This window comes from Lynx rufus, unplaced genomic scaffold, assembly GCF_022079265.1.
Source record: "Lynx rufus isolate CCGP_SWC_20201006 ecotype Redwood Valley unplaced genomic scaffold, mLynRuf1.p SCAF_16, whole genome shotgun sequence".
NCBI classification, from domain to species: domain Eukaryota; kingdom Metazoa; phylum Chordata; class Mammalia; order Carnivora; family Felidae; genus Lynx; species Lynx rufus.
Window position 1 is genome coordinate 17,055,740 of NW_025814830.1, and position 144,179 is coordinate 17,199,918.

At 44.3% G+C, this 144,179-nt stretch overlaps 1 non-coding gene across 1 annotated transcript; it reads left to right on the top strand.

Moving 5' to 3' along the window:
• The first annotated feature begins 83,800 nt into the window (after positions 1–83,800).
• On the top strand, positions 83,801–83,909 carry LOC124511988 (U6 spliceosomal RNA). Its single transcript, XR_006962026.1, has one exon. It is a non-coding gene; the product is annotated as a U6 spliceosomal RNA (small nuclear RNA).
• Positions 83,910–144,179: the final 60,270 nt, after the last annotated feature.

The following is a 144,179-nucleotide window of genomic DNA, read 5'->3' on the forward strand; positions in this document are numbered from 1 at the left end:
TTTGGCTTGTTTGCCTGTTTTCTTCCGGAGAAACTTTGAAAGTCAAGCGAGTACTTTGATCCTGACCTTTCTGCAACACTGGCCCATATTCACCGCTTGTCAGCAGCACACGTGGGCCAGAAGTCATCCGTCACTGCCAGCCGTCACTCTGTCGCCTTCCCCATCAGGCCCATTACCCGGGATCAGGAGAGAGTGGAGCCTTGCGTCGGAAGGATCATTAAACTTGAGGCTCCCAGGTAGCACAGGTAGGCCAGGTGGGCTCTTGTTATTTATAATAAAGGAAAGCACAGCAGAAGTGCCCGACGGTGGCCCAGGAGGCTGGCAGAGGACGCCTGAACAGTGTCAACTCTGAAGGACAGCTAAAAGTGGACTCTCCCCCCCTCACTGTAAGCAAAGAGGATTTATTGAACATCTGTTCTGTACATGGCTGGGAAGATTGATTAATTTAATTGCTCACACTTTGCTTAAGTAACATTTGAATACTTAATGTCAAGTTTGAAGGATATTCCAACGTTTGCCTGCGCACCTTCTCCTTAAGGTTGCAGAGGGAGCTTGGGAAGGGGGTGGGACGGTGTGGCCGGCCGGAGCTCCTTCTAAATCCTTCTTGCGCGAGAGCCTGAAGGAGTTGCCGGTGGGAAAAGCTGCCTCTTTTCATAAAAGCAACTAGTTACTTTTCACATTTTCCCATTGTGATAAATCATTAATGTAATGAGGTTGGATCTTCTTCACTGAGTGGTGGTAATTTTCCCTCTGGTATCAACTGTGGAGACAGTTGAGCATATTATATATTTCTGTACCCTTTAACATAATACCGTAATCGTATGAAAGTACCGGATGAGTTAAAGCTGTAATAATTTATTGCAGGTTACAGTCAGGCAGCGTATTTAGAAGGAACTCCTGAAGGTTCTACAGAAAACCAGGCTTTAAAACGGTTCTCAGCGCATCAACACTTGCCTTTCCCTTCCTGGCTGGGTTTCCCCCCCTCTCAGGGGTCAGTCTGATCCAGTTTAGAGGAAGAGGCGCCATGAAAATGCAAGGTGTTCCTTCAATAAAACTTTCTTTGGGGAGGGCCAGGAAAACCCGTGCGTCGCACGCGTCAAAACAGTCGCATCTAAACCTCAGGTGGAGAATCGGTCTGAACCGCACGCACCCAGCCCAGAGGAGGGAAGTCGACGTTGTAACTATATTCCACAAACACTTTCCTTCCTCCCTGTAAGGTCCATCAACACCGAAAATGGGGTTCCATTCACATAAAAGAAAGCATTATGCCCAAGTTTTCATGAACACATCTGCAGTGAGAATGAGGCTTGCTGGCCTGGAACAATGGCTAGCCCCCTGAACTTGGCTTGCAGAATGACTAGGAAGGATTTTTATTTATTTAGACAAACAAAACACGCCTCTCTCTGTTTCATTCTGTTTAGAATGACCACTTATTTATCTCTGCACGAGTTCATCCCTTCATTTCCCCATTCAACAAGCACGTCTGGGACTCTCAGGTCCTTCGAAAGCAGAGAACGTGGCTTTGCTGGAGACTTCTTTCAGGATTTTATATTAAGAGGATCTTTTCAATTGGAATGCTTAAGAAAAATACAGAAATGATTTATTTTTGAGACGAGGGGAGCTGAGGCAGGGTGGGTAATGAGAAAGGAGGTGAATACTTAACTGGAAAATGGTACCCACATTGCCTTCCCCTTGTCGGAGTTGCTGTATGTAACATGCTCACAAAAACGCTTACATCTGGGAAGGCTGGCACCTGGGCGGCTGCGCTCCTAATTTACTGCCCAGAACCAGAGAAAGGAAGAAAGTCGGAGAACTGAAGGTCTGGGAAGGACTCCACCAACCAACTGAGCCCTGGGCTCCAGGGCGAGTCCTTAATGGGAGTATGGGCATGATTTTAGGGACTCTACGAGCAAAGATCATTCTTAGCAGAGGATGGCCTTCGGTCACGTCGGATTGAAGGTAGGTGTGGTGTGGGCCGATTCTTTGAGAGATGCCCGTCTGTCCCCTGCTCTGACCGCATACAATACATCCCACACCGGGCCTTAGACTGTCAAGGCCAGAGCCAGGTGCCTGGGCTACGCGTATCCTTCTCCATCAGTCATACTGCAGGGAGCAGACAATTAATTCTGGAGCAAAATTGAAAGTCAGAGGCAGAGTCTGAAAGAACAGAATGACAATAATAAAGTGCCCCAGCCTCGCATTAATCTCCCTCACTTCAGGCCTGTCACAGCCGGCCTGGCTGTGACTAATGCCAAGCTTTGCATACAGTGGTCACAGACACGAGCAGCGTGCTCCCTTTACAGCGCCCGCGATGCGCTTTGTTGGGTTTTTGACTCCTGTGGAATCATTGAAAAAACATCGCCGCTGGTCATAGGTAAGGGGACAGAGTTTCTCCATCAGGCACCTGGTGATGGATGCCCAGATCTGGGTCCCACTGCGGGGGCAATGGAAAGCTTCTCTCTCTCCCTCACTAAATATGCATTTCCCTCTTCTCTTTCTACTTTTCCATCTCATCTCTCATTCTTAACGTCCTGGGCTCAGTTTTCACCATCTTACTCGAGGTTCCCGCTTCTTCTTGTTGGTCCTGGTGGGCTCTCTCTGTGCTTTCCCCAAAGAGTCTCCTTCATCCAATGCCCCTTGAGGCGGGCAGGTGGGAGGGATTAGCTCGAGGGGGGCTGAGCACGAAGGTTGTGGGGGGGGCCCGTGTCCACGGACGAGTCTGCAACAGGTATTTGGGCCGGATTCGTTCTTACCAGGGAGCTTTGGAGAAATTCAAAGGGGAAACGGTGGTGCGTTGGTCCAAAGGTGCAGCGGGCCCCCACGTGGCCGTGGGACTAGAGGACCCTAATGACTTTCCGGAGCCCCGTGAGTTTCCCGGCCCCACTGGTACACTGGGAAAAGGCAGCAGGGGGTGATTAGTCAAGTACAGGATCAGTGAACACCTAAACAAATCTCACCCACCAGAGGAAAGGAGAAATGATTTCTCTAACGGGGAATCATGCCTCCCTGATTCAATTGAGTTTTTCTGAGAAAAGAGAAAGGAATCTAGGGAGCAGGCATCACCAGAGACTTCAGCAGGCTTTGTGAAGTCTCCCCTTCAAAAATTGTTAAACCCCCCGGCACCGGGGGACCTTCGCATCCCTATACATTCGTTCGAGGTGCAGAAAACAAAAGGTGGGGTCCAACAGTTATTTCTGAGATGTGGAATCGCATTTCCCCGGGGAGCATGCTGCCACGCTTATGGGAAGGGCTTCGGCAAGGCGCCACGGCCAAGGTGAGTGAGCAGAAAGGTGGCAGGTGGACTTCTGCTGGGGGAAAGGTCTGGGGGGTGTGGGTTAGGGGAGTGTCAGCGCATGGCCTGGTGAAGAGGCTCTTTCTGAAAGTCCCCAGCTCGTTCTCTCCAGGCAGCCACAAGAGACAACAAATTGCTGGCATGGAAAACAAATGGAAAACACAAGGTCGCCTCGGCAAGACCCCAGGTGTGTCCACCTTCCCAAGGGATTGGCTTCCGTGTATGGAGTTAGTACCTAGAGAGAATGCCTTCATTTGCACAGAGCCTGCCACACAACGGCCACCCCACAAAGTCCCAGTGAGCGCCGCGGTCACGCCAGGGGCAGCCGGGGCCCCTGCATTTACAGAGACGCCTCAGAACTGGCCGTGAGGGGATGGCTCATACTGGCTGGGGCACCAGTCCGAGGGTGGGGCTGGTCCTTTCAAATGGTCTTTTGTACCCCCATCCTCTGCCTTCCACTGTCCCCTGATGCCTCACGAGCCAGATGTGACCCTACACTGGAGAGACCGGGGGACTGCTCTGCCATCGCCTGTGTTGTGTCTCTCTCCACTCTGTGTCCCTTCTCCTGGCTTCCATGCAGCCCACGCTGTCCCACCCGCAACCCTCGGCTGCCCTGGGCCCACGTGCTGGCCTCTGATGACACAGTGAGGTCTGTTTATACCACTCTTCTGTTCCTTGCCCTCGCTGGCTTTGTTCCACAGAGCTTTCCCACAATGGGTTCCATCATCCCATGGCCATCACCATCCCAGTGATTGCACCGGTAAGTAGTGGATATGCTATAGTGACTTCTCCAACCAATACTCCACACCCGTCCCCTCTCCAGAATGCCTTGCTCATGGACACTCTAGACATGTTACTTCTTAAAAGGCTTCTTAGAACCTTTAATCTGCCAGCACACGCTGCGCAGGATGGACGTTTTTATAGAGCCTCCCTGAAACTTCTCTGAGTGTTGAAGCCTTGCTTGGACCCTATTAACCCGTATGGCCAGGAGACACGGGAGAGCCTGCCCTCCTGGCCGAAGAGGTGGCTTTGCTCTAGACATGTCTATGTTCTAAGAGGGAATGCCACAAGAGAAAAAAAAAAAAATCATTCCTCTCCAAGAGCGGAGTGGTGGATATAATTTCAGACCAAGAATCCGAGGATTTGGTTCTGGGTCTGGGTTCACCACTCATTGGCTGTAGGGCCTTGTAAGTGCCTGTAAGTGCCCACCAGCTCGCAGGCTTCTGATATCACGGACTTGTCAATCTGCTCTCAGCACTTCGGTCCCCATCCCACCCCTGCTCTCGCCCCAGGGTTTGAGCCAGCTTTTTAGAATGAATGAATTTGGCAGATGGGGGTGAGCAGGCCAATAAAACAAAGAACGTTCCCTTGCTGGAGCCGGGCATCCACTCAGGCCGGCATGAGCTCACACCTCTCAGCCCCACCGATCCATTAACATTGCAAAAGACTTTGATGGGCTTTGGGGAATTGCGCAACATTGATTTTATTGTCATCTTTTTGCACAAGCAGTAAATAGGCCAACATTTTAGGTGCAGGGGAATTATTCCCGAAAAGCAAGACATCAAAATAAAGTTTAAGAGTTTGCAGCCCGACATTTTGACAGGAGTTATGTAGAAGTTCCAGAGATGTCTCTGAGCCACCGAAAAGGTTAAAGACCAGCGTGCTGCACAGGCCGGAGGGAGATGCGAGAGTGGCCCGCCATGGGGTGCACGGATCCTGGGCTGGTTCCAACAGATTAAGGCGCAGGAGGATCTGTGGGGGATCACTCACGTCCACGGTTGAGCTTGTCCCTTCCATTAATGCCACAACGTCTCCTAAGGACAATAGGGACAGGAAAACACCCATTGCCGCTACATCCTTGAGGTTTTGCTCACCTGGAAGCAGAATGCACAGATACCGGAAGTGTATACACTCCACCCCGGAAGTGGGGTCCGTTGGGGGGGTGGGGGCTCGGGGGGAGATTCTACAGATGGTGCGGGACTCCGAAGATTTGCACCACCGGCTTCTCAGGGGGCTCTTTTTGTTTGGGTATCTGACTTAGACCGAATCCTAAGAGATTATTTAGGCTTTCATTAAAGGACACAATGGCTTTGCCTTCCCTGGTGCCACATCTTGGGCTTGATGGATGGCAGGCTGCCATTCTTCTGCTGTGTCAACACGCAAGGGCTTTATGTGGCCGGCTGAGTGAGGGTGGCTCCTGCATCCTGGGGAAACTACTGTCTCTGGCCTCTGGACAGACTTGTCCTCTTGGTCTGACTGCCCTCCCTGGCTCCTCAGTGACCCTAAGTTCCCTGCCTTTTCTTCCAGATCCTGAGTATGTGTGTTTGTACGTAGTGATGGGTGCTTGAAGGCTTATCTGAGTAGGTTTGAACACAATCCCTGAGCACAGTTCTCTAGCATGCGCGTCCTTCTCCCTCCCAGAGACGATTGTGTAGGGACTGTTTTTCCTGGGAACCTTTTGGTTTCTTCCCCAGGGTACTTCTGTGTCGGCCTCCTTCCAGTCCCAATATAGAAAAACATGCATCTATACACTAGCTGGTAGCATTATTTCTATTTGAATCCTGGCATGGGACAGTCATTTAATTAGGTGAAAGAGTCATTCCAAGAGCACATGCGAAGAAAGAAAGCTTCTTAACTTGCTTCTGTGTCTGAATGAATCAGCTCAGAATTTTGCTTCCCTTTGCCAGCTCCTTCAATGAGCCCAGTGGAGAAATGGTGGCAAATCGATTCTCAAGGAAGGGTAGAAAAGGACTTCCTCTGGAGGCATCCTAAGACTGTGCTTGCTGGAAGAGGCTCTCAAATGGCAGAAGGGAGCCCGGGAACTCCGGGGTAGCTCTTGACCTTGTCAGGGTCCAGGAGCTGACCTTTGTCACTTGCAATGATCCGGTTCCTCAGAAGAGTAGAAGTACCTGCTCGTCTCTGGGTCTTTGCACCTGCTCCTCCCTCTGACCGAAAGGATCCTCTCGTCCTGGCCCCCACTCTTCCTGTTCCACTCAGGCCTCTTTTTGTACAGGAAGCCTTCTCTGCTTGCCTGATGCAGACTGATGTATGTTCTCCAGTTTGTCTTGCCAGGAACTTATCTCATTGCTGTGAGCAACCACTTTCCTGCACCTCTGCGTCTCTTGCTCTGCCGTGGCTGGGGTCACCTTGCTCTACTCCCATCCCGGCACTTTTGATAGGTCATGGCATCTGGAAGGGGCTTTGTGAGCATTTTGTTGAAGGAGCGTCAGTCTTGCACATCAAACGAATTACTCTTGACCGTAGTCTTGGGTGTAAAGAGAGAACTATCTTGTCAAGAAATTCTAAGGAGAAGCCACGAAAGTAGAGGTATTGACTAAGATAATAACAACAACAATAATTCGTAGTATTATTTCAACTAGCAGCCAAGAGGCTTGATCGAAATGGAAACAGCAGATAACGTTGTGTAAGTTTGGGGTGAGCATGTCGATCTGACACGCTTACGTATTGCAACATGATGACTGCCACAGCCACCAGCTGACACGTCCGCCACATCACGTAACTACCGGTCCTTTTTCTGCGGTGAGGACATTTAAGAGCTACTCTCTCAGCAACTATCACCTATACAATACAGCATTGTTCGTTATAATCACCATGCTGTCCACGATTAGCTCCCCGGGATTGTTAACCTTAGATCTGGAAGTTTGGACCCTTTGACCAACATCTCCCCGATCCCCACACCCTCCCCTCGGCCCCTCGCAACCGACACTCTGGTTTATGTTTCTCTGCGTTCTGCTTGGTTAGATTCTACCTGTGAGCGAGATTGTATAGTATTTGTCTTTCCCTGTCTGACTTATCTCACTGAGCAAAATGGCCTCAAGATCCATCCGTGTTTTTTTTTTTTTTATTTTTTATGGTGGAATAATATTCCATTGGATGTATGTATATGCATATGCCATATCTTCTTTCTCCATCCATCAGTTGCCAGACACTTAAGCTGTCTCTGCACCTTGGCTACTGTGAACGCCGCTGTAGCGAATGTGTCCCCTGGTTTCATTTCCTTTGGCTATATACCCGGGAGTAGAACTTCTGGATCGTACGGTGGTCCTATTTTTAATGTTTCGACGGACGCCCATGCTGTTTAGCGTGGTGCTTTTCCCCCCAAGCAAGCGTTGTTCGGGGATGCTAAGGAGAACTGGAGGGACACATCGGGAGAGCCTCTTGCCCCTGAGTCACTTGTGAGGTTAAGGCTTTTTAACCGAGGGAGCATGTTTAGTGAATTGCATCCTGGGCTGAGGAGGTCCCAACTACCTCGCTTGTGCCCCGAGGTGGAAAGGCAGCTTCCCCGTGCTGGGAGTTTCTACCTCCCTGCATCTGGCAACGAGGGAAATAGGATATCCCAGCCCCAATGTCACTTTTGACTCTACTTGGACTCCCCAGAAATCCTCCCTCCTGCCCGTATGGACATTGGTGTTCTTCATTCCAAATGGCCCAGCGGGGGTCTTTTAAGACCACGAGGAGAATCTGAAGGCCTGACTCCTCAGTCTGTCATGGGGTATGTTTCCCAACCAAATGTCCAAGTAGATGTTTTGCCTCCACAAGGCTAAACTAATGAGATACAGTTCTTAGACATGATTTCCTTTCCTGTCCTTATTTTTTCATTCATATTTCATTCGTCATCATCACCCTTTCTCCCACTACCTGTGTTTGGTATTTAGGGGGTCAGTAGGCCATGCCATGTCGCTGCGCCTGCTCCACGGGTAATGTTTATCTTCTCAGCCTCTACTTCCCTGTTTGTAAATGAAGAAACTATTAACCCGTACTTCCTCAGGTGGCTGTTAGCATTGGATGGGCCGGTGCATGTGATGGGGGATGCTGCAACCCTCAGCAGGACTGACGGGGGGAGGGGGGGCACGGGTTTGAGAGAACTCAGAATTTTCTTCACACAACTTGACCAGGGGGTCCTATTTCTGGGATTGAGGACCGGGCTTCGGGTCTTTTTATATGTCTTGCTTTTCCTGAAAAGTCTCAAAGGGAGGTCTGGACCAGCACTCTCTCTGGGTGTGAGCACCACCCAGCTGTCTTCCCAGGCCAAGGAAAACCAGCCAGGACGTTCCCATTGAAACACCCCACGGTTATCCTTCTCCCTTTGAAAAAAAAAAAAAAAAAAAAGGAAAAGAAAAAAACCCACATCGCTCTCCTTTTGTGCCACTACAAACATTGCGACGTTTTTGGCGGGAAGGGGAAGTTATTTTGTGTATGTGTGAACTAGAATTTTGATAGACAGGGTAAGTTGCAATCCAATTCTAAACTATAGATTTTCAAGCAGATTGATGCAACAAATTGTTAGCAAATAGCAGTTTGCAATTTGATGCTAATTAGACATAAGGCAAATATGTGCCATGACAAATTAGCAGCGAACCATACTGCAGAGGATTAGCGAGAGCTGGCACAGCCTGAGCCCGGCTCCACACACCTCCCTGTCGCCGTCATAGGCGTCACCGTCGGGGCCCGAGCCAGCCTCGCCTCTCTGTGAGCAGAAGCTGGAGAGGAGACCAGGAACATCCCAGGCCAACGCTCACAGTGATGCGGTGCGTCTTTGTCTTCTCGTGCCTGCCCGCTGGTCAGCATGGCCTTTCCCGAGAGCTGCAGAAGGTTCTGGGAAGCTCGTATGATACATATACATTTATGGTATAAATTGAAAAATAATCCTGGAAACATTAAAGAATACAGACAGCCAAAAAAAAAAAAAAAAAAAAGAAAAGCAGAAGGAAAGAAAGAAGAAAAGAAAGAAAAAAAGCAAAGCAAAAAGACCCAAAGACAATCACTACAACTGCTAATAGTAATGTAGTATTCATCACTGAAATCTTTGCTTCCATGAATGATGTGTATATAGGTATGTGTGTGTGTGCGCACACACACACATATAATAAAATATATAATGTATAAAATATATATATTATATATTATATGCTATAATATATATACTAGATATACTATATATATACTATACTATATATATACTATACTATAATATATATACTATATAGTATATACTATACTCTATACTATACTATATACTATATATACTATATACTATATAATATAATATATATTATACATATAATATGTATATACATATAATATTATATGTATATTATATATGTATATACACATGTATTATATGTATATTATATATGTATATAATATATGTATATGCATATTATATGTATAATATATATATTATACATATAATATGTGTAATTATTATTTAAAACGAAAAGGACCCATGCAAATGTTGTTTGCCACCTTTTTTCACTTCTTTTTACGATGTGTGTATATTTTTCGAGTTCCTGGATACAGACGCACATCTTCTTAAATAGTTACAGAGCATGTTCTACGAACTCAGTGGTTCACTTGTAGCCAGATCACTTGTAGCTTTCTGCTGCTGCCACCACTGTAGCATTAGACGGACTTGGAAATTCACTTCTGCACACCTTAGGATTATTCCTAAGGACACCCGCCTAGAGGAGAAATGACTGACTCGCAGAAAAAAGTTTTAGGAATTTTTCTCTCCCTTCAAAGTAGCCATTTCCTAAGCCCTCACCAACGCCAGTTATTGTTTCAAATTGTTGTTAATTAGTATGCCCCCATCCCCCAAGTCACAGTGTTGACATTTGCTTGTCTCTGTTTACTAATGAGTTTGATCATTTTTCCGGAATCTTATGTCGGTTACTACTGGCCTCCTCAGGGTGTATCTCAGGTCCTCACTCCCCACAAATAATCCCTGAAAATTGAGTCCGTGTTCCCAATCACGTTGCTAATTTCTCTGTTACACAGATTTCTGTAAGCTTTTGAACTCATGGATTCCATGGAGATAACGCGAATAGTGCGACTGTCGGAAACAAATGAAGCAATGAAGAGTTTCTCAAACTTGCCTCGTCAGAAGTGCCTGGGCAGGGCATTTCAAATGGAATTTCTCCTTTTTGCTTTGAGTATCTATTCCAGTGGGACTTGGAGGAGGGGGGTGGATCTCCAGGTAATTCTCATCCTTGAGGCATCTTTGGTAAACTGCTAGCAGGTGAAGAATGTGTACAATATGGTCGTTCCCTCCACCGTGGTGACTACTGCTCCTGGGAGGTGAGGGGGCCACATCCTGGAGCCCCCAGGGTGTGAGGGAGACTTGCCAGGCTGGCTTTACCGTGGGAAGAAAACCAGGAGCTCCCACTTTGGGCCCCGGGGCTGCCCCTCCTGGCATGCCGTCTAGAGACCTGGGTTGAGGCCCCCGGGTCTGGACACTGCCATTCTTACGAACTTAGAAATATCCCTTAACCTTCTCAGAGCCCATGTTTCCTGGTCTGCAAATGGGACAAGCCATAAATAATGCACTCCCAGGACAAAAATTAGTGCTGCTAATGTGCACCTTGCCCCTCAGGGAGCGTGGCAGGGAAACATGGCTATGAAGCTGCGCGAGAAGCTGTCAAGTGGGCACCGTGGAGAGTTGTAAGGAAGTTGAAGATCTCATGATTTCCAGGAATGAGTTTGGAAGCTGTGTTGCTTTGGTTCATATGTGTGTAACCTGTCTGGGTCTGTATGTCTACACAGATACATCCAAACGCCATATAAAGGTAAGCATAGTCCTGTGTCAGGATGGGCAATCATTTCTCTGAAGGCGTTACTGTTTTTAATTTTTATATTTTTGTTAATATACAATTAATATATCATAAGTTCACCCTTGCAAAGTTCATAATTCATTAGTTTAAAATTTTTCGTCTAACTTAAGGCAGCTGGAATTTTCCTCATCAGAATAAACTCTCTTATTGCAAACTTACTTGTGAAACTTCTTGAATATTTACTGCATTTTTAATTAAAAATCGTAATAATGATTTAAATAAATAAATACAGAAGCAATCATAGTATGAATATTTTTATATCTGAGTAAATGGGAATTATATGTTTATATGTTAGTGTCTGAAATTTTCTTTTTACTGTAACTGATCCTGGTCATTTTGTGTATATAATTGGTTATATTTTCTTTTTTTTTTAATTTTTAAAAATGTTTTTATTTATTCTTGAGAGAAAGAGACAGAGACTGAGCGTGAGTGGGAGAGTGGCAGAGAGAGAGGGAGACACAGAATCTGAAGCAGGTTACAGGCTCTGAGCTGTCAGCATAGAGCCCCATGCAGGGCTTGAACTCTTGGACCATGAGATCATGACCTGAGCCGAAGTCAGAGCGGGCGCCCCTACTGGTTATATTTTCTAACTGATCATTGCTTTACTTTAGAAAAGTGATTTATTCTTGGGGTGCCTGGGTGGCTCAGTCCATTAAGTGTCCGACTTTGGCTCGGGTCATGATCTCATGGTTTGGGGGGTTCAAGCCCCGCTTCGGGCTCTGTGCTGACAGCTCAGAGCCTGGAGCCATCCTCGGATTCTGTGTCTCCCTCTCTCTCTGCCCCTCCCCTGCTCACACTCTGTCTTTCTCTATCTCTCAAGAATAAGTAAACATTAAAAAAAGAAGAAAAGTGATTCATTCTTAATTTTTATTATTTGGCCATCTAACTAAAGTCTATTATTGGCTATAACAGATTTTCAGATTTTTTTTTCTAGGCAGACAATCATAAACTATGTACATAATAATCCTTTTTCCTTCTCCTTTACTAAATTTGTATTTTGTCTATCTTTTTCTTATCTTATTGCTTTGGATAGGAAAAATGTTATATAATGGTGGTGATAGTGGGTGTTTTTGTAAAGATCTTACATTTAAAGGGATGATTCAAATGTCTTGCTATTACGAGTAATAGATGATGATTGGTTTGAGATACAGTTTTTGTTTTTAATCATTTAAAGGAGTTAGCATTTTATTTTTAGCATTCTATGCATTAAAAATCAGGAATGACTGTTAAATGTTATCAAATGTCTTTTCCTCAAATATGTTTCCTTTGTCATATTTGATATCTAAAATTTTATTAACATTGTATTTCCTAATGTTGAGCCATCCTGAGTTTCCCTGAATAATGGATTATTTTCCATTTTAAATACATTGCTGGATATGATCTGTTGAAGCATTTTGGGCAGAAGGACTAGTAAGTGAAAACTATGGATATAAGAAAGCATCTGGAATATTGGTTGAGCCATGAGTACAGTGGCTGGTTTAGAACATAGAGTATGTGAGAGTGTAAAGGGAGATAACACTAGAAAAATAAACTGGGGACATGGGAACATAAGACCTAGAATCTTGCATCAAAGATCTAAATTCTAGATATATACGCTGATGATATTTTAAACCATGAAAGGAGGCAAGAGGCTCAGGACTGTATTAGGAATGAGATAAGAAAACTCTGATTAGAACTTTTAGAAATGTCTGACTTTTAGAACTCATGAAAATGGTGACAAAGACCTGTGAGATGAGAGAAGCAGTAAGAAAAGCAGAAGGGGAAGGGTCTTCAAAGAAGAGGCAGTGGTCAATAGTGGTCAAACAAAACAAATGGGAAACAGATTTGAATTTAGTTATTTGAAGATTTTGATGGATCATTAGGTCAGATTAAAAGGAGTTAAATAATTGAGAGATACTGGTAAAGAAGACACTAAGGATATATTCTTATCATGATGATTATAATATATGTTTAGGCATTCATACCCAAATTGTTGACATATGATCCCAAAGTTGTACGAAATAATCCAGTCGTATTACAACATTATGTGGCTATATGAACACACACAATTATGGAAGCAAAACCAATGAAGTGGAAAAACAGCAGGAAACAACTCAGGAAAACAATGTTTAATTTCTTTCTTAAGCCCTCTGGGGGAATTCTCCAGACAGTTTTGAGAATGATCAATAATGAATGTTGCCGTGCATTTATTTTCCTTGCAAATCTTTATTTAAACAGCATGTAACAGGCTGTAGCTTGGCAGCACTTGGCCTTCCTGGGCCGATAAGAAGTCCTGGCATTTGGGCAGTGGGTTATGGACAACAGAAAGTCCAGTTTCTGGCTGTTGTGACCTTACACTGATGGTATCATGATCAGCTGGTGTAGCATTGTTCCCTGAGTTTTGAAAATCATTAGTCACTAATGAGAGTCAAATAGGTTTGTGAGAGATTTATATCAAAGATATTAAGCAGACTTCATTTTCATCCCTATCACAATATTGTTCTTACTTCCTTGCTCTCAATTGTCTTCTAAGTAGGAGGGAAAAGGGTTGTTAAAGCCAGAGATCTGGAAATCAGGCAGAACTCAGAAAAGTTCCTGTGGACCGTTATTACTGGAATGTGTAGTTGTGGTTTTACAGATGATTCTAGACTTTTCTTTGGGATGTGCACATGGGAAGATGCCACCTATTTAAACTTCACCCTTAGCATATGTGCCACAAAAAGAAAAAAAAACCAGAATCTTGAATTTGTGGGTATGTCTTTGCTCCTCACATCAGCTGCCCCTTTACAAAATGCCTGGCAAATTGTTTCCACAGAGTAAAGATCTAGGCTCCTCACATAAATTAGTAGAACAAAACTTCCTTCTCTGCCTTCTCAAGTCATAGAGGTTGGAGACTAGCTGACCCTACTTTTAGGCAATACACCTTGAGCTTTATTTTGCATCACTTGTCTGAAATGTTTGCAAAAAGACAAAACCCTAGGGACACTTGAGCGGCTCAACAGATTAAGCCCCAGGCTCTTGATTTTGGCTCAGGCCATGATCTCAGGGTCCTGAGATTGAGCTCTGCATTGGGGGCTCTGTGCTGGGTATGGAGCCTGCTTCAGATTCTCTCTCTCCCTGTCCCTTGCCCCTCCCCTACTCACAGGGGTACACATATTCTCTCTCTCTCTCTTTCAAAAAAAAGTCATTAAAATGACAAAACCCTAGCATTCTCTCCCCACGTATTAACTCTGAGATTCCAACTCACAATGATAGGGGTGGGGCCTAAGAATCTAAATTACCAACAAACTCCCTGTGGTTCAGACATAGACGATTCTCAGATTACTTTTTATTATCCTCCAAATTTCTCTAGTCTGTAGTGATGTCCCCTCTCATTCTTGACAGAGGTGACTTTTTTCACTTTCTCTGTCACTTTTTCATAGTACATTTGGTGAGAGGTTTATTGATTTTATTGGTATTTACAAGGACCAGGTTTGGTACCATCAATTTTCTCTATTATTGTTCTGTTTTCAACTTCGTTGATTTCTGCACTTATTATTTCTTTTCTTTTGTTTCCTTTGGGCCTATTTTGTTCTTTTTTTCTAGTTTCTTAGAGTGGAAGCTCAGGTTATTAGTTTCAGATATTGCTTCACTTCTGTGTAAACATTTACTGCTATAAATTTCCCTCTAAGCACTGCTATAGTTGTACCCCACAAATTTCAATGTGCTGTGTTTTCATTCCTATTCAGTTCAAAACATTTTCTAATTTCCCTTGACCATTATTTGATTTTAACTCATTTGTGGCATTAAATTTAAAGTAGAGTTCTTTGAGACAGACTATACTTGGGTATTTTTTCATTTTTTAGAGTTACTCTGACAATCTATGTCTTCTAATTGGGGTGTTTAGGCCATTTATGATTAATGTAATTATTAATACAGTCATGTTTAAATTTACCATCTTGATAATTGTTTTCTATTAGTCTCATCTGTTCTTAACTTTCCTCTCTTTTTCTGCCTTCATTTAGAGTAATTGAGTATGTATAATGATTCTGTTTTATTTCCTTCATTCGCATACTAACTGTAACTCTTTGTTATTTTGGTGACTGCTTTAGGGTTTATAGTATGTATCTGTCACTTATAACAGTCTGTCTTTAATAAGATTATACCACTTCTTATGTGACAAAGAACCTTACAACTGCTTACTTCCATTTCTTCTCTCGGCCTTTTTGCTATCATCACAATACATTTTACTCCTATGTATGTGATAACACCATAATATATTGTTATTTTTTGCCTTAACTAGTCAATTATCTTCTAAAGAGATTATAAAATAAGAAAAAAAACTTTTATTTTTATCCATATATTTACTATTCCCCTCCTCATTCCTTTGTAGATTCAGATTTCTATTTGGTGTCATTTTACTTCTTTCTGAAGGATTGCGTTTATCATTTCTTACAGAGCTGGTCTGCTAGTGATGAATTCTTTCAGTTTTTGTATGTCTGAAAGGCCTTTATTTTACCTACATTTTTCCAAAATAGCCTTGTTTGGTATAGAACTGTAGGTTAGATTTTTCCCCCCAGTACTTTAAAGATGTTCCACCATCTTCTGGCTTATATTTTTGTTTCTTTTTAAAACATGGCTATGTTCTATATTTTATTTTTTGCATGATTTTTTAGTATAACTCTTCTGTCATTCTATTTATTTTTTGTGTATAGTGTATCTTCTGTTCTATGGGTTATTTCAAGATTATCTCTTTATCAATGGATTTAAGCAATTTGATTACATCATATCTTGTTTTCCTCATGCTTCCTGTGCTTGGAGCTTGTTGAATTATTTGATCTGTGAGTTCATAGTTTTTATAAAATTTGGATAAGTTTCAGTTACTTTGTATTATGTGTGTGTGTATATATATATATATATATATAGTTTTCTCTCTCTCTCTCTCTCTCTCTCTCTCTATATATATATATATATGCCCTTCTTCTGGGACTCCAGTATTAATTCACTTAAAGTTTTCACACATCTCAGCGTTCATTTTTACAGTATTTTTATTTTTATGTGTTTCATTTTGGATAGTGCAATTATTTTTCCTCTTCATTCTAATATGTTAATCACATCCTGTGTATTTTTTGTCTCACACATTGTATTTTTTATCTCTAGATGTTTAATTTGGGTCTTTAATCTCTCCCATGTCTTTCCTTTCCATACTTGTTCATTATTTTATCTTACTTAACACACAGAATATAATTAGAATAGCTGTTTTAATATCCTTTCTTTAAAAAATTTTTAAAAAATTTTTTATTTATTTTTGAGAGAGAGAGAGAGAGAGAGAAACAGAGTGCAAGCAGAGGAGGAACAGAGAGAAAGAGGGAGACATGGAATCCGAAGCAGGCTCCAGGCTCCAAGCTGTCAGCACAGAGCCCAATGTGGGGCTTGAACCCACGAACCACAAGTTCATGACCTGAGCTGAAGTTGGACACCCAACTGACTGAGCCACCCAGGGGCCCGTTTTAACATCCTTTCACTTAAACTTTGTTAGACAGGACAGATCAGCCTTTATTCTGGGGCTACTATTGCCCCAATATTGAGGCAATACTTTTCTGAGTACTCAACCCAATGATTATTATGAAGCTTCTGTATTTGGGCTTATGAATGTGAACTATTTCTAGCCATTTATGACCTTTAACAATTTTACATCTATTTCTTTCTGGTGACGTTCCTCTAGCTTTTGGTAATTTCCTCACACAAATGTGCTGATCAGCAGTGAGTTGAAGAAATGAGGGAAACCCTCTTCAGTTCTCAAGAACTCTCTTTGTACAAAAATCTTTTCTCGTATATGATGCCCTGTGAATTCTGGCTTCCTTGGCTTTCGTAAATTCAAAATGTTGTTTTCTTAACTCTGAGACCTCCCCAAGCTCTGCTTGGATTCTCCTTCCTTGCACTAGAAACTCTGGAAACTCTGCAGGAAATAACTTCAGCTATTGTAGAGGTCACCTCATTTGTCTTTATCTCTTCAGGATTGCTATCTTGAGCTGCTGATGGTCCAGTGTCTAAAATCCATAATTTCATACAATTTTTCCAGTTAAAAATTTATTTAAAGTAGGAGAGCAAATTTGGTTCCTTGTTACTACAACATGTTATTCCATCATCATAAGTGGAAGTTATCTTTATTTTTTAAAGAGATCTTCAGTAATTATATAATTCAAGGTTGATAATTGTTTTCTTTCTTGACATTTAAAAATAGTTTTCCTATTTTCTTCTGGACTCCATCATTGTATAGAGTTAGATGTCAGTCCTACTATTGCATTTTTAAAGGTAATATGTCTTTTTTTCTTTAGATGCTTTTAAGGTTTGTCTTTTTCTTTTTTTTTTTTTTAATTTTTTTTTTCAACGTTTATTTATTTTTGGGACAGAGAGAGACAGAGCATGAACGGGGGAGAGGGAGACACAGAATCAGAAACAGGCTCCGGGCTCTGAGCCATCAGCCCAGAGCCCGACGCGGGGCTCGAACTCACGGACCGCAAGATCGTGACCTGGCTGAAGTCGGACGCTTAACCGACTGCGCCACCCAGGCGCCCCTGTCTTTTTCTTTTTTACTATCAATTGGTTTATGATGCTCTGAGGTATAATTTTCTTTGTATTTATTATGTCTAAGGTTTGCAAAGCTCCTTGAATCTTGATTGGATATCTTTTTATCAGTATTTGCTCGTAGTAAGTTATTTCTTCAAATTATTCTTGGCCATTATCTCTTCAAATGTTACTCTTGTACCTTTCCATCTCTTCTCCTTGCATTGTCTTCAATTCCATGTATATTCAAACTTTTCACTATACTTTATGTATCCTTTACATTTCCTTGTGGATTTTTCATACATTTTAATCTGTGTGCTTCTTTTTGTGTATGTCTACTGTTCTATATTCCAGTTCACTTATCCTCTCTTCAGATGTGTCTAATTTGTTTCTACATACTTCTACTGAGTTCTTAATATCAGTAACTAAGTTTGTTCAGATATAGAATTTACATTTTATTCTTTAAAATATATTCAGCTCTCTGAGGAGAACCTCATTTAGTCTATTTTCTTGAACATGCTAATCATAGTTATTTTAGAAACAATATCTAATAACCCTAAACATATTGAGATGTTTCTATGTGAATACATTCACCCCTCTTTTTCTTGTTTCTTTGTGCTTGATAATTTTTTATTTTATGACAGACATACTTTCCAAAATATTATAGAATCTTTGAGTGATTATCTTCTTCTGGAGGCAGAGTGTAGCATATCACCTTGATCCAATCTAGAATTGAACTAAATATTTTATGGGTTTCAGACTTTGTAAGGCTAATTTTATTTCTGGTTTGTCATCCAGATATCCCAACTTAAAGCCTGAATATTTACCAGGGTCCTACCTCATTGTTCAGTTTTGAACTTCAATTTTTGTATCATCAGGATGGTAAGATCATGACAAGATGCCCTCAGCTATATTCCTACATTTTTCTTGGTTTCAGGGAACATAATCCCACAAAGTTTTGGAATCAACGACTACCTCAAGGACAAAACTGGTGCAGAGTGCTAGGCACATGTCTCTATAACTTCCTATTTTCTGGGAACTTGGCCAATTTGGTGTAGCTACAGTGATGGTTCTGAACTCAAATTTTTGTCTCCTTAGCCCTGTGACATAAGAAGAAATCAAGATATTGCCTCGTAGACATCTTTCTCTTTGTAGCCTAGAATTGGTAAATATTCCAAGGGAAAAATCAGTAAGTGGAATACTGGACTCACTTTTATGGGCCTCCCTTCTTTCCAAGATTATGACTCCTCAATCCTGACTACTTCAGTAGCTCTTTGATTCTTTCTTTCTTCTTTTTTATTTGAGAGAGAGAGAGAGAGAGAGAGTGAGCAGAAGAAAGGGGCAGAGGGAGAGAGACAGAGAATCTTAAGCAGGTTCTTTTAGTGTGGATCCTGATGTAGGACTCAATCTCACCACTCTGGGATCATGACCTGAACCTAAATCGAGAGTTTGTTGCTCAACCGACTGAGCCACCCAGGTGCCCCACTATTTGATTCTTTAACTGATATTTCTTTCTGTAATTATCTAGATTTTCTAGTTCAGTGGGACGATCAATGTGATAAAAGCTGCTATATCATAGTCAAAAGGGGACATCTCCTTGAAACTCCATAGTACACCTTGGACTCTAATTTCTTTTCAGTTGAAATAATGAATGTGATATCATGTTATAAACTTAGACGCTGGACCTACGTGAAGAAAGGTCACTCAATCAATCCCATTCATTTCTGTAAGCAGGATTTGTGTCCACTATCCATCTGAGATTGAATTTCAGGTTGTTTAAAACTACAAGAAAGAAGAGGTGCCAGTCATTTGGACAGCTACTTCTCTCTCTCATTATTGTATCTAGATTAACTCTTAGCAAAATTTGCTCAAATATACTGATTTGTTATTATTAAAGAGCCTGTTTGCGATTGCCTAAAAGGCAATTTTTGTTTCATTTTTTTCTTTCAGAATTTAATATATATTGCTGCATTGTATCTGAGACCGAATGATACTTTAGTAATATGTGGGGACAACTTCATCCATCCCTTTGCCACTACCTATCATAAATGTCCTTTTTCTTGATGACTAATAACTGTACACTGTTCTACCCCAGAACCAATCATTCCGTATCAATATCCCCTGGAACATTTGAGACTGTCTGAAATGCAGCTTCAGTTCTTACTTCTTTCCCTCAAATAAGTCTTCTGGGCCAATACTCTTTAATCTGGGATACTTGGATCCATAGAGGTCTTTAGCAATAGGAACAAGGATTCTTACAGCTATTTTGAGGATTTCAAGATCTTTGATGGAAAATAATGAATTTTCCTAAGAAGTATCTGAAGGATAAAGAAACCATGAAGCGTCAAGTTCTTGTCTTGACGTATATTAATTCAGCCAATGGTGATCATTGCAGGAGGAGCTGCAGCTTTGATAGGCAACTACACCCCTTTGAAAGAGTGAGAAAATGAATTACTTGTTTTGTGTGGTGTCATAGACCCAGTGTTTGAAGGCATGGGATTCATTTAAAAAATAAAAATAAGTAAATCGTTACTGGTGATCGGCAATCACAGCTCCTTCCAAGGGGAACTGCCATTTGTCTCTTTTTGAAAGACATCTTCGGCAGGAATTCTGAATCCGCAGTGATGCTGAGGAAGTCCCCCATTGTTCCCATGATGTGGCTATTCTAATTGGAGTACGTCACTTGGCCACATGGTTCTCCTTTGGGATTAACAGGTCAACTTTGTAATGCTCTTTGATGGTAGAAAGAGCATCTGAGGGTAAAAGATGATAATGAAACACAGATTTTGTTTATTAATAACTCTTCATACCTGCACTGGCATCAGGAGATTTTCTGAATGAAGTAGTCTTTCCTCGTGAATGCTTTGGCAGAGTAATGCACACAGGGCACAGGCATTTAAACAAAGATGGTTTAGGCCTTGGTTTCAAATGCATTTTGCATTTCTTTAAACCAGAAAATCCTGCTGAATATCCACGGTGATTCCCCATGTACAAGAGCCTGTGATCAACATGTAAGATAATTATGTACATAAAAAATATTTCATATTACCCTGTATTTTTTTCTTTTCTTTTCTTTTCTTTTCTTTTCTTTTTTTTTTTTTTTTTTGCTCCTTTGCCTCTTCCAGAGTTAGAATTATTTCAGGCTGATGCTGATCTAACGTGAGATGTTTAGGCCTGCAAGAGCGTAGTTTGATAAGGGAATAAGGAAGCCCTCAAGATTCCAGACTAGACCATTGTCATACAAAGTTTTCTTTTGGGTTTGATTGCCTGTATGGCAAGGAACCAACCAACTGAGTTTTTTTTTTTTTAATTAAAAAAAATTTTTTTGTCTTAATCCTTTTTAATTCCATAATTTAAAAGTAACAATGCACAGGAGGGAGGCAAACCATAAGAGACTCTTAAAAACTGAGAATAAACTGAGGGTTGATGGGGGGTGGGAGGGAGGGAAAAGTGGCTGATGGGCATTGAGGAGGGCACCCGTTGGGATGAGCACTGGGTGTTGTATGGAAACCAATTTGACAATAAATTTCATATTAAAAAATAAAATTTGTTTTCAATTTTGAAAAAAAAGTTTAAATTTTTGTTAAGAAATTATTATGTGCTCACAGTAAAAGATTCAAACAGAAGCACAAAGTGAAAACAACATTTTAATGTTCATTTTATTTTTGAGAGAGAGGGACACAGCATGAGCGGGGGAGAGGCCGAGAGAGAGGGAGACACAGAATCCTAAGCGGGCTCCAGGCTCTGAGCTGTCAGCACAGAGCTCAACGTGGGGCTCAAACTCACGAACCACAAGATCATGACCTGAGCCAAAGTCAGATGCTTAACTGACTGAGCCATTCAGGTGCCCCAAGAAACTGAGTTTTCATTTAATGTGTGCCTAGTACTGGTATCTCATGATTTCACTATTTTTTTCCCCTTTTGTTTATATCTCCTGAGATTATTCAAAACAACATGCTCCTTACTAGTTAGACCTCCAAAATGAAGGGATTGAGGCAGGACTTGCTTAATTATGTCCTTCAGGTGCCCCTTTGTATAAGCTGTAACTACACACATATACAGAACTTTAGCCAATCATTCTGAACACTGACGTTTGTTGTCAATGAGATTATCAAATTATAGGGAATGTTAAATTACGGCAGGTAGTGAATTTGGGATTAATATTGGCTTGTATATATAAGGCATGCTTAATCGTATTTGTTCTCTGTACAGTGGTTTTGTTAAATCATCCAGATGTTCTCCCCTGGTCATGTCTCTGATCCTGACTGCAAGCTACCTTGTGAGGTCGAGCTATACCTTGTGAATTATTGTAAACTTTATTTTCTACATAGTTGAGTAGCTCTGAAGCCTCTTTCTTTTAATGTTGGGTGATATTGTCTAGAAAGTAAGTAAGCTTCCACTGCTACTGGAAATTCTATTAAGATGTCTAATGGACATCATTCAGATGATATAACTGGTTATTTATCTAAATTATTTAGTTTCGGACTGCAGCGATCATACTAAGTTAAGAAGTCTTTGGAAGTCAGGATAAGGTCTGGGAATAAGAAGTACGTAAACAGAGCTACATGGCACTTGCAGATTGTGTGGATATTTTTGCTTGTAAAACAATTTCTAGAAACCACACTAATATCTCATTAATAAAAATTAAATCCTGGCTGTTCCATTTGAGTCTTCTGTGAGTCTTCAGAATACTTCATAGACTGACAATGATGTTAGCCTTTGTCAGTTCATAAAAATCAGTTATCATGGGTGTGATATTGAGATTGTCATGTTCATTTATCCATCCATTCACCGATCAATCCAACCATTGAGAAGGGACTAGGTGCTCTCAGAGGGCCAAAGAATTACCCTAATGAGCAAAAGAAACAGAAGGCTGTGGGAGAATCTGGGAGAATGAAGGACTCATCTGTACAAAGTCCCTGAATGGAGTGGGAGTGGAGTGTTAGTGGAAAAGAAAGTAACACTAGTGTGGCTGGAAAGTAGTGAATGAAGGTTTACAAGGGCAATAAGATGAGGTCTCCAAAGTAGTGGAGATTTGATTCTACATCCAAAAGAAAGCTGTTGGAAGGTTTGAAACGTTGGAGAGACATGAAATAACCACACTTTAAAAAATAGAATTTATTTTGTAGAACAACTTTAGACCTGCAGGAGAATTGAGAAGATAGTTCCCAAATACAGAGTTCCCATACACCTCACCCCCGGGCTCCCCTATTATTAACATCTTACATTAGTAAGGTAAATTTTTACATTAAATGAATTGCTATTGATAAAATATTACTAACTAGAGTCCATATTTTATTCAGATTTCCTTAGTTTTTGCCTAATGTTTATTTTCTGTTCCAGTACTCCATCTAAGATACCATGTTTCATCGAGTTGTCATGTCTCCTGAGGCTCCTCTAGGATGTCATAATTTCTCAGACTTTTTTTGTTTTTGATGACCTTGACAGCCAGCAGGAGTACTTGTAAAGCATTTTGTAGAATGGCACTCTTTGGGAATTTGTCTTATGTTTTTATCATTAGAACTGGGTAGATTTTATCAGGACTAGATTGGGTTTTGGGAGAGAGGACCACAGAGGTAGTGTCATTTCACCACATCATGTCAAGGGTACATTCTATCAACATGAGTTATCACTGTTGATGTTGACCTTCGTCACCTGGTTGAGGTAGTGTGTCAGGTTTCTCCATTATAAAGAACTCATTTCCCCCCCTTTCCATACCACACTTGTCGAAAGAAATAACTAAGCACTCTCTACGTTTAGGGAATGGGGAGTTTTGCTGCCTTTCTTAGAGGGCAATGTCTACATAAATTATTTGGACTTTTTATGTATAAAAGATTTGTCTTTTCATTTCTTTATTTGTTCAATCATTACTTACATTCATAACTGTACCATAGTTTATCTATTCATCTATTGAAAGACATCTTGGTTGCTTCAAGTTTGGGGTAATTAAGAATAAACTCACTATAAACGTTCATGTGTGGGTTTTGCAGGGATATAAGTTTTCAAATAAGTTAGGTAGATAACCAGAAGGGCAATTGCTGGATTGTATGGTAACACTATTTTTTTTTTTTTTTTTTTTTGCTTTATAAGAAACTGGCAAACTGTCTTCCAAACTGCATTCCCTCTAGCAATGAATGAGAATTCCATTGCTTGAATTCTTGTCAACAATTAGTATTGTCAGGTTTTTTTTTCTTTTTTAAGCTATTCTAATAGATGTGTAATAGTATCTCATTGTTGTTTTAATCTGAAATTCCTTAATGAATATATGATGTTAGGCAGCTTTTCAAATAATTATTTGCCATCCGTATAGCTTCTTTTGTGAGCTGTCTGTTCAGATCTTTTGCTCATTTTTGAATTGTTTATTCTCTTACTGTTGAAGTCTAAGAGGGTTTTGCATATTTGGGACACAATTCCTTTACCAGATGTGTGTTTTTTAAGTATTTTCTCTCAGTTTATGGCTTACTTTTTCATTCTGTTAACAGTGTCTTTCACAGGGCAGACATTTTTAATTTGAATACAGTTCAACTTACTGAGTTTTTCATTTTTGGATCATGGTTTCAGTGTTGTAGCTACACATTCACTACTAAACCCAAGGTCACCTAGATTTTCTCCTCTGCTTTCTTCTAGAAGTTTACAGATTTCATTTCAGTTTATGATCCATTTTGAGTTAATTTTGGAGAAAAGCATAAGATGTGTGTGTGTGTGTGTGTGTGTGTGTGTGTGTGTATTTTTTAATGAGCATCCAGCTTATTCAGGACCATTTGTTGAAAAGACTATTTTTTTTTTTTTTTGGTCCACTGAATGGCTTTCACTTTCTTGTCAAGAACTGATAATATTTGTATGGGTCTATTTCTGGGCCCTCTAGTCTATTCTATTAATCTGTATATTTATTCTTACATCAATATCCTGGTATCTTGGTTTCTGTAGCTTCATAATAGGTCCTGAAATCAGGTAGTGTGAGTCTTCCAACTTTGTTATTGTTCAGTATTGTATTAGCTCTTGTAGGTATTCTAACGTTTCCATACAAATATTAGGATCAGTCTGTCAAAATCTACAAACTAGCTTCTTGCAATTTTGTTTGGGATTGCACTGAATCAAGTTAAGAAGAACTGACGTTTTAACAATATTGAGTCTTCCAGTCCATGAACATGGAATGTCTTTCCATTTATTTAGATCTTTGATTTCTTTCATTAAAGTTTTATAGTTTTTCTGCATATAGATCCTATACATATTTTATTACATTTATACCTGTGTATTTCATCTTTTGTGTGCTATGGCACATGACATATTTTAAATTCAAATTTCAACTGTTTATTGTCAGTATATAAAAAAACAATTGAACTTTGTGTATTTTTTTTAAAGTTTATTTATTTATTTTGAGAGAGAGGCAGAGGGAGAGAGAGAGAGAATCCCAAGCAGGCTTGGGGTTGCCAGTGCAAAGCCCAGCACAGGGCTCAGTCTCACAAACTGTGAGATCATGACCTACCCAAGATCAAGAGTTGGATGCTTAACTGACTGAGCCACGCAGGTGCCCCTTGAATTTTATGTATTGACAATGTATCCTGTGCCCTTCTACACTCACTTAGTTCCAAGAGGTTTTTTGTTGTTGTTTGTTGGTTTTTGTTTTGTTTTGTTTTGGTCAATTCTTTGGGATTTTCTGCAGAGATAACCATGTCATCTGTGAGCAAGGACAGTTTTTCTTCTTCTTTTCAAATCTTATACATCTAATTTCCTTTTCATTCCTTATTTCACTAGATAGGACTTCCAGTATAATGCTGAATCAGAGTGTTAAGAAGGCATATCCTTGTTTTTTCCAATCATAAGGAGAAAACATTTGGCTTCTCACCTTTAAGTATGATGTTAGCTGTTGTCTTTTGTAGATGTTATTTACTATATTGAGGAATTTCCTAGTTTGGTGAGCATTTTATTTGTGGCTAGGTGTTAGATTTGGTCACATTTGCTGTGATGAGCTGATAGAGTGAGTTAGGAAGTATTCCATCTGCTTCTGTCCTTTGGAAGAGATTATAGAAAATAAGGATAGTTTATATCTACATGTTTGGTAGAATTCACCAGTGAATACATCTGGGCCTTATGCTTTCATTTTGGGGGTAAGTTGTTAATTATTGATTCATTTTCCTTATTATATATAAGCTTATTCATAGAATCTTTTTCTCCATGTGTGAGTTTTCATAATTTATGCCTTTAAGGATTTGGTTCATCTCATCTAAGTTATCAAATTTATGGGCATAGAATGGGGCATAATATTTCTTAATTGTCCTTTTAATTTCTTTGGGATCTGTGGTGACGAGCCCTGTTTCACTTTTGATATTAGTAATGTGTGGGTTTTTAAAATATTCTTGGTTAACCTCGCTATAGGTTTATTAATTTTATTGATTTTTTTCTAAAAAATCAACTTTTTGTTTCATTAATTTCCTTCACTTTCTTGCTCCCATTTTATTGATTTCTGCTTTTAATTTCATTCTTTCCTCCCTTCTTCTTGCTTAACATTTATTTTGCTCTTTTGTTTGTATATTTCTTGAGGCAGGAACTTAGGTTATTGATCTGAGATCTTTTCTTCTAATTTAAGCATTTACTAGTATAAATTTCCTCTCAACACTATTTTAGTTTTATCTCACAAATGTTGGTATTGAATGCTTTAAAAAAAGTGTGTATTTATTTATTTATTTTGAGAGAGTGAGGAGGGGAAAGGAAGAGGGAGAGAAAGAGCGAGAGAGAGAGAGAGGAAGAGAGAGAGAGAATTCCAAGCAGGCTGCATGCTGAACATGCAGCCCAACATGGGACTGTCTCACAAACGGTGAGGTTATGACCTGAGCTGCAGTCAAGGGGACACTTAACCAACAGAGCCACCCAGTTGCCCTTGGTATTGTCTGCCTTTGTTCTCATTACATTCTCTCTGTTTTTCAAATGAGATGTCTTCTTAGACTCATAGATTATTTGGAAGTGTGTTACTTAATTTCTAAGTATTTGATGTTTTCCTGTTGTCTTTTTATTTCTAGTTTGATCCATTATAGTCACAGGACATTCTGAGGGATTTCAATTCTTCTAAATTCATTGAGGTTTGTTTTATGCCTCAGGATATGGCCTACTGTAGTGAATTTTCCAAGGATGCTTGAAAAATACATGCATTCTGTTGCTACTGTTGGAATGTTCTGCAAATGTCAATTTGATCCTGATGGTTGACCAATTCTACATCCTTGCTGATGTGCTGTCTAGTATTTTTAGCAATTGTCAATAGTGGGGTGTTGAAGTTCTAACTATAATTGTCAATTTATCTATTTCTTCCTTCAGCTCTACTAGTTTTTACTTCATGTATTTTGATGCTCTGTTGCCTGGTGTATGCATATTTAGGACTGATAGACCTTCTTACGGGTTGATTCATTTATCATTATATAATGTCCCTCTTTGTTCTGAATAATTTTCTTTGCTCTGAAGTCTGCTTACATTAATGTTTCCATGAAGCATTCATTTTTTTTCTATCCTTTTACATTTAACCTACTTAGTTGTTATGTTTGAAGGGAGTTTCTTGTAGATAGCATATAGTTGGGTGGCTTTTTAAAAGTTTACCCTGCTAATATCTGTCTTTTAGCTGTTGTATTTAGACCACTTACATTTAAAGTAATTATTAGGACTTAAGTCTGCCATTTTATTGCTTACTTTCTATTTTTCCTTCCGTTTCTTTTTGCTCTGTTTTCTTACTTTCCTAGGGGTTAATTGAACATTTTTAGAGTTCTATTTTGATATATTTACAATGTTATTGAATAGAACACTTTTTGTAATTTTCGTCGTGGTTACTCTACATCTTAGCATATACATAATATTTTAACACTTCAAGTGAAGGGTAATGACCTCACTTCCCCTCGGGTACTTTTATTCTCCCCAGTTTTAAAATACCATTGTTTAAAGTAATTCCTCTACACACATCAGGTGCTGATCAGATGATTTTACAACTTTTGCTTCAACCACAAAGAAACTCATGAAGTGAAAGATAATAATCATTCTTTTTAAATTTTTTTTTTATTTTTGAGAGGCAGAGAGAAAGCGCGAGTGGGGGAGGGTCAGAGAGAGTGGGGACACAGAATCCAAAGCAGGCTCCAGGCTCTGAGCTGTCAGCACAGAGCCCGACTCCAGGCTTGAACTCACGGATCGCGAGATGATGACCTGAGTCAAAGTCTGATGCTTAACCGACTGTGCCACCCAGAAGCCTCCATATTAATCTATTCTTACTTCTACTTGTACCTGTTCTGGTTTATTCTATCTATCTGTCTATCTATCATCTATCTATCTATCTATCTATATCTATCGTCTGCCTTTTCTGAAGATTCTAGGCTTCTTCTGGTATCTGTTTTTCTTTCTGTTTGGGGAGTTTCTTTCAGCCATCTTCAAAGGGTAGTTATGTTAACATCAAATTCTCTTAGCTTTTATTTATCCAAAAATGTCTTTACTTCCCCTTCATTTATGAAAGGTAGTTTTGTCAGATACAGGATTCAAGGTTAACAGTCTTTTCTGGCACTTGAAAAATATTTTGCCACTTCCTTCTGGCCTCCATAGTTTTGTGAAAAATCCATTGTCTTTCAAATTAGTGCTTCTTTATATTAATGTATAATTTCCTTCTGCAATCTTTAAAGGTCATTTTTGTTATCTTTAGTTTTCAGTATTTGAATTACAGGTTTCCCCTATTATCTGAAAGTAGAATGTTCCTATGAAACATTTTTTTTTTGTTAACCAAAATGGCATAAACCAAATAAGCAATTAGCATTAATTTATATGGAACTTTTGACCATTCCTCGACCCCCCAAATAACCTCTCTTATGCTTTTCTGATACCTTAAGACAACATATATTGCTAACGAATGCATAAAGTAAATTAAGATAAAACACAGATGCTCACAGATAGTTCAGAGCTACGGTGGCTTGAGGCTGAGATTCGGAGATTCCCAGGGAAGGAGCTTGGGGGTGCCCCTCTTGCTTCCTGGGTGTGTGATACAGTTCACTGCAAAACAAACACTGAATACTATTTCCACTTTTTGCCTTTTTTTTTGGTAAAAGCTAAAATCTTCTTCAGATTTCTTTTCGTTAGAGAAAACAGGTACTAATATAGGTCTTTTATGAAAGTGAAGGGGCTTTGAAATTTTGAAAAGCAAGCTTTACAGATACGATCTGTCTCAGTGTGCATGTCTTTGCATTTATTCCTAGTTGGATTATTCGGCTTTGTATTTTTCACCAAACTTGGGAAGTTTTCAGCTCGTGTTTCTTTGGATACTTCTTCCCTTCCACTATCTCTTTCTTTTCCTTCTGGAACTCTGACTATATGAATGCTAGATCTTTGGTTACTGTTCCGCAGATCCCTGAGGCTTTAACATTTTTTTTTTCTCTCTGTTGTTCCAGTTGAATAAATTCTATTGATTTGTCTTCAAATTCTTTGCTTCTATTTTCTGTCACCTCCAACATACTATTGAGCCTCTAAGTGGAGTTGTGTTTTGATCATGTATTTTTCAGTTTTATAATTTCTATATGGTTGTTTTTTGGTAACTTCTATTTCTTTGCTCTTATTTTCTACTTTCTTCTTTGTTTCATGAGAATTTATAGTTGGTTGTTGAAGCATTTCTGTACCAGCGGCTCTAAAATTCTTGCCAGATAAACCAACATCTGATTCATACTGGTACTGGCACTGGTCAGTCACCTTCCCTCATTCAGATTATGGGCTTCCTGGTCCTTGGTATGAGGAGTGAATTTAGATCGTGTCCTGTACATTTTGATCATTAGGTTGGCGGGTACTTGGTCCTATTTCAATCTGTTTTAGCAGGCGGTCACTCTGTTTGGGTTAGTGTGCAGTTTCTGGCCCAATTTTGTAGACTTAAGTACCAATGACAGTTTCCTTTTCTGAGCCCTTGCAATGTTGTGCTGGCCTGCATCATTCTTCTGGTGCCTTCTGGGGCTCTCAATCAATCTTTGCTGGTTTCATCTCTGGGGACCAAACTTGTTTCCCAGGGCTGCCTGCTGCTGCTGGGTGACCTTCTGAGAATGAGAAGCAGAAGCTAGCAGCCCTACGTCTCATTCCCCCAGTTAGAAGCTGCAGGGGGATGGGGGGACGGGGAAGAGGACTTTGCTGCTGCAGCTGTTGTTGCTGTTTGAGGACTGGGCTGCCCATGGATGCCTGGTTATGGAGTGGGGTCTGGAATATCCTGGAGCTTTCTACTGGTTTGGGGCAGATCAGACCATCCTTCGGGATCCTGGTTATAAAACAAGGGTTGGGACATCTGGCTTTGCAGCTGCCACTGCCACCTTCAGACCCTTCCTTGGGGCCTGAGTTGTAGAGGGGTTTGGGATTTCCCATTGGGTCTTTGTTGGGTTTTCTCCTTCCCAATCCTCTAGCTTCGTGTGTGTGTGTGTGTGTGTGTGTGTTACCCGTGCATGACTGTTGGCCTGTTGACAGTCCCAGGTTGTAGGCTTCCCTGAAACCCAGTCTGGAAATATATGGAAGATACAAGCATACATGAGGGCGCTCACCATGTGGTCATTCAAGCTCTGAGGTTCCTGGACAGACCACCCTCTCCTTTCCAGCTTCTGGAATCCTTTTATCATTGTCTGGTAGAATTGTTTCCATGGCGTTTAGTTGCATTTAGAGGGCAAGGGCAGGGAAAATCTTGCTCCTGAACTGGAAGTCTGGTCTACAGTTTTAACATCAAAATTAAATAAATGAATGACCATCTTTTGTCTTTTAATCCAGTGGCTATGACTCTCCATTGGCTAAGGAGCCTTAGGGATCCAAATGGAAGAATTGTTCCCCACTTATATCAGGCCCTCTTTTTCTACTTGTTGTCTCTACTGGAATCTCCTGACCCTTCTGCCTGCATTTAATGTAAATACTTTGTAACTTCGCCTTCTGGCTTAATGCCTGCCTTAACTGAGCTCATCGGCTTTATTACTGTCTGTCCCTAATGGACCCTCACCTTTGTGATGGGGACCTTTTGTCTGCTTAACTCACTCTGTCCCAGGCCTAAATCGGAGCTCTATGCAGATGGAGTGCCTCGTAAATGGTTTTGATGGTGGGGGCGTGGGGGGGGGCTAGAAATGACAGCAGCAAGAAGACAGTTGCTAAATCCTGCAGCACTTCTGTTTGGCCGCAGTCCCTGTCTTGATAGTTTTTGACAGTAAAATCCACGCTTGTCTGGCTGCGGGCCAACTCCGGCCGGTGTCCAAGTTAACCCCTGGAAGGAACCACGGCGGCCAGCCCATCCGAAGGAAGAATATTTAGGGGATGTTCCTTCTTCCTGAGAGCTTTCCTTCAAGAGGGCTGCCCTCCACTGGAAGCCACTTCAGGGAGCTCTTCGAGGAGCGCATTGACGGCCCCACTTTCAGGGCTCAGGGACTTCGCCTGTTATGTCCTCACATCCCTAGACGTGTTGAGTTGTCAAGATAAGCAAGGATTAGCAGGCCAGGCTATGTGTATGGTTGGTAGCAACACACGGGCCCCCGACATGGGGAGAGAGTTCTTGGCTGGTCTCCTTGGTGTCTTGGGCCCAGAGTTACAGGGAACATTCAAACCATCCTCCAGGCCCAGTCTCTTGTGGTGGCATCCAGGCCCCACCTGGGGCCGGGTCACATTTATAATGGGCTGGCCCAGCTTCATGTAGGATGGCCCTACTCTTAGGAAGCCCAGAGGTTTGAGGAGGGAACGAATTCCAGTCCCAAGCATAAGCAGCTAGGAGAAGGCAGGGTGTGGGAGCTGCACTGGGGGAGGCTCAGGAGTCACAGCCTTGTCGATAGAAGGTATCGTGGGAAGCGGAAACTTGGGGGTGGAGACTTGTGCAGGAACCCCAGGTGAGGCAGAAGGAAATCCCTCTTTCCACTGAATGGTCCACAGGGTGGGATCCTGCCCACGTAGAGGAGCTAATTCTTTAGCTCCTGCCTCCCTGGTCTCTTCTTCTCCTGTCTTTTTATTTCCCTCACACTCAACAGGCTGCTCTAGCCCCAGGGCCTTTGCACATGCCTTCCCTTCTGCTTGAAACACCGTTTCTCTAGATATGTGCATGCTGGCTCCTTCTAGTTCCCCGGGTTCAACTCAAATGTCACCTCTTCCCTAGAATGAGAGACCCTGGGGGTGGAAACTTGGTCCACCGCCTTTATTTCACGTCCCCCCAGGACAGAGACTAACGTCTGGCATTCTCAGTTGAACGAATGAATATGCCCACTGTACATGAGGTTATTTTTTTTTTCTCAAGACATTGTTTGACACAGTAGGAACACTGCAGATAAAAATCTCAACCCTGTCAGAAAGCAGAAGGATTTGTTTGGGAAAATGAAACAAAATATATTTTTAAGCTCCATAAACATATGATGAATGCTAACAAGGTATTTTCAAAATAAGAAGCACATAGAAACAGCTTATGTTTCTGGTCAAATGAAGTTGTAATCAAATCGTTATCAGAGTGGAAAAAAAAAAAGGAAATCAAAATGAGTCAGAAGAGTTTTTCGAGAAGATTCGGTAATGTGACTGACGCAAAGAGCTTTTCCTTTTAAAGTCTTGCGGCCGCTCCTGGGCAGGGGGAGGGGGGCAGCGGGCAGGATTCTGGGCGGAAGCAAGGTGAGGTCCCAGCGCGCTGGCACTCTGGAGGGACAAAGAGCCATCACCCATGACTCGCGACGCTCTCCGGCCAAACAAACTTCACACAAAGGTTTGTCTGCAAGGCTGTGTTTTCCTGTCCAAGCCAGCAGAAACAGCTTACCAGCAGAAATGCTTAATGACCGAGCCCAGACTGGTGGAGTCACGCGGCTACAGCTTTGTTCTTAAGAAGCCAGCCAATTAGCAGTCCTGGTTATTATTTACATTTCGTGCAATATATCACTAAAAGTGTGTTGATGATTTATCATTTATATTATGGTATTGTCAGCATAATTTATTCAGATCATGCTGAGATACCTGGAAAATTAAGTAAAAGAAAAAGAAAAGGCATTGAATCCATTGGTTCTCAAAGGCATTTCTCAGCTCCTTTCTCTCTCTCTCTCTCTCTTAATGAGCGAGGGTATATGTTAAGAAAAATCATGGGTCACTTAGCTATTAAATTGTTCCAGGATCATCTGCATTAAAAGTTTGCCTGGTTTTCTTTTCTTTTCTTTTCTTTTCTTTTTTTTTGGAGGAGGAGGGCTTGGGCTTTCGTTTGATTTTCTTCTGTATCATTTGCTTTCAGTCCACTGTTTCAAAGCAAAATAAATAAATAAACAAATAATAATAATAATAATAATAATAATTGTCTTTGGAGTAAAGCTGGGTGGATTAATATGAGACTGGAGGTTTCTCTTCCAATTTATAAAATATCCTTATCTTCTGCTCTATATTCTATTTGCCCCGCCCTCTGGGAAATAATTGTTGTTTATCAGAATTAGAGATAAAATATTCTTGTTGTCAAAGCCATTAATCATCTAGACAGTGTAGGAGAGCAGGCGTGGGGGTAGAGGCAAGGTTTGGGGCCTCAGAGTCCCGGGCTCTAGTCCTGCTTCAGCCCAGTCTGTGTGTGACTTTGGAAGTCCCGGAAGTTTTTAAAATGTATTTATTGAGAGGGAGAATGAGAGAGAGGGAGAGAGAGAGAGAGAGGGAGAGAGACAGAACATGAGTGGGGGAGGGGCAGAGAGAGAGAGAGAGAGAGAGAGAGAGATTGAGAGAGACTCCCAGACAGGCTCTGCGCTGACAGTGCTGGGCTCGATCCCACGGAGCTGTGACATCGCAACCTGAGCCAAAATCAAGAGTCCGAGGCTTCACCAGCTGAGTCACCCAGGGGCCCCCGGTTTCTAAATGGTGAGCACAGTGTTTCTCAAAGGGTGATCCTTGGCCCTCTAGCATCGTGCTTACTGGTTCTGCCCCAGGCCGGGGCATCACAAGGTCTGGAAAGGCACGTGGGGGTCTTTGTGACAAGCATCATAGTTGATACTTGAAGTTGAAAATCAATGGGCAGGGATATTCCTATCCGTTCCCATGGCCATTTTCAGCTCCAGTCTTCCTAGAGTCCTAAGAAACCTCTGATTATGTCGTGTGCCTTGCATAGCCCTGAGACTTGGTATGAGAAACAACCCTTCGCTAGTTGGTTCTTACTGTAAAAACCGAATGAGATCTTGGTATTGGAGAGGGACTCTGCAATGAATTCTTGATGGTGCGACTCACCTTGGGTAATAGGAGGCCCTCCCCCATTGCCACCGATAAATCAATCGTGGGTTTTCTTCAAGTGAGGTCCGTGTGTGTGCCCAGCACACCTGGTGGGTGCGTGCCAAGAGCAGGGTGCTTTTCACATTCTCGACGTTGGGCTGCTGACGCGCCCCCGGGAAAAATCTGTGGCTTGCGGAGGTGGAGGTCTGCAACCTCCGGAGTCCAAGGCTCCGTCTTCGGACAGGAATGTTTGCTTCTCGCAACCTCCCCGAACTCCAAGTCCAGTTTGAGCCATTTCTCTGGGAAGTTACATAAGGAGTTAGCCAAGGTCATAGGGGAAATAGTATTCCGTACACTTGCCAGAATATTGGCAGAGGGAAACCCTTTCGTGAGCTTTTTTCGGTGACATGTGGCATTGGCTTTTGGGGGTGGACCTGCCCGGGCGGAGAGAACACCCCTTGTTTTCTCTGCTTAACCCACTCTGTCCCCCTCTTGAGGATCCGTCCCTTCTCTTGCCTCCATTCTGTGCCCTGGTGGTCAGCTTACGGTCCTAGCGACCACAGGGCTGAGAGGGTCAGTGATAGGCGTGGACAACTGGAGTTTTTTCTGGATTTGGGATCCAGGGAGACAAGTTCCTCTCCAGCAGTGGACACATGGGTGTGTTTGGCAGCTATGGTGCCCACCTTGGCGGAGAGAGGGAGGGGGAAAGCAGTGAGCAGAAGAACAGCAACCGGGGGGGGGGGTGGTGGTCCTCAGTGCTCCGCCTCCCCTGCAACCCCGACCATCCCGGGACTTTATTTTAGGAGACACCTAAAGGGTGTTCTTGATAAAGCCACCTTGAACTTCAACTATCTTGACACTGGCTTCTGACACTTGCAACAAAGACTCAGAAGTGCAATGAAATTTGGCAAGATGTCTCGTGCACTCTCTCTCTCTTTCTAGCTCTTTCTCTCTTTTCTCCAAATATCCAAATTTTAGTGGAACTATCTGAATAGATTTAAGCACCTAGGAGAGGTGTGACCTTTATGCCTTATGTTAAAACGACAGGACCACATAAAGCGGTAGGCACTTAAAATTTTCTTTAATGCTTATTTCATTTATTTTTGAGAGCCAGCATGAGCGAGGGAGGAACAGAGAGAGAGGGAGACACAGAATCCTAAGCAGGCTTCAGGCTCTGAGCTGTCAGCACAGAACCCGACACGGGGTTCGAACCATAAATTGTGAGATTATGACCGGAGCCAAAGTCGGATGCTTAACCGACTGAGCCACCCAGGTGCTCCTAAAACCTAACGCGCTTTATCATGTTACGGTTCCAGATTCTTTTCTTAGTTGAGTGATGCTTGCCACAATCACATCTAAACCAGTCCTGTGTATATTTTCTCTTTTGTCTCCTAGGCTGGACGCACTTATTTTGCTTAGAAATATTTTGGAATCAGGGGCGCCTGGGTGGCTCAGTTGGTTAAGCGTCCGACTTCAGCCAGGTCACGATCTCGCGGTCCGTGAGTTCGAGCCCCGCGTCGGGCTCTGGGCTGATGGCTCAGAGCCTGGAGCCCGTTTCCGATTCTGTGTCTCCCTCTCTCTCTGCCCCTCCCCCGTTCATGCTCTGTCTCTCTGTCTCAAAAATGAAAAAACATTAAAAAAAATTTAAAAAAATATTTTGGAATCATCACTGACCATTAGTATTTCAAAAGTTATCTGATAAAAGAGGAAACTTTCTGGAGGTTGGGGACGCGCGTGGATAGCAGGAGTGTTATATGGTATCATATCGGCCCGCTCAGCTCGAGGGCCTGGGACTGCAGCTACAAAGGACCTTCGGCACTCTGTCACCACTGAGCTCGTGGAAGGGACCGCTTCTGCACTGGCCACGCCAGGGCCACGTGTCCCCTGCTCCAGAACACCTGAGGCTCCTTTCCCCACATTCTTGAGAAAGGTATGCTCCTGGAATGCTGGAGGACTAGTCTCTGGGCAAGTAAACTCTCTAGTTCTTTGAAGGATAACCTTTCAAACCTTTCTATGTCTGAGTTTAAATTTAGAAAATGTTGTTTCATACCTTTCATGCACGGCAGGATCCACGTGCTGATTGCGTGTCTGTGGACCAAGTTCTTGCTCCCAGTTGGGAAGGTAGATCTTATTTTTTATTTTTATTTTTTTTTTTAATTTTTTTTTCAACATTTGTTTATTTTTGGGACAGAGAGAGACAGAGCATGAACGGGGGAGGGGCAGAGAGAGAGGGAGACACAGAATCGGAAACAGGCTCCAGGCTCTGAGCCATCAGCCCAGAGCCCGACGCGGGGCTCGATCTCACGGACCGCGCGATCGTGACCTGGCTGAAGTCGGACGCCTAACCGACTGCGCCACCCAGGCGCCCCAGGTAGATCTTATTGTCTAAGACAAACGGATATAGTCCCAGAAGTAGGCATTGAGGGGGTGGTGGGGAGGACAAGGGTACTGGATGAAATCACTATATTGGCCTTTAGTACCTAACCCAGAAATCGACTTTTTGTATAAATTCCTAACACCAGGTTTTTTTTTTTTTTGTTTTTAAGGTAGGAAAGGTAACCTTTTTTTGTCATGTTCAGGAAGTCTTATTAATTTTTTTAAGTTTATTTATTTATTTTGAGAGTGAGTGAGAGAGAGAATGTGGGAGGGGCTGAGGGAGAAGGAGAGATAGAGCATCCCAAGCAGGCTCCTCAGTGTCAGCTCAGAGCCGACGTGGGGCTCAAACTCCCGAACTGTGAGATCATAACCTCAGCCGAAAGGAAGAGTCGGAAGCTTGACCGACTGAGCCACCGAGGCGCCCCGGCAAGTCTTGTTAATTTTGAGCTCTTTTTAGTGATGTCTGCTTCCGGGAGATTTTGGAAAGGTACGTGGTAAAATGAGCGTGTGATAGTGTTTGCCTGATTGACCAATGCTCTCTTTGCGTTCAATGGCTTATGAAGATCGGTCGAGGTTCATGCACAGGTTCCACGCTGGGCGAAGATGAGGACTGGATGGGCATTTTGCTAGTGGCTCACTTATAGGCAGGCCTGGTGCCCGTGCACGGTGGGGGGCTGGCCTCATTTGCGGAGGGTGGCCTTGTGGGTTTGGGGCGGGGCATCACTTCTGTTCCCTTACTCAAGATGCTGACTCAATCTGATAACTGGGAGGTGTTGTCCTTAAAGAGTGACCAAGACTTTTTGTCTTCTGTTTTTCCAAATTCTGAATGCACTGCCGATCCCCTGACGAGCAAAGCAAGCCATTTGGCGGACGACTTGGTCAGGGACTACCTGGCCCAAGCAGTGACGGGTATGAAGTGGTCTTTGGGGAAGAAGAGGAGCAGGAAAAAAATGGGAACCATATGGGACGATGAAGGAAGGGGCTGGAGTGGGCCTGGGGCTCAGGAAACAGGTAGGTGGGGGAGGTTAGAAAGGAGAACACATCCAGAGCAAGGAATGGGCATCCTGATCTAACGAGCCACCAGTGAGGGGCGCCTGTGTGGTGTAGTCAGTTGAACGTCCAACTCTCGATTTCAGCTCAGGTCATGATCTCACGGTTCGTGAGTTCGAGCCCTGCGTCAGGCTCTTCACTGACCGTGCAGAGCCTCTTGGGATTCTCTCTCCCCCACTCTCTCCCCTCTCCTGCTCACGCTTGCATGTTTTCTCTCTCTCTCTCAAAACTTAAAAAAAAAAAAGAGGAGTCACCAGTGAACCCCAGCTAACTCAGGGCAGCCCTGGTCCATCTTGTGCCTCAGTTTACCTCAAGTGTACATGCAAAATACGTCAGTGGGAAGATACTAAGATGGCTTCCCCAAAGACTCTGTGCTCACAGGAATTACAGTTCACAAGCACAAAACTCTTTTTTGCAAGTAGACAGCCAACTTTGGAGTCTGCAGCCCAGTTCTTGGGAGGTTCGAGTCTCAGCCAGGCTCTGAGTCCGTTCTCAAGATAACTAGCCACAGAAAATGCCTCATGGGACACACTATCTCTTAACATCTTGGTCTTTCCCAGTCATGGAAAAAAAAAATGGAAAAAGTCTTTTATAAATTAGCATTGTGTTTTGCAAAGCCAAATTTTCTGTTGCATAGGAATAACCCCGTCATTTTTAGAAATAAGGAGTGAGGTTAATTGGCTAATGCACGCACCTACATCTCCCCTCTATACACATGCGGATGCACACACACACACACACACACACACACATGTATGTGTGCGTGCGTGCGTGCACACACACACAGATGTGGTTAGTGGTTACAACTTGGTCTGGTTGGGACAAAAGCAACAGACGTCTCCCTGTCACCAAGCAGACACCCAGGGCTTGTGTCTGCCCATCAGCCCCGCTAGCAGCAATTACACAGCCCGTGGGTGTGATGGGCTGCAAACTAAACATTTGTAAAAAGGCTGTAATTAATGCAATTAGCTATTTACACGATAGCCCATAATGAATCCAAAGGCATCGTTATTGACTATTGAGTAAATAATCTGACATTAAAAAGTCAATGATCTGCAAATGAAAAATTCTCTCTCTCTTTTTTTTTAAAGGAGGGAAGATGAACGAAAGAAAATTAAGGAAAAGAGGAAAACAAGCAAAAAAAAAAAAAAAAAAAACCTCTGCAGAAATGTCATTGCATAATAGTCCATTATGCCTCCAATTGAGCCGTCATGAACTATCAAAGAAATAATTGCACAATACACCATAATGGCTTAATAGTGTCAACATCTTCGCATTTACATATTTTTTTAATCAATGGAAATTAAGTACAAAAATGGGTCTTTGGGTTTCCGTCCTGATGTTACCATTGTGACTAGGGGTGGACTGCAGGTCGCGTTCCCTCTGCCACCTTCAAGGGAGGGAGCCGTGCCTGAAAGTCTACAGATGAGGCTGTTGCAGCTTGGTTTGTGGGTGCCGGAAGGGTGCCGAGGGACCCAGAGGACCGTGGTGCTGGGGAGGAAGACGCTCCACAGTGCCTTGCTGGCCACTGCAGCGGGAGCCAGCTATGACGACCTTTGGTGTTGCCCCAGGGCCTGCAGGGACCGGCGGCTCGCCTTCTGCAGGGAGAAAGGCTTGCTCTGTCTCCCCCATGCATGCCTTTCTAGTCCCTGCCACTTGTCATGCTTGCACAAAGTCCCATTGGCAAGGTGCTTCTCTCCAAAGAGAGATCAACCACTTGAGCAACTCGAGTCCTGAGACATTCACAATCACCATGGCCCTACCCTGATTTTGCTGTGGCTCTCCTACTCAGGGCTTGACTGGTGCAGCTTGATGGCTTGTTGGGGCTGAAACTGGCAATACCCACTGACCCTCCTCTTCTCCTTTTCCTCTTCTTTGTGGCCTCTTGAGGGCAAGACTGGTTCAGCTTAGTTTTGTAGAACATTCAACACCTTAGGGCTTTCCTTAAAGAGCCTTTACGTGAGTGCTTTACTTAAGCAGTCATGGATCTCTATCTATCTATCTATCTATCATCTATCATCTATCATCATCTATTTATCTAACATCTGTTTATCCATATACATTCACAAACACACATATATACATACACATATATTCATACATATACATATCTATCATCTATCTATCTATCTATCATCTATCTGTTATCTATCGCCTATCTATTTATCATCTATCTGTCCATCCATCATGTATCTACCTATGTACACTCACACACACACATACACACACACACACACACACACACACACAAACATATATATATATATGCATTTATGCTTAAAGCCATGTGAGCAGAGAACCCTAAGGCATCTCGGGACTTGGAGGGAGAGAAGGGTTGCGTCCCCTCTGCTGTTCAGGTCGTGGATCCTAAGACAGCTGTGCACAGTTAGGAGAACTGGCAACAGCCGTCTCGCAACACTGCAAGAGGCTGAGGGCAACCAACTGACTTTCTCTTAGAGTTTGACCCGTAGAAGAAATAATATTAGCTAATGTCTGCAGAGAGCTTTATACTTGAAAATGCACGAATGGTCCTTTAATTCCAGTGGCTTCTCATGACAAAACTCATTAGCAATGGTAAGAGTAATAACAGTTGTTATTTGCTTTGCACCTGTGTGCTGGGTTCACCCCCTGCAGTTCCGACATTCGATCACCACCGGCACCAGCACCTAGAACACTGCCTAGAGCTAAGCAAGAGCCGAGTAAGCGTTTCCTGAATGACTAAGTGTATGAATACACCTCGAGAGGCAAATCTCCCCTTTGCAGATAAGGAATCAAGCTCAGAGAAGTATATTAACTTGCCCAGAGCCGCACCGCAAGTCAATGGCAGAGCTGGGTTTCGAAATCAGATTTTACCGTCTCCCAAGCCCAGACCGCTCTCTCTCTCCATTTTATAAAGGAAGCAGTGGATTCAGAGAATGTTTTTAAATGTTTTTTGTTTGTTGGTTTATTTTTGAGATAGAGAGAGAGCACAAGACAAGGGACGGGGCAGAGAGAGAGAGAGGGAGAGAGAGAATCCCAAGCAGGCTCTGCACTGTTAGGGCACTGTGGGGCTCGATCCCATGAACTGTGAGATCATGATGTGAGCAGAAATCAAGAGTCAGACGCTTGACTGACTGAGCCACCCAGGTTCCCCAAGAGAATTTTCGAGCCCAAGGACGTTGGGCCAGAGTTGTGTCAGGCCTGCTCATGTTTGTTTCTGCAGGACCTGTGAACGGGAGACCGAGGAGCTCTGCTCACCTCACCCCTCACTCACATGGCTTCCCTCCTGGGAAAACTGGGTCCTTGTTTTCATCCCCGTGGAAAGTGGTGAGGGCTGATGAGACAAGATTCCCAGTCTGTGCGAGCAGACTCTGAAATTGCTGGCGGGGTGCTGCATGCATTGGTCCGCCCCACGTGGCGGGGGTGGGGGTGAGGCTGAGCACGACTGAATTGTGCACCTGCACTTTTTGAAAACTTTGGGCTTTGCAAATGCTTCTTCCCTTGTGAATAGGCCCAAATTGCTTGCCTCTCTGCCAGGCCAGCGCGACTTGCAACTTCTTTATTCGGGGGATTCTGACTCATGGGGTGGGGCACCGTGGGTGAATAGGCCTGATGTCACAGATAAGACGAGGGCAGAGCGGAGCGGTGCTTTTACCAACACGAGGGACACGGGGTGGGCCTCTCCTCTTTCTGGGTACAGGTGAAGTGAAGCTGGGTGAAGAATGCCCGGCGAAAGGACGTGCACAGGCGCAGGAACCTTTATGGTCCACCATATGATGCCACCTTTATTCCGAGTCCAACACCCAAGATGGAAGGAGTTGAGCTGCGTTAGCTGGGCGCTGGGGTTTCTGAACAGGGCTGGGAGTTTTTGTACTTTTCTGTCTCCCGTTCCCCTTCAGCCGGCGACTATCTCTACTATCTCTTACCGCTCTGATGGCCTTCAAGCACTGTTGCCTGTGCTGTTGATTAAACAAAATGAAGCTGATTGTAGCAGGTGCTCAGAGTAGACAGGAGTAGGTATTGCTACTTGTGAACCAAGAAACCATTTATCAAAGTTTTATCTGATCCCAAGCTTTGGATTTATCAGTCACTGTTTACAAATAGCATCAAGCCGAGCCCTGTCGGAGTGCGTCCGGAGCCGGCTTCGCTCCTCTCCAGAGCTGCCCCCGGTGGGAACATGGCCTTGGGCAGCAGCATGGCTAATGAAGCGCACTTGGGAAGGGGCAGAGGTGCAAGGGGGATTTTGCCCTACGAAACAGAACCACGTAGTGATTGGGGGATGGGTGCTCTCTTGGTGAGCACTCAACATGCAGCCTGTCTAGGGAAGTGGGCTTTGCATTTCTGGCTGGGGAGGGTGAAGCATGCAATTACAATTGAGTTAAGTCCCCCAAATTATCAGAGACTTGCCATCTGGTGGAATGAAGGTTCTCAGAGAAGGGGTGGGTGGACTTTCAGAGCTCTGGCTTTCTTTATTAGAGTCAGTGCTGGTCAGAGGACGCCTTGAACCCCTAAAGGGGCAGTGTCTAGAAAGCATGGTGGTTATGTCTTCTCTTACAAGATTTCACCCCCAGAAGGCAAAAAGGTTGCCATATATGTCTACACGAAGTTCAAAAGAAAACACTAAGGGGATGCCATATGCAAAGGCCAAAAACAAGCGTCAGACAGGAAGAAAATATTTGTGGCATAGATATTATAGACAACCTTTTGTAAATTACATAGAGTAGGGTTTTGGTCTCCTTCCTGCAACTCTACTAAAAAGACAGGAAATGGTATTTTGACAGGCACAAGGCCGAGACCAATGGGAGATAAAATGGCAACAACAGGATATGGGAAGGTAGGAAACAGATGGGTGAGTAGCAGAGTGCTTGGAGGAGTTGAAGGCACCAATTGCTAAGTCCAATGGGAAGGCCGAGAGAACACAAATGCACACCATGGGGGTACCTCAGGCACTCCACAATTGGCCGAGTCTGTCTAAAATGTATCAGACCTCCTGATTCCTCCTCAATCCAATGCAAATAGAAGATACACTTGAAGGAATCATCCGGAAAAATGGGCAAAAGGCCAAGAGATGGAAAATAGGAGATAAAGGATAAAAAATAATTAAAGAACTACTATAGGAAGCACTAGAACTAAATAACAGGAGTTCCAGAAAGAGAGACTAGACAAAACGGAAGTAGAAAGTCATTGAAGAGGGGTTTCTGGGGCCTGTCAGTTGGGCATCTGACTTCGGCTCAGGTCATGATTTCACAGTTCATGGGTTCGAGCCCCGTGTTGGGATCTGTGCAGCTAGTGTAGAGCCTGTAGCCTGCTTCACATTCTTTGCCTTTCTTTCTGTCCCTCCCCTACTTGCTCTCTCTCTTTCTCTCTCTTTCTCTCTGTCTCTCAAAATTAAATAAATAAACATAGGAAAAGGAAAATCATTAAAGAAATAATGGAAGAAAATTTCTCCTGACCACAGTGTAGCACTTTCCAGACTGAAAGCCCAGTTCCACGAATGAGCAGGTCTACACCATAGCCTATCACTGTGAACTTTATGAATGATAAGAATGAAAGAGATGTACAAGGGGAGAGAGAATGTGAGAGACAGAGAGAGAGCCCTTCAGCCTTCTCACCAACAGCAGCGGGAACAAGAAAGCAATGGAGCAATGCGTTCAAAATTCTGAAGGAAAATGATATCCGCTTTGGAATTTTCTATCTAACCAAACAACGAATCGAGTATAAAGACAGGATAAAGACATTTTCAGACATATAAGCTCTCAAATAATTTGCTTCCTGTTTGTCAGAAAGCTACTGGAAGATGTGCTCCACCAAAATGAGGGAGTAAACCAAGAGAGAGAAAGATGTGTGTACAGGAAGCAGGAGATCCAACATGAGAGGGAGGTGAAGGCCATCCCATGATGATAGCTGTGCACCAGCCATGAGGGAACCGTTTCTTCATGGAACGGAATTTGGGATGCATTTGAACATCTTGAGAAATGATTCAGACAATAAGGGAAAAACTTGGGGTTGAATTAGTGAAAAGTATATGGAAAACCAAGAGAACAAATAAACACCTACACACCCAAAAACTTTACTTCCAAAAACAAATGTTTTTTTCAAGAAAGGAAATGTAGTGTTCGGTTATACATAGCTCGGCCATGAATTGCATTTACACAATTATAGTAACATAACACAAAATATTGAGCTCATCAATATTATGACAGCCTTTTTGGGAGGGTGGGGAATGGAAAGAGGGTATATGTGCGGTGGCAATGGGGGAAGAAAGAATTAAAATCTCATCTCTCAAAGTGAAAAGTTGATAGAAAACACATAACTGGAAAAAATCAGGAAGTAGAGATACAGACCTGTCATTTAGAGACATGAAAGTCAATGCCCAAATAATCAGCTAGACGATGTGAAAGTGGTTGTCTCTGTGGAAGGGAAAGGGAGACAGTGTGGATGCAGGAACTACTGTTGTTTATAACAGACCTGTTATGTGCAAGACTATTATACTTTAAAACACTGGGTTGAATGATACAAACTTGAATTATTTGTAGGTCAAAATGATCAAAATATCAGCAATTGTGTCTGACTCATCCTAATGCATGCATGTAAAGTCTCCAAAAAAATACTAGAAGGAGTTACTAGGTTTGCTTGTTTATGGATTTTTCCAGCTTTTTTTGAAATATAATAGATATATAACATTGTGTAAGTTTAAGATGTACAGTATGTTGATTTGATGCAATTATGTTTTGCACAATAATTATCATCTTAGTGTTTGCTAATACCTCCATCAAATCACATAATGACCATATCTTTTTTGTGGTGAGAATATATAAGATACACTCTCCTAGTAACGTTTAAGTATATAATATAATATTATTAGCTATAATTCTCATTCTGCACATTAGCTCCCCAGAACTTATTCATCTTGGATGAATTGTATGTTGGATGTTAATTGGATGTTTGTAACTTTTGACCAATATCTCCCCATTCTCCCCACTCTGGTTACTACCACTTTACTTTCTCTATGAGTTTGGTTTTTTGTTTGTTTGTTTTTTAGTTTCCACGTGTAAGTGCTATCATACAGTATTTGTCTTTGACATATTTCACTTAGCATAATGACTTACGTTCCATCTATGCTGATGCAAATGGCAAGACTTCTGTCTTTCTCATGGCTGAAAAATATTCACACACACACACACACACACACACACACACACACACACACCATTCATTGGTTGATGGACATTTAGGTTGTTTTCATATGTTGGCTACTGTGGATAGTGCTACAATGAACATGGGGAGGCAAGTAGCTTTTCATAATCCTGTATTCATTTCCTTTGGATATACAACCAGAAGTGGGATTGCTGGATTATAAGGTATTTACATTTTTAATTTTTTGAGGAATTCCCACATAGTTTTCCATATGGAAAAAAGAATTCTACATTTAGATTTCTACAGTGTACAAGGGTTCCCTTTTCTCCACATCTTCACCAACATGTAGCTCTTGTCTTTTTGAGGATTGCCATTTTGACAGGCGTGAGCTGGGATTCACATATGTCTGAGGATTCGTGAGTTGAGCAACTTTTCATGTACTTGTTGGCCATTTGTATGTCTTCTTTGGAAAAATGTCTGTTCATTTCCTCTGCCCACTGTCAAAACTTTTAAGTTGTATTTTAGTTTAATTTTGTTTTGTTTTTGCTATTGAATTGTATAAGTTCTTTATGTATTTTGGATGATAGCTCCTGATCAGGTGATTTGAAGATATTGTATCCCATTCCATAGGTTGCCTTTTCATTTTGTTGATCATCTCTTTTGCAACCCAGAAGCTTTATAATTTGGTGTAGTCCCATTTATTAATTTTTGCTTTAGTTGATTGTGCTTTTGGTATTGCATCAAAAAAAACAGTTGCTGAGACCAATGTCAAGGAGATTTTCCCCTAAGTTTCCCTCCAGGAGTTTTATGGTTTCAGTTCTTATGTTTAAATATTTAACCCATTCTGAATTAATTTTTGTGAGTGGTGTAAGGTAAGGTTCCAATTGCATTCTTCTGTATGTGGTTTTCCAATTTCCCACCACCATTTATTGAGGAGACTATCCTTTCCCCGTTGCGTATTTGGCTTCTTTGTGAAATGTTGGTTGACCATACATGTTGGGTTTATTTTGGGGCTCTTTATTCCATTTCATTGGTCTGTTTGTCTATTTCTATATCACAACCATACTGCTGTGATCACTACAGCTTTGTAGTATAGTTTGAAATCAGTAAGTGTGTCGCTTCTAGTTTTGTTCTTTCTCAGTATTGCTTCGTCTAAATGGGGTCTTTTGTGGTTTCATACAAATTTTAGGACTGTTTCTTTCTATTTCTGATTCTAATTCGCTAATGACACTTTGATAAGAGTTGCATTGAATCTGTAGATGACTTTGGAGAGTATGGACATTGTAACAATATTAATTCTTCTGATCCATGAACATGAGATATCTTTCCTATTGTTTGTGTCTTCTTCAGTATTTTTAAAATTTTTTTAACGTTTATTTATTATTGAGAGAGAGACACACAGAGCATGAGCAGGGGAGGGGCAGAGAGAGGGGGAGACAGAATCCAAAGCAGGCTCCAGGCTCTTAGCTGTCAGCACAGAGCCCGACACGGGGTTCGAACTCACAAACCGTGAGATCATGGCCTGAGCCAAAGTCGGTCGCTCAACCAACTGAGCCACCCAGGCACCCTTTCTTCAATATTTTTTTTTCATAAAAATCGTGCAGTTTTTACCGAACATATCTTTAATCACGTTGCTTAAATTTATTCGTAAGTATTTTATTGGTTTTGCTGTTAATGTGAATGGGATTGTTTTCTTTATTTCTTTATCAGTTGTTTTGTTGTCAGTATGTAGAAATGCAACTATTTCTGTATGTTAATCTTGTATCCTGCAAACTTTACTAAATTTGTTCATTCAGTTTTTTGGTGGAGTCTTTAGGATTTTCTTTAAATAAGACCGTATCATCTGTAAACAAAGACAATTTTACTTCTGTCTTTCCAATTTGGATGCCTTTTTTTTTTTCCTGCCTTGTTTCTTTGGCTTGGACTTCCAGTAGTATGTTGAACAAGAGTGGTGAGAATGGGCACCCTTATCTTGTTCCTGATTCTACAGGAAAATCTTTAAAGCTTTCACCATTGAGTATGATGTTGGCGGTGGCTTTGTCGTATATGGTCATTATAGTGTTGAGATATGTCCCTTCTACTCCCATTTTTGGGGTGTTTTTATCATGAAAGAATGGTATTTGCCAAATGCTTTTTCTGCACCTACAGAAATAACAATTTTATTTTTATTCTTTCACCTATGAATGTGGTGTATCACATTAATTTATTTGCATGTGTTGAACTACCTTTTCATCCCACAACTTATATCTTGTTGTATTGTGTATCCACCAACATGTTCCTATAGCTAAAGCTATTTTCAATACTTTTGTCATTTAGCCTGTATAGTGAAGTAGTTAACAAACTACCATATTATAGTATCAGAACATTCTGAATCTGACTGTATGCTTACCTTTACCAGTGTGTTGCATATTTTCATATGTTTTCACATTACTAATTGGTATCTTTTCATTTCAACTGGGAGAACTCCTCATAGTGTTTCTTGTAAGGCATGTTTAAAGGTGATGCATTCCCTCAGCTTTTGTTTATTAGGGGAAGTTTTTATCTCACCTTCATTTCTGAAGGACATCTTTGCTGGGCAAAGTACTTTTGGTTGGCAGTTTCTTTCAGGACTTTGAATATATCATCCTATTCTCTCCTGACCTGTAAGGTCTCTCTAAGAAATTTACTGATAGCATTATATAGGTTTCCTTGTATGAGATTTTTTTTTCCTCTTGATGCTTTCATTATTTATTTATATATTTTTATTTGGGAGAGAGAGACAGAGGGAGAGAGAGAGAGAATTCAAGCAAGCTCCACACCCAGTGCAGAGCTTGATGTGGGGCTCAATCCCATGACCCTGGGATCATGACCTGAGCCGAAGTCAAGAGTTGGATGCCTAACTGATTGAGCTACCCGGACATCTCTCTCTTGCTGCTTTAAAAATTGTCCCTTTGTCTTTGATTTTAGACAGCTTTTTGACAATGTATCTTGGAGTAGATCTTTTTGGCTTGAGGTTTTGTGATGAGCTATTAGTTTCATAAACTTGGGTGTCCAAATCTTTTCCCAGGTTTGAGAAAGCCTCAGCTATTATTTCTTTACACAAACTTTCTATCCATTTCTCCCAAAGAGATGCTAGGTTTAAAAAATACAATAAAACCTTGGTTTTTGAGCATAGTTAATTCTGGAAACGTGCTTGTAATCCAAAGCACTTGTATATCAAAGTAAATTTCCCCATAAGATGATTCGTTCCACAATCCAAAAATATTCATACAAAAGTGGTTACAATACTGTAATGTAATACAAAATGATACAGAAAATACAAAATATAAAAAATAAACAACTTAACCCACACTTACCTTTGAAAATCTTCATGGTTGGTGTGAAGGAGACAACAGAGAGGAGGGTTATTGTGTAGGACGACTTTCACCATCACTAACAGAATCACTGCTATCCATTGACTCAATGGAATCTTTTTCTTTTTGTGCAACTTCAGCGAGGAATCTATCCAATGACACTTACTCTTGCCTCCTTTTTGAGGATTTCGTGGAAATGTGACACTGCATTGTCGCGAAACAGATTCACTGCACACATTGCTACAGTTTTATTAAGGTGGTGCTTTTCTATAAAATTTTGCACTGTTCCCACATTTTACTCATCTCCCCAATCTCATTTGAAGTGAGGGATTCCTCACCTTTTCTTCCTCCTCCGCAGAGAGATGCAGACCTAGACTTCTTACATCTCGCAATTTTGGCCACTCGTATACCTCGTTTGTACCTCTCGATGGTTTCCTTCTTAACTTCCACCGTGATCTTCTCCTTCTTCCCGCCTTTCTTTTTAGCCTTTTTCTGCATGGAGGCCATTGTACACTTACACTTGTGTCGTCTACAGTATAGTATCAATCAACTCTTGTCCGGGTTGCCTGTGTGGCTCAGTCGGTTAAGCGTCGGACTTCGGCTCAGGTCATGATCTCATGCTCCTGAGTTCGAGCCCTGCCTCAGGCAATGTGCTGACAGCTTAGAGCCTGGAGCCTGCTTCCGATTCTGTGTCTCCCTCTCTCTCTGTCCCTCCCCCGCTCATGCTCTCTCTCTCTCTCAAAAATAATAAACATTAACATTTTTTAAAAAATATTAACTCTTGTCATATACTGTATTTAATGTAACTGGCAATAAGACAGCAGAAGAGAGGGTCTATATCTGCAGGCAGCCTGGCCTAGAATGAAGCAGAGCATTCCTGAGCTTACTCTTTTCTTGAAAAGCAAAGTACTGTCCATAGGTGCTTTGACAAAAAAATACACTAATGCCAGTGTGGGGCACCTTCCAATGTTCCGAAAAATCGCTGATTTCTGTCAAACACTGCGATCTGAGACTGAGCCTCTGAGCATGGGAGAAGATCACCCACAAGCCTGGAGAGAGAGAGAGAGAGAGAGAGGAAACATTGGCTCAGTTGTGATCATGTGACATTCAGCATCACGTATTACTCGTATTGCAAGACATCACTCGCTTATCAAGCTAAACTTCATTAGAAGTGTTTGCTCTTGCGGAACACCCGCGGAACAAGTTGCTTGCAATCCAAGGTTTTACCGTGTAAGCAAATCAAAAGAGCAATCCTAGTTAAAAGAAAGAAAAGTTTTCACTTTATCTTCTGTAGTTGGGAAGGTGCTTAAACAAACCGTCAGTCTTGTTTTGAAATTCAAGGTATTGGGAAACAGCATTCAATTTTGCAAAGGCTCGGTGGTTCCAGAAGGGAGACGTCAGGCCTCAAGGAGGGAATTATAGTGGGGTTTTGTTCAACAGAACTTCTCCTATCAGTTGGGGGAGGTATTGTAGGATCTGTGCTGGAGTATCGATAATGGAAAATCATGATAATCTTGTCCTTTGATTCATAAGTTGACAAAATTCAGCCCGTGCTGGCCTAAAGATTCCTTTTGCATGAGGTATGGAGGAGAGTTTCTCTAAGGAGGTGACATTTGAACCTGGCCTTACAAGGACGTATTTCTTTTACTTAAGTGGAATGCTTGAATGACACCCTGCCTACAAACATGAGTTCCTTGAACAGCAACCCTTTCTCTATTGTTCACTGGCATTCATTAAATATTTGGTGAATGAGCTTATTGAAAGTCATAGGCCCAGAAAGAGCTCAAGTGGATGCCATTCTGTTGATTTCTTATTTGTGGCTTTCTATGCTAATTGACAACAGTCTATTAGCCATTCTTCCCTTGGCCTGCACTTGTCTGAATCAGCTGGTATCAGCCCAGATTCGGAGGAACCGAGCTTGCAGAGGAGGCCTTCCTTCAGAGAGGGCTGTGGGGAAGAGAGAAGCTTGGTCAGTGTGTCGGGGAAGGAGATCTGGTTCCTGTGGACCCTTAATAGAGAAAAGTGCAAGCTGCCCCCTTGGGAATTCAAAAGGAATGTCCCCTGTACAGAATGAAGGGATGGGGATGGGGGCTTTGAGTTACTATGCACCGTGAACTAGAAAACGTGAACCTGAATGAATGTGGAAAAAAGGCTGGGATATTCTTCTTGAAGCACGGAAGCAAAAATACCAAACTCATATTATATTCTGAACTTCTTTGAAGGTTCACCTTAGGATTCATCTCTCCCTAAAATGTTCCTTGTTTTTATACTGTAGTGTTCTCCATTCTCTTGTTCACTGATTTCTTCTTAAATATTGCTATGTGCCCACTAAGTGGGTCTGCACCCATGAGTGGAGGGGTAAGGTCCTAGCTCACAGGGGGCTTACCTTCTAACAACACCCATGGTGTCAATGCTAGTGTCCTTTTCTGGAAGACATGTTCAGGTGAGGGCACTGAAGCCAGAGGTTAAGGACACACAGTTGGTATGATGGAACCGGCATTCTGACCCATAGCTCCCACTTTACTCCAGCAAGTGGCCTTCAACTGGACCATCCTGGTACACGCTGGTTTTTATGCCCCTCAGAATCACTGCCTAGAACTGTTCAGACTCTGGACAGCCAGGGCCAGCCACAGGGTGTCCCTTTCTTGTGTCTTTTGGAGTGATTAGCACAGGACTGTAGAACTCCTCAAGGTGACCTGCGTTGATTATGACCTGGCTTGTTGGGAAAGAGTTCTCTATTCTGCCTGGCCCCAGGCACGACCTTGCTAGACTTTGATTCCTAATTCTGGCCACGCACACTGAAGAGAAATGGAGGGAAAGGGGACATCTTTGCGATGAGCAGGGAGGCATCTGCTGCGAGCCAGGAATCAGGCCAGGCCTGGGTTGCTGGAGTGAGGAGGGCATCGGGGTCAACTCCAGACCTTTAGCAGGTCATTGTGAGACTGGGCAGCAGCTACATAAACGTCTCACGGAGAGTCATGGAAAGGAAGGCACAGGGCCTCAGGAGAGCAGCTTGCGGGTGGCTGATTCAGGCTGTTACCCCACGAGATGCATTTGAGCCAGGCCTGAAGGAGGGAGAAAGAAGGATGTTTAGTCACTGGTTACAGGGGCAAGCCAGAAGGAGAGGGCAAGGACCACACAGGGACATGGCATGTCTTATAGTGCAGTCACGATGTAGGCTTTGTGCAAATGCCTCCAAGTCGACAAGGGCACATGCTTACCGAGAGCTGAGGGCCTGGGGGCACCCTGGGAAAATGTGTGGACTTTACTATGTAGGTCACTCACGGCCATTTTGGCGGAGATGGTAACAAAGTCCCGGTGACAAGGTATGTTTCAGAAAGATCACTCAGGGCGCAGGAGAGATGGAAGGGGATTATGGCAGTGGGTGAGAAAGAGGCCGGGGGTCTGTGCTAGCGCATTGCCCAACATGAAAAATGGAGATGCTTCCCAGGGGACTAACTGTTCAGGGAAGGAGAATGGAAAGAGACTCTGAGGGCTGCTGGGCGCCTGGCTGGCTGGTGAGCCACCGGGTGCGAGCCTCTGAGGTCCCAGAGAGAGATTTGAGCCAGAGATGCAATTGTAAGAATTATCAAGGTATACATGCCCTGGACGCCATGGGCGTGGGTGAGATCAGCCGGGCAAGTGAAGAGTGGAAACCAAGACTAGAAAGGTAGGCAATACCTGCATTAAGCACCTGGGAAGCAGGGGCCACCAAAGCAGGCAGAGAAGATGGAAGGAGAGAGGCTTATCTCGAAAGCCAGGGTAGCAGAATCTTCTAGAAGGTAGAGGAGAGCAGAACTCATGATGAAACTCGTGGAGGTTGATCCATTTTCAAGAATACTCTGCTGTGCTCCGTGCTGCGCTTCTCACTGTGAAACTTCTGTGCCTTATTAAATACCCTCCCAGGCTCCCCCAAATCTGTGTGCTTGGGCAGCATGGGGTTGCCCCTCCGAGTCCGGAATGGACTTCTCTTTATTGGAAATCGAGGTCATGTCACTTAACAAAAGACAGAGTTCCTGAGAAAACGGAATCTGCTTGCCTGTGCTAAAAGTCATCAGGGAAAGAAAGGCCGAGAGTCTGTCGCTGGCTCTCCAGCACGGAACCTACTTTTGGGCACCCCATCCTCCGTTGAAAAAATTAATCTGTAAATAGTTTATTAAGGTCGGAAATGCTGCCAGCGACCCTTTGAAAACAGATACAACATCTTTAAGAGATTGCAAAGGTAAATCTTATTGTCTGGGGAAATGACTTCTGCACAGTTATTTCTTTTATTGCTCTGCTGAATGTGACGGCATTACTGAGTTTAATAAATCCTAGTGTATCTCTCAGGCCATGTAGGCTGATATAAATATCTCCAGTTATGTCACATTACCACCTTTGTACAGCTATACTGGGCGCTGATGACTGGGGTCTGATAAATGCAAAACCTCATTTGGTTTGTGAGTGATTGAGCGCTAACACTGTTTAGATTTCTTAATATACTTGTATTAGCATGAATAAGTAATGAGCGTGCCAGGCTTTTTTGAATATTTGATTGTATCTTTGTAATGGATTTGTGTCTCTCTCTTTGTGCTAATGTCATTGTAACTTTGTTGGTGTCATAACTCCAAGCCCCGGTAATTGATCTTTATCACCCCGTCTTGAGTCAATCACCCTCTCCTTGCCGAATTGTCGCCCGCTTGTGTCTTTCTTCCCTGCACGACTCTGCGTGTTGTCTTTCCGAGAAGAGGTCCTGGTCACCACGCCATCCTCAGAGAATGCCTTTCCTGCTTCTCGAAGGGTAGGTTGTAGATTTTCAACTGAGGTGGAGGGAGCCAAAGGTTGAAAGTTGACCATGCCACCAAATCTGAGCCACGTCCAGCCTCTTATCCCCAGCAATGCCCTGCCAGCCTGTTCATTAATGTGGGGCTTCTGGGTCCAATCATTGTAAAGGCCCCTATAAACCAGGAGGCTCTGAGACAGAGAAGTCCCCTTTCCTAAGTCTAGAAAGGGTCTACGGTATTCATAAAATCTCCTCCTATAACGAGGGCTTCTTGCCTGACACGAATAGAGCACAAAAACCTTGTCCTTATATGCAAAGGTCACATCTTGGATGCTTGTGGGGGTTGTCCTCTTCTGGAAGATGACTTAACTTCTCAGACCAGGTAAGTAACTAATATTCTGGATCACATACGTAGCAAAAACAGTTCCCAAGCTGCAAGCCCGAATCCACATGCAGAGGTGGCCACCAGGACGTGTGGGCCCCTGGGTGCCCAGCGAGGATCTCAGTGATGGTGCAGCACCTCGCGTTCACGGGGCAGGGGAAGTGGCACGTAGATGCTACGTTAAACTCGGGAAGAAGCGTGAGCAAACGCGCGTCAAGTGCAGGGGCCGGCTTGTGTTTCCATCGCCCTGCAAAGTCACTTAGTTAAGTAGGAGCCATGGCTGGAAATGAATCCGTTAGTGATGATCAGGGGTTAGAAATGTGTTTGAGGGGCGCCTGGGTGGCTCAGTTGGTTAAGCGTCAGACTCTTGGTTCCAGCTCTGGTCACGATCTCGTGGTTTGCGGTTCAAGCCCTGCATCCGGGTCTGCACCGACAGTGAGGAGCCTGCTTGGGATTTTTCTCTCTCCCTCTCTCTATGCCCCTCCCCTCTTCTCAAAATAAATAAATAAAACTTAAAAAAATGTGTTTGAGTTTTCCTATGTTCCGTATCACAGCAGAAGTTGGCAGAGATGGTACTTTCATGAAATGATGGTTACGACGTGTTCGCCGGATCTCTGGTACACAAATAAACAATGAGTATTATTATCGCCATCATCATAATGAACCTGGCTCGAACGTCTAGTGACTTTATACTAATGCTTTTGGTTTCTAGCCATAGTATATACAAACTGATATATTGGTTGGGCCATTTTGTTTTTTCGGCAACGATTCTTCCCCCTCGCCCCCATTTAGTATCCTCAACCTGACCCTCTCCACTGGCCTCTTTCTGTTTTACTGCTGAGCTTTCACAGAACTCTTCTCTGTACCCTTGGCCTCTGCCTTCCTGTCTCCTGTTAGCTGCTCAGAGCCCAGTGGTCCTGCTGCCTTGCTTGGCGTTGCTGACTCTGTTTTTCGTGGGCGCCAGGGACAGCCTGGTCGCTGGGTCTCAGGTTTTCCTCTGTGCTCTGCCTCACCCCCCTGCCCCACAGCTCTGGTCTCTGGGGTCGGCCTTTCCTGCTTGAACCCAACCTTCAAGCCTTTTTATCTTGGCCTCTGGGACCCACCTTCTTTTCCCTTCCTGTCCCAGACCTCCTGAGCCCCCCAGGAACGCGACCTGCTGCTCTCCTTTCCTCATTGGCTGCACGTCCTTTGGATGTTCTCACCTGTGAATTTGGGCTGAGTTGTGCCACCCCCCCAACACATACATATGTTGAAGCCCTAAACCCAGTGCCTCAAAATGTGGCTGTATTTGGAGATGGGGCCTATGAAGAGGCAAGTCAGTTAAAATGAGGCTGCTAGGGTGGGCCCTATTTTATCTGACCGGTATCCTTAGGAGAAGAGGAGATTTGAGCACATCAAGAGCCACCAGGGATGTGTGCACATGGAAGAAGGACCATGTGAGGGCGAAGGGGGATGATGGGCATCTGTGAGCCAGGGAGAGAGGCGTCAGGAGAAACCAAAGCTACCGGCATCTTGATCTTGAACTTCCCGCCTCCAGCACTGAGGGAAAATAAATGTCTGTTGTTAGACCCCTAAGTCTGTGTATCTAGTTATAGCAGCCGGAGCAGATTCATGTGTCTACCCTCTGATCGCTCAGGCCCGGGGAGGCACGTGCACTGTGAGTGTCCGTCTTGGACCCGTGACCTGAGGGTCCACTGGCCTGTTGGACCTCTACAGTGTGGGTTGGAGGAAATGTTTGCTCCTCTTCCGGCAGGCTTAACCTGAGTGTGCCAGGAGACAGGAGAAGGGGCCAGCAAGAAGGAGGAGACAAAAGGTGCTGGAATGAGAGGGCATTTGGGGATCTGGAGGAGGGGCAGAGAGATCGAGAGCCAGGAAGGCACTGGGACCGGAACACATCTGTTCTTTTAGGATGGGCGCTTCTTTTTGGACGGAATCCGTTCGTGATGATGAGGACGTAAAAGTGTGTTCCGAAATTCCCTGGGTCCCTGGCTCTGCCACAGAAATCCAGGCTCAGGTAGTTGTGAGAGGATGAATGACATTAAGCGTGCTGCCTTTGCTCTTTCTGGAAGTAGGGAGGGGTCCCTGGACGCACAGGGAAAGTGCGTGGGGTCACTGTGGGCTGTGGCCCCAGCGGTCACCAGCCCCAGCCAGAAGGAGGGTCTGAACGGGGCTGTTCAGCATAGACGTGCAGATGGCTGCACCAGCTCGGAGACTTCACCACTCTGTGGCCCACGGCCGACGTGAGGCAGAAGTGAGGTGGGCGCGCCTTGGGGTCTGGGAAGCTCCAGTATCTCTGGTGCAAGGTCACGTCCCAGAGGAAGGCTCTGGGATGAAAGTAAACCAGCTTCAACTTCCCTGATGAACAAAGGGAGTTAACGGGACCCTGACCCAGGGAGGGTCGGCATCCCCACAGGTCTCTGGGGAGTGAATTAAAAGTAGACTGGGCTGGGGAAGGGGCCGAGGTGAACAGTAAAGGGTCTTCCGTCAGAGGAGGGGTAGGCACCTTGCCCCTCAGAGGGGGAATTATCGAATGACAAGACCAAGGAGAAAAATCAGCACAGGATGAAAGAGAACGTTCCCCGGGTGGATTAGGAGTTGCAGAGAGAGTGCAGCCAGACGGGGGCTCAGCGGGGCAATCCCACCTCACGCCCTCACGTTTTTAAGGATGAGAGGGGCGATGAGAAGCCCCCGCCGCCTAGTCAGATAGGTCAGTAGACCCCAAACGCTGCTCTTTGGAGGCTGATTCCACTTTCTAAAAATGGGCAGGGCCTGGAACCCATTCCTTCTTTCTCCTTCAAAACCACACGGTGAAGTTTTTAGCAAAAGATTCAAGGATCTTTTGAGGCCAATGGGATACTCTACATGCATATTTCATTTTTAAAAAAGCATATAAGGATATGACACGAGTCCTATATTTCTGGTGTCATCATTCCTGCTTTGCACCGGGTAGGAATACCTTGCCTGCTATTTTCATTTTTATCATGGAAATGAATGAGTCACCCTGAACCCGGGTGTCCTCTTTTCTCGCCTTTTCTAAATAGTCTTTTCCTCTGATGCAGTTGTGTAGAGGAAACACACACGCACACGCACCCACACACCGCAGCCAGATGCATTCTGATCTCCCCTGTTCGGCTGCAATCAGGCCTCTCCCACTCTATGTCACATGACGATGGGGAAAAAAATGTGTTAAAAAAGAAACTCTCTCGTTTGTGTGTGTTATCTTCTCCATGAGCCATCAGTAGAGTTGAATGCCTATAGCGAGCCAACTGCTCTGTAGATTTTGTCCTGATTATTAAACACGGAATGTGAAGAGCTAAGCATATAGAAGGAAGAGTTATTCTCTAGTTTATGTAAAGTCAGCAGCGAAAATAAAAATTGTGGCATGTACATAGATGTTTATTTGCTTTACCTTATAGTCTCACTGCAGAGCTCTGTCTTCTGCGCCAAAGTTTTTTTTTTTTCCCCAGCGATGACAATGGATTATTTCTGTAAGCAAGTGCTCTATCCATTATTAAATTGATTATTCAAATCTCATTTAAAAAAAGAAGCCAGATGGCAATTTTCCATTATTTGTTGCTACTGACAACCACCAACCCTAAACCGAAAGATTTTCCCTTTTTTTTCCCTTCTACTGCTGCATTTTCATGAGGACTGAACGTAGCACCCATATTGGAAACAAATAGCCAATTACCAAACAAGATTGTCGTTATTGATTATTTTAGAATCATCTTTGCATTGACAGAGCCGTTGTTCTTTTGATGATTCCATAATTGACTTATCTATATTCAGGCACGATAACTTTGCTCCCCGTCGCCACTCGGATGTGAGCATTACTGTTGTTACTCAGTTGTCATGACAGCAAGAAACATGTTTTTACATGTCCAGCGTCCTGGTTATTTTAAGATCCTAATAAGTATGCCTTGCTAATGAATCAGAATAATGGCGATCCTGAAAAATAATGATTTTTGAAATTCTAAGGAGGCTTAAAATCTAAGCGCGAGATAATTGCTTGCACTTGTGATAATCATGAAGCATGTTCCTTACACCACGTGCACTCACGTGCGCACTCACACACGTGACCTCGTCCTCTTCTCTCTGTGAGGGCGTTTGCACATTTGTATTTGGGAGCTAGCACGCTCCGTGGAGGTGGAACTTCCCCTGGAGTACCTTTCAAAGCCAGCATATGTCCAGATCATCTCATGGCGGGGGCCGTGGTTAGCATGTTTGTGCTTTTAGGAACTTACTGTGGGGATCCATTTTCAAATTCTTCAGTTGCTAATTTTTAGCACTGTGTGTGTGTGTGTGTGTGTGTGTGTGTGAATCTGCCTCTTTAGATGTCTTCTGCTTGTGGGTGTGTCCAAGTGGGATTTGTTTTAAGTAACTGAAACGAGGAAGGTCACACTTCTAATTGAGTGGATTCTTGCAACTCGCAAATGTTGGCCCTTCCAAGACTCCAATGCCACCTGATATTCTGGGTTGGTTGATCTTGCCAGGAGAAAGGGCATTCAAGTTACATACAAGAGACTTGTCTGCTGGAACTAAGAAGCACACGGGCACAAAAGTCTTTGGAGGCGTCCTCGGCAAATGCAACTGCCTCTCTAAGTTCGAGGGGATTTTTAAAACCATCTGATGAATAGTCAGTTAATTCCCTTGGTACTGAGGAGGAACTCAACAGTTTGAGCTGTGGCACTTAATTCGAATTCTGGCCAAAAGAATTCAGCTCCTTCTGTCTCATAAACTCAGGATTATAAGATTGGGATTGTTTCTCTTTCAGAGAATGCCTGGTTGTTAAGAGACCGCAAGGTAGGAGACAGGCTGCCTCCTTTTCTAGTTGTTTCTGGAGGGCTTCCAAATAATTTAACAGCTAATAATCAGCTCCAAACTGAATGTACCTCATGAACGACTCCCTCCACCCTCTCAAAGTGAAATGCCTCTTTAGCATCAAGAAGCATTTTTGGTAGGAAGACTTTACATATTGTTAACCAGAAATACACTCCGGTTCTGCAATTCAGAATATCTGTCCTGGCAATTGTAAGAAACAAAATATTAACATATAAATGCTCTAATGGTAAAATGCGCTAGTGTACGTGTTAAGTTTCTAATCAAACATTGCAAAAATGCATTAATCAGTATTTCATAGTTCATTACAGTCTGACTAATTTTGAAATCCCTCATGTAAATTGATTAAATGTCTTCTGCAGGCAGATAAATGGGCTTTTGTTTTAAGCAACCTTTACTGAGAAAACCATAATTCTCTGGGACTCAGTTCTTGTGCATTTGTGACGGGCGGTCTTGTAGGCTAGCTCTAGATAACGTAGAATTTTCCTGTTTGCCACTGGACCTACAAGCTGGCTGTGACACACTCTATGGGTCTAAGTATTTAGTGAGCACCTACCCTGTGCCCAAGTTGGTGCTAAGTACTGAGAGACCAAATAAGAGAAGCAGGGGAGACACAGTCCTTTCCCTCATGTATGTGAACAATGATAAGCAAGAACTATACACACTTGACCAAGACTGGTTTATAAGCTTTCTTTATTTTCCTAAAATATGAACCAACTCTAATATTTAAAAAAAAATTTAAATTTTGATTCCTTTTTTTTTTTTTTTGAGAGAGAGAGAGAGACAGACGGAACGTGAGCTGGGGAAGGACAGAGGGAGACACAGAATCTGAAGCAGGCTCCAGGCTATGAGCGCAGAGCCAAAGGCGGGGCTCGAACTCGTGAACCGCGAGATTGTGACTTGAGCCGAAGTCGGATGCTCAAACAACTGAGCCACCCCGGTGCCCCTAAGTAGCTTTTTTTAAAAGGCAGGTGGTTATTTATTTTCGGGATTCTGGAGTTGTTTTCATGGGAAATCAGGCAGAAGCCAGGAGCATCTGGAACCAGAGAAAATTGATACTCTCAGGACTTTCTGTCTTTACCTCTCTTGACCTGCTTCCATGCGTGTCAACCTCTCCATAAGACTGACACCTTTTCCCAGGTAGTTCTGAGCTTATCTCCCAGTGGAAAGAAGCTGACTCCATGAGCTCCAGTTAGAAACTCCCCAGGAGTGACTCTGATTGGCTCGGCCCACGCCCTTTGACCAATCACTGGGGCTTCCCGATGCCTGTATGTAATTAGCTTAGCTGGGTTAATTTCCCACAACCTCAGACCAGAGATGGGGATGAATGAGTCCGGGTCTCCTGCCAGCTCCTTGGGACATAAGGGCAGCAATGAGAATCAGATGTGCTACTTGAGGAAGGGGACTAGCTTGTATAACCATGAAGGGGGCGGGGGGCAGAGGATTGGGAGGTATACGGAGGTGGTCTGAGCACACCTAGTTGGGGATTGGGTGGGAAGATCTGACCCAGGGTGACGATGTGTGTGGGGACTTTAAGAAATATGAGACATAGGAGTGGCAGGACTATGTCCAAGTAGTGGTAGGACTATAGGCCAAATATAGTAGGACTTGGAGGCCCATCAGAAAGCTTACCCTTGAGTGGTTAGGAAACAGGGAAATATTGGATGTTCTAGACAGAAGAGCAGAAAGGTGATCTGAGCGAAGCTGGATGGATGGAGGTGAGGTCTAAGAGATGTAGTTTGTTTGAGGCTGGTGCCATGATCTGAGAATGAGGGGAAGAGAGAAGGGTCCAGGAGTGGCAATATGGAGCCGGTGAATCCCGTGGCCTTCTCCTACAAAGAAATAGGGTCTCGGGCAAGGAGGGAGGCGCTCGAACTTGAGAATTTTGAAGGGTGAGGTACTTGGGAGAGAAATCTATTTAGTGGGATGTAATAATAAATGATAACTGTAAGGATAGCTCACATATAGTGAGTGTTTTTACGTTCCAGGCACTGTTCTAAGCGTTTGCACGCAATAACTCATTTAACTGGGCCCAACGACTCTATCAGGGAGACGGTGTTATCATCCCGCTTTTACAGATAACGAAATTGGGGCACAGAGAGCTAACGAGTATGTTTATAGTCACACAGGTATGTCGTAGGGCTGGCTTCTGAGCCCAGAGGTCGGGCTCCATAGTCTACTCAGAATGAGTTCAGTGGATGCCAGGCTGAACTTCAATGACATTGGCCCACCCCACTCGTGATGCCCAGGTTGGCAGAGAAGGTTTAGAAGGACTTGGGAGAAGGGAGAACGGCTCAGAAGAATAAACACAATTGGAGACTCAGTGGGATTGAGAGATGAAAAGTCAAAAAAGAGATTCTACATCCCAGACTCGGAGAGCTGAGAAAAGACACACCCATTCATCAATGCTGATTTGTTTGCCAAAAAAAAGTGGCTTTATTTAAGTGGCTTCAGAGTGATGCCTGAGGAGTTTCTAACTGGAGCTCATGGGAAAAGGCTTTGTCACAGTCTTGCTTTTAAAAACAATTTTTTAAAAAATATATACTTTTTTTTTTTTTTTTGGGACAGAGAGAGACAGAGCATGAATGGGGGAGGGGCAGAGAGAGAGGGAGACACAGAATTGGAAACAGGCTCCAGGCTCCGAGCCATCAGCCCAGAGCCTGATGCAGGGCTCGAACTCACGGACCGTGAGATCGTGACCTGGCTGAAGTCGGACGCTTAACCGACTGCGCCACCCAGGCGCCCAAAAAATATATACTTTTAAAGTCTATTAATTTATTTGAAAGGAGAGAAAGAACACAAACAGGGGAAGGGCAGAGAGGAGGAGCGAGAGAGAGAGAAAGAATCCCAAGTAGCCTCCACACCATCAGGGCAGAGCCTGACGTGGGGCTCGAACTCACGAACTGTGAGATCATGACCTGAGCTGAGATCAAGAGTCAGATGTTTAAGTGACTGTGCCACCCAGGCCCCCCATGGTCTTGCTTTTTGACAAAAGAAAGACTAAGGAGTATGTCATCCCAGTGTGGAACCCAGATCCTTGGTTCAGTGGGTTAAGTGCTTTCAGGTGGGAGCATATGGGCTTTTGTGATAATATTTTCATTTTAATGCATATCAGAAGAAACATAATAACTTGAATATGAAAATCATGAATTTGCTGGAGCTCATGTTTAGAATGACAATACTTTTTTTTTTAAGTTAGGCAAATTTTTTAAAAAAGTAAATTTTAGAATAGACAGTTTATAGGTAGGGCAAAAATGCCGAGGTGGAGTTGAGAATATTATTTTGGGGAAACTTTGGGCCAAGGTCACGTGTCCAGTGTCCTGGCCCCAGAGAGCAGGTCCCAGCCCACCTTGATTTATAACCAGACCCTCACCTCCCTGCTCGGGCACATTCTTTCCTTCATGGCAGCCCAGAGCTGACTTCCCTCCATTGCCAAGCACACCAGGGAGTGCCCCTAACCTTGAACTTTTCATTCCTGCTTTCCTCCCATCTGCTCTGCCTCCGTATTTATTTCTCCTTATCAGAATCCTACTTATCACTGCAGAATCCTATGCTTTCCCTTACTTATTCCCAGGGTAGCAAACGCCAGTGCCTACCTGGGCCATGGCAAAGATCCAGGGGAAGCCGACAGGGGAGACAGGCAAATAGAATGCCTACAAGTCCTGGCTGTCCCGAGAAAACGCAGAGTCAGGCTAGATTTGGTTTTCAGGCTGCCATTTGCCACTTCTATCGTGTTTACGGGGCACATGCGAGTGTCAGTCACAGGTGACAAAGGAGGTGCACTCGTGAGAGGGTCACATGCTCTGTGGAGGCGTGCACACTCTGTGGACATGAGCACCTGCCCCGTGGGAACACAGTGTGGATGAGCCCCGCCTGTCCTCTGGGAGGCCTTCCCCACTGCCCATTCTTTCCCTCTGGCCTCGAGTTGATTTCTCTTTCCACGACACACACAGATCGGAACCGAGAGGTAGCATCCGGGCTCGCTGGGGAGACCCCAGGAAAATCTGAGGCCACCTCGCCACATGCAGAGACACAGGGATCTCCCAGCTTGGGTGTGAAGGCACGGTCTGGGTGAATCAGGATTCGCAGTTAGTCTGAATCGGCTGTATGTTCAAGGCAAAACCCACCACGGGATCCCACGTGCTGGTGGCCCAGATGTGCGTGTGGAACGCACACGCGGAGCCCCCGCACCAGCTGGCCCTCCTGTGATGACATCGTGGATGATTATCCCCATTTTACAGACGACGGAACATGATGAAAATGGCTGGTGACTGTTCTCTCCTGCCTCTGAGGGTCTCAGCCCCCTCTGTCCTCAGCTCTGTCCCTGGCTGCTGGCTGATGCCTCTTGGGTGGCTTAACTCACTCATCTACAGTGTCTCCAGAAGACAGCCATCTGGACCGGATGCTGGGCAGAGCGGAGGCCATGGGACTCTAGCACTCAGTGGTGGCGGCCTGGCGGGAAGCAGGTGTCACCCGGGGTGGACAGTGGGGCCAGCTGTAATGGATGCTGTCTCCAAGTGCATATCAGGGAGGAAGACGGAAGTGTTCCCAGCCCACATTCTCCAGTGGGCTCTCTTTTTCTGTCCTCAGAGAGAGAATGTGGGGAGAGAATTACCTGCAGGCTCAGTGACCCCAGCCCCAAGGTCCGGAACCAACCATCCAATGCATTTGGAGCGTATGTATGACATGCAAAATCGAATTATGAAATACGGTGTCAGGTGTTCTTTTTAAATATTATTCTTTTTTTTTTTAATTTTTTTTTTCAACGTTTATTTATTTTTGGGACAGAGAGAGACAGAGCATGAACGGGGGAGGGGCAGAGAGAGAGGGAGACACAGAATCGGAAACAGGCTCCAGGCTCTGAGCCATCAGCCCAGAGCCCGATGCGGGGCTCGAACTCACGGACCGCGAGATCGTGACCTGGCTGAAGTCGGACGCCTAACCGACTGTGCCACCCAGGCGCCCCTAAATATTATTCTTAACACGGCACCTCCTTTCAGCAGACGGTCTGGCAGTAGATGGTCTTCAAAGGCCCTCGAGGATCTTAAATGATTCTGCTACAGTCAGATAAAAATAGTTAAAAAAAAAAAACAACAAAAAAAAACAAGGCAAGGCAAACTGATTCTTGAAGTGACTGATTTGTGCCTGACTTTTCACTCCTCTTGGCTAAAATTATTGAAGTTCGGCTGGAATTGTTTTCTTTTGGTTGTCATGACTGATCTCTTCAGTATTCACCATGAGATTCTAGTAACAGGTGGGGCTGGAGGCCACAGCCTTACTGATGCGGGTACATGCAGGCCAGGCCGTCTCCGCAAAGGGCAAGTGGAAGGGACAAGTTTCCTTTGAGCAAATCACAGGGACTCCCGGAGCTGGAATCTGCCCACCAAATGACCTCTGATTATTTTTATGCATTTTATTTATTTATTTTTTTTAACATTTATTCATCTTTGAGAGACAGAGACAGAGCGTGAGTGGGGGAGGAGCAGAGAGAGAGAGGGAGACACGGAATCCAAAGCAGGTTCAAGGCTCTGAGCTGTCAGCACAGAGCCCGATGCGGGACTCGAACTCACTGACTGCGAGATCATGACCCGAGCCGAAGTCGGACGCTTAACAGACTGAGCCACCCAGGCGCCCCAACCTCTGATTATTTTTATTTCTCTTTCAGATTGATCTGAGTAGAAAACACTCTGTGTGAAGAACAAAGTGTCCCCAGTTTACTTTTTTTCTTCTTCCTCAACTTTTCAGTCTGATCTCTTCACTGCCAGATTCTGAGTCTATGGAAAAATTGATCCAATCTCTTCTGTGTGCCGTTAATAAAATTATGATTTAAGTTTTGTCCCCAAGGGCGTCGTGATGGAGAAACCACAGATACGCATTCTTTTGTTGGAAAGACACGGGAGTACTTCTATCCAAATTGTTAGTTCGCCATCATTATCTGATGAGGGAACAAGACATAAAGGTGAGGTTCTGTTTTCAGAGTGAACTTGTTTACCTGGATTCTTCCCCAGCAAGCAATGAGTAAGGCCTGGAACGCATGCCTTTCACGTTTAAAATATTAATAAATCACGGGTGCCAAGTTACTCTCTCTGCGTGTCTAACATTTCCCTTATCCTGCCATCTAAGGGAAGCTTTCATGCCATGCTTCAGTGCCAAGAGCATCTTCCGGGATAAGTGGTAACCTCAGCAGAAAGATGCCTCTCAGGTTGTGTTTCACGTCTTGACAAATCAATAGTTCCAAACCTGCCAGCCCCCACCCGCACTTAGCTCGACTTTAGCTGCGGCCCCACAGAGGCCATGTTGCTTCCTGTGCACCTCCGTGGGTTTCTTTCCTGTAGGGGGCTGTGGATTAATCAGCTCCAGGGACTTATTTCCAGGGGTGGTTTCATCAGGCTCCTTTTCCTACGTGGAGACGAGAGTGAAGTGTGGGTGGCGTTGGGAGGAAGCTGAGTGGACAGGCCGTGCTTCATCCCTCTGTGAGGAAGTGAGGACAGGACATGAACATGGTCTCAGAACATGGCGGATGGAAGGGCGCTGGGCAGCCGTACTGGGGAGACAGCAGCGTGTCCAGCCTTCTCCGTCGGCCAGGAGGAAGTGGGAGCCTTAGCCTGGCACCTTCTGTGACCACGCCTCCTGCTTGGATGGGCTGTCAGGCCATTCCAAGGCTGGGGTTTTATTTGGGAGGCCCTGATGAAGCGTTAAGTGAATCCTGATTGGGTGGAGTGCTTCTGTTTTCCGGGCCAAGGGAATACACAGCTGCTGTCCCAGCAAAGGGCAGCGGGGTGCGTCCTTGGGTACGGAGTATGGCAAACATGTGTTGCTTTTTCCCATCCAGTCCTCGCTGTACTGTTGTTTTTCAGAGGGTAACAACTCTCGAGTTGTCTTCCAGAAAAGACCCGTGCCCTGTCCTCACTGGGTATGGTCTTAGTAGGTCTGTTATCAAAGGGTCCTGTATCCCATCCAGGCCCAGGGTGAGCACGTGGCCTCAGCCTAGCCAATTACATTCTTTCCTGGGATTTTGGAACTTGAGCAGGGCTACTCAAGAACAGAAGGGAAAAAATTGGCAAAAAATTATTTCCAAAGGCCATGCCCTCACAGAAACTTGGGGTAGTCCCTGCTACTAAGCCCCCAGATCCGCCCTGCTCCTGCCCTTTGCTGAGCCTGGTTCCACAGCCTTCCTTTATGATTCTGGAATGTGGCGCTGACCCAAAGCATTCTGGAATATTCTTCTTCTAAGAGTTGATTCCAGTCTCTGACAACTGACAATTACATGGCTGAAGCAAATATTTTGAGGGTCTGCGGCAGGCCCTTGTGGAATATAATTTTTGTTTGGCGGAATAGGAGAGGGAGGGGCTGGTATTACTAATTAATCTCCGACACAGCAGAGGCCTTTTGTGATGTAGGAGGACTGGCTGGTGGGGTAGGAAACAGCATGTTAGATTGTGACAGAGACCATTTGCATACGATGATGATAATGATTATAGTAATAGTGAGTGATATCTGATCTCTTATTGCGTGGTCAACTTTGTGCTAAGGACGTGACATAAAAATATTTTCACTCTCGCAAAAACCTTATGTGGTTGGCATGCGAAGTATCATCCCATTTTACAGATGAGAAAATCGAGACCCAAATGTGAAATAATTTGATCACGGTCCCCCTGGAAGTGGTGGAGCTGGGACTTGAACCCAGGTCAGCTCTCTCCAAGGCTCTTGGTGCACTATTTTTTTTTCTGCACTCATTTTTCAAGTTTATCTGTAAGTCTGTCCAGTGGTTCTCAACCAGGGGCAATTCTGCTCCCCAGGGGACATTTGTCCACGTCCGGAGACATTTGGTTGTCCCTCCGGGAGAGGGGGCTGCGACCGACATCTAGAGGGCCAGGGATGCTGCAAAGCGTCCTAAAAATACACAGGACAGCCCCCGACAACAAAGAACCTTCCAGCCTCCCAATATTGATAGAGCTGAGGCTGAGAAGGCTTTTTCCTCCACACAATTTGACCCAAGGAAAGCTTGTGGTGCCAGAAATCGGGGCAGGTGAAACCCGTAGTCGCGTATCCACGTCTCCCTGTTCTTCTTTCCTCTTTCTTTCCTTCCCTTTTCTTTCTTCTTTCTTCTCCCCCCCCCCACCGCTGTTTTGAGAAAAACACACAATGGTTTCCTCCTCCCTTCTTTCCGCCCCTTTCCTTTAGCCCTTAGCCACTTTTGAAATGTTTTCACTGGCTTGGAGTCATTCAGCCACTGCTTATTAATAATTTCCCCCTTGGCATCTGCTGCCGCCTCCGTGTTAATGGCTCGGATCGGAGCGAGGCCCTCTGTGAGGAGGACTGACTGCTCATCCAAGGGGTTAACCTTCATTTTTGCTGCCCAGAAAGAGGCCTAACTAGGTGGAGGGGAGCTAAGTGCTTGAGGAACACACCACAGGGCTAAAGGCTCTGAAGCAGCCGTTGTGATCCATCAGATAAATAAATATGCTTTTCCGAAATTGTCTAAAGCTTTATTTATAGAAGGGGTCCAAATGGCTTGGAAGGAATCTACTTAAGAAGCTCTTAGCTCTTCTGACACTCCTCAGAGTGGAATGAAACACTTTATGGTTGTTTTCTTTGCCTTAATGATGCTGTGAGAAAAGCCAAGATGGCCCCACCCTCAGGGTGGGAGCATGGGGAGGAAGCCTTGTCTCCTCCTGGGAGATGAGGCGCAAGATGACCCCAGCTTGTCCCCAGCCTGTGCCGTCTTCCCAGCCCTGGGCCACAGCCCTGTGGGCTGTAGGAGAGGTGGGCGCCTACCGCCCGCAAGGAGCTGCCCTCCAACTGCTGGGAGGGAGCACACAGCCTACAGGCCAAGGGCTGGGCTGGCCACCAGCAGACTGGTTGGCCAACTGATGCATAAAACTTCTATTGGATTGGTTGCCAATCCTAGGACATTTAAAAAAACAAAAACCCTAGTGACTTGTTTCAATTTCTTTTTTCTTTTTGTGAAAGGGAACATTGGGCCGCATTGGTCCAACCTCGCCACATGGCAACAGCTGCCCCCCCTTGAGCCCCTGCATTATCTCTATCCTCACTCAGGCTCCTGCTCTGAGCTCCCTTCCTGGCCCGTGCAGGCAGCCAAGTCCATGGTCCCTGTCCTAGAGAAGCAGGGTTTGCTTTAGCCATCGTTCGGGAATAGGTAAGGAATGACAACAACCACCACAGTGACAGATTAAAAAAAGGGAGGGATCCCATGATTCTGGGGTTAGGGAGGAGGTGAGGCTGGAAGTGACGGAGAGCTTGTTGGCCCATGCCGTCAGGAAGGAAGGGGAGCTGGTGTTTGAATGCTTTGTCAGTGAGGATGGGAGGCCAGGAAGGAAGGTTCTGGCTGAGGACAGCGGGGCCAGGAAAGGGCATGAGGACAAAGGAGAGAAGGCTGTGCTGGGCTTGTGCGGGCAAGCTGGGGGGCACTGATTAGAGGGTTCACCTGGGGAAGGAAAGGGGGATGTGACCTCAAAGCCATGTACCGACCCTGGGGTCCATGCCACGTGCCCAATGGTTACACGCCCATCTGCCTGCATGGTTCCCCGGGCGACAGAGGAGCCAGGGAAGCCAGGGGATTGACTGCAGGAAGCAGCAGGTTTCCTGTCAGACTTTTTCAGAGAGTCGTCCACTCTCACCCTTTCCTTGTCTCTCCCACCTCAATCCCAGATCAGGTCTCCTCCCGGGGGGCCCAGCACTCTGAACGCTAATGGACCCACTTGCCAGAGAGGGGTGGGGCGGGGGAGGAATGACTCGGACTCAATGACCAGGGACTCAATGTCCTTATTGGTCCCAATGCCCAGAAGCCCTGGAGGTGGCCCAGAGTGGGTTATTTGGGGCCAACACACTACTAGTTCAAGGGTGGCATATCTAGTTCCTCCTTCCAAGTCTTACACTTAGAAATACCCTGCCTCTGAAACAACTCCTTTCTCTCTTTCTCTCCTTCCTTCCTTCCTTCCTTCCTTCCTCCCGTTCTTTCATTCTTTCTTTCCCCAGACCACATGTGTGAGGCTTTATGTAATCATTTTCTTGGCAAATTTTTATTTGTAAAATTCCCGTAGTGTGGGAATCCAGAGGAGGTCGCTGGGAGCCCGTATGGCCGGGCAGAGGGGAGAACTTTGCTGCTCTGATGGTTTGGGCCATAGAATAGAGCCCGGCGTGGGGAAAAGACCTGGTGCGAACTGGCATCAGGTGGGTCATGGTCAAACAGAGGTTTGCCAACCTGCAAAACTGTCCTTGATGGCAGGAAAACCCAGAGCCCCAGAGCCTGCTGGGCCATGGAGATGTGGTCAATCCGCCCAACACGTGAGCGGGCGGGGTGCGGAGTCTCCGGGTTCCAGGCTACGAGGAACACACGCATGATTTCGGAGATTATTTTTGACTGGGGGAAAATAAATTGCATGTTCGAGGATTTGAATAGATTAAAAACATTAAAAAAAATGTTCCACTTCTGCTTCTATTGTATTTTTACTTTATTGCTGGTGATTTCTCCTTTGACTCGCTAACGGGAATGTATTTTTTCTTGGTGCCGCCATTACCTCTTCCTGCTACTTTCCAGGTCACTAATTTTTCTGCTTAGAGTTCATTCTGTTTAGACTGATATGCTGTCTCTTTTAATGAGGTTATTTCTGGGTTATTAGCCTTCCTGTTATATGATACCTTATGTGGAGGCCCTAATTGATGTAAATCAAACACAGCTCGCAGAAAAAAAAAAAATCAAAGTCATTCTTCAGATATTTGGTGGATCTCGGGGCATCTCAGGATTTCAGTATTTAAAACTACGTCTTCGACAAGAGGTTACATGTAGCTAATAACACAAATAAATCCTTTCTTATTCGTAAATTAGCAGGTTCAAAGAAGTGGAAATTGAAAGAGAGCATTGGCATTTGGGTTTGCTGAATAAGCTTTAGACAGAAATTAGGCTGAAAAGAACCGAGTGGGAGGGGTGTAGCTGTACAGTTCAATAACCTTGCCAACATATTTTTATTAAGGCATTCTTACATAAGCCATTAAGTTTTAGGTTAATTTTTACAGATATTTTCTGGCCGCACTTCACGAAGAGTAGTAGAATGAAGCAAAAGAATTTCCTCCAGAGCTCTCCTAGGCGTCCTGGCTCAGCTCCCCTCGGGAGGGATTGGGGGCTATTTGGTCGTCAGAGGGGCCCATTGTTATCTTGGCATTAGCAATAGGAGGTTGGGTTTTTTTTTTCTTTTTTTTTTCCTTGTTTTGCTCCTGGACATTAGCTCTGTCATGGGAGATTCTGACGTGCAGGCATATTATTTTTATCTCGAAAGAAAAGAAAAATATGGTTTGCTCTCCTTTTTCCTTAAGGTCTTGTTCATTCATTATGTTCCCTGCCTGTCTCAGAGAGAGAAATTGATCTCCGCCTGGAAAGGCGTGGCCAGCTCGCGGCTCTCCAGAGGGAGAGCGTCTCCGCAGAGCTGGGGGCTCTTGGTGGGTGCAGGTTTGCCCCCGAAGCGGGGGAGGTGGGGACAGGGCGCCCCCCGGAGACCACACCGAAGGTGCGGGAATGCGGGGATCGCAACACCTGCGTTCAACGCCAGTTCTGTCCCTTAACAACCATGCGATGCTAGGGAAGGACTTACCTGCTGATTAAAGCATGAGAAACTCAAAGGTAAACCCACCTGACCCAGCTCTCCAGATACCCAACGTCCCCCGGAGTGGCCAACCCTCCTGAGACACACACGAGGCCCCTGGTTTGGCAACATGAAAATATCACCTGCACAGGTTGGTTCATGCGTGTGGAGAAAAGCAATGTGGAAGCTTCCAGACATCGTACAAAATGTTTTCCGCGGGGTCTTGCCAGTGACAGTTATGGAAGTCTGCGGAGGGCCCGGGAGGACACCGCCATTGGGGTTGGGGCCCAGCCTCCCGGTCACTGGAGGCTCGGTCACAGGGCGCCTTGGGTTCACACCGAGGTCAAGGCCTCCGAGGCTTCTTTCCCACGGGCCTGAGCCACATCTCCCCCCCTGCGTGCAAAGGTGAAGAGTGTGGGGAGGCTGAAGCATGGGTGTTCTGCTTCCTCCTCGGGGTGGTGGGCTTTCCCCCCGGGGGGAGGCCCGCTGCCTGCGGGCCTCTCGGGAGACACCAGTTAGACAAGCGTCAGCGCCAGGGTGTGGGCTGTTCCCGCATCCTGCCAGGAGGCGCCCCAAGTCAGGTGAGCCCACGGGTCCCGCGCCCCCGGAGGCCAGAGGGTGATCCACATCTAGGCCGGCTCCTCAGAGGGCAGGAGGGCGGGGCTCCTCTAATTCCATCTGATCCATTTATGAATACTTGCAGTAGCCTCCTGTCACGGAGCCTGAGTTTCTGGAAGAAACACTCCGACCTTGTATCCCTGAATCGTGGAGAAGGAGAGAAGGATGCAAAGTTCCTCTGGCGCCGGGCGGCCCAGACTTCCTCCAGGATTATTCACTTTACATTCTTTTTAAAAATAAACTTCCTTTTAAATGTTCCAATCCAGTTATTTACTTTTAAAGGAAAGTATTTGCCAATTTAATAGCTGGATCCGTATCAGTAGCCGTAAAGAGGGGATAGTTCTGAAGTGGTTACAATGCCCAGCCCGTCGGCCCACTCTGCTGCCCCCAGAGTCTCACGCACACACACACACACACACACACACACGCGCGCGCGCGCGCGCGCGCGCAGCACGGTGCGTACGACACACACCCATCCCACACATCCCACAAGACGCACATGCGTGAAACGGTACACGACACCGAGAACACGTGGTACGCGAACTACGCACGCTCACCCCACACAACGCCCAGGCGCACAACCACGTGACCGCTGCCAGACTAACACCGTGCGGGCACCCGCCGTAGTCGCGCAGCGCACACAGAGCGCAGGCGCGCGCCGGCCACACCCAACGTACACGCCCTGAATCCTGCTGCGCACAGAACACACCCCCACCGCAACGCCTGCGAAACTAGCACACGGCGCAGCCACGTCTGCCACAACACGCAGCAGGTGCGATGTGCGGGCACACGCGCGCAGAGTCCACACTCTTGAGAGAAAGAAAGGTGGATGGAAAGCCCAGGAAGTGGTGTTTTGGGTAATTATCCATTTCCTTGCAGTGCTTTTCCGCATTGTCTAAATTTCCTACAAGGGGCAGGTATCGCTTTATAACATGAGGAGAGGATCACCATTTTGTCAGCCAGTGGTTCCTTCCTGTGGCAGCCCCTGGCCCCCGTGGATCGGTGCCCCGATGCCCGTTATGTTGGGTTCCTGGCAGAGGAAGTTGCTGGTGGCCTGGGGAATCCAGGGATTTTCTGCGAGGGCGTCGCTCAGCCCTTGGCCCCTCCATCTGCCCTGCATCGAATATAATTTGGCTGCAAGGATGCCAGGGTAGGGGGCCCAGGCTCTGGCTCCCTGCAGGGTCTCTGGCTCAGTCCTACCACCCTACCCCACTCTCCCATCATTTTGTTCAGTGGAATGGGGTTTGTTTATTTGCAATTACTTTGTGTATTTACTTATTTTGAGTTTATTATATTTTGTTTATATGTTTGTTTATTTTGAGAGAGACAGAGAGAGAGACTGCACTTGTGTGTAAGTTGGGGGAAGGGCACAGAGGGAGAGAGAGGCAGAGAATCCTAAGCAGGCTCTGTGCTGTCAGTGTAGAGCCCGACTCAGGGCTCGATCCCACGAGCCGTGAGATCATGACCTGAGCCGAAATCAAGAGTCGGACGCTTAACTGATGGAGTCAACCAGGTGCCCCTACTGATATATTTTCATAGATTACAATTGCAGAGGGCTGACCCGATGTCCAGAGGCTATTAGCCACAGTGATGCATAATATTCAAGCAGAATTGTGGTCAAGGGTGCAAACTTTGTCTCCCGCATTCTCCATCAGGTTGAAGAGCGCGAAAGAGTGGGCTTTCACCTTCTGGCTTCACAATTTGTTCTGTTGAGTCGGTACGTCACCTGATCTCTTGTAGGCTCCCGGAGCCACATGCTTCGCCTTCTGATGGCAGCCCAGAGTCCCTGAGAAGTGTCGCTTTGGTAACTGGAGACCTTCCAAGCTCCCTGCTCCTTTTGGGGGCAGTGATGACACGTCTGGATTCGAGAAGGAGCAAAGGCCCTGGGGCTCAATAAGCATGGTTGTGTTGCCATCCTGAGGCGAGACACCTGGACAAGATATGTGAATACTAGGGTTTCTGATACTAATACAAACTTGTTCCAATCCAATCCAACAGCAATACCAGGGTTACTATTTTCCCTCTGAGCAAGGCTCGAACAACGTGTCAGTCTCCGACGGGACAGTAAATACTATACGAGGAATAAAATCAGGTTTCTTATTTTGTCTGTGTTATCCGAGAAGCCGAGGAGATCACAGACATTGGGTGCACGATGCCAATGCTGGTGATTTCGTAAACAAGCTAAGAAAGGGTAATGAGCAAGGAGACGCACACACACGGGTGTATCCACCAGATGGACTTTGGCGGTGTGAGGGAACACGGACATGGAAACTGGAGCCTGAGGTGTAACAGCGGATGAGCAAAGCTAGGGCTGAGAAAACGAGTTCACGCCAAAGGAACAGCACGCATGGGCACCCTGAGGCAGGAGAGGACAGACGACGCACAGGACCTCAAAGGAGCAGAGTGGTGACAAAAGGGAAAGCCGGTGAGCCCACACTGGCTGAGACTGAAGGGCTGGGGCGGGATGCAGACCAGGAAGCCACATCAGGCTTTGGTGTTTATGTGCCGGGCAATGTGACACGTGAAGGACGTGTTTTCAACAAGTATGCAGCAGTATGTAAGGCATTCATGAATATGAAAAAGAATACGACCCACACCACCTGGGCTCAACATCTCTGTGCCTCCAGGTGGAGTCTTGTTGGCTTGATCTGTGCTCTAGTGGGTGGACCCCTCTGCACCCCCCCCCCCACTGGCTTCCTCTTGAATTCGTCCAGGGGGAGCCCAGCAGGAGACTGGAGGACACAGCGAGTGAGGGATTGATTAGGTCAGGCTCCATCTATGCAGCCCTTTTGTTCCTGGTAACTGCCTCTTGAGCTCAGCCGGTGGGAAACACCCCAAGGGCCCTTGTGGTGTCCCAGCACCCTGACCTTACCTTTGTAAACAGCCCCTCAAAACTTAGTCGAGTGTGCCTGCTGTTTCCTGCAAGGACCCACCTCCTGGCCTCAGGAATGAAGGACAGGGACATTTGTGTGTCTCTCCTCTGTTAAAACCCCTTCTTGTCCCCCAAAAGTAACCACTGTACTTCATGCTGTGTTCTCATCCCCTTGCTTGGTTTTCTGCTCTTAGCCCCTCACTTACAGCCGCAGCTCCCAGCGCTCTGCCCTGCACTTTCTATTCCAGTTAAGTCTTGGGATCAACTCCCAGTTTTCAGCAATAGCATTTTTTCGTTGTTTTTGTTTTGTCTGAGGACTTGCTCTGGCCATCAAAGTCTGCTTTGTCCCCATCACCGCATGCCAGAAGTACCCGGGAATTAATACCTCCTCCTAGCAGCCCTCAAACAAATATGGACGGGAGTTGGTGCATAAATACTCCAGCTCCCTCACCTCTCCGATGAGATATCCTGGGACACAGGGTTTCTCTGGAGGATTAAGCTCTGCTTACCCAGCAAGGAATGTGCTTTGACACTGCCCTCTCACTGGCTCCCTTCCCCTCCCTCTCACTACCTCTCTTCCTGACTTGTGTTTTCTAAGATCGGCTTTTAATTTTTTTTTAAAGTTTATTTATTTTTGACAGAGAGAGAGACAGAGCATGAGTGGAGGAGGGGCAGAGAGAGGGAGACACAGGATCAGAAGCAGGCTCCAGGCTCTGAGCTGTCAGCACAGAGCCCGACGCGGGGCTCGAACTCACGGACCTCGAGATCATGACCTGAGCCGAAGTTGGACGCTCAACCGACCGGGCCACCCAGGTGCCCCAAGGCTCTTAATTTTTTTTTTTTTTTAAATTTAATGTTTATTTATTTTTGAGAGATGGGGCACAAGTCAGGGAGGGGCAGAGAGGACACACAGAATCCGAAGCAGGCTCCAGGCTCCGAGCTGTCAGCACAGAGCCTGATGCCAGGCTTGAACTCACAAGCCGTGAGATCATGATCGGATCCGAAGTCAGACACTAAACCGACTGAGTCACCCAGGCACCTTAATCAGCTCTTAATTTTACCTCACATTCCCTTTTGTGCAAGAAGAGGTATGTATCTTTAAGCAAACAAAGTATTTTGCATACTTCTAGGCTTTCTAAAATTGATATTACATTGCCTGAAATTTTCTGTAACTGGTATCTGTTCTATATCGTGTTTGTTAGATTCGCCCATAATAGTATCAGTTTCTGTGATTTGTTCATTTTCACTGCTGCATAATATTTCATCGCACACACAGTCATTCCCCTTTGATGGGCCCATAAATGTTTCTTTTGCTATTTGAAGCAATACCGCTAAGAACATTCTTATCTTCATATCTTTTTTGTCTATGTAACAGGTTTTCTTGGCTAAAAACCTAAGAATAGAATTGGTGGCTTCTAGGGGATGCAAGTTTTCAGATATAGTTGTTCTCTAGAGTGGTTGTACCAAATGATATGCTCTCTAGCAGTGTTTATGATTTCTGTTGCTCTCTATCTTGCCAACACTCGATATTGTCTGACTTTCCAACACCTTCTGGTGCTGGGAGGTATCATTAGAGTTTCAAATTGCATTTCCTTGGTTAATGGGAGGTTGAACATGTTTTCATAGGTATGGAGGGGGTAATTTTTGTGAATGGCTGGTTAATAATTTTTCTTTGGGGTTGATTTTCCTGTATTTTAATTGTTTTCAAACCTTTCAACATTCTGTGTATAATTATTTCTTGATTAGATAAATATTAGATACTAGACATATCTTCCAGTCTGTGGCTTATCTCCTCATCCTCTTACGGCGGCTTTGAATGAACAGAAGCACTACAGAACTTAAATGTGGAAACCGTGGCATGATGTGGTTGTGCTTTTATAAAGGACTCTCTGGCGCTGACGAATGGACTGGAAAGTGGTTAAGGGAGAACCAGTAGAGGAAAACCCACTGGGGACCACTGGCTGTAACAAATCAGAAGGAATAGTTGGTAGTCGAACTAAGGAAAAGACAATGAAAACGGAGAGTAACTAGTACATCCAAGAGAGATCTTGGAGAAGATTTTACGAGATTTTATAAAGATGAGAAAGAAGTAGACGTTAAAAGTCACTGCCTGGAATTCAGGTTCCAGCCAAGATGGGGTAGCAGGGTGCAGGCTGATCTTCCTACCTGAAAAAGAGAGACAAAATATATATTTGAAAAGTCGCATTGACTATGAGGCAATAGAAGACCCAGATTCCTAAGAGATGGGAAATAAATTAGGAGATCCCTAAATGAGATGCCCCCGCCCGGGAAGAGGTTCCAGACCATAGTGAAGGGAAAGGGAGCTGCAAGGCAAAAATGGGAAAATTTACAAGTGTAATCAGAGATCTCACACCACCACTCTCTCATTATTGATAAGAGAAGTTGAGAGAAAAATCATTAAGGATATAGAAGATTTAAACAGTACTACCGACCAACTTTCCGTGATCAGTCTCTATAGAACCTTCGGTCAAACAGTAGTGGAACACACTATTTAAATTGTAACTGGGGCTTTACCAAGACAGAATATGCGCTAGACCGCAACGATAAACCCCAGTGAATGTGAAAGGATCCGTATACTGTCAAATATATGTTCTCCAGCCACAGTAGTGGTTAGAAATAATAACGGACAAATATGTGAAAGATGTCCCAATATTTGGAAAATAAACAACACGCTTCTACGTAACCTGTTTGTCAAAAACTACATAAAAGTAGAAATGTGGAAGGATTTTGAGCTGAATGGAATGAAAATACAGTACACAAATGCTTCTGAGAAGCTGATTAAAACAGCATTTGGAGGGAAATTTATAGCACTAAACATCTATATATAGAAAAGAAGAAAGATCTCAAACAAATTACCTCAGCTTTCAGCTTAAGAAACTAGAAAAAGAAAAGCAAATGAAACTCAAAGTAAGCAGAAGAAATGAAATAATATAAATCAGAGTGGAAATCAATGAACTAGGAAACAGAAAAACAATCCAAAAAAATAAATGGAACAATAACTATTTTCTCTGAGAAGTTGAATAAAGTCAGTAAATCTCCGGCTATTCTGATCTGGAAAACAAAGAGCAAAGGCAATAATTACCAATATCAAAAGTGAGAGTACTCTTTCTATGGATATTAAGAAGTTAATAAAGGGATATTATAGGTACCTATATATAAATTATATATATATAACTATATATAAATTATATATGTATAATTTATATATAAATAACTATAAATAAATTAGTTGACTTAAATGAAATAGAGAGATTTCTCAAAAGACAAAACCACCAAAAATTACTCAAGAAGAATTAGATAGCATGAGTAGCCCTATATCTATTAAAGAAAATGGAATTTTAGTTAACAGCCTTCCTTCAGTCCATTCAGTTTCACTTGTGAGATCTACCAAGCATTGAAAGAAGAAATGGTGCCAGTTCTACACAAGCATCTACAGAAAATGGAAGAGGAAATTATGCTTCCCAGCACATTCCATAAGACCAGAATGATCCTGATACTACAAATCAGACAAAAAGTGTATAAGATAATTAAAGTCCAATATCCCTCATGAACATAGATGTAAAAGTTCTTAACTTTGTTTTAGTAAATCAAATTAAAGAAGTATAAAGGGTAATGCATCATGAGGAGAGATTTGGGAAACAATGAGTGAAGTGAGGTGGAGGGAGGGATTTTTGTAGTGAGAGACTGAATTGTGTTTAAATACTTCATGGGCAGGAACCAGCACTCACAGAGGCAAAAATGGATGGCCCCAACATTTTTAGATTGGAGTTTGTCAACTCTGGTTGTGTATTCAAATTGTCTGGGGAACTTTAAAAAAATCCTGATGCCCCAGCCACTATCCCTATCTACTCCCCTACCCTGCACCTCCCAAGCTGTCACTCCCTTCTGGAATGAGACTGGGATTTTCTCCTTCTCCTTCTCCTTCTCCTTCCCTTTCTCCTTCCCCTTCCCATTTCCCTCCCCTTCCCTTCCCCTTCCCCTTCGCCTTCCCCTTCCCCTTCCTCTTTCCCTTCTCCTTCCCCTTCCCCTTCCCCTTTTCCTTCCCCTTCCCCTTCTCCTTCCCCTTCTCCTTCTCCTTCTCCTCCTTCTCCTTCCCCTTCCCCTTCCCCTTCCCCTTCCCCTTTTCCTTCCCCTTCCCCTCCCCCTCCCCCTCCCCCTCCTCCTTCTCCTTCTTCATCATCATCGTCTTCTTCTTCTAAATAAGAGCTCATTAGGGATTCAAATGTGTAGCCATGATTAAGAACCTTGTGGGGGGGTGGCAAAAAGAGTGAAGGGAAGTAGGATACAGACTTCCAGTTATGGAAGGAATAAATCACAGGAATAAAAGAAACACCATAAGGGAATATAGTCAATGACATTGTAATGGTGTTGTGTGGTGACAGATGGTCGCTACACTTGTGAACAGAACATAATGTACAAACTTGTCAAATCACTATGTTGTACACCTGAAACTAATGCAACATTGAACATTGTGTGTCAGTTATACTAAAAAAAAGAAAAAAAGAGAAAAGAATCATTGTTTTGAAAGATACGGTCTGGGATCCCAATCATAGGCGAAGCAATTTGCCTCAGGTGTGAGGAAAGCTGCTCATTATAGCAGGAAGGAAGGAAGGAGGGAACAGGTGCAGGTAAGTTTGAGAGCTTGATGGGGAACATTAAGGTAGGTCCGCTTAGTTGTCTTACATTTTTAGGAATCTCTACAAAAGTGATCATATAATTCTTTTAAAAATACTATTATTGCAGTATGGTTAACATACAATATTATATTCGTTGCAGAAGTACACATAGTATTTCGACAATTCTATGCATTACTCAGTGCTCACTGTGGCAAGTGTAGTCACCATCTGTCACCAACAACATTATTACCATGTTATTGACTATATTCCCTATGCTATTCCCTCTTAATTCTCTTCATCTGTTTCACTCACCCTCTTCTCCCACCCCTCTGGCAACCACCAGTTTGTTCTCTGTATTCATGAGTCTGTTTTTTTGGTTGTTTGTTCATTTGATTTGTTTTTTAGATTTCACATATTTGTGAAATCATGTGATAACTGTCTTTTTCAATATGACTTTTTTTCACTTGGCACAATACCCTCTAGGTCTATTAATGTACTCCCAAATGGCAAGATCTCATCCTTTTTCATGGTTTAGTCGATATTACGTTGTATATATGTATGTATGTACTACGTGTTCCTTTTCATTCATCTGTTGATGGGCATGTGAGTTGCTTCCATATCTTGGCTATTGTAAATAATGCTGCAGTGAACATAAGGGTGCATATATCTTTAAGAATTAGTGTTTTCATTTTCTTTGGATAAATACCCAGTAGTAGAATTACTGGATCATATGGTATTTCTACTTTCAATTTTTTGAAGGAACCTACATACTGTTTTCCATAGTGGTGGCACCAATTTACATGAGGGTTTCCCTCATGTACAGTGAGGGTGCATGAGGGTTTCCCTTTCTCCATATCACTTTTCTCCATATCACTTGCTATTTCTTATCCATTTGATGATAGCCATTCTGACAGGTATGAGATGATCTTTCCTTGTGGCTTTGATTTGCATTTCCCTGATGATTAGTGATGTTGAGCATCTTTTCATGTGCCTATTGGCCATCTGGATTTCTTCTTTGGAAAAATGTCTATTCAGATCCTCTGCCCATTTTTTATTTGAAATGTTTTTTTTGTTTGTTTGTTTTGTTTTGTTTTATTTTTGGTATTAAGCTGTATAAGTTCTATATATATATATATATATATATATATATATATATATATATATTTTGAATATTCACCCCTTTATCAGACATATCACTTGCAAATATTTTTTTCCCATTCTGTAGGTTACATTTTTGTTTTGTTGGTTTCCTTTTCTATTGCAAAAGCTTTTTATTTTGGTGTAGTCCCAATAGTTTATTTGGGACATATTGCTTGTCTTCTTTTAGGAATTTTATTGTTTCAGCTATTGCATTTAGGTTTTAAATCAATTTTGCTGATTTTTGTGTATTGTGTAAGAATTGGTCCAGTTTCATTTTTTTTGCATGTAGCTGTCTTGTTTTCCCAGCATCATTTATTGAAAACACTCTTTTTCCCTATTGTATATTCTTGCCTCCACTATTGCAGATTAATTGACCATATCAGTGTGGTTTATTTCTGGGCTCTCTATTCTGTTCCATTGATCTATATGTCTATAAAAATAGACATAGACATAAAAATAGACATAAAAATGTAGGTACCATACTGTTTTGATTACTATAGCTTTGTAGTATATCTTGAAATCTGGTGTTGTGATACCTCCAGCTGTGTTCTTTCTCAAGATGGCTTTGGCTATTTGAGTTTTTTTGTAGTTTCATACAAATTTTAGGATTATTTTTTCTAGTTCTATGAAAAACGCTATTGGTATTTTGATAGGGATTGCATCACATCTGTAGATTGCCTCAGGTAGTGTGGTCATTTTAACAATAATAATACTTCTAATCCATGAGCATGGCATATCTTTCCATTTGTTTGTGGTCACCTTCATTTTCTTTCATTAGTATCTTATAGTTTTCAGAGTATAAGTCTTTTACTTGCTTGGTCAAATTTATTCCTAGGTATTTTATTCTTTTTGGTGCAATTTTAAATGGGATTGTTTTCTTAATTTTTCCTGCGAATTCAGAAGTATAGAAATGCCATGTCATCCACAAATAGTGCAAATTTTATTTTTTCCTTACCAATTTGGATGTCTTTTTTTTTCTTGTCTGCTGCACCTAGGACTTCCAATACTATGTTGAGTAAAAGTGGTGAGAACGAATACCCTTGTCTTGTTCCTGATCTTAGACGAACTCTAAGTTCTCAGTTTTTCACCACAGAGTGTGACGTAAGCTGTGAGTTTTTTATATATGGTCTTTATTATGTTGAGGTATGTTTCCTCTAAACCTACTTTGTTGAGAGTTTTTATCATGTATGGGTATTATACTTTGTCAAAGGCTTTTTCTGCGCCTATTGAGGTAATCATATGGTTTTAATCCTTCCTCTTGTTAATGTGATGTATCATGTTGATTGATTTGTGAATATTAACCATTTGTATTCCTGGAATAAATCCCACATGATTGTGGTGAATGATCCTTTTAAAGTATTGTTGAATTCAGTTTGCTAGTATTTTGTTGAGGATTTTTACATCTATGTTCATCAGGGATATTGGCTTGGAGTTTTTTCTTTTCTTTTTTTGTAGTGTCTTCATTTGGTTTTGGTATCAGAGTAATGCTGGCCTGATAGAATGAATTTGGAAGCTTTCCTTCCTCTGTTTTTTTTGGAATATATCCATAACGTATTTAGAAAATTTTGTTTTATTTCTAAACACTGTGGATTTAAAAATATATTTCATACTTGCTAATTTCTAATTTAATTTTAATAATTTAATTCTATTATAGTCAGAGAAAATACTCTGCATGATTTCAATGTATAATATTTGCTGAGTCTTTTTAAATCTCTCAACAAATGGTCTATCTTGGTGAATGCTCCATGTGCGCTTGAAATAAATATGGATTTTGCTGTTGGATGGAGTGTTTTATTAGGCTCAGTTAGGTTAAATTGGTTGATTATATCCAGATATTCATTTTCCTTACGGATTTTTGTTGTTGTTAACTTGTTCTATTAACCACCGGCAAGAGAATAAAAATCTTCAGTTACAATTCTAAATTTGTCTATTTCTCCCTCTAGTTTTGTGAATTTTTATTTCATGTATTTTGAGGATCTGTTGTTATGTGCACATGCATTCAGGGTAGGTCCTTTACGAGTTGAACCTTTATCAATATTAAATGTCCCTCTTTATCTTTAGAAGTATTTTTTACTTTGAAATCCTGTCTGATATTAATATAGCTGCATAGCCTTTCTTGTTCTTATTATTTGCGTATCTCTTTTCATCCTTTTACTTTTAAACTTATCTCTGTCTTTATATTTAAAGAGTGTTCGTTATAGGCAGCGTATAGTTTGGTCTCAATATCTTACCTGAACATTAATGACACTTAGTAGTATTATTGATGTCAGGCTTAAGTCTACCAATGTATTTTCCTATTTGCTAGTTGTTCATTTCTTTCCACTTTTGGATTAATGGAGAATTTTTAGTGTTTCATTTTTTAATCAAAGTATAACTGACATATGATGTTAGTTCCAGGTGTACAACGTAATGATTCAACGTTTGTATATTTTGTAAAATGATCACCACAAGAAGTTTAGTTAACATCTCTCACTTTATTTTTTTATTTAAAAAAAATTTTTTTTAACGTTTATTTATTTTTGAGACAGAGAGAGACAGAGCATGAATGGGGGAGGGGCAGAGAGAGAGGGAGACACAGAATCCAAAGCAGGCTCCAGGCTCTGAGCCATCAGCCCAGAGCCCGACCCGGGGCTCGAACTCATGGACCGCGAGATCGTGACCTGAGCTGAAGTCGGACGTTTAACCGACCGAGCCACCCAGGCGCCCCACCATCTCTCACTTTATAAAGTTACAAATTTTTTTTTTCTTACGATGAGAACTTTTAAGATTTCTTTTCTTAGCAACTTTCAAATTTGCAACACAATATTATTGACTGTTATCACCATGCCTCTCGTTACATCCCCATGATTTACTTATTTTATAACTGGAAGTTTGTACTTTTTTTTAATTTTATTTTTTTAAATTTACATCCAAATGAGTTAGTATATAGTGCAATGATGATTTCAGGAGTAGATTCCTTAGTGCCCCTTACCCATTTAGCCCATCCCCCCCCACCCCCTCCAGTAACCCTCTGTTTGTTCTCCATATTTAAGAGTCTCTTCTGTTTTGTTCCCCTCCCTGTTTTTGTATTATTTTTGTTTCCCTTCCCTTATGTTCATCTGTTTTGTCTCTTAAAGTCCTGATATGGGTGAAGTCATATGATATTTGTCTTTCTCTGACTGACTAATTTCGCTTAGCATAATACCCTCCAGTTCCCTCCATGTAGTTGCAAATGGCAAGGGATGAATGTATAAAGAAGTTGTGGTATATATATATATATATATATATATATATATATTAGAAAAATGTACGTTTTGACCACCTTCACTTGTTTCACCCACCTCCTGCTCTCTCCCCTCTGGCAACCACAGTCTAATCTCTGTACCTGTAAATTTTGCTCTGTTTTTGTTTTTTCATTTGTTTTGTTTTTCATATTCCAAGGGTAAGTGAAGTCGTATGGTATTTATGTTTCTTTGCCAGACTTATTTCATTTAGCATAGCCTTCATTTATTTCACTTATCCTCAGGGTCCATCCATGTTGTCTCAAATGGCAAGATTTTATTCTTTTTTATGGCTGAGTAGTATTCCATGGTATCCATATATCTATCTCACGCTTTCTTTATCCTCTCATCCATTGATGGACGCTTGGGTTCTTTCCACAGTTAGGCTGTTATGTTGCAACGAACATAAAAGTGCACATATCTTTTCAATTAGTGTATTTATTTTCTCCAGACATATACCCAGAAGTGGAATTACTGGATCATAAGGTAGTTTTATTTTTAGTTTTTGAGAAACTTCCATACTGTTTTTCATAGTGGATGCATCATTTTCCACTCCCACCAACAGTGAGTGAAGCTTCTCTTTTCTCCACATCCTTGGCTATTTCTTATCTTTTTTTTTTTTTTTTTAAATTTTTTTTTTCAACGTTTTTTATTTATTTTTTTTGGGACAGAGAGAAACAGAGCATGAACGGGGGAGGGGCAGAGAGAGAGGGAGACACAGAATCGGAAACAGGCTCCAGGCTCCGAGCCATCAGCCCAGAGCCTGACGCGGGGCTCGAACTCACAGACCGCGAGATCGTGGCCTGGCTGAAGTCGGATGCTTAACCGACTGCGCCACCCAGGCGCCCCTCTTATCTTTTTTTAAATAATAGCCATTCTTACAGGTGTGAGGTGATACCTCATTGTGGTTTTGATTTGCATTTTCCTGATGATTAGTGATGTTGAACATCTTGTCATGTGCCTGTTGGCCATCTGTATGCTCTCCTTGGAAAAATGTCTATTCAGGTCCTCTACCTATTTCTTATTTGGAGGATGATGATGATGATGATGATGCATGATGTATGATTTCTTTATGTATTTTAGATATTAACCTCTTACCATATATATGATTTGCAGTTACCTTCTCCCTTTCAGTAGGTTGCCCTTTTATTTTGTTGATGATTTACTGGCTACGTACAGTTTCTTACTTTGCCGTAGTCCTATTTGTTTATCTTTACTTATGTGGTCAATGCCTTTGGAGTCAGGTGCAAAAGAATATATCCAAAAGTGATGGCAAGGAACTTACTGCTTTTTTCTCTTCTAGGAGTTTTATTATCTCTTGTCTTACATTCAAGGATTTAATCCATCTTGAGTTCATTTTTGTGTGTGGTGTAAGATAGCGGTCTGGTTTCATATTTTTTGCATGTGGCTCTCAGTGAGGCACTTCTCAACCATGACAGCAATGCCATATTCCATGTAGTATGGAAAAATAAGAGGATGTATGATTTTTAAGTCAATGAATGTATAAAAATGTACCTATTGTATAGGCAACTTCTTACGTAAATTCCCCAAATCTCTCCCTCCTGGTATCACACCCTTTTGTAATCTCCCACTCTTGAGTGAGCAACTTAGAAAGTTGCTTTGAATGAATAAAATACAGCAAAATTAACGGGCAATTATTTCATGATTAGTTCACAAAGGATTCCTAACACTCTTTTGCATTTTCTCTGCTTGCTTGTTATGATGAAGTAAGCGGCAATACAGAGAGGGCCATGAGGCAACAAATGGAGGGCTGGCTCTTACCAACAGCCAAAGAGAAAATAAGGCCCCAATTGCAAGGGCTTGCAAGAAACTGAATCTTGCCAACAACCACATCAGTGAGCTTGGACATGAATCGTTCTCTGGTTGACCCTTCGGAAAAAAACTTCAGCCTCAAATGTCATCTAAGGGTAGTCTTAGAGACTTAGAGAACCCAGAAAAGCCATGACTAGATATCACAAACATTGTGATATTATAAATGTTGTTGCCTTAAGTCCTTAAGGGTTGGGATAATTTGGTACACAGCGATAGATTAACAATACATTTCTCCTATCTACTATTTTTGGACATTCCTCCCCACTCTTTTATTTGATGTTGTAAATAATGCTGAAGTAAATAGCCTTGGGCACATCTTCTTCATCTTCAGAAGTGAATTTCCGTAAGTGGGGTTGATGAGTCTAAAGGTGTGAGCAGTGCTCACTTTGGTAGTGCATCTAATAAAAACTTGGAATGATACAGGGAAGACTGACATGGCCACTGCATAAGGATGACGTGTATACTCATGAAGTGTTCCATATTGTTTACAAAGCCTTAAAAGCAATTCAGTGGAGGAAGGACAGTCTTTTTCAACAAATGGTGCTGGAGGGAGGGGACCTCCATAAGTAAGAAAATGAACCTCAACCTGAACTTCACATCATGTACACAAATCAACTCAAAATGGATTATGGACTTCCATTCAAAACGTGAAACTATAAAGCCTTCAGGGAAAAAAAAAACACTTTGCATCTAAGGCAAGACAAAGAGTCCTTAGACCTGGCACCAAAAGCACACTTTAGAAAATAAAAAGTTGATAAATTAAGTCTTGTCAAAGTTAAACACTCATCTTTTGTGAAAGTCTAGGTGAAGAAGATGAAAACAAGCAACCTATTGGGAGTAAACATTTACAAATCACATGTCCCACAAAGGAATAGTATCTAAAATATATAAAGAACACTGAAAACTCAGTAGCAAAAAAAAAAAAAAAAGTCAAATTAGAAAATGGGCAAAAGGCACAAACAGACTTTTCAATGAAGATGATATGCAGATGGCAAACACACACATGAAAGATGTTCAGCATTATGAGCCATCAGGGAAATGCAAATTAAAACCATAATGAGATATCACTACATATGGATCAGAATGGAGAAAATAAAAAACAGTGACATTACCAAATGCTGGCAAGCACGCAGAGGCACTCGATTACTAATACATTGTTGGTGGGAATATAAGATGATATACCCACTCTTGAAAACAGTTTGGCAGTTTCTTATAAAACTAAACATGAAATTACCATATGAATCAAAAACTGTACTCTTGGACATTTATCCCAGAGACATAAAAACTGTATTCACACAAGCACCTGTACATCAATGCTTTTGGTGGCTGTATTCACAGTAACCCCAAGCTAGGAACAGCTCTGATGTCCTTCAGCAAGAGAATGGTTAAGCCATGGTACATATATACATGGAATATTACTAAGCAACACAGATAAAAGAACTATTGATATGTAGAGTGACTTAGCTGGGTCTCCAGGGAGTTATTCTGAGTGAAAAAAGAAATCCACTCTCCAAGTGTTACATACCATGTGATTCTTTGATATACAAATTTTGAGATGACAAAGTTTTATAAATGGAGAATAGTTTCCAGGGGTTAGGGATGGAGGAAGTGGGGAGTAGGAGGGAGAATAGGATTGTAAAAGGGCAATATGAGGGATTCTGGTGTTGATGGGATCGTTCTGTGTCTTGCCTGTGGGGACAGATATATATACCTATAAATGCGATTGAGTTGTATAGAACTGAATACAATCTACACTCAAATGAACACAAGTAAAACTAGAGGCATCTGAATGACGTCAGTGGGTTTTATCTATGTCAATATCTTGGTTGTGATATTGTACTATAGTTTGCAAGATGTTACCGCTGGTGAAAACTATGAAAAAGGAACATGGATCTCTCTCTATTATTACTTTCAACTGAATATGAATCTACAAGTATCTCAATAAAACTTCCAAGTTTTCTTTTTGTTTTCTGCTTTTTTTTTTTTTTAAGAGAGAAGGTGTGAACAGGGAGGGGCAGAGGGAAAGGGAGAGGAAGAGAGAGATAGTCTCTCTCTCTCTCTCTCTCCCTCTCTCTCTCCACCTTGCATGGAGCCTGACTTGGGGCTTCATCTCATGACTGAGGTGTAATCAAGAGTCATACATTTAACTGACTGAGCTGCCCAAGCACCCCAAAACTTACAATTAAAAACAGTTTTTTAAATGCTTGTTTATGGGGCGCCTGGGTGGCGTAGTCGGTTAAGCGTCCGACTTCAGCCAGGTCACGATCTCGCGGTCCGTGAGTTCGAGCCCCGCGTCGGGCTCTGGGCTGATGGCTCAGAGCCTGGAGCCTGTTTCCGATTCTGTGTCTCCCTCTCTCTCTGCCCCTCCCCCGTTCATACTCTGTCTCTCTCTGTCCCAAAAAATAAATAAACGTTGAAAAAAAATATTAAATGCTTATTTATTTTTGAGAGAGGAGAGAGAGAGAGTGTGTGAGTAGGGGAGAGGCAGAGAGAGAGGGAGATACAGAGCACAAAGCACGTTCCAGGCTCTGAGCTGTCAGCACAGAGTCCAATGTGGGGCTTAAGCTCATGAACCGTGAGATCATGACCCAAGTCGAAGTTGGACACTTAACTGACTGTGCCACCCAGGCGCCCCATTTTAAGATGAGATGAGCATTTTTATAATTTTAAACATACTGACAAATTTTTACTCCAAGAAGAACGCAACAGTTTTTAATTCTGCTCACCATATAAATGAGTTAGTTCACGAGTGCTCTCACTATGATGGATCTGTCAGTTCTTAGCCCATGTTAATATGATAGGAAACTCTATGCAACCAACATTAAGCAGGAGAAGAAAGTGGTTTTGCACTGATAAAAAAATCACTTCTTGGGGTACCTAGGTGGCTCAGTCACTTAAGGGTCTGACTCTTGATCTCAGTCATGTCTTGATCTCAGGGTTGTGAGTTAAGCCCCGAGTTGGGCTCCATGCTGGGAGTGAATCCTACTTAAAAGAAATTCCCGTCTCCAGAATTGTCGTATAATTACATATCATATATAATTCTTTTTTTTTTCTTCTATAAAATTTTATTTATTTATTTTGAGATAGAGAGAGAGTGTGCAAGTGAGCAGAGGAGGGGCAGAGAAGACAGAGAGAGAGAGAGAATCCCAAGCAGGCTCCATGCTGTCAGTACAGAGCCCAATTTGGGGCTCAAACTCACCAACCGTGCGATCACAACCTGAGCCAAAATCAAGAGTTGGTTGCTGAACTGACTAAGCCACCCAGGTGCCCCTATATATAATTCTTATATAATCCTTATATAATGCTTACATAATTCTTATATAATTAATGACTGTTTAAATCCTTCTACAACATAGCACAGACGTATATGAAGCAAAATGACATGACAATAACAATAATACTGTTATTACTCACTAATTACAGTAGAGAACAATCTGAAACACTACCAACAAGGTTGATTCCGTATCTAAATCAAAGCCTACATATATCTGTATCTGTGTGTCACAAAACAAAAATAGTCACTTTCAACTGTTGGTGGGATATTAAGAATTAAACACACACACAACAGATAACTTTAGAAAACCTAAAGAATAGAGGTACCAGGGTGGCTCAGTAGGTTAAGGGCCTGACTCTTGATCTCGGCTCAGGTCACGATCTCACATTTCATGGGATCCAGCTCCGTGTTGGGCTCTGTGCTGACAGCACGGAGCCTGCTTGGGATTCTCTCTCTCCCTCTCACTCTCTGCCCCTCCCTGGCTTGCGCATGTACGCTCTTTCTCTTTCAGAATAAATAAATAAACGTTAAAAAAAACAATAAGGACACCTGAGTGGCTCAATTGGTTAAGCGTCCAACTTTAGCTCAGGTCATGATCTCACAGTTCATGGTTTCCAGCCCTGCGTTGTGCTCTGTGCTGAAAGCTCAGAGCCTGGAGCCTGCTTGGATTCTGTGTCTCCCTGTCTCTCTGCTCCTCCCCCTGCTTGCTCTCTCTCTCTCTCTCTCTCTCAAAATAAATAAACATTAAAAAAAATAAAAAATCAGAAAAAACCCAAGAAAAGAAATAATTCAAGCCAAATTATAAAACCAGAATATAGTAAAAGTAAAAAAAAAAAAAGAAAAATAAAAAGGAAAAAAGACAACTTCAGGCTGAAGAAAATCAGTCTAATTGCAACTTAAAAAAAGTTTTCTGAATACTCACGTATTAAAGAGGGAACCCAAGTTGAAGGTATGCTTCATTTCTAAACACTCAAGGTTGAAAAGGACTGAATTATGCAACTAAAGAGGCCATAAATTGAAAAAAGAAAGACAAAAAGCTGCGGTGGATACAAAAATGGGCGCACATTCCTCCTTTCGTGTCAGCCAAGCTGTCAGGTGGGTCCTCCCATGCTTACTGCTCTTGACCAAGGGGGTTACTTTAGCCAATGGACTATGGAAAACATGCTTCCGGCCGAGACCCGAACAGCACGTTCGGCCTCCCTGTCTTGCTTTGACCACCACGCAAAGAAGCCAGGGCTCGGTTGCTGCACGATGACAGCCATGTGGCCCAGTTGGCCTCGTCACCCTGGCCAACAGCCTGCCAGCTGCTAGCCTTATGACCGAGGCCACCTTAGATCTTCTAGCCCCCGGCCCACTCACCAGCTGATCAGAAATACTTGAGCGAGCCTACCGGGGACGCGCTGAACCAGTTTGAACCACAAGAACCCCTCAGCCAACACGCGGAGGCATGAGCTAAATGCATGGTGGTCCTATCTAGGTCCTACGTCTTGGGGTGGTTTGCGACCCAGCAAAGGCTGTGGCATGAAAACATCAGGGTAAAAAACAGAGGCCGTTGTCGCAAAGTCCACAAGTATCACTACTCTTCTGTCGTCCCTGCTAATGAAATAAACGATGCAAATGGCCTTAAATGGTAAGTGGGAGGCTGAAGAATTCTAAGAAGTGCCTGGAGTCAGGCTGGGAGCAGGGAATAGCCCCCAGCAGGGGCTCTCCTTAGAGCCCATGCCCCGAGGTGGAGCATTCACTCTGATGGCTTCTATGTCTGCTTTTTACACCAGGTATTGGGCCAACTGACGTGAGAACAGGAGGATCCACACACTCAGGACCCACTGGCTTGGGTCCACCAGGTTGGGTGGGCATGGGGACTTACCACCCTCACGGGCTGGTCAGGCCCCTGCTCTCCATGCAGGGGCCCTGCGACTAAGTAGAGACAAGGCCCGGTAATGGGAGCAAACTGTGCCTGGAGGAGCCCGAATGAACCAAGAGTCAGCTCACAGGCTGACCCCAAGGCCAAGAGCCCCCTCGCAGGTCCTCGACACGTGTGGATAGGTGTGTATGCATTGAAAACGTCGCATGCACAAGGTAGTGTGCTGATGCTAAGGTGCCTGGGACTACCCTATGCGTGATTCAAGTTTCCCCGGGCTTAGAGCATTTGTGTGCAGAAGAACCCAGCATCTTTTGCAGACGGTGTGGCAGAGCCGGCTGGCTTAGTCTCAAGCCATCTGAACGGAAGTCAAGGATTTCTGCAGGGACCTGTCTTCCACAGGTGCTCCTGCGGTATCGTAAACAAGATGGAAGGGACAGGCTACATCTGTCTGTTTGCAATAAAAAAAAAAACCCTTAAGAACAGTCAAGATGGTGCAGAGGCACCACATCTGTCACAGTGGGACCAGCGGCCGCCAGCAGTTTTTATTTGCCTTTGTTTGTGCAGCTGAGAGGCGGGCTTGGTGGGAGGGTTACAGAGCTGGCTGCCCGGGTGTCAGCAGTACGAGGACAATGAGAGCCACGCCTGGCCCCGTAGGATCAGGAGCTGCCCTATCCCAGGGCTGGTGACCTCTCCTTGGCCCAAGACGATCACTGCCTCCAGGGCACGTCACCTCTGCCTCCCCGTGGCACAGGAGCTTCCCACGCATTAGGAAAGTCCCCAGTGAGACAAAACAATGAGACAATGAAGCAATGAGACAATGAGACAAAAGTCAAAATCAAATTCTCTTTTCCAAAACTAACAATTTAAAGGTAAGCTGGGGTTACCATGTCTGCTTTCCTGATTGTAGGATCTGGAAGTTCTGGGTAAGTTCCCTGCAGCCGTGGTTTCCTCCTTGGCCACGGCCATGTGTGTGACCCAGTCTTTTGGAAATGGTGAGCTCCCGGGGGGAGGCAGGACGTCAGCTAGCTTTGTTTTTGAAGTTGCCCCCCCCCCCCCGCCCCAGTCTGGAGCTCGGATGCCCTCAGGTTGTTCGCTCACCGTAAGCCCCAGGTCAGCAAAGTCAGCTCCAGAGGATTTCTAGAGATTCCTTCCAACGGTCAGTCTCTCTTGTGAGGCCTTTGGATTCTTCAAAGCTCCGCACTTGAGCATCTCTGTGGCAGGTGGACCACAGGAGGGTGAGCCACGTGATGACTCACACTGTCAGCATATGCCACTTATTAGCTTTGTGAGTCTTCTAGAAACTCTGAGTGAAAAGACTTAGAAATCAGGACGGGCAGTAAAAACCAATCACTCAGATAAACAGACAAATGGATAAACCCTAGAATTTCACTGGTGAGGTTGTGCGTGCCCGTGTTGCCATCCAGTCAGGGATATGCGCGCACTGCCTCACCTATCCCAGGAATTGTACACCCTCCCTTCGCAAACCTTGGTCCTTCTTCTTCCGAGCTTTGTTGTCAACCCTGAACAATGGCTTCTCCTCTCGGCTTCTCCTCCAGCTTCCAACGCACTGGAGGGCTCTGGGGACCCGACGCGTCTTCCATTCACCCGGCCAGCTTCCCTCTGTCCTTCGTGTCCTGCATCTTCACGGGTGGCAGCAGTTGGGAGGCCACCGACACAAGAAGCTTCAAGGATGCCACTCCTGAACCAGAGCGTTCGTGAACGCTGGTATTGTCAACGTGGTCTCTGTTGACCCATCTGCCCACAAGAGGGAATCTTCCCTTAGCTTTGAGTTGAATTTATTTTTGTTCTGTGAGCTGCAGAAGTCCAGACCCATAATGCCTATCTAAAAATCTAGGCGTATCAAAAGCAAACCTTCGCTCTATAAACAAGATTAGCCATCTCCCAATTTCGGTGTATAAATTGGCTTTCGACGTGGACTTCCTCCTCTGCAGTACTCCTTCACTGCAAGGCATCATTGCACGAGGGTAACATTGGCAAAAAGAAAAGCAACACAACAAAATACTTAATTTCATTAATCTGTTTAGCCATACCAATATAATGAGGCATAATATTGATTTTCTTACTTAGGATTTAAAATCTCTCCTTCTTTCCGCAGAATTAAACGCTTCAAACTGATATTCCACCTCTTTACAGTCCCATCTTTAATTTAGTTGTTATAATTAGGCATTAACGGGTGTCAGTAGGATAGCCAGTTAGAGACCATTCTGTTCTGCTTGTCTTGATTATCACAGTTTAGATGTAAAGTAAATTAGAATGAAAGACTATACAGTCCAATTACAGATAAAAGCAGCAAACTGCACTGTTGTAATTAGATGCCAGGACTATTTTTCTTAGATTTTGTCTCTCGGAGGGCCCTTCCTGTAGCTACTTGGCTGGAGCCACTGCTAAAAGATTTCAGAATGGATCTGACTTGTTGCGGCCATATTGTCTCTTCCAAAACTTGAGCCTCTGACTGCACAACTTCCTCAGCCAGAACCCGGGAGGACTTGCTGGGGTGTCTCTCCCCTCGGAGCTGGGGGTCTGCAGCCATCCCTGCCTTCGCTGCCTGGGAACCTCAGGTCAACCTTGAAAGGACAGGGTCAGTTTCTTTGTGTGTCTATCCAGCTGTCCCTATCCCTCACCCTCCTATCCTTCCTCCGTCTTTTTCTCTCTTCCACTTCCTCCTTGATGTCAAAGCTTGGGTATCACCCTGAGTTTTGGGCCCAGAACGGTGGTCAGAACCATGCTTTTGGAGCACCTGGGTAGCTCAGTCTATTGAGGGTCTGACTTTGGTTCGGGTCATGATCTCGCAGTTCATGAGTTGGAGCCCCACACTGGGCTCACCGCTGTCAGTGCAGAGCCCGCTTGGGATCTCTCTGCCCCTCCCCTGCTTGCGCTTTCTCTCTCTCAAAAATAAACCAACATTACAAAACGAAGAAAAAAACATGCTTTCAACCCTGGTGTGGCATTTTCTGGAAGTGCAGATATGCTAAGTACCGCTTATCTTGGAACGGAGAAAACCGGCCAAGTCAAATGTAGCCACTGACACAGTGACGTAGAGATAGCATGACCCATTCATTCACTTAAAAAACATGAACTGACTGCCCACCCCGCCAAGTGTGAGGCTAGACGGGGGGGTTCACAGACACACACCTGCTAAGGGTTAGGTCCTCAAGGCCCGGTGAACGTGGGGCAGCCATGGCGCAGATAGTGATAATACACTGTGAAGTAAACCTCTGTGTCCCATCCCATGCGAGAGGTGAGAAATCTACCGTCACCGTAGGCTACGATAGTTGTTTTGAAGGATGCGAGGAAATTATTTCGGTGGGTAGAGACGCAAGAGGGAGTTCCAGAAGGACTACTGTGTTCAGGTCAAAGGCACAGAGGTGGTCTCAGGTGGCAGAATGTTGTGGGAAATGAAACCCCAGGCAGTAGACAGGGCGGGCCCTGAAGGATCTTGTGAATGCCACGGAAGGAGATGGCTCAGTTAGGGTCTGTGTCATGGGAAAATGTCCATGGCACCTCCCAGAATAGACTCTCCAGTGTTTGGTGCTATTGAAATCCTGGCACAGACTGACCTCTCCGAACTCCATCGAAGAACCTTGGGATTCCAGGCCCAGTGGGGAAATTTCTAGCAGTCAAACCACCCAAGATGTGACGGGCTGAGAATCAGTCAGCTTCCTAGCTCTTTACCCATTCTGCGACAGGCTAGATCCCCATTACCCAGGCCCCAAATGGCGAAGGGAGGAGACGCCTTCTTCCTCACCACGTGGGAGCCTAGCGTCACTGGCTTCTGTGCAGAGACCACGGCTGTCCGAATCCACCAGGCATTCGCTGTAAGTCAGAGGGTGCCAGCATCTGTTGCACATACATTCACGGGAGAAGCTTAATCTTGGCATTGCGTAGATCTGATATTTCCTGGAGTCTTTTGTAAAGCACTCCCACGTCAGAGCGAGTGAGGTCGCTCTGCTGAACCCGAGGGCTGAGCATACAGTAATCTGTGTTTTTCTCAAAGTACATCCCAGCCATCCGCCCTCTCCATTTTCTTACTAGGCAATCCACTGGGACATCTCCGTGCAGATTTGGGCCGGCCACACTTCTGTCAGCTAAAAGGAAAGGCATCTGAATAGTTGGAATAGTCTGGTGGTGAGGGCACCAGCCTGATCTTCCCTTAGGTAGGTCTCAGGTTCAGGTTCCTCTGACGGCATGCCCTCGCAGAGCACTGAGTGGATTCTGGGGTGTAAAGGGATGCGACTTTTGTGTAACAAGGCTTGTAAACCTAAACTAGGTACTTTAGGCGGCAGTCTTCCGTCGAAGCGGGGGTCTGTGCCAACAAGTGAAGACTGATTGAAGAGAGATGGAATGTCATCTTCCGAGTTAGTCTTTACCAACAGATCTCAAGGGTAGTTCAGTCATGTGGGATTTCAACCCTGGGTCCTGCCTTTGGGACTCTGCTCCTTTGAAAGATGTGATTCACTGTTTCCGGCTGCAGTCTACCAGGGATAGGGGTCATCACGAGTCTGAGCTCTGTGGGACCATCAGTCCGCTTGGCATGACCTCTGTACTGGAATCATCGCGTGTTGATCTTCCATGCTAAAGTGACACTGCGGAGGGAAACGCCACTATCCCACCCAATCCTGCCGTCCCTGGCACATTTTTAAAGCGAGCTGATCCCGTCGGGGGAAGGAGGATCATACTCGACAATGTGTGAGTTCATAGGGGCCCAAGGCGCTTTAAGTCTCCAGACTTCTGGGTCACGTTTCATGCCCCACTAAGGAGCTGGTTAGTCCTCTGGGGTGGTGTTGTGGAAACCGACATGTCACCTGTCTCCACTCCAACACGTGCACACACAGGCGCCCATATCCGCACACACTGGGCGTCTAGCAAAAGCCGAAGAGAAAACCTATTTCCTGCAAATGTTCTAGAGACCCCCTGTTAACTTAGGAAGGTCCCTTTTTTCCACGATGAATTCATTTCCCAAAGATCAGTCAAGGTGTGATCCAGGCATATATTTTCTTTTGCGACCAAGCGGATCTGACCTCTTGCTAATTTTGCCTACAATTAGTTTGCTGTAATTACCGCCACTTACAATTCAGTCTGCTTTCACTAAAAAAAATTATTGTTCGTGGGGTCATAAAACTCTTTAAAAATTGCCTAATGAAAAATGGAGCCTGGGGAATGTCGCACAAGATAAGCCCGGCCATTAAATCCCGGACTTCCTGTGTGCACGAGGTAGTAGTTTGGGCTGGGGGCTCCTCGGCAGGGTGTGTGTGTGTGTGCGTGTGCGTGTGCAGGTGCGTGTCTGCGTGTGTGTGGTGGGGATGGAGGAGTGTGTGGAGCAGCCTTCTTAACATGTTCTCATTCCTTTAGACTGACAGAGGGCCAGGGGCCGAGAGCGAGAAGGCCTTCACGGTGAAGAAGACAAGGGGGAACAGAATGAGGATGCCAGGCCATGGGGCTGTCGGGGTAGTCAGTCCTTTGCAGGGTGTTCAGGGCTAGATGTCCTAACGTATGGCTGGCAGGGCAAGTCCTCCCCCAGTCGGGCCTGAAGCTCCCACCCCCAGATATAAGAGCTGCCCCTAAGCCCACTGACCAGCTCAGCTTTGCCTCTTCAGCTGAGAGCGGACCGTTCCTGCACAGAAGGTGAGTGAGAGAGAAAAGGTAAGATTCCGAGGAGCCCGCTGGTCTGGGAGCGTAAAACCTGGCAGGGCTCGGAGGCTGGGCATCTGGCAAAAGGGTTTTCCTCAGTGCGTCGCCACGCGTTCTCAACAAGCCCCGGAGCTTCCCTGAAGAAGTTTCTAGTTGCATTAATCCTTATTCTCCGGACCGCACAGTTTGGTCGGGGCAGCAAGACGTAAACCGTGGAAGAGCACAGGAGAGAACGAAGGGCGCGTTGGGGCAAATGGTGCCTGGAGGTTTGGTTGTGGCCTAGCGGTGCGTTTGGTCTGTGCATAGGGTTCTTTCTAAGTTCACAAATTTGAAATGAGGGTTTGTGGATTCCCTTGAAAACTTGGGGGATCTGGCCATCAGCAACCAGCATGTACTGGCTGAAGCCTGTGCTTGGGTTTGCCACGGGCTCTCACTTGGCCTGTGGCCTCACGCCTCCTTCCCTTTACTGATTCCCTTTTGCCTGCCTGGCCCCCATTCCCAGGGTGGTCCCCACAGTATGCTCTAGGTCCCCAACCCATCTGGCCTGTGAAGTTAAATCTAGCAAAGCTCCAAAGATCATGCTAGTGCCCCCCTCAAAGGGCTTCCCGTCACATTCACAATAAAATCCAAACTCCTTGGCAGACCCCACGAGGCCACTGCCATCTGCCCCGTCCTGTCCTCTGGGCTCATCTGCCCCATCTCTGCCCCCACTGACCTCACTCCAGCCACACCAGCCTCCCCTGAAGGAGCCTGGGCCGCTCCCTACCTGGAGGTCCCCCCCACCTTTGCGTGACTCTATTCCTAGAGGGGATTCCTGGAGAGGCCACCTGCTCACCACCTGCCCCCCTCCCCATGGCTCTCTGCTCACCAGCCTTTATTCCATCATGGTATCCATCACTGTTGATATTAGGCCCCAAGACTAGTGTTCTGATGGAACTGTGCACCTACCAGCTCTATGACCTTGAGCAAGCCACCTAGCCCTTCCGTGTCCCACCCCCCTCATCTGAAATGAGAGAAGATCGTACTGCCTCATGCCCTGGGTATAAGGATGAAACAAGACAATACTTGTAAAGGGCTTAGAATGGTATTTGGTAGAGAGAAGGTTGGCCATTGACTTTTCTATGATTGCATTCATATAATATTTCATTATATAATTTGTAGAGTTTACATTTACTCTGTAAGAACAATTAGTAGGAGTGTGTTACTTCCTACGAACCGATGCAGAAGCCTGCACACAGCTCAAACTAGGGATCGAACTGCATGTCCCAACCTGTATTCCACATCGTGCCAGGAAAATGACACAGTTGTGTGTGAGTGCTGAATATTATCTTTTCATAAATGTATGACCCACAACTTTGTCATCTCCTGCAACACTCTTTATTTATTTATTTACTTCTTTCTTTCTTTGTTTATTTAATTTCTATTGATTTTGAGAGAGAGAATGCGCATGCATGCGCACAAGCGGGGACAGGGCAGAGAGAGAGGGGTGGGGAGAGAGAGAGAGAGAGAGAGAGAGAGAGAGTCCCAAGTGGGCTCCACACCAACAGTGCTCAGGACTCAGTGTGGAGCCCTGCCGTGTCAATGCAGGGCTTGAACTCAAGAATCATGAGATCATGACCTGAGCCGAAGTTAGATGTTGGACAGTTAACCGACTGAGCCACCCAGGGTCCCCAGCCTGTAGCACTTTATACAATTTAAGGTTGTGCCAAATGGCAAAAGTAACCAACTAAAGTCTGCCTAACTTAAATCAAGAACCCCCGGACTGATGGGCCCCATTTTGTTCCAAAATTCTCAGGCAAATATAATTGTATTTGCTATGGGATTCCCATGTGCATCACGGAAGGATAGCTTTCCAGCCCACAGAGCCGGCGACTTCATGGCTCGTGCTCAGAATGCCACAGAGCCCTGGCACCTGAGTGTGGGTCATGATAAATGGACTTCTTTTGTTTACATAACTTAAATCTGGGAATCCTTTCCAAGGTAGGAGAGCTCCTTCCAAATTGTCTTTAGGAACAAATAGTTCCTTAGATGCAGTGTTCACTCCCCTTAAGGGAACGGCATCTTTTGTTAAATGGAATTTGTTTCTAGAATTCAGTGCTGGGATTTTGTGCAACTGTGCTCCAGATTCTGTGTCGTTATCACCACTTTTAAGCCCTTTCTTTAAATTATCTTTGATTATTATAATATATATCACTTCGAAGTTATATGATTGTAATAGATATAGTTCAAAGATAAAATGATATAAAAAAGGTCACAGCAAAAGGTTTTGTATCCATTTTTTCCTTCTCATTCCTCCTACCCCAATATTTTCGTTCAGTTATTTTTTTCATATTTTATTTTTCTGTTTCTAAAAAGTAGTTGAAAAATGAATGGCATATCCTCGGATAAGACCTGATTCTTCTTATTTTTACTATGGATCGACCTTTGTTTATTTGTTTATTTTATTTATTTTTTATTTAAAAATAAGTTGATACACACTGTTACATTAGTAACAACGTAATGCTTGGACAAGTCTATGCTTACCACAAGTATAGCTACGATCTGTCACCATGCAACACTATTACGATACCATTGACCTTTCCCTATGCTGTGCCTTTCACCTCTGTGACTTATTCATTCCGGAAATGGAAGCCTGTGTCTCTCAATCCCTTCACCCATTTGGCCCATCCCCCCCTCCCTTCCCTCTGGCTACCACTGCGTTCTTTTCTGTCTTTATGGTCCACTTCTGCATTTTCTTTGTTTGTTTGCTTTGTGTTTTTAGATTCCACATACAAGTGAAATCATATGGCATTTGTCATTCTCCACCTGACTTTTCTCACTTAGCATTATGCCTTCCAGGTCTATCCATGTTGTTGCAAGTGGCAAGGTTTCATTCATTTTTATGGCTGAGTAATATTTCATCGTGTGTGTGTGTGTGTGTGTGTGTGTATCATATCTCCTTTATCCATCCGTAGAACATGTTTTGAGAAATGACCTATATGAATCAAAGGAGACAATAAATAAAGTTAATGATTCAACATTTATTAAAAAGTGAACATTTGTGGATTTTTAAAGCATCATATACCTTCCCTTTGTTTAGACACAAAATAAAGTGGTCTGTCTCAGCAGTATTCTGTTGGTTTCAGGAGGGCTGGAAGGAAAGAGCTGAGTCCTGAGTTCACCTTGACTCTGGAAATTCCTGATTCATCCACTGGAACTTAAATGGCAACAAACCAGTCATGCGTCAGGCACTTCTGGGCATTGACTTTTTCTTCACGCATTTCCCCCTAGGCAACAAGCATTTATTGACTATCTACTGTATGCCCACAACTTTCTCTGTGCTGGGGATACAACAGTATAAAGACCGTCCGAAGCATCTTCCACCAAAACCTTCTTGACCATCTGCCCCAGGGCTGTTGTGCTGGCCTGGGGACGCAGCAGTTTCTCTCACTTTTATCCCTTTTGTGAGGTCAGCAAAAACGTAAGTGATGTAAGGTCAGCAGTGACAGGTGTCAGAGTGAAAATGAAAGCAGGTGAGGACACAGAGAGCCATGGGGGGAGGTAGAGGGTGAACAGGTGGCCTCTCCAGGAATCCCCTCTAGGAATAGAGTCACGCAAAGGTAGGGGGGACCTCCAGGTAGGGAGCGGCCCAGGCTCCTTCAGGGGAGGCTGGTGTGGCTGGAGTGAGGTCAGTGGGGGCAGAGATGGGGCAGATGAGCCCAGAGGACAGGACGGGGCAGATGGCAGTGGCCTCGTGGGGTCTGGATTTTATTGTGAATGTGACGGGAAGCCCTTTGAGGGGGGCACTAGCATGATCTTTGGAGCTTTGCTAGATTTAACTTCACAGGCCAGACGGGTTGGGGACCTAGAGCATACTGTGGGGACCACCCTGGGAATGGGGGCCAGGCAGGCAAAAGGGAATCAGTAAAGGGAAGGAGGCGTGAGGCCACAGGCCAGGTGAGGGCCCGTGGCAAACCCAAGCACAGGCCTGGGCCTCTGTCTAGAGGGTGGATGCTTTCTTCAATCAGATCCAGAGAGATCAAGTGCATATAAGTGGCCCAAAGGAGCCCTTCATCAGCAGTCGTCGGCATTTACGTGCCCAGCACTTTTGCAGCCTGTCCCTGGACAGACAACCCACACGCTCAACTTCTAGTGCTAAGTAGGAATCTAGAAATCCTGCCCTGCCCAAGCCTACCAGGTTGCAGAGACATCTGGACTTTCTGGAAAGGCATTGTTTCCTTCCCTCCTCGCCCCCCCCCCCCCAATTCATGGGCAGGGAACAAGGGTCCGGGTGCAGCTAAGTGTCTCTGCGTGTTAATAGCTTGTGGGTTGTTGCAGGATCTCATGTGGACCTCGGCATCGGTGACGTGTGGCTGGGAGCGGGTAACATGCCCCGTGGTTATCTATCTTGAGACTCCTTCCCACCCCTTGTTCCCCTAGGGAGCCAGGGTGCCTTAGCACAGGAGCAGGAGCAGAAGTGACCTGGAATGACACCTTGCGTTTCTCCTCTCGGCCCCGAGGGGCCCATGCCCTTGGCTCTGCCCGTGTGCTGTGCGCGTCAGTGCGGTTGAGCTGTGGGGCTGTGCTGGCCCTGGGTTCCGAAAGCATCCGTGCGCTGGTGCTTTTCCTGTTCCCTGGCCCTTAGCTGATGCAAACCACCGCGGGGTGCTGACTGGAGGCCTCCAAGCACCCTGCGTCCGCGTTATTACGGCAAACTTAAGAGTAGTAAATAAAAGGAACAAACGAAATAAAAACACAAAATGAAAAAATAATTAAAACAATAACTATTCCATTCATTCTGAGCACCTCATCCAAGATTGCATTAGAAAAAAAACTACAATAAAAACATGCTTTTAATCTGATAGTAAAAAAGCCCAATAAAATAAAAATGAGCTCCATTAATGAAAATAATGGCTCTTACCCCAGCCAGTTAAAATGCTGAGCTTATGCGTTTTGGGGTTTGGGGGAGCTGAGGACGGTTGTTTTCCACGGCTGGTGACAGATTTGCTTCTGTTACGTACAGGAGAGGGCCCCGGCTAATTAGGATGGCTCAATCTGGGATCTTACCTTTTGTGTGAAGCCCAGAGAAATTGGGTAGGAAGACAACAGAGTCCTGGGGAGATGGGCGAGGGGGGAGCTGTGCTCCGTTTAAGATTTGGACTTCAGAAGGCACTAGAATGTGTAGTTGCCGGCGTGCGTGCGTGCGTGTGTTTCCTTTCTCTTTCTCTCTTCACCTCCCTCCCTCCGCCTCCCTTCTCATTACTTCAATTTGTGTTTGCCCCTTTTAGGAAGCCACTTTAATTTTCTTGCAGATGACAGGTAAGCCCCACCTCAGACTCTTTTGGATCAACTGGAGGTATAAATAGATAAGTCAACCGTAATAGGACACCTCAGCAAGACCCTCTCCTTCTATTTGTGCTAGAAGAATTGTGCACTGAGTGGAGCCCGGTACTTGCTCTGGATGGCCCTGCTCAGCACGCCCTTCTCCTGGGGGGGTGGGGGGTCCCTTTCCCCACTCCTTTGTAGCCTGTGTTACCAGCCGGAATTGTAATGCCTCGTATATTTCCTTGCTTGGTTCTGAATCCCTTGAGTGGAGCTACAAAAGAAGAAACGCCAGCGTTCACGGTCCACGTCTTGACCTCTGAAGACTTTGCTGGCAGCTGACCTCACAGAGCCCAGGACGGAACTTGTTCAAAGAAACTCTCTGCCCATTTAATCAACTCCTCTGCTGCCCTCCCAGGGCCCTGATGCTACTACTACAAGAACTTATTTGTTCAAATGAATATTAACATTGTAATTTAGTACCTAATTACGCTTCTCTAGCCATAACTGGAAATGTGGTATTAAAATCCTTACATGCTCCTTGGCTATCAGCATGTACCTTTGTCAATATCCTGGCATTGCAGAGATTTCTTTAATGTACAATCTCTGGGCTCGCGTCTCTCCCTGTCGCTGATCCTCCCCTGTCGCTTGCAGATTTACTCGTTGCCGTCGCAGGTCGCGTTGAGAGCCGCGGTCTTGCTTGAATCAAATAGAGGAGTTCAGCTCCTTCCTAAAGAAGTGTGTGCACACGTGGTTTTCACAAGGGCTTCATCTTCTGTCTGCTCGCAGTCCCAGCCAAAGAACATAAGGTCTTAGGATTCCGCCGGGGGAAAACCCGCCACCTTCAACCGTCGTGCCTGACACGTAATAAGTGCTCAATAAAGTTCGCTTCTTTAATACTTTTCACCTTGTTTCGTATCTCTAGGCCAGTGGTCCTCAGTTCCGGAGGCATATAAGGAAATGTGTATCTTAAAAAAAAAAAAAATGGTCGTGCCCGGTGTCATGTCAGAACAATGAAATCTGCGCCTCTCTGGTGAGGGCTTCCAGATGGTTCCGACAAGCAAGAAGGATTGAGATCACTGCCACAGGCACGGCTGACATATGTATGTTCCGAGGAGCCACTGTTTCCGGTAGGATCGGTTCCAGTACAGAGCAGCTATTAGCAAATGGTCACAAACTGAGCTTCTGCTTACAACTTTTCTGTGAGCTCTTTAGCATCGCCTGGAAGAGCAGTGGCGAAGGAAGGATGCAGGTTTTACAGTGGGAACAATACTTTTGAGGACATCGAGCTATTTCAGAGAAAGACTGTCCTAATAGCCGTTATTTGCGTCTGAAAGAATGTTCCCTGTTCTAACTTCCAAGTGTTTTATGCAAGTTCTCCCATCAGGCAAAGCCCCCTGTTGGGAGAGCTGGGTGGACACGTGCACAGCCTGCAGATGGCTCATAACCAGCAGCCCTGCTAGCAAGAGTCAGGAACACATCCAGGGCTTCTGCTTTGGAAACGTCTATTTGCAACCAAGGGAAAAAAGAGAAACACAACAACTGGTGTGTCAGTAAGTCACCCTCTAAGAAAACATGTTTTCTGACACCTCCTCCGTGTTCAGAGATAGCCTTTCTGAGCAAAGAGCACCTGTGTGCTGAGGATCATGGTTAGTCTGGGTGCCATGGACTTCCTGTAGGCTGACCCCCTGCCCCACCAACAATCTTCATCCACGTCCTCAGACGCCCTGGGCAGCCCTCTCGCCATGGCACGTGAAATTCCCAAGCACTGTGGAGCGCCTGGGTGGCTCAGTCGGTTAAGCATCGGATTCCTGATCTCAGCTCAGGCCCTGATCTCAGGGTCATGAGTTCAAGCTCCATATTGTGCCCTGCAATGGGCGTGAAGCCTACTTTAATATATATATATATATATATATATATATATATATAATTCCCAAGCACTGAATGTTTCATCCAGCAGTTTTAGCACCAGATCATTAAGTGGATTTGGGTTAAAGGGTCCCATGCATGAGTCCTTGCACAACGTGAGCTGATTCTGTTCAGGACCAGACCGTAGAATCGCCTGCTTGCCCCTTATCAAATTGTCCATGTTGTGCACCGTTTTCTCGGTTCCCAACTTGGTGTCGGTGTGTACGGATTTTCTAAAAGTTCTTTGTCTTCATTTTATGTAAATTGTAAATTATAGATCAGCTTTAGTGAACTGTAATTTACCTTAAATTGAATTAAATTTATAATTTATCAGATGTAAGAACCAACTTTAATGAGTTTTGGTAGATGAATACAGTCACGTATACATTTACCTCCTTAGTCGTAATACAGAACATTTACATCACCCCCTAAAAGTTCCTTTGTGTCTCTTGAAAGCCATTCCCCTTCCCAGCTTTAGACACCAGCAACCACTGTTTGGTTTTCTCTTCCTATAATTTTACCTTTTCTAAAAATTTTACGCAGAATGAATCATGCAGAAGGCAGTCCTTTGTTTCCAGCTTTTTTCACCGGAAATGCGTATCGTCGTGTGTTTGAGATTCAGCTGTTTCTTTTCTTTTTTATTTGCTACTTTGAAAATTATTAATTAATTAATTAGTTTTTAATTGAGCTATGATCGACATCCAACACTATGCCGGTTTCAGACGTATAGATGTCTAGCTCGCGTTTCTTGTCTGTCGATGGCTTATTCTTTTTTCACGGATGAAGAGCATTCTGTTGTACAGATGTATAACTTATCCATTCAAAAATTGATGGACATATGTATTATTTCCGGTTTTATGAAATTATAAACAAATTTGCTATAAACATTCACAGAAAGGTTGCTTTACAAATACATAAATATCCAGGGATGGGATCGCTGGATTGTGGAATACGTGTGTCTTTGAATTTAGGAGAAATGTTAAATTATTTCCAAGATGGCCATGCCATCTTATACGCCAAGCAGCAATTTATGGGGGTTCCAGTGTTTTCACCACTTGGCTGGCACTTGATTGCTTTTTTTTCTTTCGTGTTAGCCATTTCAATAGGGCTGCAGTGCCTTCTCATTGTGGTTTTGATTTACATTTCTCTGAGGATTAACAATAGTGAACGTTTCTCCCATGTTTTTATGCCACTTATATGTTTTCTTTGGTGAAGTGTCCATTCAAATACTTTGCTCATATGTGCCTTTTTTTAAAGATTAATCAAAAAATGTTTTTAATTAATTTTTTAAATTTACATCCAAGTTAGCATCTAGTGAAACAGTGATTTCAGCAGTAGATTCCTTAGTGCCCCTCACCCATTTAGCCCATCCCTCCCACAACCCCTCCAGTAACTCTGTTTGTTCTTCATATTTAAGAGTCCCTTATGTTTTGTCCCCCTCCTTGTTTTTATGTTATTTTTGCTTCCCTTCCTTTATGTTCATCTGTTTTGTCTCTTAAAGTCCTCATACAAGCGAAGTCGTATGATATTTGTCTTTCTGTGACTGACTAATTTTGCTTAGCATAACATCCTCCAGTTCCATCCAGGTAGTTGCAAATGGGAAGATTTCATTCTTTTTGAGTGCCGAGTAATACTCCATTGTATGTATACACCACATCTTCTTTATCCATTCATCCATCGATGGACATTTGGGCTCTTTTCATACTTTGGCTATTGTCGATAGTGCTGCTATAAACATGGGGGTGCACATGTCCCTTCGAAACAGCACACCTGTATCCCTTGGGTAAATACCTAGTAGTGTGATTGCTGGATCGTAGGGTAGTTCTGTTTTTAATTTTTTGAGGAACCTCCATATTGTTTTCCAGAATGGCTACACCAGCTTGCCTTCCCACCAGCAATGCAAAAGAGATCCTCTTTCTCCACATCCTTGCCAACATCTGTTGTTGCCTGAGTTGTTAATGTTAGCCATTCTGACAGGCATGAGGTGGTATCTCATTGTGGTTTTGACTTGTATTTCCCTGATGATGAGTGATGTGGAGCATTTTTTCATGTGTTGGTTGGCCATCCGGATGTCTTCTTTGGAGAAGTGTCTATTCATGTCTTTTGCCCATTTCTTCACTGGATTACTTGTTTTTTGGGTGTTGAGTTTGATAAGTTCTTTATAGATTTTGGATACTAACCCTTTATCTGATATGTCACTTGCAAATATCTTCTCCCAGTCCATCAGTTGCCTTTTAGTTTTGCTGACTGTTTCCTTCTTGTGCAGAAGTTTTTATTTTGATGAGGTCCCAATAGTTCATTTTTGCTTTTGTTTCCCTTGCCTACAAAGACGTGTTGAGTAAGAAGTTGGTGTGGCCAAGGTCAAAGAGGTTTTTACCTGCTTTCTCTTTGAGGATTTTGATGGCTTCCTGTCATAGGTTTAGGTCTTTCATCCATTTCGAGTTTATTTCTGTGTATGGTGTAAGAGAGTGGTCCAGATTCATTTTTCTGCATGTCGCTGTCCAATTTTCCCAGCACCACTTGCTGAAGAGACTGTCTTTATTACATTGGATATTCTTTCCAGCTTTGTCAAAGATTAGTTGTATATGTGCCTTTTTTTTTAGGAAAAAATCAATTTGGGGGACATTGTCATCTTTGCTATGGTTAGTCTTCCAGTGCACAGACACGGCACGCCTCCCCACGTCTTTTAAAAAAAAATTTTTTTTTACATTTTTATTCATTTTTGAGAGACAGAGAATGAGCGGAGGAAGGGCAGAGAGAGAGAGAGGAGACACAGGATGTGAAGCAGACTCCAGGCTCCGAGCTGTCAGCACAGAGCCCAATGCAGGGCTCGAACCCACAAACTGTGAGATCACGACCTGAGCCGAAGTCGGATGCTCAACCGACTGAGCCACCCAGGTGCCCCAAGAGATTTTTTTTTAGCTGAAATATTATGAGTTGTCTAGGTATACAGGCAGCAAAAAGATAAATTAGTGTATGTATTCCAATGTTCCGGCCATAGATGGAAGGTGGTCCATCCTTCACTATCGGCATGGTGCTCACTTACCTGCAGGTGAGTGCCTTTTTTTGAGACGAAGGACAGTCTCTTGCTCCTATTTGGCTGAGAATTTGCATCACGGATGCGTGTTGGATCTTGTCAAATGCCTGTCTGTGTCAATTGATATTGAGAATTTGCATCACGGATGCGTGTTGGATCTTGTCAAATGCCTGTCTGTGTCAATTGATATGATCATGTGATTCTTCTCTTTAGCGTGTTCGGATGGTAGATTATGTTGATTGATTTTTGTATGTTGAACCCACATAGTGTATTTAAAAGAAATCCAGGTGTATCATGTTACTTAGTTCTGTTTTTTTTTTTTATACTGCTGGGGTTATTTGGTAGTATTTTGTTTAAGATTTTTGTTTCTAAATTCACAAGAGATAGTGATTGGTTCATTGCTGTCTTATTTTATACTGTATTGGAGCATTTTTGGTATGAAGGTAGTACTAAGCTCATAAAATGAGTTTAGAAGTGTTTCCTCCTTGGGGAGCCTGGGTGGCTCAGTTGGTTAAACACCTGACTCTTGGTTTCAGCTCAGGTCATGATCTCACGGTTCGTGGGTTTGGGCACAGTTGGTGGGTTCGGGTCCCACATTGGGCTCTGCACGGACAGTGTGGAGCCTGCTTGGGATACTCTCTCTCTCCCTCTCTCTCTGCCCCTCTCCTGCTCTCTCTCTCTCTCTCTCAAAATAAATGAATAAACATTAAAAAAAGAAGCATTTCCTCCTTTTCTATTTTCTGGGAAAGATTGCATAAGATTTCTGTTAATTCTTCTTAAGTGTTTGGTAGAACTTTCTAGTAAACCAACCATTTCTTTTTTCAGGAGATTTATGATGAAAAATTCAATCTATTCAATAGTTTGAGGACTGGGTGGTTTATCTTGGGTGGTTTCACTGGGTGGTTTCATCTTGGTTTTGGTAGTTTGTGGTTTTTAAAGGAACCAGTCCATTTCTCCTAAGTTGTAAAATTTATGGGTGTACACTTGTTCACAGTATTCCACTTGTTCTTTTAGTGACTGTAGGACCTGTTGTACTATCCCATTTCATTCCTGATATTGATGATTTGTGTTTTCTCACATTTTATGTTGGTCAGTCTTGATAGAGATAAATTTAATTTATCATTAAATTAAAAAAATATTTTACTGTTTATTTATTTTTGAGAGAGAGAGAGAGAAAGAGAGAGAAAGAGACAGAGAGACTGAAAACTGAGGAGAGACAGAGAGGGAGACACAGAATCTGAAACAGGCTCCAGGCTCTGAGCTGTCAGCACAGAGCCTGAGGTGGGGCTCGAACTCACGAATCCTGAGATCATGACCTGAACCAAAGTTGGATGCTCAACCAAATGAGCCACCCAGGCGCCCCATCATTAATTTTTTTAAAAGAAATAACATATCATTTTATTGCTTTTTTCTCTTGTTTCCTGTTTTTAATTTCATTGATGTCTGCTCTGATCTTTGTTATTTCTTTCTTTCTTTTTTTTTTTTTTTTTTTTTTTTGCTTTGTGTTTACTCTTCCTTTTCGGTTTTCTTGAGGTAGAAACTTTGACATGAGACTTTATTTCTTTTCTAAAGTAATTTAGTGCAGTAAATTTCTCTCTCAGCATTGCTTGAGCTGCATACCATGTATTTTGATATGTTATATTTTAATTTTTATTCAATTTTATGTATTGGAAATTTCTCTTTAAGACTTCCTCTTTGACCCATGGAATTTAAAAGTGTATTGTTTAATTTTCAAATGTGGGGTAGAGGGAGAAATTTATTGACTCCTTGAAATAGAAAATTTGCCAGGTTTGCTTTGAGAAGGTAATCTGATACGAGCCTTCATGCACACATTAAGGGTTTTTACCTACCCTTGAGAAATCTACACGAATACACGAATACCTCTAAGAGAAACACAAGGGAAACATTTGTTTCCTTTGCTTCTTAGACATCTCTTAATTAGGAGCACTAACAAATCCACTCATTCAGTAATTCGTTTGTTCAAAACATTCCTCATCGTCTTTCCCAGAGCACCGTACTCTGTACTCATGTATGGGATCTTCCTCCACCCAGAGCTCACAGATCCCTTCACTCACTGTGTTCTTGTGTCTCCCATCCTGAGTTCTTTCCTGTTAGCATAAATTGCTGAAAGTGAATATTCTTATAGGGTATGAACGGTGCAGGTTATGAGATTGTGGTGGTCCTTGGCTATTGATTTGGAAACGTGAATATTAGAACTACATTCACAGCCCAAATACAGCCAATTATTAAGTAAGGTCATGGTTACACCCTTCTTTATTGAAAATGGTTTCTTTTGGCTATAGATATTTAGATAATTGCCTCTGCTTTTCATTTTATGGCATGGTGATGATATTTAGATGATGAAGAGAAGAAAGAGGAGGATGAAGATTCTCTGAGACTCTAAGTTCATGTCCTATTCTATCTATTATCCAACCATCCATCCATCCATCCATCCATCCTTCTATCCATTCTTCCATCCTTCCATTTATCCATCCATTCATCCACTGAATTTTTATCTATCTGTTCTTGGTCATCATACTTGCCAAGTTCATTATCAACTTAGGATCTTTTCATTTGCTGTTCCTCTTTCTGGAATGTTCTTTCCTTGACTTTTCATGTGACGGTCTCCTTGTCATCTCTTCAGCAAAATCTGTCCTAACCACTCTATCTAAATGAATTCCCTTGAAGTTACCGTCACACCACCTTGTTTCATCTTTCAACGTTTATTTATTTTTTGGGACAGAGAGAGACAGAGCATGAACGGGGGAGGGGCAGAGAGAGAGGGAGACACAGAATCGGAAACAGGCTCCAGGCTCCGAGCCATCAGCCGAGAGCCCGACGCGGGGCTCGAACTCCCGGACCGCGAGATCGTGACCTGGCTGAAGTCGGACGCTTAACCGACTGCGCCACCCAGGCGCCCCATCAACTTTTTAGACACTTCTCACCCTTTGAAATTATCTTGTTTCTTTTTATTCACTTTTTTGTTTTCAATCTTCCTTGCCAGAATAGAGGTTCCACGAAGGCAGAGACCTTACGTGTCTTGTTTTCCTCTGTGGGCCAACATCCACACAGCCGACAATCCATGTGAACAGTTGCTTATTAATTAAATTAATAAATGCTCTTCTCCTGACATCGTAAGGTAGTGATCAAGAGTGCAGACTCTGCAGCCAATCTGGCTGCATTTAATTGTATGTATGCAAACTTGGAGATAGCATGCCATGACCTTGGGCAAGTCATTTATCGTCTCTGTGTCTCAGTTCCTTCAAGAAATGGAAATGATATAAATAGTATGAGATGAGAACAGCACAGAACTTACAGAATTGTCATTGTCAGGAGGATTAAACAAAGTTAAAACAAAAACATGTAATGTGGTAAAGTGCTTAAAATAGCATCTGGCAACCATATGCATTAAAAACGAAACACAACAACAACAACAACAACAACAACAACAAATCATCCTCGTCATCATCCCCAAGTTTTGGAAAATAAAATCTAAAAAAAACAATAAATACAACAACAACAAAAGAGAACAGTTCCTACCTGGAAAATTTAAGTGTGGTGAATACTTCTGAGGGGCTTTCCAATTCTAGAAAGTAGTTTCAGCCTTTTGACAGTCTGGCCCCCAAAGTTACTGCTAAGTCCAGGATCCCAGCCTTTTAGGGGCCACCTCACTGGTGCCACCTGTATTGTGATGAGTGAGTTGAGGCAAAAACTTGTGCACACACAAGCGTTAGCGATAATAATTAACAAGACCCTGGCAGTTCTACCCAGTGTTGTGCAAGATCAGGACAAGGCACTCTGTCCGTCGATGGTGGCCCTGTGGAGCAGAAGAGTGACAGAGCAAGAAGTCAGTACCACCCCGTGCAGAGTCGATCTCCTGGCAGAGCCGGCTGTCACTCACTGTGGCCTGGCCAGCATGCGGTATGTGAGGCCTGTCAGTCTTTCTGGATGGGAAGATGGGGGCGTGTCTGATCACAAGCTGACTTTCTGCAGGGTGGAGGTGGTGAGCCCCCAGGGGCCCTTGTCCTGAGCGGCGTGCTTGAGCTCCCAGAAGGAGCAAGCTTGGATGGAGAAGCTCGCTCTCTCCTGGACTTGCCTAGCATGCCAACCTGGGGCATGACTTGCCTTGCCTTGCAAGGCCTCCTTGCTACCCTAGATGTTTTGATGGCACGGAGAGAGTCAGCAATGCCTTACTCTGGAGGGCTCACCAGAGGGAAGGTGGAGACAGAGGCACAAGCTACTGAAGAGGCGGCCCCGCTCAAAGACTCCTAGCTCCTGGTCAGGAGCCCTAAATTCTTGTCCCAATTCTTCTACCTGCTCACCCTGGGTCCTTGGAAACTCGCACGATCTCACTGTTAGGGGACGATAGCGCCGAGCATCAGCTCTCCCATCCCCCATTGCCCACAGACCCTTCGCCTCTCCCTACCCGTACGCACACATCCAGAACAGGAATTCAGAGGCAGCCTCAGGCAGTTATTTCTTCAGCTTTGGAGACTGCAAGGGCCAATGTTTGGGCCTCAAAATAAATGTAAAGGAGAATTTGTTGGGCTCCAGCCCTCAGTCCTGCAGGGACCAAGGGCAGGCGGCTCCAAGATGGGCCACTTCGGCCTAAGCATTATTTTGAGTTAAATGCAATTAGAACTCAGCAGGTTCAGGAAAAAGCTCTCCTCCTCCTCTTCAATTGCCTTCCTGTACCAGGAAGAGGGGTTTTAACAGGGTTCCTTATTTATCCAGGAAACTTATATGCAGGATAGAGAAACCTTGATTTTCCAAACATCTCTCCTCTTCCCGCTAATGGTTTTTCTCCTCTTTGCATCCCCAGACCCCGCCTCTCTCCTGAGCTCAGAGAAGCCTCATGTCACCTGACTATCACGTCTGTGAGGATTTCCCATGTGCCTGAAGCTAAATTTGATTTTCTCCTATTAATCTGTCGCATCTCAATTTGATTCTTGGTCCAGCTGGAAGGATCTCGAAGGGCATAGGTGATTCCTCCTCCCCCACATTCCGAAGGGGAGGAGGTGAGCGCTCTCCCCAGGCAGAGGGTACAAGCTGTGTGGAAGGGACAGGGCCAGCCATTCCTTTCTTCTGGATTCAACAGGTGACAGAACCTCCAGGAAAATTGGGGGACCTCAGAGCGGAGGATCCCTCGGCCTTACTTCCCATGCAGGATCTGTAAAGCAGGAAGCCCAGAGTGGCCCAAACCCTGGCATGAGTTGACTGCAGTGGAGCAGCTCTCCAAGCTTCCTGCTCTTCCCTGGAGGTGTGGGAACCAGGTACTTTTCCAGAGCCCCAAGAAAGGCACAGAAGACAGATAGGGGTGAGTTGGTCTACTGGGGGGGTTTCACGATCCTGGTGAGGGAGAAGAGGCTACAAAGTATTGAAGCATCATGAACATGACACCGGCCTCCACATGGGGGATACAGCCATCTTTGCTGACGTTTGAGCGAATGGAAACATTATCGAAGAACGGAACAAAGCCATGTACAGCTCACCAAATGCCCATGCACACAGGCAACCGTAGCCAAGAAACTGCCTGTCTCCCTCTAACCTGATGCCCAGGGAGGAAGAGAAAGGGGAAACCCTGAGAGAGCTGAGTTTGAATATGAATTAACCATTGACTCAGAATTTAGGTCCAAGGTAGGATTAAGTTGAGTTAAGGACAAATAAAGAAAGTTGTTTCTCTGCACACACAGTGTCCTGAAAATACCGCACCCATTACACTTCTGTGACTTACCGTGTTCATAGTAAAATGCATCACTTGAGCTATTGTGAGGCTCAAATTCAACTACAGGAAACTTACTTTATTAAGCAACTCGGAAGGACCACGGCAGAGCCTCGTTGTTGGACGTTGTCAGAGGAGGGCAGGGTGGGTTTCCAGTCTCAAAGTATGTTGGTAATTTTCTGAAGATGCCTAGGTTTGAGGATCAAAGTCACCTGGGGGCATTTTGAAATACCGATGCCTGGGGGCGCCTGGGTGGCGCAGTCGGTTAAGCGTCCGACTTCAGCCAGGTCACGATCTCGCAGTCCGTGAGTTCGAGCCCCGCGTCGGGCTCTGGGCTGATGGCTCAGAGCCTGGAGCCTGTTTCCGATTCTGTGTCTCCCTCTCTCTCTGCCCCTCCCCCATTCATGCTCTGTCTCTCTCTGTCCCAAAAATAAATAAACGTTGAAATACCGATGCCTGAGCAACAGCCCGTATGGCTCTGTGTCCTATTGTCAACCGTGTCTCAGGGCAGTGTAGTGGCCTGGCAAGGTCAGAAGCCACAGTTTGGAATGAGAGGGGTACAGAGATGGTCACCCCTGAGGAGCAGATGAGATCTTGGCATTGCTGCCCTCTGCCCAAGGTGAAGGCCGACTGTGCGGTATTTAGAGGGAAGCAACCAGGGGTTCAGAGAGAGAAAGGCTTGCTTCCGGCTCCAGGGGAAGAAGTTAGCATTTCTGGAGACAGTGAGCTCCCAGTGTGCGTCGAGGCTGATAGGTGGATAGTTTTCAGGATGCCTGGGTGGCTCAGTCGGTTGAGCGACCGACTTCAGCTCAGGACACGATCTCACAGTTTGTGAGTTCGAGCCCCGCGTCGGGCTCTGGGCTGAAGGCTCGGAGCCTGGAGCCTGCTTCGGATTCTGTGTCTCCCTCTCTCTCTGCCCCTCCCCCACTCACGCTCTGTCTCTCTCTGTCTCAGAAATAAATAAACATTAAAAAAATATTATTTTCTAGCTATGTATTTTGCGTGTTGACTTACATTTTGCCAAATGAAAGTTTTATATTTGTACGTGGTTAGATATAACTCCTTTTACTTTTTGAGTAAAAATTAAATAGTTTTTTAAATTTATCTTTTTATTTTAGCATAAAATAAATAAGAATACAAGAAATAGATAAGAATGCATTTGTACTCTTTCTTAGGAAGACCACATTAACCCCTGGATTGTATGAGCAGCCTTCTAATTTTTTGGTAAGATTTCTTTGTTTCATTGGATCTTTTTATTTAGTTAAAATTCATTTTTTACCTATGGTCCTAGGATGAGAATCTTTTAAATTTCCGTTTCATATTGATAACCAGTGTTGCCAGCTTTATTTAGTAAATGGTCCATTCTTCCACCTGAATAAAACTCTATTTTTGTTGAATACAAACTTCCTGTAGCTCGGGATCAGATCCTAAATTTTCAGTTAATTTCCATGGATTTATTTGTCTTTTCATAAGTCAATACTATGTTGATCTTTATTACATTGGCTTTTGAGAAGGTTCTGGTAAGTCAAAAGGTAAGTCTCCTCCCAGTTTTCTTTTTTCAATTGTTGGAGCAAGTTTTAGGCAAATTCTTCCATATGAATTCAGGAATTATTTTAACCTTTTGGAATTCTCGCTGGAATTGCGGTAAGTTATAGGTCAATTTTAGAAGAATTGATATGTGGTACATATATATCAATATATGTCATATCTATATTGATATATATCATATATATGGATACTTATTTTACATATTGATGTCAATATACGTTAATATCACAAACTGATATATATGATATATTACATATATCTTATATGCTTGACAATGTATTTTCTCATCCAAGAGCATGGTACACTTTTCCAGTGTAACTTATTCTTTAGCGTTTTGTCATTTTTGTTGTATTGTAAGTTGAATAATTTTGATCTAATTCTAGTGTAAGTGCTTAGTGTAGTAAGTAAAGTTGTTACTGACTTTCGCACACTCAGCTTATATATAGTTACCTTACGACTGTCTCTTATTACTCTTAGGATATATTTTTTTAATGTTTATTTATATATTTTGAAAGAGAAAGAGTGAGCAAGAGGGGAGGGACAGAGAGCAAGGGAGAAGGAGAATCCCAAACAGGCCCCGTGTCGTCGGGACAGAGCTGGAACGAAAGGAAACAGAAGGTCATGACCTGAGCCGAAGTCAAGAGTCAGACAACTGATTGAGCCATCCAGGCACGCTAGGAGATTTTTTTTTTATTTTAATTTTTTTTCCTATATTTATTTTTGAGAAACAGGAGTGAGACAAAGTGTGAGTGGGGGAGGGGCAGAAAGAGAAGGAGACACAGAATCTGAAAGCGGTCAGCACAGAGCCTGATGCGGGGCTTGAACCCACAAACTGTGAGATCACGACCTGAGCCGAAGTCAGACACTCAACCGACTGAGCCACCCAGGTGCCCCAAGAGATTTTTTTTTTTAGCTGAAATATTATGAGTTGTCTAGGTATACAGGCAGCAAAAAGATAAATTAGTGTATGTATTCCAATGTTTGTTACAATTATTTTAGCTTCTTATTTTGCATTTTCTAGAACTGTCCTATCTAATACGGTAGCTACTTGCCACATTTGACTATTTGAGTTTAAGTTAATAAAATTAAAAATTCCATCACTCATTCACATTAGCCACATTGCAGTCGCTCATTCGTCACATGTGACCGGAGGCTATCATACCGGATAGCACAGTGTGTCGAATATTCCCGTCATTGCAGAAATTTCCACTGGACGACCCTATGCTAGAACATTCGAGAGGGTATGTAATTATTACAGTGGTGACTTCTATGCAACTGTTGATTTTTACAGAAATGTTTTACTATTTTCGTACTTAAAGTAATTCAGTAGTAAAGGAAATACAACTTACATTAATGATGAGATTTTATATGAAAAAATGAGAAAAGATCTATTATCCACTAAAATGGGTAGGCGTGAAGAAATAAGAAATAGGTTACTCTCCTCTGTTGCTGCAGAAAATGTGAAGTGCTACAACTTTTGGGAAGGCAGTCTGGCAACATTTAAAAATAGATATGCCATTCAACCCCGCAATTATCCTCCCGTAGAAGGACTCCATGGAATTGAAAGGGCCAATATGGAAGGACAGACAGATGTACACAGATATTTATTGCGGTGTTGTTTGCACCGGTAAGAAACGGAAAACAGAGTAGATATTGCCAACCAGCATGGGCTACGAAAGTGGGTGTGACTGCAGCCTGGGATTAAAAAGGAGTTGGAGCTCTCTTCGGTGACCCTTGACACTTGCCTCGGAGTGGGGTATGGGTGAACAGCAAAATAAAATGCAGGGAAGTGTGTAAGATATGCCACTTTTATAAATGAAACAAAGGAAAATGCTTCAAATATTACATGTATATGAACAGACATAAATATGTAAATAGGATTGCAAGGAATGCTTCATATAGGCACGTATAGGATTCTGTGAGTGTGGAGACACTTGTGGGTTGTGAATGCGAGGTTACCTGGGCGGAGTGGACGTGAGGGTGTGTCGCGAAGAAGACGAGCAAAGGAGGGGCGGATGTACCATAATGACTTATGCAAAGTCCATGTGTATATGTGTGTGCATGAATAAAGAAAACTTGTAACTGAAAAGATGATTCCAGGGGTTAACAATGGTCATTTCCAGGTTGTGAGACTTCAGAAGACTCTTATTTTTTTCTTTGTAATTTTATCTGTAGCTGGAACCTATACACAGAGAACAAATAGAGTTAAAAACAAACTTTTATATTGTGGACCCTCCCTTCAAACGGGCAGCGCAATGCCCGGCACATCCCTGTGTGCAGAGAAACCAGAAGGACCAAAGGTTGAAAAGAATTGTCTTTTTGCCGTCATTTCTTTGAAATTAGTCTACATTCCAAGGCTAAGTAAATATGTCTTTATTTCCTGCCTTTAAAACATTACATACATCACAGTGTTTAATCCAGTTGAGTAGAGAGTTTTAAAAATTGTAACTCCAGTTTTTCTTCTCAGATGCATAAAAACTGTTCATTTAATGTATAATTTAAGAATATGTTAATTTTTGAGGGGCGCCTGGGTGGTTCCGTCTGTTAAGCATCAGGCTTCTGACTGCGGCTCAGGTCATGACGTCCAGGTCAGCGAGTTCGAGCCCCGCGTCGGGCTCTGTGCTGACAGCTCAGAGCCTGGAGCCTGCTTCGGATTCTGTGTCTCCCTCTCTCTGCTCCTGTCCTGCTTGCAGCCTGTCTCTCTCTCCAAAATAAATACACATTAAAAAAAATTTAAAAAATATATATTAAGTTTTGAAAATAAAAAAAAAGAATCCAGCACTATATTTTTGAACTGCATTCTCTTTCTTGAAAGGTTCTTGTAACGTTTCTTTTTCTTTTGTTTAAACCACACTTGTCACCCACAACAAAATAAATGTACACACCTGCACACGTGGGCACATGCACACGCGCGTGCGCACACACACACACACACACACTCCAGATCAAAAATTACTAGTCAAGGGTGTGGGGTAAAAGCAGTTTCCCCTCATTATTTTCTTTTTCTCAACTTCTTCTGGCATTATCAGCAATTTATTTTTCCAGATAAATTTTAAAATCATTTCGTCAAGCTTCATCTCTCTCCCCAAAAAAGATCTGTTAGGATTTTTTTTAGGACTGCAGAAGTTCAGTGCATTATTTGGAAAGAAGTAGCATCTTTAAAATGTTCTGTCTTCTTATCCAGAAACATAAGGTTTGCATTTTTCCTTAAAAAAATCTTACAAGTTTCCTTTATTTCTTTTAAGACTCCTCTTTAAAATTCAGGTTTCCTGAGTGTACTTTACAGACGGCAAAATTCAGCCTTTCCGGTGAACAGTGTTGCAGACTCTGACAAATGTATGCCGCTGTGTGACTGTCACCTCAGTCAAGATGAAGAATGTTGACGCCACTGCAGAAAATGCCCTTGTTTCTTTGATATCAACCCTTCTCATTCTGATCTTCGGCTTTCTCTTTTTCTCCCAGAATGTCCTATAAATGGAATCCTACAGTGTGCAGCCTTGTGTCTCACTTCAGGCAATGATTTTCAGATTTGTCCATATTTCGTGTGGATCACGAGTTCATTCAGTTTTATCAACCGAGTGGCCTTCCGTTGTATGGATATACCACAATTTGTCTGTTCGTTCACCTGTTGATGTACATCGCAGTTGTTTACATTTTTTTTACTACGAATAAAACTCTGTCAACACTTGTGTGGAACTTTTTTGCGCAAACATATGTTCCCATTTTGCCTGGAAATGTCATGCATATGTTTAATATGCTGGGTAAAATACGCTCAGGCAAATATACTGGGTTGTACATGCTGGGCGTATGTTTCATTTTATAAGAAATGACCTGTTTTCTAAAGAGATTGTATCTTTTTTTTTTTTTTAATTTTCGAAGTATGATTTTTTTTTCTTAAAGAATTGTTTTATTCAGAGCTGGTACTAGATGTTTTCAATAATTTAGTTTTACTATTTATTTATTATTTCCAATTTTTATTAAAGTGTAATTAATATACAATGTCATATATTCATTTCAGGTGTACAATACACTGATTCAACAATGCTATACATTATTTACTCAGTGGTCATTATGACTAACTGTACTATTGATACCCTTAATCTGTTTCACCCATCCCCCCTCTGGTAACCACCAGTTTGTTCTCTATATTTAAGAATCTGGGTTTTTTTGTTTGTCCCTTTTTCTTTGTTCATTCGTTTTGTTTCTTAAATTCCACTTATGAGTGAAATTATATGGTGTTCGTCTTTCTCTGATTGACTTATTTCACTTAGCATTATACCTGCTAGGTCTATCCACGTTGTTGCAAGATCTCATTCTTTTTTTATGGCTGAATAATATTCCACTGCCCATATATGCTACATCCTCTTTATCCAGTCATCTATTGATGGACACCTGGGTTCCTTCTTATCTTGGCTGTTGTAACTAATGCTGCAACAAACATAGGGGAGCGTATATCTTTGCAAATTAGTGTTTCACTGGATCATATGGTAATTCTATTTTTAATTTCTTAAGTTAACTCCCTACTGTTTTCCACAGTGGCTGCACCAATTTGGAGTCCCACCAACAGTGCATGAGGATTTCTTTTTTTCAAAGCCTCACCAGCAGGATTATTTCTTGTTATTTCTCGTTTTGTTGATTCCAGACATTCTGACAGGAGGAAGGCAAATCATTGTGGCTTTGATTTACATTTCCCTGGAGATTAGTGATGTTGAGCATCTTTTCATGTGTCCGTTGGCCATCTGCATGTCTCCTTTGGAAAAAATGTCTATTCAGGTCCTCTGGCCACTAGATCATTATTATTCTTGTTGATTTGAGGGCATTGGGTTGTATAAATTCTTTATACATTTTAGATATTAACCCCTTATCATGTATATCATTTGCAAATCTCTTCTCCCATTCTGTAGATTGCTTTTCTGTTTTGTTGACGGTTTCCCTTGCTGTGGAAAAGCCTTTTATTTGGTGTAGACCCAATTGTTTATTTTTTGTAACTGTTACATTCTCATCAGCATTGTATAAGAGTTACAGTTACTCCCTACTCTCTCCAACATTTGGCATTTCCAGTCTTTTTTAATTTTAGTTATTCTACTGTATACGAAGTGATATGTCATGAGGTTTTAATTTTAATTTCTGTGTTGCCTAATGATGTTGTGCTTTTCCCCATACCTATTGGTTATTCATATATATATATATATATGATCATAACTAAATATATATAATTATATATATTTGGTTATTCGTGTATCTTCTCTAGAAAGTATCTGTTCATGTCTTTTGCTTATTTTCCTCTTGGGATATTTGTCTATATATCACTGAGCTATAAGATCTTTATATATTCTGAACACGGTCCTTTACTGTGTATTAGGGATATTTTCTGCCTGTCTGTGACTTGCTTTTGCATTTTTTAAATTGTGTCTTTTGAGGAGCAGAAATTTTTAATTATGGTGAAGTCCATTTTATCAGTATTTTCTTTCAATTTGTATGTTTTTTATTCTTTTTATAACCCAAGGTCATAATGATTTTTGCCTATGTTTTTTTCTAGAAGCTTTTTAGTTTTAACATTGACATTTACCTATATAATCCATTTCAAGTTAATTTAAGGGCTGTGGTATTTTTTTCCGTATGGATATCCAATTGCTTTATCACATTTGTTTAGAGGCAATCTTTCCCCCATAAATCACTTTGGTCCTTTTTTTTTTTTTTAATGTTTATTTATTTTTGAGAGAGAGAGAGACAGAATGTGAGAAGGTGAGGGGCAGAGAGAGAGGGAGTCACAGAATCCGAAGCAGGCTCCCGGCTCTGAGCTGTCAGCACAGAGCCCGACATGGGGCTCAAACTCAGGAACCCCGATATCATGACCTGAGCTGAAGTCAGATGCTTAACCGACTGAGTCACCCAGGTGTCCTGACCGTGGTCGCTTTGTCAAGAACAAATTTACCATATATACATGGATTTATATCTGGAGACTTTATTCTGTTTCATCAAATCTATACATTTATTCCTGTGCTGGTTCACACGGTCATATGATTACTGTTGCTTTGTATTGGGTTTTGAAATCAAGTATTGAAAGACTTCCATACTTGTTCTTCATAAAATTATTTTGACTGTTTTATGCCCATTGCTTTTATAAATAAATTCTAGCATCACCTTGTCTATTTCTATTAATTTAAAAAAAAAGCATGCTAGGATTTCAATTGGGACTGCATTAAATCTGTAGCTCCGTTGAGGGAGAACTGACATCTTAAAAATGAGTCTATCGTATGGAAGATGGTCTCCCTCTCTCTCTGTTGTTAGGTCTTTAAATTTCTCGGTGATGTTTTGCAGCGTTCTGTTTATTGGTCTTGCGCATATTTTGTTAAAATTATCTTTATGTCTATTTGATATTCTTAATACAACCATATGTATTATTTTAAAATTTCAATTATTGTGAATAGAGAAGTGCGATCGATAGTTTGTGTATTTATATTGTGTCCTGTGGCCCTGTTAAACTCACGTATTAGTTCCAGTAACTCCTTTACAGATCCCTTAGACCTATCTAGAAAATTGTTATCTGCAAATAAAGGCAGTTTTGTTTCTTCATGACCCATATGTATATGAAGAGAAACTACACCACCAAATCGTATTGAAGGTGACTTTTTATTTATTTATTTTTTCAACGTTTATTTATTTTTGGGACAGAGAGAGACAGAGAGAGACAGAGCATGAACGGGGGAGGGGCAGAGAGAGAGGGAGACACAGAATCGGAAACAGGCTCCAGGCTCTGAGCCATCAGCCCAGAGCCTGACGCGGGGCTCGAACTCCCGGACCGCGAGATCGTGACCTGGCTGAAGTCGGACGCTTAACCGACTGCGCCACCCAGGAGCCCCAGAAGGTGACTTTTTAAAAGGTAAAGTAAACGATCAGTCATCTTAAGTGAGTTATGATGTGGGTTTGGGGACCTACTCGAAAGAGCAGTATCCTCTCTACTCTCTTCCTCTTAGAGAATATTAAAGCCTGTGTCTGTTGAGAATAGAAGCAAGGAGTCAGATGAAAGAGCTGCATCTGAGAAATTATCTGGTGGCTTCGAACTGCACAGATACATCCACAATCTTCAGCCTAAAATACATGCCTTTAGACGTTTTCATCTAAATGTATATACTTAAAAAAATTCCAATATTGTTAACATACAGTGTTATATCAGTTTCAGGTGTAGAAAATAGCGACTCAACACTTCCACGAAGCACTCAGTGCTCATCATATCATAACAAGGGCACTTCTTAGTCCCCGTCACTTAGGTCACCCATCGCCCCTCCCCTCTGGTAACCATTAGTTTGTTTTCTATAGTTAGGAATCTGTTTCTTTGTTTCTCTCTTTTTTTCCCCTTTGCTCATTTGTTTTGTTTCTTAACGTCCACTTATGAGAGAAATCGTATGGTATTTGTCTTTCTCTAACTGACTTATTTCATTTAGCGTTAATACTCTCTAGCTCCATCCATGTCATTGCAAATGGCAAGATTTCATTCTTTTCTATGGATGAATAAAATTCCATTATATATATATATATATATATATATATATATATATATCACATCTTTATCCATCCACCAACCAATGGACCCTGGGTTGTTTCCATAATTTAGCTATTGTAAATAATGGTGCAATTAACATAGGGGTTCATGTATGCCTTTGAATTAGTGTTTCTGTATTTTTGGGGTAAATACCCAGTAGTATGGTTACTGAATCATAGGGTAGTTCCACTTCCAAATTTTTGAGGAAGCTCCATACTGTTTTCCACGGTGGCTGCACCTCTTTGCGTTCCCACCAACAGTGCACCAGGGTTCCTTTTTCTCCATATCCCCGCCAACACTTGTTGTTTCTTGTGCTTTTGGTTTTCGCCATTCTGACAGGTATGAGATGATAGCTAATTGTAGTTTTGATTTGCATTTCCCTGATGATCAGCGATGAGCATCGTTTCATGTGTCTGTTGGCCATGTGATGCCTTCTTTGCAGAAATGTTTGTTCATGTCTTCTGCACATTTTTTAACTGGATTGTTTGTTTTTTGGGTATTGGGTTGTATAAGTTCTTTATATATTTTGGATACTAACCCTTTATCGAATATGTCATTTGCAAATATCTTCTCTTACTCAGTAGGTTGTCTTTTAGTTTTGTTGATTATGTCCTTTGCAGTGCTGAAGCTTTTTGTTTTGGTATAGATCCAATAGTTTATTTTTGCATATATATATATATGTATATATATTTGCTTATACATACATATATATGTATATACACACACAAATATATATAAAATTTTTATTGTATGTAATATATTTAATTTATTTGCATTTATGCTTCATCAGAATCTTGGTGTAGACTCAATTTGGTGTCGACAGAATTTTGGTGTAGACTCAGTTTATTTTTGCTTATAGATATAGATATACACACACAAACATGTAACTTTTTATTATGTATATAATATATTTAATTTATTTTCATTTATGCTTCCTAAGAATCCTGCTTCTGGTATACCTTGCTGGGTAATCTTTGAGACTGTTGTAGGTAATTCGTGTTCAGGCTCAAAAGAGACTTCTCTGTGGAATCCCCCTGGGACGCTTTCTACCACAGAAAACTTACTCTGACTGCCATAAAGGGACCGACAGACAAAACTTGATGAGCTATTTTGTTTGGTCGGGCTGAGTGATAAACAGGGCTGTGCCTTCAGGCCTGGCTGGATCAAGGAAACTTTCTGTAACTCTTGGCTTTGTTTCTTCCCACATCACTGCGATGGCCCTCGGCAGTCCCGAGCTTGTTTCCACGAGCTCAGCAACTTTGTGGAAAGGGCTCTTAGCTTCTTCACTAGTTGTAACAGAACTGGGCTAGCGGGCATCGCACACTCATCCTGGAATATCCCACCTGCAGCTTTGAACAGGGAACTTCACCCAAACCACGGGGATGATCAAGAGGTCATTACCAAAACAGAGGGAGGTAGATGCTGTGCAGACATAAACAATGCTGTCCCCCACTACGGTGTGACGGTATTTCTGTGGTGACCAATCTTCGGCCTCCTCAAAAGCTGTGGTCCTATGTTCCAAGCAGGTACAGAGCTATGGCTGGAAGTGGACGTCACTGGGACCGTCATCCACCCCATTTCTTTCAGGTCTGACTTAGAGGTGCCAGCAGCTCTACAGAAATTTGCAATCTCTCGTCTTCCATTTAATAGTTTGAGTTCCCCCGGTGATTTCCCAGATGCAGCTTCTCCTAAGTGAAAGGAAGCCAGTCGCAAAGGACAGATATTGTATGGTTCCACTTACAGGAGGTTCCATAGTCATATTCATAGACACAGTGGTTGCCAGGGGCTGTGGGAAGAGGAAGCTGGAGTTTTTTTCCTCTTTTCTTTCTTTCTTGCTTTCTTGCTTTCTTTGCTTTCTTGCTTTCTTTTTTTTTTTTAGGGGTGGGGAGAGGGGAAGCAGAGAGAGAGAATCTCAGGCAGGCTCCAGGCTGAGCGTGGACGCAGACCTTGATCCCATGACCCTGGGATCGTGATTTGAACCAAAATCTAGAGTCGGACGCTCAACTCACTGAGCCACCCAGGTGCCCCCGGACAGTTTGGATTTACGGGTCTGAAGTTTCAGTTTGGGACGATGAAATAGTTCTGGAGGTAGAGGGCGGTGACGGTTGTGCACAATGTGAGGGCACTTAATGCCATTTCACCGCACACTTAAAAATGACTACCACGATAATAAAAAAAACCACGAAGTGTGACAGGTTGCCTTTGGGGAGACAGCAGAGTGACTGACGCCAAGTCCTGCCGTAAGACCTGCTTTGTCTCTTACCAGATGTGCGTTTCTAAGCAATGCTCTTAACCCCAGCCAGCCTCAAGTTCCTCCGTTGCAAAGCAGGCCTGACACTGACCACCCCCGGGGGCTCTTGCAAAGAGAGCGTGAGCTCACGCCCACAAAGCACGGAGAACATTGGCCAAGGGGAGCACTCGACCGGTGCTGGTTACATAATTATGTTAACTCCTCTTCGTTCCTCCGCCCTGCTGAGGGGCTTCTCCTCAAAGCCCACCCACCCCAACCGCCTGGCTGCCTTCAGCCCACTGATGCAGCTTTCCTCTGTTGGCACAAGTCTTTTCCAAACACCTCCGGCTGAAATGTGCCCAGGGAAGTGATAGAATCCCAGTGGCACACCTGTCTGCAATGCCACCAATGAAACCAGCAAAGTGACAACACCCGATTACTAGACATCTCTGACATGGTAGGGAAAAATTTGGTACCTCATTTGTAAGTTTCCTAATTTCAAAGCCCTCACCGTGGGCTCTGCACATAAACTGTCGACGCGTTTAAATAAGAAACTATACACAAAAGTCTACGGCATGTTAGGGGAATATGCCAAACAGTATTTTTATTTTTATTTGTTTTTATTTTTTTTAAGGGTTTTTAATGTTTATTTATATTTGAGAGAGAGGGAGAGACAGAGAGTGAGCGGGGGAGGGGCAGAGAGAGAGAGAGAGGGAGACACAGAATCCGAAGCAGGCTCCAGGCTCTGAGCTGTTGGCACAAAGCCCTACGTGGGGCTCGGAATCACAAACTGTGAGATCGTGACCTGAGCCGAAGTTGGACACGTAACTGACTGAGCCACCCAGGCGCCCCCAGAACAGAATTTTTAAAAGAATCTCTGGTATAATTAGTAACCATTTTATTATTACTGTTATTGACAATTGTATTACTGATTGGTAATAATTTTGCTATTTTTGAGGCCAAAATATATCAACATTATGGTGATCAATTCCATATAACTGATCATTAGTATTTATAATTGTATATGATGACCATTACATTCATAATTAACATCCAAAAGTTCTCATTTTAACCTAATAGCAATAACAGGTAAAAAACAAAAGAATATCAACATCCAGGAAAAATTTTTAAGAAGAATGGCATAGAATCTACTTGAAAAAAAATGGAAAAAATAGTGATACATATTTTAAAAATATCTTTTGATTGAAGAGAGCTATAAATATAGCTGAATGAGGAGACTGGATGTCTAAATTCCCTTTAAATTAGGTTAAGGTTCAATGTAATCCTAATCAAAGCATGAAAAGGCTTTTTTTTTTTTTTCCTGGAGGTCAGTAGGGAACAAAATGCTTCTAAAGAATATGCGGAAGAATGATGGGCAAGTAACAGTTAAAAAATTAAAACCAAAGAATAATTGGAGGAAGAGGGGCTAGTTCTGCCAGATAAATGCATCGCAAAGCAAGAATTATTCCATTGATTTGCTACTGGTACAAAAATAAATACACAAATCCAGATCGCAGACTGGAGAGATCCCGAACAGTTTTGTTAGATGGTCTTAATATTTGGGAACTACTCCCCAGATGAGGCTGGGGTTGATGGAAGCCTCCAGAGGGGAATAGTAGCTTTTATTCTTGGAACAGATCCCGAAATAAGTAAAATGATTGAAAAGTTAGGTGTTAAAGAAAAATCAAACTATAATAAGCTAGAGGAAAACATCAGTCCATACTGAAACAATAACCGTTAGGCTGCAAATGACAACGCTCAACACTAGAGAAGAAATCATATTGGATCAACGGATTTGGCCATGGAAGACTGAAATATTTTATCCATCACTGAGGTCACGAAGAGAACTTGTAGCTGAAAAATATTGTCTACAAATATAACAAAGCTTTTATCCTCCGTACGTAGAGGATTCCTATACGTAAATAAAACAATACTGAGTCTTCAAATGGAAAAAAAAATGCAGAGGCCACATAGAGGAAGCTGAATCATAAGAGAGTTAAGGTAGATGGCTACTGAGCATAGATAATGATCTCTCACATGAGTAAACTGTGGGCATCATCGTCAAAAAAATTTTTTTTAATGTTTTTATTTATTTTTGAGACAGAGAGAGACAGACCATGAGCAGGGGAGGGGCAGAGAGAGAGGGAGACACAGAACCCGAAGCGGGCTCCAGGCTCTGAGCTGTCAGCCCAGAGCCTGACACGGGGCTCACACTCACGGAGTGTGAGATCATGACCTGAGGTGAAGACGGACGCTTAACCGACTGAGCCACCCGGGCACCCCATGGGGATCACCATTAAAACAAGACTATGCTACCATTTGAAACCTTTGAATGCACAGACTTTTCAGCCCTGCAGCTCCCAGCACCGGCAAGGACATGCCAAGGCAGAGCAGGGAGCTGGTGGGAGACAGCAGTGTTAACATCTGTTAAGGAGGCATTTTGGGGCTTCTCGCTTGGTTAAGCACTGGACTTCGGCTCCGGGTTCGTGAGTTCGAGCCCACATTGGGCTCTCTGCTGTCCGTTCAGAGCCCTCTTTGGACCCTCTGTCTCCCTCTCTCCCTGCCTCTCTGCCTTTCTCTCTCAAAAAGCAAATAAACATTTCAAGAAGGCAGTTCAACAATTTGCAGCAACAGCTTTTCAAATGTTCATATTTTTGGTTTAATAAATTTGCTTTTAAAAATAAAATTCTCAGTTTTGAAATGTAGATGCTACACTGTCTCACAGAAGTAACACCAAATACAGACAAAGAGAGGTCCCCACGTTATTCATAACGTCAAAGAGAGAGAGGGAGAGAGAAAGAGAGACAGCTGAACGTCCAACGGCGTACAGAAAGTGCCACACTCCGGTACATTATGCAGACAGCCCACAGGTTCACAAAGAGGATTGCAAGATATGAGGAATCGTGTGCGGACTTCATGGTAAATAGATTGAGAAAGATATTTACAAAACCTGGCAGCCAAGAGGTTAAGTGCGTAATATACAAAGAGTATCTACACATCAGAAAGAAAGGAAGAAAAAAAAGACAAGCGACCCAGCAGCTACCAATAGGCAATTCACAGATAAGGAAATGCCAGTGGTCAGTAAACTTCTGAGAACAAATTCAACCTCTGGGAAGTGGGGGAGTAGAAACAAAGAGAAAAGGAAATACAGTGTTTTAGCCAGCGCCCCCACCGGCTGGTAACATTAGGTGTTGGCAAAGACGCAAGGTTCGGGGCACCTCCTGTATCGCTCGCGGGTATGGGACTTGCTTCAGCCTTTTGGGAAAGTAATCTCAGAGTATCTATTAGAATTAAAATATGCACACCCTTTGACCCAGCAGTTCCATTTTATGTCTCTATCTTACAGAAATAAAAGCATTATTTATAAAGGAAGGAGGCAGAAGAAATCTTTTGAATGTCCATTAATAGAGGAAAGATTGAATACATTGTGTGTGTCGGACAGTAGGATACCGTGTGGTTAGGAGAGAGCTGTGGCCGCTTTCCCAGAGGGATAACCGTGATCAGACTCCTCCGCGGGAGACAAAGCTGCAGGAAAACGACTTGCCCGGTGTATACAAGAGAGTAAAAACGCATTTTCATTAATCTTTCTTTTGTTTTTCTTCTTGGCTTTTGCTAAATCAATTCCCTCTTGTTTCTTCTTTCCTTCTGCCCTTCCTTCCTTCCTCCCTCCCTTCCTTCCTTTCTTCTTTCCTTTCTTCCTTCCTCCCCCTTTCTTTCTCCCTCTCTCCCCCCTCCCACTCTCTTCCTTTCTTTCTTTCTTTCTTTCTTCTTTCTTCTTTCTCCCTCTTTCTTTCTTTTCCTTCATTTTCCTTCCTTCCTTCCTTCCTTCCTTCCTTCCTTCCTTCTCTCTCTGTCTCTCTCTCTCTCCTTCCTCCCTCCCTTCTTTTCTTTCTTGTCTCTCTGTTTCCCTGTTTATCTTTCTTCTTTTCCCCCTTGTTCCCTCTTTCTCTTTCTTTTTCATACTTTCCTCTCTCTCTCTCCAACTTCCATTATGTCCTATGGACACAAATATGGTTACGGGAGAAATATCAGCTCCCTGCTGATAACCTTGGTTATTTTCTGAAGACGGAGAGGAAGGAATGAGGCAGGTTATTGATTACATTTTTTGTGTGTCTTTGTTTTTCATCGCTGTTCCCTGGGTGGCGGGGAACACAGGGTGATTTTATAATTTTGTAAAGAGAGAGATTCTAGGACATGACTATGCGCTGAACTGTGCTTTTTTTTCTTTATTTTTTTTCTTTTTCTTTAAGTACAGGTAAAAAAGATAAAAAACAAAGGCACCAAAAGGTTAAGAGTTTGCCTCTGAGGAGCAGAGGGATGTTAATGAGTTTTGCTTCTTTAGACTATCATGTGCTTTCCCAAAAAAGCATTAATTCCAACATTAAAAAATTGTACTGGGGCTCCTGGGTGGCCTAGTCAGTTGTCAGGCTCTTGGTTTTGGCTCAAGTCATGATCTCACAGATTGTGAGCTCCAACCCTGTGTGGGGCTCTGCACTGACAGTGCGGAGCCTGAATGGGATGCTCTCTCTTGCTCTCTCAAAATAAATAAATACATTAAAAACAAACAAGTGTATTAATGAAATCATTTTGCCCATCCTCTTTCATTCATGAGACAGGTGGATTTTGCTTTTTTGGAGGCACCTCTAGGAATGGGCCCCCGCCAGTTGGGAGAGGGTGTGGCTGGGTGAGGGAGGCCGACTGGGAAGTAAGGGTGAGCCCTCCCACTGAGCCCCGCCAGCCTCTGCTCACGGTGGGTGTGGGCGGCCTCACGCTGCACCCCGGTGCTCCCTGTGGCCTCCACTCCTCCGCCTGCCAGGTCCCCGTGGTAGAGAAGGGAAGGGCTCCATTGGCAGGGGCAGAAACGCAGTCAGCCTGGCGGGAAGGCTGAGGGAGAGGCGCACGGAGGCACCATCAACGCTGTTTGGGTTTGGGCCGCACGCAGCCTGTCCTGCGGGGGCTCAGCAGGGCCAGAAAGTTCTGGAGAGATCCCGCATTGGGGACCCTTCTGTTCTGGGCATGGATGAGTAACTCTTCCAACCCCGGCAATAAAGTGAGGTGGGAGACAGTAAATAAGCAATGGGCAAAATTAAAACCAGTAATGAGCCGTATGAATATTGTGGTGTGATAATGCTGGAGACACATTTATTTGGAGCGCTGCATGTTCTGGGAAAACATAATGGCCTTGTGGTTGCGTGTCCTCGTTTTCCTCCGCTGAGTTTCCGTTACTGGCCCCGGAGGCTGGTGGCACCCGCACCTGTGCCCAGACGCTTTTAAAACCTTGGCAGGGAGAGGCGGGCCCATCACAGGGGTGGCCGGGGCTCCGGGCGCCTTCTCGGCGGGGAGGCCTGCGAGGGCCAGGGAGGCGGCCTCTCCACCCACGCTGGCCCCCCAGAGCCGGGGATCGGTGGTGAGGTCGACCAGAAGGCTGCCCGAGACGAGGGTGTCGCGCTTCGTCACGCAGGGACGCGTGTCCCCAAAGTTCACCCCGAGGGGATATCGTGCATACGTGGCGTGTGCTGAAGAAAGGGCTGGGCACTGTTTGAGTCAGCTGCACCCTCTAGGGAGCTTCTTCTCCTCATTAGGGTCGGGCAGAGAGAACAAGCCCGCCGAGCTGGAAGAGGAGGCCTAGCCAGAGGGGTCTGGGTGGAAAGCTGGTCAAGATGAGACACTGTCTAGGTTTGTTGTTGTTGTTGATGTATTTATTCATTTTGAGAGAGAGAGAGTGAGAATCCTAAGCAGGCTGCGCACGATCAGTGCAGGGCGGGATGCGGGGCCAGAACTCGTGAACCGTGAGGTCACGACCTGAGCTGAAAGCAAGAGTCGGATGCTTAACCATCTGAGCCACCCAGGCGCCCCAACCAGCTCGGGGTTTTTGACTGTCAGGAGGCAGTGTCAGGGGAAGGAGCCCCGAGGGCCCACCCACCCCACAGAAATGCCAGGGTCAAGGTACCATGGAAATGTGCCAGGTGCACGGAAGGATTCCAGATCGCTGACCTGTATTATGAGGCAGGTCAAGACACGACGCCGCAGAACACGTGGAGGCTGGCGAGTGTTTTATTAAAGGAGAAGCGATCACGTCCTCAGATGGGCTTCTCCGCCCCCCCACACCGTGTGGGTGAAGAGCCCGGCGGCGGTGGGGGAGGGCCCTCTGCACGGCATCTTGTGGCTTTCCCGTTGTGCGCAAGGACACCTTCGTGCCTGCCCACTGCTCCTGAAGTTGCTGCAAGAAAGCACTTGTCTGCTGGAAATTTCCAGCTGGATCTCTTTAAAACCCGGTCATGGGGTTTGAGCCCGAGCCGCGTGTGGTACAGTTGGTCATACTCCTTCAACGCATGTATGTTTATGACTTAAAATATACATGCTTGGCAAAAAAGAAGTAATTTAAATTGTGCGATGTATTCATACTTTACATATGTACTCTTAATCTGCCCTCACCAAGTATACATATGGAGTAGTTTGTAGGAGCAAGTTTGACTCAGCATGATTTTGACCATGTGCCGAGGCCAGACCCTCCCTCCCTTCATTCCTACTGTAGCTGGGAAGTTCTAGAAGTCTTGTGAGCCATTGTCTCCATCATAAGAATGGGAAAAACAAAGCTTAGAGAGGGGAAGGTGTTCGAGCAAGACCAAGGGATAGACGGAGGGTGAATTCCGTGCGTGCAACGTGCATCCACTTTGCCCCATGGTGTATGCTTTCCTAGCCTCCCCAGCTCGGCAGTGAACTCTGCCCCGCTGAGGACTGCCCTGTTGCCTCCAGTTACAGCCGGGGTTCAGACAGTCCAGAGCCGAGCTGAGCACGAAGTTGCTGCTCAATTAACAGTTGCTGCTTCTGCCCCAGGAGTGTTTCGTGGACCTCTCAGAGGCAACATCCCATAAGCTAACTTCCCGCAGAGCACTGTGTGTGTGTGTGTGTGTGTGCATGGGCGCACATGCATTTGAGAATGCTCCAGCCTGGTTGGCATGGGCTCATCTCCCCCACAAGGCTGGGAGCATGGGCAGATCTGTGGATGCCAACAGAGGGACACTTCATACACACTGCAGGCAGCATCTTGTGGGTCTGGGCCACGGGGCAGACTCTCTGGCCCGTTGGCTGGAGACTGAACTGATAATTGACATCAAGAAGGAATTGGCTCTTTTAAGACAAATGCTTCCAGATGCCAGGATCACTGGGTCCATGTTACTGCCCAGATGGGTCTGGGTGGGAGCCAGAAAAGTAACAGCGGTTGATAGAATCAGAGAGGTAGTTAATCATAAAGTAGCCAGCTCGGGCAGATTCCTGGAAGGTCAGGCTTAGTCACGGATGGTCTGACAGTGTAGGGGGTGTGCCCGGACCTCGGAGAATTGCAGAGCTTCACCATCTCTCCAGTGGCAGTCGGTGCGGGCTCAGGGTTCTCTGATGCTTGTTACTGCCAGCAGGAACCTGCTCCCAGATAGAGCTCAGCCATGTGGGGTTTGCAGAGCCTCTGACAGAATCAGGTTTTCTATGGCGATTACAATTGACGACCTGTTTCCTGGCCGCTGGGAAGCCTTCATGGGCAGGGACTGTGTTGACGTGTCTGTTTCCAGATCCAGCTGGAACCAGTTGAAGCAAATGAAAAGCAGGGAAACTAAGTGGAATTGAACCTCTGGGAACCTCAAATGGGCCTTTTTTGCTTAGAGCGTGATTTGGGGCATTTAAATATTTTAAAGGTTTGGGCAGATGATCTCACATTTGAGGGTGCTCTTCCCAGAGCATCAGGTTAGAAGGGTTGTAAACCAAGTCTGTTGTTTTCAGGCGCAGTTGGCTGTGTGTGCTCTGAGTGGAGCCCCCCAAAATACTGCGAGCGATGAGCCATCCAGGTGGTCCGTGTCTCTCACCTGGATGACCACGGTAGCCTGGCAAAGGGTTTCTTCTGCTTCGTTCTTGAGACTCCCGGCAGCCAGACTCATGTTTAAGTGGGAGATCGGATTGTATCAGTGCCCTGTGTGAATGCCTCCAATGCCTTTCCATTGAAATTAGAAAAGAAATATGGATTCTTTATTGCCTACGAGACCTATGTGAAATGGCCCTGCCTCCTTCTCTGATCTCATCTACTGCCCACTGTGGCACACTGGACTCCTTCCTGTTCCTCAAAATGGGCTGCCTCAGGACATTTGCACTTGGCCTTCTCTGTGCCTGAAATGCTCTCCCCAGATTTTATCATGACAGTCACCTTCTTGCCATCAGCCGTCAGCTTGAGTCTTACCTCTTCAAAGAGGTTACTTAAAGTAGGCACATTCTAGTTGTTTTTTTTCCCATTGTTGTATTTTATTTTCCTCAAAACATTGGCCACTTTCTGAAATTATCATTATGATGCTTTCACTTGTTTACAACGTGGCTCCTCTCACTAAAACATTGACTCCCTGAGAATAAGGCTTTGTCTGTTTTGTTCATTGCCATATCCCCAGCACCTAAAATGGTTCTTAGCAAAAGTCAGCTCTCCATAAAAATATGATGAGCAGAAGGATGATTGGACAGATGGATGAATGGGTGAGTGGGTGGATGGATGGATGGATGGATGAGTGAGCGGATGGATAGGTGAGTGGGTGGATGGATGGATGGATGGATGGATGAGTGGGTGAATGGATAGGTGAGTGGGTGGATGGGTGGATGGACGGATGGATGGATGGATGAGTGGGCAGATGGATAGGTGAGTGGGTGGATGGGTGGATGGATGGATGGATGGATGGATGAGTGGGTGGATGGATAGGTGAGTGAGTGGATGGATAGGTGAGTGGGTGGGTGGATGGATGGATGGATGAGTGGGTGGATGGACAGATGGGGGGATGGGTGGATTTATAGGGGCCTTTTGTGACCCAGGAGCAGTTTGGAGTTTCCAGGTAGACATTATTGCAACATTATTGCAACAGGATTCCTTGAGAGGATCAAATAAATTGGCAAACGATCAAGCCAGAGCCATTTTGTCATTAATGCTTTTCTAATTTAGAGTATCCTTGTTTCTTTAAAGCTTGCCCACACAAAGGACTGGTTGTTGGGAACTCATGAATTATTTTCCTGTGGATCTTTTTTTTCTCCCCTTATATTCAGGGAACAAGCAACTAGAAATGAATTCTGGATGAGCAAACTTTGATAATGAACTTTGTCTTCCCAATGTAACGTTGCAATAGTGACTGCCAATTTTTTTTTAACCAGATAATCTCCTGTTGCTAAGCAGAATGCTCATTTAAAGAAAATATTCTGTTATACAACTAAAAACCAGTGGATGCAACTGGACGCTCACGAGAATGAGTTGGAAATGGCGTATTTCATGATGAGATGTCTCTTATGGCCAAATAAAGACTAAATGTGCTTGTAAATTATTTACTTTAGCAAATTCCAGGCAAGATGCATAGCAGCATATAACAATACTAATGTTTACGGGGGATAATTTCCTTTTTACTAACATTTATTATTCGTTGATAATAAACATAGAAAAGCTTTTTGAGGAACATTTAGAAATGTGTGAAGGAGACTACCATACCCACACTTTAGTCCTCCTTCTCTGAGATGACTGTTCTAGTTGACTTTGCTTTCTGTCTGCTTTCTGTTTACATATGTAAACATATATGTGCACTTTACACAGTTTTAATTATCCTCTCTAGACACTTTTCATTGCTTTTGTTTTCATTTAAAATGACATCTTGTGGGGCACGCAGGGGGCTCCGTCAGTGAAACGTCCGACTCTTGGTTTCAGTTCAGGTCATGATCTCACGGTTGGCGAGTTCAAGCCCTGCCTCAGGCTCTGCACTGACAGCGTAGCACCTGCTTGGGATTCTCTCTCCCCATCTCTGTCTCGGCTCATGCTCTCTCTCTCACTCTCTCTCAAAATAAATAAATAAACTTAAAAAAAAAATAAAATGGCATCTTGTTTATTTTTCCAAATCGTTTAAAGTTTTGGGAAAGCTAAGTAAATAAATAAAATGAGAACTTGCGGAAAACGTTATTCAACTGTTCCATCATATATAATTGCACAGCTTAGCTTTGTTTCGCAAAAATGCCACGTGAGCCACGTACGTAATTGTAAGTTTTCTTTTTTTTTTTTTTTTAATTTTTTTTCAACGTTTATTTATTTTTGGGACAGAGAGAGACAGAGCGTGAACGAGGGAGGGGCAGAGAGAGAGGGAGACACAGAATCGGAAACAGGCTCCAGGCTCTGAGCCATCAGCCCAGAGCCCGACGCGGGGCTCGAACTCACGGACCGCGAGATCGTGACCCGGCTGAAGTCGGACGCTTAACCGACTGCGCCACCCAGGCGCCCCAGTTGTAAGTTTTCTAGGAGCTACACTACACAAGTAAAAAAAAGGCAAGAGAAATTAATTTTGATCATACATTTTATTTGCTCTCCCATATATATATATATACATTCATATATATATTCATATATATATATATTTCTGTAATTTAAACCTCTAGTCAGCGTAAACATTATGGAGATACTTCAGTTTTTTGAACTAAGACTTTGAAATCCATGGGTATTTCACATCGATCTCATGTTGGATCAGCCACACTCTAGGCATCCAGTAGCCACATGTGGTACATGGTTACCGTATTTACCAGCACAGACCAGGCCTAGTGAAAATTACAGGTATGAGAGTTTATGAGTGCTAAGAGATATTTCACACTAATTCCCACGTTCCAACTTAAAAGGCCATCTTCCAAGAATAAAAGCAGCCTGAAATTAGAGTTCCAGTTATCTTCTCGCGGGTCTCAAGGTGATTAATTCAGTGTGATAGCTACAAGATAGAGCCTCGATTCCTCAAAATGCTAAATGAAGTGGAAAGATGTTGAAAACAATGTTTTTCAAATTATGCATTTGATACCATTTTGCCTCTTTTCAAAGATGATTTCCTAGGCTCTAATAGAAGCTGATGTCTCCTAGTGTATTAAGATCATATTCAATACAAGGCAAATGAATTGAATTAGGTTGGATGGTATTGATTATTATCAGTCCAGCTTCAGTTCTGGGTTCGTGTGCTCTCTTCAGCAGAGTCCTGGGTCCTCCAGGAAAGCTCACTTTTGCCCTTCCTGCCAGCCCCCCTCATATAGGAGTAGAATGCCCATCATTTGGTATAGTAGTTAAACCTGTGGGCCCAACTGGGACTATACCCTTTGCAGCCTCAATTTTAAAATGTATTCCTGATACAAAGGAATTTGAGCGTCATCCAAATCAAGTGACTTCTTGTGGAAGTAGCATCCTGATTGTGTGTATGAACGAGATCTCCTAGAGTGGGGGGTAATTGGAAGAGGGAGGACTCTCCCTCCTGCCTGATTATGGTCTCCGGCCCAGTAGCTCAGAGGACCAGGAGAGACATCCCAGAGCCCATCTGAGCTCATGGAATCCTGGTGGTTTACGTCCAACACGGGTCCATCCAAACCCTCTCGCTGGCTGCCTTCCGTTGTCATGCTTGGGTCCCGGGGACATAGCAGTGAATCAGAAGGTGTGCCGGTCTCAAGGCGATTCTATGAAGAAGATGGACTGCAAAGCCCAAACTACAACTTCTCTCCAGTGATAGAAGACGTGCCCGGAATGCTGTGCAAGGCACATCCAGCAGGGCGTTCAGCCTAGCGTCCAGGGAAACCCTCCAGGATGGCTTCCTGAGGACAGCTGTGTGACTTGAGGCAGCTTCCTCCTCCCCGTGCCTCTGTAGATTGAGTGTAATAAAGGAAGCTGCCTTCTTGGGCTGATGGGGAGAAAATGGGATAATCTCTGTGAAATACCTAACATAGCTTGCAACACAGAGCGATCAGTCACTGAGTGTTGGCCGCCATCACTGTTATCGAGGCTGCTGTTTTATTAGAAGGTGGGCAGGTAGGGAGGGACCACGAGATAGAGCGTAGCCTGTGGGTGACGGGAGATGGCTCTTTGAAGCAGGGGAGAGATGTGCGCAGAGGTGCAGTTTTGGACGATGGCTCTGGTGTGGGGGCTGCAGAATTGCCTTGTGGGAGGAGCTTTGAGCTGCCACCCAGGTGGGAGTGGCATCTACGGGACCCAGCTTAGAGCTATTTGCATAGCAAGGATGTTGCTTTTATTGGATCGTGAGTTACGACCAATAAAAACCAGCCTTTTTGAAAGATGCATTTATTTTCATTTAATGTTTTCTTTTTATTCGTCCTTTTCTTCTTGTCATCACCACCATTGTCATTGCTGTTCTCGGAGGGTGTCTCCTCGAGGGACAACGGCGTGGGACAGGTGGGTGCACCCGCAGTTCTGCCCACTGGGTGGGAGATGGTGGGGTGTCTGGGTGGCCATGGGGGGCAGGAGAGTGGGGAACAAACCCCAAGGGATGCTATAAAGTAGCCCTGACTCCCACCCCATAGAGGTCCCAGCAGCTCTGCCCCTACGGTGGCTCCATATTTACACAGCCTCCTCCTTCTCTTTTATCTCAGTCATCAAAAGTTTAAGGAGATTTAAAAACCACTGGGGTGTTATGCATAAAATACAACCTCAGGTCACTGATGGAATTCATGCCCAGGTTCCGGCGAGGCAGGGCTGGGGCCCACCCCTCCGGGGTGTCTGGGCTGCCACTGTCCCCATTTGTCTTCTTGATTGTAAAAATTAAACACATGCACAGGAGGGCTTGGGAGGCAGAGTTATGGGGGATATAAAGTGCTTGACAGCATATAAACTTGGCCGTCCCGCAGTGGAGCACCCAATCACAGTGGTGCTGAGAGGGGCAAGAGGGGCTCCCGAACACGGGGGTGCAACAGGCAATCGCAAAGGGAAAAGGAGGCAGAGAAGGTCTGCTGGCTGGGGTGGGGTCCGCTTACAGCCCCAGAGCTCCCCCGTGGGCGGACGTCTTGCCTCCCTGGACCTCTTTCCACCCATGGCTGAGTGCTCCCCTTACCGGAGGTAGCAGAGAAGGGAGCCGAAACCACCCAAACAGCTGTAGGGTGATGAGGGTGAGACAGGGGTTCCAATGCAAAAGCCAGAGGTGGGGGACACCCAGAACGAATGTGGGTGGCGGCCTACGTTTGCTTTGCTGAGCACAGCCCCCGGAGGTTTCAGAGGAGACGTGGAGAACGTTGCCAACCCGACGGTGAAACCTAGAGCTGCAGATACTTGGAGATGACAGCCAAAAATTGCATCTAGGAAAAGCAGGAAGTCCGAGCCACTGGGGCTTTTCCCTGCCGGTGGCGGGAGGGGGTGGGTGGGGGGGCAGGATGGGAAGTCCCAGGGACTGCAGGGATGTCCAGAAGGCCAGAGCCGTCCGATTGGAAGTCTTGTGCAAGGCTTGGGGCGTTGTCTGCTAGGGCTCCTTCCCTCTCCGTCCCATCCTGAGGCACTTGCCAGAGCTTCTCGCTGCCAGGACATCTGGGGAACAGGAGGCACAGGACCCCTTAGAGAAACATATGTGGTCGGAGGCTGCTGGTGGGGCCCCTTGGTCAGTGTGTGTGTGTGTGTGTGTGTGTGTGTGTGAGAGAGAGAGAGAGAGAGAGACAGAAAGACAGAGACAGCCAGGAAGAACAGAGGGAGAGTAGGGAGACTCTGCAAAGGCCAGAAGGACGACTATGTACTTATTCACCATTTCCGGCTCTCCGAATTTCTAGAACACCGCCTGTGCTCCTGTACCGCGCACACCAGCCTCCGTCCCAGCTTCACGGGACGCACGGAGGGACGTTAACCAAGCGATCACACAATTCTTCAATTTACAATCTAGGCAGAGAGAAATTCCGTGCGGTGGGAAATGTGCACCGCTGGCCTCTGCTGGTGTCTTCTTTGTTTTGAAACGTGTCTGTGCACCTGGCAAGGGGGCGCATCGATTCCGTGGGGTGAAAGCCAAGGGAGAAAGCCTTTGGTATCGCGGATTGTTTATTCTTTTGGGGATTGAGAGCTGGCGCTGACTAAGGCCCAAGCACCAGTGGACGCCTTGAGTTCCAGCCTTCCTGCTGCCTCCGCCTACAGGACGCTGGGAGCCCCTTTGGCAGATATTTATCGCAGCGGAATATTCTACCGAGTAGGGCCCCCCGCTCCACAAACGGAGCGCACCTGCGTAACTAACACCCAGATTAAGAACTGGAATGCCAGAAAACCCCGTCACGCCTCGCCTGCCAGCAGCCTGCAAGGGCCTTCCCTTCCTCCTGGTGCACGTATGCCATGGGTCAGCCTTGCTCACTCACTCGGGCTTCACCGGACTCACTCGACATGTGATCTGTCGTCCTCCCTGTTGTCGCGTGGGCTTTGCTGGTGTCCGGAGGGTCTTTCCGTCACATCTGACCAAACCAGGATGGGTGGAGATGGCCTCGACATCTACGGCCCTGACAGTCGCCAACGGGTGCGCCATCTGCCCTCGGTGCCGCAACCTGGAGTCCCGCCACCATCCAGGAGCACACGTCCCCTCGGGGTGACCTGAAAGGGGCATCCTTTTGCACAGAGAGGCTTTCCCTTCTGTTGACGTTTCCCACCGGCTCTCACTGCAGAGGAAGTACAGTTAGGAGCTGGACTCTGGGGCCAGACGGCCTGGGAATGCGTTGCCGTGCGACCTTTGGTCATTTCTCAAGTTCTCTGCGCCCCCCGTCTCTTTACCTCTCCAGCGGGGTTGATAATAAATAATAGCTCTGACTTTCTATGGTTGCAGTGAGGGGCTGCAACCCTGCTGTGAAAGGCTGACAGGGTGAGCTGGTGCCATTTTTGGATCACCGCCCCCTTGGGGACGTGGACCAGGGGTTTGTATTCTTTCTTTTGTGGGCAGAGGAAACAGAAACCTAGAGATAAGAGTGCCGCTTAAGGATTCTTCTACTGAGTCCTTCCTACGCTGGGCCTTCAGGTGTCAGGGGGAGAAATGCAGACGAAATCCTTATGGAAACATGATCAAGGGACACTGGTGTCCTTTGTCCCGCCCCTGTGGCCATCCCCAAGCAGCAGATACCCAGGGGCGTTGGCCTTCTTATTCTCACTCGATCCCGTTTCTGAGGTCAGATGACTGAGTTACTGGAAGATGATGTCACTGCCATGGGGCCCGCTGTGTCTAGAACCTGGGTGTTCTCACCCCAGGCCCACCTGCCCCTGCTCCTTTTTTGCTGTTACTTCTCCGGTCTGCGGTTGAGGGGACTTAAGAACTATTCGCTACGACAGCAGTCTCCTGAAACTTCTAGCCTGAAGCTTGGCATAGTTTAGGGCTGTGCTCTAACACCCGGCTTCTCGGCAGCTCTCGGATTTTCTCACTCTTGCCTGGGGGACTCGGCTGAGCCGCTCCCGACACGGCTACATTTTGGATGGAATATTTCAGTAATGCTCTTGAAAGAGAAACAAACAAACAAATAATGAATAACCGTTCACGTGTACAACAGATGAGCAAGCACAACACTTGGGCGACGCGTCTCTAGTTAAGGTTGCTCTAGTTTAATTGTTTATGTTTTGAGCTTCCTGGCAGCCAGAGCGAAAGAAGGCTGGATGACAGCAGGAAGCACGGCCCTCTTCTGGGGCTGGTTGAACACGATGGGATTATTCTTGTGTGGTTGTCTTTGCCCCGGGCCCTTGTAAAACTTAACTGGGGATGACGACTTGGCTCCTGGAAGTCTCTCCGTTAAGGACTGGGAGCCAATGGGTGTGGGGAGCGGTGTGGTGGAAGGGGAGACCCCACCTGCAGGGGGAGCAGGCACAGGCATGGCGGGGTGCGCCTGCGGTGGCTGTCTTCCCTCTTGGTCACGGTATCCGAAACCAGGTGCCCTGAGCTGGAGAGATGATCCGGATCACCGGGGAAGGCTGTTTCTAAAACATACACACCCCTTGGCTCCATTCCAGGGGTCCTGATTGTGACCCTGGAGCCGGAAGGTTTAGAGGGTCAAGTTTCCAGAACCACGCGTTTATATATACTCCTTCCAGGTAGTAGAGCAGGTGGGGAAGCTCCACTCAGAGTGTCCAGCGACCTGCCTGAGCTCTCAGGTTGGAAGGACGAGGGCAGGAGATAAGCCTAACCATTTCAGCTCCCCGTCTCCGCAGGGAGGACCCAGTGAAGGGGGTCCCCCCTGGAGAGCAGGTGGAAGAGGGGAGCGTTGCTCGGAAGGGAGGTGGTCGTTGGAAGGGGGGTGCTCCCTGCCCCACGAGGACAGAGGTTTCTTTTGAAAGTTTGGGTTCTCATTTATAAAGAGTTTACCTCACCAGCCGTCCGAGGTGCCGTGATAGGTGTGGCTTAATGGGAGCCAGACAATGTTCTCTTTATGTCTTAGCTTCCAGAATCCTCACGAAAGCCTATGAGGTACACATACCTGTGAGGTATACCCACTTTATGGAAGAGGAAACCAAAGCAGAGAAGTTGAACTTAGTTGATCAGGACCAAGTAGCTGCGGGGGTGATATAATCGGGATTTGAACCCGAGCTCTAGCAGCTCCTCCAACACTCCTCTGTGCCCACCCAAGTTGGAGGGAGCAGGTTGCCCACCAGGTGAGGCTCATATGTTTTCCTAATTTGATTTTCTACCTTGACCACAAAGAGTTGCAATGTTTATGCTGCCCCAGGTCAAATAGTTCCAGAATGTATGTTTTTATAGTTTCCGTGGCTGGTTTCGTGTATTTGCGAGTTTCATTTCCTATTATGTTTCTGAATGGTACGAATGATATTTTTTTATCTTTTGGTGGCCCCGGGCTGTGATATCAGAATGTAGGGTAATCTCGTAAAGCAAAGTGAGATGCTTCCTTCTATCCAAGCGCCCTCCCTGCCCTACTCTCCGTTATGCTTGGGATGGCCATTCATACTTTAGTATGAATTAGAAGACAATAGGGCTGGGCGTCCTGCTGGTAAAGGGCTAGTGCCTGTGGAAGGAGCTCTGAGGGTGGAATAGTGTACGTGGGAACCACAGCGATCATGGGTTTCTCTTTCATAGTCTGAGAATTGTCCTACTTGCCTGCTGCTAGAGGCCTCTCCAAATGCCCCATCTGGAGGCAATGCCTACTCCCGACATACGCACCGAGACACAGACTTGCCAACCCTCTAGCCAAGCCCCTGGCTCGGATGATGCTTTTCTCTAGCAAGTAGGAGAAAGAGACCGTGGTTGCTATTTCCTGGGCGGAGGTGGGGTAGGAACTTTGCCCGAGAAAGAGACAATGAAGCATGTCTCCCCACAGAAGAGAGCAAGATTGCCTTGGTTGTAGCAAACGCTGTTTTTCTTATCCATCGGGTGGTGCGATGGGGGAGGCCGGGGAAGGGCAAGCTGTATTTTTATTTTTATGTTCATTTAGTCCTGGAACAGAAAGCGGGCCAGACCGGGGACCGGATCCTTGTCCCTCGTCTCGTGCATGAGAAGGACACGCATACATCATGGAAGAAGGCGTGTGAGCAGGTCATCTGTCTTGGGGGGACTGATTGTCCACGTGACCAGGAAAAGGTCAGGAACCTGTGGGTATTAATTAATCCAGCCGGCCACACAGCCTTCCATGTTTATTAGGGAAGGCCATGGCATTTGGCTGGAATGATGGGTTTTAAAGATTGGTGTTTTATTAAGAGGACAACATCTGCTTACTGTTTTGTGAGAATTCAGGGTCCCTTTGTAAGGCTGTGGGAGCAGGTGCGGTGGGTAACACAGGTTAACACTCCCTCTGTCTCTTGCTTGTCTTATTCCTGTCAAAACCCGTCCTCTGGCCCCACCCATATCCAGCTCCCCAAAGAGACGACCCCCTGCCCCTTTCTTGGGGGCGCCCGGGTTGCCCTCCCAGCTAGGGCAGCACAGCCTGTCTTGCTAAATTCAATGACTTTAGCAGGTTTGGACCAGCCATTAGGTGTGACCAGTGTGTGTGTGTCGGAGGGGGGGGGGTTGCCGATAGACCTCAGGCCCTCATGAAGGAAGGGCTGTCCTTGTCCAGCAATGGCTCAGGGCACAGGGGTCCCACAGACACTCAGCTCTGGAGCCCAGGGCCACCCGTCCCAACAAATGCTCAGACTCCCAGGAGCTTCCTCTCTGCCTCGGCGCTTAGCCTCGTTCCGACCTCTCCACCCCAGCTCCGCCATTTGCCGAATAGTTAACTCCGTTCTGTGTGCCTCACAGACACAGGCTGCTGCCATGCCCAGAATGGACACCTGCAAAGATTTGTGTGTGTCTTGAAGGGTTGGGCTGAGTAGGATTTAGACGGCAGGAACACAGATGATGTCACACGCCGCGTTGTGTATCCGTCTCGTAAAAGCCCTCAGCTGTTGCCACAGCTCCAGGTGTCTCCAGCCTCGCTCTACAAGCTCCTTGGAGCCTCCGTGGTCTCCCCAGAACCGGGAGCCCCGAGGGGTGCACATGCTGTGGGGCCATCACAAGGTGATTTTTAAGTAACGTAGAGAAAAACATCCTTTATGGAAATAGAGGCACGGGGGTGGCTCAGTCGGTTGAAGAGTCTGACTCTTGATTATGGCTCAGGTCGTGATCTCCCGGTTCATGAGCTCGGGCCGTGGGCTAACAGCTCAGAACCTGCCTGGGATTCTCTCTCTCCCCCTCTCCCTCTGCCCCTCCTCCACTGTGCGCACGTGTGCACGCACTCTCTCTCTCTCTCTGAAAATAAATAAACTTAAAAAAAAAAAAAACCAAGGATTCTCTCTGTCTCCCTCTGTGCCTCTCCCCTGCTCACACTCTCTCTAAAATAAAACATCAAAAAATAAAAAAAATAAATAGCTCTCCATGTCTCTCCGTGGCAAATAATGCTCATTTTACTTTGAATGGTGGCCATTTAAATTTCCTTTAAAAAAAAAAAAAAAAGGAAGTGAGTCATTTTAAAGGAGAAGCGTTATGTGGAAGGCAGATTGAATGGGCTGGTGGGGGTGCGATGGCCGTGGAGGGTGAGATATGCAGGGATCCCCTTGAGGTGCCCTCTTGGTAGAGCTGGCCGCTCTGGGTCCAATAAGAGGTGTTACTATACCGTTGTTATTTACATTGGTATTTATGAAAAGACAGCTCGCACCCACGAGGCGGGCTCCCACCCTAGGCCACGCCCTTGCTAGGCCCTAAGTAGAAGTTACGCTCCAAATCATCCCCGAGCTGGTGGGAGACAAGCATTACCCACATGTTAAAAACAAGGCCTTCGGAGGGAAAGAGTTACGGAGCCTCACGCTCCCTGCACCAAGGTGGCAGGCAACAAACAATGAAAAGACAAATATCCTCTAAATATTTCTACAGAATTAATTAGATTTGCATTTCAAAATTCTGGCTCAGCCCTGAATTTAGCTGTCTCCTGTTCTTACGGCGCTTATAGAGAGAATAAAAATATCTGTCCAGCAAAGTATCTTTAGCCCACGCCCTGCTTTCTAGCATTCTAACGGCAGAGCCGTTGAGGAACACGGCCTTTGTGGGAAAATGTTAGAGGAAAAGACACCAGCTGATGATGGTTTTCTCTGGGCTCTCAGGCCACGAGCGCGTTTCCTTTTTCCTTTTTCTCTTTCCTCTTTCTGAAGGCTCGCTACTGTCTCATGCCCGAGCTCTACAGTCCTCGTGTTGAAATCAGTGAACATGGATGGAAATTTCAGCCTGGACCCCCAAACTACAGATTTGCCGAGACCTTCTTGGGGTCTGAGAAGCCGCAGTTACCTTCCTCAGAACACCAAGACACTATTGGCCTTTTCATTCTGCGCCTTTTCGTTCTGCTGGGGCCTTCGCCTGGACGAAGGGATAGCACCCAGCTGCGCTAGTGGACCCACTGGCTAGTGGAGGTGTGCTCCCGTTGCCCCCCACGTGTGGGGAGAGCAAAAGCCACTTCCGCTCAAGAAGGCGCTTTGCACGGCATGCGTTTACCATGGCGTGTTGTTAGCCTTCGCGGGGAAGGGAATTCCGACCCGAGATACAACCCAGCATTACGTAGAGTAAAATAAGCCAGCCGCAAACAGACCAATACCGTACGATTCCAATCGTAGAAAGTCGAATCAGTAGGTGGAAGGCAGAATGGTGGTGGCCAGGGGCTCGGGGGTGGGGGGAGGTGGGGAGGTTGCGTTTAACGGGGACGGAGTTTGCATTTTGCAGGGTGAAGAGAGTTCTGGAGACGGCTGGCGGTGAAGGGTGCACAACGGTGTGGATGTATTCACTGCCACTGAGCTGCACACTCCAAAAGGCGTAAGATGGTAAATTTCGTGTTACATGTATTTCGCCACAATTAAACGTAAATGTACCCATATGTCCGTAAATGCGAATGTGTATGCGTTATTAAATGTAATATGAAAAAGATCCTGAATTTGGAAAAGTAAAGAATATACTTGTCGAAGGCTCGGGAGTCCTTAATTTTATTAAATCCCAGGCTTGGAACACAGACCTTTTGAACGTTCTGCGACATGAAATGGAGCACACCGAGCCATCTTGCCCCATGTGGAAGCCTCTAAGGAAAGGCACCTGTTCAATCTCGAGACCCGTGAGCTGGATTAGCCGCCTTCTTCGCCGAGCACCCCGCGTACTTGAAAGAACAACCGATAGACAAACTATGGTTCTTCAAACTTGACTATTTGGCAGACATTTTCTGGAAAATGAACAAATGAATCCTGTCACTTCCAGGAAAATAACTGACAGTATTTGTTGCCAGTGATAAAAATTCAAGCTTTCAAGAATTTTGAAAATCTTGTATCAGCCACCGTGAGCTTGACAGCTTTCCAATACTTAAAGAGATACTAATGAACGTGATTTTTTTTAATACTGTATAATAAATCGTGTCAGCGTTGAAAGCTCTGCATATCTCACTGGACCAATATGTTTCAAGCGACCGAGGCTTGTTGTTACGAAACCGTGCAAGGGTGAACGGTTCAGTCAAATAACAAGATAACTCCGTGGGTCTGAATGTCACACAATACAAAAAGTTCCCATATTTTCTGATTCCACGTTGCAACTAACCTTTAAGAAACCACCAGTTACCGCGTTTTGGTGTAGTATTAAAGAAGATTATCCACAATTATCCCAAAGGGGTGTTAGCACACACCTCCCTTTTCCAACGGCAGAGCTGTGTGAGATCAGATTTTCTTCGTGGATTTGAGCAAAAACAACATATTGCAACAGACTGCATGTGGAAGCAGGCATGGGAATGCAGCTGTCTTTTATTAAGCCAATCACAAAAGATGCTTGCAAAAATGTACAATGACGCCACTCTTGTCACTAATTTTTTGAACATATTGTTATTTTTCTCATGAAAACATTCTAGATGTGTTTGTATATAACGGGCCTACTGTTCTTTTTAAATAGATTATTAAGTGAATATATTAACATTTCCTTAGTTTTGATTTCTGATGGTCCACCTACGCAGAAGCACTGAGGGGTCCTCAAGAACTTTCAGAATATTCACATTCCTAAGAGTCTGAGACCACAATGTCTGAGACTCGCTGGTCGAGACTGGCCATTCTCAACCCTGCCTGGGCTCGGCCTCGGGCATTTTGCAAAGCTTCTGTGAAGACCGTGTTGGGCATTCAAGGCTTTCCATTAGGTCTAGAGGTCATGCCATGTGGCTATCACCCGACTCCCGTGGAAAGGCTACATCATATCTGGATAAAACCTGGTGCCCCCTGACTGGGTCAATGCTCTGTCTTGAGTTAATATGTGACTCTACAGAAGGCAGGTGCATTGTCCAACTTAAGAGGGAGACATTGCCTCCTTATGCCACCTCTGTCTGTTCAAGATGCCTTTAAAACATGGCGTGCCGTCTGTCTGTCTTCTGGGTACCGCCATTCTTTGCGCTGGCTGTTTGTCTGAAAACTGACTCTGGAGCCTGGCACCCCCAATGCCATAGCCATCATAGCCATGCCACATGACATAGTCCTAGTTAGAGACCAGGTCTGGCCAGGGGGACCAGTTAACCGAATTCAGAGATCTTGAGGTTCTTTGAATCGGGGGGAATTTTTTTTTTTTTTTTTGTATTTGCAGCACACCCAGCTGACAGCATGCCCTAGGCCACAGGTAATGGCAGCTTTTTCCTTGGCTAATGGTCACTTTATTGCTAGGTGGTGCTCTGGGCCATTGGCCTAAAAGCCTCAGCAACAACAGACGAGAAAAGGTTGGCCCGTTTCCTTCCGAGTCACAAGATCAAATGCTTTTCATTCTGAGTGCCCACTGGCCGGGGTGGCTGGGTGGACTGAGAGGGCACATCGTTACATTTCCAGCAAAGGAAGCGGCCAGGCTATAAGCAGTGACCTGGTTGTGGAAAGCGGGGTGGAAGCTGGCTGGTGCCCAGCCCGTCCTTCCCTTACCATGGGATTTGGGGGGACGTCTTTCTCTGCATCTCTCACGTGGGCCATCTTGGGCCTCTCCCCTCTCCAACTTGTTCACTAGTAGAGGGCAGAACAACGCTCATCTGGCCTTGTCATTGAACTTGGACGATGGGTTTAGGGTTGATAAGTGCAAGGCCGGCTTTTCATTCCCTGGGGATGGACCCTCTGGCTGCGCGTCTTTCACGGAGGTCACGCTCCTTTACATCCCAGTCATCTCAAGAATAGGGAGCAGGCCAGGCCCACCTGTTTGGCGGCCCCTCTGTGCCGACACCCCTTCCTGGGACCTGGAAGGCAAACGGGTAAGAGAGTTGGCCGGGCAAAAGGGGCAGGGGACCGGACAGGGTGGGTCCCAGCCGGGCCGACCCATTTATTTTGTATTCAGACATATCAAGCATACAATTACTGTGACTATAGTTATAAACCTCATATTTGAGAGTCTTTTTATGGGTCACTTAGGATAAAGTACTTACACAACAGCAAGTGCTTGGCTAGGAGTTTTCTCCATGCGTCAGGAGGTG